At 41.7% G+C, this 130124-nt stretch overlaps 2 protein-coding genes across 7 annotated transcripts; both read right to left on the reverse strand.

The window, feature by feature from the left end:
• Positions 1-2674: 2674 nt before the first annotated feature.
• Positions 2675-9511, reverse strand: MRPS10 (mitochondrial ribosomal protein S10). The gene is made up of 7 exons (XM_041413650.1): positions 9455-9511; positions 6290-6348; positions 6109-6181; positions 4924-5063; positions 4340-4448; positions 3136-3225; positions 2675-2867 (listed from the first exon to the last, which is right to left on the reverse strand). Exons 1-7 carry the CDS (start codon positions 9488-9490, stop codon positions 2781-2783), a joined length of 594 nt encoding a protein of 197 aa, XP_041269584.1. The 5' UTR covers positions 9491-9511; the 3' UTR covers positions 2675-2780.
• Positions 9512-12797: 3286 nt separating this feature from the next.
• Positions 12798-112440, reverse strand: TRERF1 (transcriptional regulating factor 1). Of its 6 annotated transcripts, none has more exons than XM_041413633.1 (18): positions 112120-112440; positions 82950-83005; positions 60672-60736; positions 42341-42438; positions 31393-33033; positions 30739-30785; positions 29802-29952; positions 28621-28869; positions 24872-25238; positions 24248-24308; positions 23331-23470; positions 22532-22635; positions 21266-21341; positions 16380-16468; positions 15494-15607; positions 14619-14807; positions 13991-14199; positions 12798-13326 (listed from the first exon to the last, which is right to left on the reverse strand). In XM_041413633.1, exons 5-18 carry the CDS (start codon positions 32764-32766, stop codon positions 13005-13007), a joined length of 3492 nt encoding a protein of 1163 aa, XP_041269567.1. In that variant the 5' UTR covers positions 32767-33033; positions 42341-42438; positions 60672-60736; positions 82950-83005; positions 112120-112440; the 3' UTR covers positions 12798-13004. The 6 variants fall into 6 exon arrangements, with proteins under 6 accessions (XP_041269567.1, XP_041269564.1, XP_041269565.1 ...); XM_041413630.1 differs by having other exon boundaries at positions 30739-30788; XM_041413631.1 differs by having other exon boundaries at positions 30739-30788; positions 111806-112440.
• Between the last annotated feature and the right edge of the window lie 17684 nt (positions 112441-130124).

Consider the following 130124-nt stretch of genomic DNA (forward strand, 5'->3'; position numbering starts at 1 on the left):
AGGGTACCCATGGATTTGACTGAATCAAGCAAGCACATTAACTGCACTTCAGTTACACAGAAGCCTCCGGGAGTTATTCCTGGTGTTATTAATCCCATGGTCAGTCCCTTCAATAAACCCCTCTGGCCTGGGGGAAATTGTCTCAATCCAAACCATTCCACCGACCTGCTTTACACAGTACCCTGCAGCACACAGACAGCAGTAGCAGCAGTTGGCTGTGCCCAGCAGCAGAAATTCACTTGGCAGGTTCTGTCAAAGCTAACATGTTATGTAACAACACTAAAATAAATTATTTCCAGCTAGCAGGGCTTTTTGGTGAAGTTGGCAGTCATGCTCCGTAAGAGGAAAAATATTGCCAATCAATCCCACTTCTGTCAGAAACGTGAAAAAGGCAGTATATTCTTATGTTGCAAAATTGTTTCTTGTTGACTTACAATTTGGCACTGGGAGACAGCAGGAAGAGCAGGAGTCGGTTCAGAGCTGAATCAGGAGAGCTCAGGAACTCTTTGGGGATTGCATTCTTGTGTGTTAAAAAGGGAAAACTATAGGGCCTTGGTGACAGTAAGGCTGTAGCTCAGACTCCAGTGTTGTTTGTGCACTCTTTCCAAAATTCTGCCTATGGTATTTCACACTACTTTGTGGAATTTCAGTCTGCTTTTTAATATTGCCGTATGAATTAAAAATGCATGGATCTCATTATTTTGTGATGTTCTGAATGCCAGCACTTGCTTCTGTGGCCACTTATTCGCACTTCTTTTCACCACAACGGGGAAGTTTTTCTAGCAGTTTAGAAGATTGGGTCCTGTAGCTTGAAGTCTATCCTCACCTCCTTCTCTCCATCCTGACGTCAATTTAATCATTGAAAACAATGATATTCCTGGAATTGTTTCCTCTTTCTGCTCATCTCCTTCCTCCCTCCTCCCCATGCTTGTGGGAGAAGGATCCTACTTGGGCAGTGTTTGGTGTTTAGGATTAAATGTTGTGGTGCCATTGATGTGTGTCTTAGAAGATGTTTTTCCCAGGAATTTTTCCCATCAGCTTCTCTGTCATGAGGCATGGGCAGTAAAGCAGCACTGATGCTAATATCCCACAGACCAGTGAACACATAATTACTGTTATATGACAATCTCTTTCTTAAATTAGATCTCTCCACTTGAAAATTTTAAATAAAATTTTTTAAATGAACTTGTAAAATCACCTTGGAGCTCTTAGTTGCTAACACGGTAACATGTCACCAGCAATGTTATTTTTACAGATTTCTTAAGCACCAGCATCTCTGATTCCAGCAATATTGGAAAGAAAAGGAAGAAAGGAGAAAAGCTTGTATTATTTGAAATCTGTTCTGCTGACCCCATTCTGTCAGCAGCCACAACTAAACCCTGTCAGCAGAAATGTGCTGCTGCTACCTGTGTATCTCCAGCACTTTTATCTGCATGACGTTCCAAAGACAGATGGTTTATAAAAGCCACTTCCTTTATTTTAGAGAACTCTATAATATGAACAGAACAGATTCCTCCTTGTTGGCTTACTGCTTTCACACTTCTGTCTTGCAGCAACTCGCTTTCATGCCTTTCTTATACCTGCTTTTCCACCTCAGTTTTGCCCTTTCCCTTGTGAGATTTTTTCATTTCAGTGTACGTTTTTAATTGAAACAAATGTGTTGATCACACACTTTCTATCCAAATTCATGGAGAGCTGAAATTTCAAATAATTTTGCCCTAAGTTTCTTAGGCAGTGTGAATTACACAATGTATATAGCTTATAAAGTTGAATGCTGATTATTTATACTGTATGCACTTCTGTGGATATAATGAAAAGAAAGATGTGTAAGGTGCAACACTGGCTAGCAGCAAAGAGAAAGGCAAGAAAGGAGTTCATGTCTTCCCTTTTCTACATCACTCCTTTCATATTCAAACTGGAATTCTAGCAAGAACACATTCCTGTGAAGCACACAGCTCTGCTGTGATGCATGGAACATCCCATGTGGCATACATGGCCTTTGTTTAAGGGAGTGAAATTACTGATCCTGATAATTTTGCTATATGGATGGAAAAGTGGGCACTTCAGACAGGGATCGCTTAAACTTTTCATGCCTGACTCCTAAGAACACAATAGAGCATGCTCAAACTCTGATGTCTATAAATAGTATGAAGCACGGGGTATTTATTGCAACTACAATTTTTCTGACTGAAAAATCAGAGGAGTTGGTCAGTAGGAAGGAAGATTACTTGAGAGAAAACCTAAAGCAATGGTGGGAGTGGTGCTGTTGCCACTCGCTAAGAAATGTGGCAGGAAGCAAAAATGGAGAAATGCGGTATAAGTAGGAGAAAGGAAGATGGGAAATAGTTTATCCAACAAACCAGTTTATCCAAAATTGATAAATTGATACCAGTCTGGCATCCATATTATTAAGCATGACACAAACATGGATTTGCAAGAATTTCAATTCAGAAGCCATCTAGTATCAAAAAGAGACGGTGAATTTATATTTATGTATATATACACACACTTTTACATATATAAGTAAAAATAAACTTTACCTTTCTACAAACTTATTATAAATTACCACAGTCACTGATCACAGAACACAGTAAAACGTCTTCTCTTTACAGCAGTTCAGTCTACGTGTACTGGAGTTATGAGCAAAAATAACTTGATGAAACAAGAGTTCATGTAATTTCTTTATAAGAGAACCTTTATTTAACAATGGACTGTCTCAGCAAATGAGGTTGATAGGAGCAATGAATTTCAGTACTAATGGAGCCAAGTACACGGTGTGTTCATGACTTTACTTCAGTTTCTTCTGCTTGAGGTAATGTATCCCAAACAGGTTTCTGAATGTGTTCTGGTATTTTCTCTATCTTAATCTAAAAGGAAAGAAAAACAACCACTTACTGTACCAACCAGCTACCATCTAATACTTTGCTTTATTTGTTCCGGTTTGAGACATGAATCAGATTTAAGATGCCACCTAGTGGCACTTCCAAGCAATACATCCTCTTTACCACGCAGTATTTTGGAAAATCTTCCTATCAAACTACACCCATTTTCTCTGCTGACTTTCTAAAGGCTTCAGCAGTTACTGGTACTTGCATCAGGACTCACAACAGTTAATAATGTGGGCTGGAAACTGACCTTTTTCACTTCCATGGCAACCCCTTCAGGTAAGTTTCGTTGCACGTACTCCAAGTAAACTGCAGCAGTACTGCTTGTTAGGTACTTCAACTAAAACAGAAAGAATTTGTTTTAATGAACCACTATTAATAATACTTCAAACAGAATTTAAAAAAACTTGCCCTGGCTTCTTCAGCCCTTGCTGTGGGGACCAAACATCTTAAAGGAAGCCAACTTCCATAACATTCTGAACAGAAGCAGTTCATCTGTACTCAACTCTCGTGCAAGTGTAACGTAGTTACTTCACTCTACAGAACTGCACATGCTGCCTGGGAGCACATGCACTGATTATGATGGAAGTGGTGGATCTTAACACTGCAGGTATCAGATGAAATTAATTGCAGGTTATACAAGAATCACCAGCTTTTCTATACTCCCAAAGTTCAAGCCTGTTATAAATCCTGCAACTCCACAGTTCCACTGAAACACTGATTTTTTAAATTTCTCCTGGTTCCACTGAATTACTGATCCTTTAGGTTTTCCTGGAAGGCAAAAACAGGACTTATGGTCTGCAGGCAGCCACTCGTACTGCACTCGTGTCAGGGAACTTTAAAGTCCTATTTTGCTAAGCACGGTGCAAATACACAGTAAGACACCCAGGAACCACAAAATGCTGGAAGTAAACCTTTCTTCTAAGAAAGTCAACCACAGCTGCATTCTAAACCATTCAGATGTCTGTGTCATCAGCCACAGAGCTGGTGGTTTTTCTATGCTTCCTATTTGCTACATGCAGTTTTAGTTTGCCACATGATGCTGCACAGGACAAAAGTATGTCTGCTCAAAAACATCAGACCAATTCACAGACAACAGAACCCTTAGTGACTGACAATGCCAATGATTTAGCTGCATCTTCCTCCCTTCCTGAGAAAACCCTCATCCCAATGAGTTTTGGAAACCAAGAGCATAACACACATCAATTCTACCTTACTTTCTTTAGCCATTTTTTCAGCTCTTAAGATGATGGTAAAAATAAAAAACTTTCTGGTCCAAAAATGATGTAGGCTGTGCATTCAGAATAACTCGTGTTGTGTTTTATGTAACTAGGTCAGCTGTTTTCCAATATTCTCCTGCATTCTCCTCCCCAAAACATTTTCATTTGTGCATTAGCATGTAGTAATATCTTTGAACTGTGCACCTAGAACAATTTTGTTCCCTTCTTTCTTACCTCTAAACACATGTAATGTGTTCTCATTTCATACTGAACTCTGTGCTTCTTGTAAATGTGTACAGATTTTAGAAGTGTAAATCGCTCTATCGTCTTTGGGGGTTTATCTCTGAGCAAAGAAGAAAAAAAATTTCATGTTACATAAAGGATGATAATACAAGTTTATTTGAAAGATTATGCTGAAATCTCTGTTCTTATTTGACATTTAGAAGATCTACAAGGAAATATCAAACACTGGTACAGTTTGTTATTAACTCACATGGGCATGGTTAACATTCGGGTATTAACCAGCACTGGGTCAGGGAAGCTACAGCACTGACAGCTGTACTGAAAGTACTGTCAGTATCCCTCCTGAAGATAAAAAGCACTTCCACTATGGCAGTGCTGAGTGCAGATCTGCTGCTGCTTTCTCATCACTGTCCTGCCATCAAAGAAGTGTTAGGTCTATAATCTGAGAAAAAAACGTCAGATTACAGCCATTTCTTATAAAAAGAAAATAAATACTTCTCCACAGAGGACCTGAATTACAGTACATAACAGAAGAAGCATCTCACTCCATATCACTCTGCACATCAGTTACTTACACTTTTTCAACAGAGATGCCAAGTTCTTTAGCTGCAAGCACTGCAAAATATTCATAGCTGTCCAACACAGCTTTATCGTGGCCTTTAACTAAAATGGACAATCTCTTGTACAGTGTTTCTGGCTCATCTGAAAGAGAGACCTGCATTTTTGAAGAAAGGACAAGAGTTACCACACCACGTTCTCCTTAATTAATGCATGCACTGTGTATTTCCTTTGCCTGTATGCCCCATTTGTAAAAGAGAAAAAACACCCCACAAACCTGTTAAGCTGCTTATTTTAATTTATCTCACAGAGCCTGCCTGTATTACCTTGACTGACAGGTCTCACTCTACCAGGGAAGGCAAAGTGTGAAGAGACAGCTAACTTCTGAACATTTAGGTAAAAATTCTTCATCCAAAAAAGGAATGCCAGATAGATATAAGGAGGATGACACTAGCAACGGCAAGAACAAAACTCATTGTTGAACCAAGTCTGGAGCACTATTTGTATTTTGTAGAGCAGTGAGCAAACACCCGAGAGTTTGTTTGGGTATGGAAATTAAATAGACCACTACGGACAGCAACCAGAATTCTCACTTTACTAAGCTCTAAGACTACTTTAAATACAGTAGTCTTCCCCAGGTGTATTATCCTTCATGTTTGTACAAGTGCAAGTTTATGACTTTCAGTTAGGGCTTCAATTTCTGATGGTCTGGGCTTGCTGATCAACTGGAAGAGCCTTAATGAGTGCACAAGTGCTGATTTTCCCAGAGGTTCACTCCTAGGCAGTTTAGCACACTAAATCCAGCATGTACCAGCCACAGCAGGAAGGCTGGATCAGCACTGTAGATCTAATACTGCCTGTCAGACGTTTCTGATGCCCTTGTCAAAAGGCTGCTAAGCTGCCACAGGCATTGAACTGAATACAGCCGAGAAGCTGGTATTTCATAGAGTTACAGCTGCACAGAAAAACGAGAAAGTTACTGAGAGGGAACTGTGAGCTACAGAAATCTTGTTGGGAAAAAAAACAACCCACACCAAAACAGAAGATCTCAAATACCAATCTAAATTATTTCTTTCTCTATGATAAATTTGCCATCACTATGACAGACCTTCAAAAAGCTGCAAGAGAAGAATTTATGTTTTTCCAGACGTAATTTTTATTACTAAGAAAAGTTCTAAAATACCATGTTAGAGAACACTCACCAAAGGATTAGTCTTAGGCTCCCGTGTATCACCATGGGATCCAACCAGCCGTGCTCCCGTCAAGGTGGAGCTCCTAGAAATACAGTCATGGGAAAAGCATAAAAGAAGTTGTTAAAGTTGGATTTTATTTTTTCAGGGGCTATGGAGGAGCAGTGGAAGGAGAAGGGGCTGTTACACTTACGGAAGAAAATACTGCTTTTGCATAATTCTGCTTGCGTAACTGACAGGAAAAGCTGATCCCTGCATAAAACAGTAAGTTATGGTGATTTTCCCCAAACCAGAAAGCAGCCAGTTAGTACAGATGTATTAAAGATTACTTTTTTGCACACCAAAGCACAGCACATTCCTAGGCACTGATCTGACAAACTACGAAGTTTGCTCCGTTGGAAAACACAGGAAAACAGGAGCATGGAAATGTATTTTAGTATACAATAGCACCTAAAAAAAGAAGCACGTTAAGGGCACAGTAACAGTATGCACTTACTACTGAGGCACCTAAATAGCAATCACAAGCATATTTTTAACAGAAAAATGTATTTTTGTGGCATCAGAAGCCATTTCTGTACACAATAATATTTTATCTTTAGTTTTACTTTCATGGTACAACATATATAAGTTTTGTCAAGTGACAGCATAAGCAGGACTTTAAAAAGCAGGACTTTAAAAAGCAATTGAAAGCAGTATCATATAAATGCAAAAATTTAGTCTGTGAATTTAACTGGAAATTTACTGATTTTTTTAAGAAAAAAGTTCCCTGTGATTTTGAACACTTGTTGTTTTGAAGAGATCATTTAAATATAAATACTTCTTTCAAGCCAGTGAACCACGTTTAAAAGATAACATAATTTTCTGTGTTAAAAAAGGAATGCAGTTGTTAATCATGTAACATTACTATCTTTCATACTAGAATAACTGTTCCCTTCTGAACATTTTGTGGCTTCTAGCTTCCTTCCACTAATTCTTAATTTGGCAAAGTTATAGACTACTTGGGGGAGAAGGAACTTTTGCTTAACAGAACCTCAGGGCTGCAGCAAAATGCTGAAGCCAAGTTAGTTACATATCTTGCCCCTTGATGCTCCTTTTCGACATATGCTGGAGTCATAGCTTTAAGAGAGAAGACAGATATCCCACCCAAGAGTTATACAGGTGACTGTCTAATCAAATCATCAGAAAACAGCCAGACCTCACACTTTTTCAGAGAATCTTACTGTAGTTGCCTGTGGATATGAATAACTGACTCTATGATGCTATTAGGCTCCAAACCTTTTCCACTATGCATCATACATTCATTACACACCAGCAGTGAGCAAAACTGTTTTCTGAAGTAATTGTGCCTCAGTCGCAATTTATCCACAAATGCTGCTTCCCATAAAGAAGATGTCTGCAGGAAGAGGCAGTGGAGATTTCTGTTTACAAAGCTGACTATGGTACAAATGCCTCCCCCTAAGCAAACCTTTCCAATCCAGATCTTCACAGAGGCACTACTGTTACATTCTTTAAGCGCATAACAAAATAGGCAATTTTAGCAGCGCTGAATATTTGTCACTGTAGTTGATAATCATTCAGGTTTCAAAGTTTATGCTGGTAACTACCTGAGCCTCAATAGCTAAAAGCGGTGAAATACAGCTAGTAATTGTCTAATGACATCTAATAAAAGAGAGGGACAAGAGCACATAATGACAGGAGAAGAGGGAATGGCTTCAAACTGAAAGAGGGTAGGGGTAGACTAGAGATTAGAAAACAATTCTTGACTGGGAGAGTAGTGAGGAACTGGAAGAGGCTACTCAGAGAAGCTGAGGATGACCCATCCCTGGGAGTGTTCAAGGCCAGGATGGATGGAGCTCTGAGCAACCTGATCTAGCAGAAGGTGTCCCTGCACATGGCAGGGGGTTGGAAATAGATGGTCATTAAGGTCCCTTCTAATGCAGGCCTACGATTCTATGGCAAAATTATCTTGACATTAGCACCTCAAGTCTCTCTTCCTGAAGCCAGAATGCTGCCTTCCTTCCATGCAATGCCAGTATGAAGTACAGTTACAATCACCTGACACCACTTCAGGAAGCAGACAGGCCATGAGCATAAAAGACTATTCAGTGCAGGGCTTAAGCTGTTTGTGCAAGTACATGACACAGAATCTGACACCACATGACAAATGTAAGGCTATTAACTGTAATCACAACTGAATTTCTTACCTGTTTTGGGTTTTTTAATGCATGTGCATATGCAGTCTGTGCTATGTATTCTTTTACTTATAACTACTTGACTTGGTAATAAGGACTTTTTTTTTTGCATTTTTTTACATTTTGCATTTTTTGCATTTGCATGCAAAGATAAATGCACTCATAGTGTATTCTGCTATGTGGTTTTAGGTAGAAAAAATTCAGTCTTAACACAATAAAAATGAATAAAACAAAACCTGATGAAGCAGTAGAGTCCTATCCCACACACTAAGGTCTGCAGCCTTTCCAATATTCTATGACTGTGCATGTTATTCCTACCACATGCCATCTCCCTTTACTAATTAAACAGACCTGCATCAAGTCAAAAGTTTTTGCAACATTAAATTAAAGGTGTTCTATGCAAATTTTGACAAAATGATACACTGAATACTTCAAGTGCTAGATATGACATTCAGTGGGCAGGAATTCGTAAACAGCTTCACTGTCTGATTTAATGATGTGTTCTTGCTAATGGCCATCATAGAAAGTGGAAATGACACTCAAAGACTGCAATATAACAGAACCAAGCCTTTGCACAAAACATAATTATCCCTCTCCTGGTGCAAAATAGCCTTAATTTTGTTTGGTTGAGAGCCTCTGAAGTATGAGGGGGACACAGACGCCTAAAAGGCACGTCCAGAACACACTGCATAGACAGAAGACAGTTTAGGGCTTCAGAAAATCCAATTTTCTCAATTTGAGAGAAAGCAATCACTGTTTTTAAGTCCAAACTAGCAAACATCATCAATGCACTACGCTTTCCCGTTATTTCACGTTGTAACTTCCAAGCTTTGAAACTTTTTAGACTATAAACTCGCCTAGCACACGGCCTCCAAATCCAAGTCACCTATTCTTCACTATCCCTTCCACCCGGACTAACTGCGGGAAAACCACAGAACTGCAGCGAAGAGTTCTGAGGACCCGCCAGGCAATGATGGCGTGCAGAGACACAGTCCCACGCTGTACAGCCCCAGCCCTCCCGGAGCCCGAAGGACAGCATTTGCCACGTCCTCTTTTCCCACTCCCCTCAGGAATGAAGACGACGAGGAAAAGGACGAGAAAGACGCCGAGGAAAAGGACGAGAAGGAGGAGGAGGGACGCGTCCCCTCTCTCGCCACACACCGCACCTGACAGAACCGCCGCCACAGCCACCCCGCCGCCATCTTGGCTCCGCCCCTGCCCGCCCTGCCTCGCCCGGAAGGAGAAGAGCGGCCGCGTCCCGCACCTCCTTCCCCCGCTGGGGCGGCTCTGCCCGCCGGGCAGCGCTCGGGGCTGCGCAGGGGAGCTGGGAGCTCCCACGGTGCCGAAGGAGCCGTACGAGTCCCCAGCTCGGCTCCCCACCCCGGCTGCCGCCTCCCCCGAGCGCTGCCTCAGGGCAGCACCGACGGAGCTGCGGCTCTCCCTCAGCCGCTTCCCGCCAAGGACGGCCGCCGGCCCCCTCAGGCGCTCCCCGTCCTGTTCTCTAGGAATCCTTTGAAAAAAATTAAAACTAAACCAATTACACGAACTCAAGCTTTCAACCTTCTCCCCGCTCGTAGAAAATATTTTTAAAAGGGATACAAGCCCGTTAGAGCAAAACCCATTCGACTGTATTTTACCGATATATAAAAATGACTGGCAATGGCACATAAACCCTTTTCTTTTTATACATACGAATAGCGGTTAATAATACAACACAGCTTCTGCTCGGTACCAAATCTTTACAGGGGGTGGGAAAATAAATAAGTGCTAATTTATGCCACTAAACCATCCTTAAATACACACAATCAGGTAGGCAGTGTAGAGTGAGATTAACCCGAAATTAAGCTGTGTGCAAGTCAAATGCTAACAACGGGAACCTGAAACCAGCATAGATCACAAGCTCTATCAAATGTATATATATTTTTTATTTTGTTACTTCCTCTGCCACCTAAAATTACAGTCTGCTTTTTACACTAAAACGCCTAAAATATTTACACAACCATCTTCTAATAAAATAACAAATATTGAAAATAAGATTTTTCTCATAAAATATGTTTTCTGTATGTACACGTTTTATCAAAGAGGACTAGCTCCAATATTGAATAGTTTTCCATCATCAACCATCAGCAAGAAAGTTTTCTGAAGCAAATCTATGTTCAACTCATGTACAAATAGGCAGATCAGCACATTTAACATCAGCCAATGCAACACTTAATGACGAAGTCAATGTTTGAGGCCTAAAGAATGTACTGCTTAGGAAATGTGCATTTCTTTTTTTTCCTTTATGAATAACTTCTTTGGTTATCATTGTTCTATTCTTGGCTGTACAATAAAACAGCACCCAATTAATGTTACTTAACCAGGCATATGTATGTGTATATATATATTTATAGGTACTAAATTTAGCACAGGTCCTGTGCAACTGTTACTAAAAAGGAGTGTCACTGTAGATTCTTTAATACAGAGCTGCTCTTCAGAATCAAGCCCCTAAATTTCTACTGTATTTCACTCACTTCTTCAAGCAGAACTCTGATTTCAATCATCATTTTGTTTAGACAGTTTTTAAGCACCAGGAACCTGAAAACCTGCCCATTTTCTAGTATAGAGCCTTTCTCACAGAGATCCTTAAAGGTTCAAAATTATACAAGCTAGGGAAAGGAAGAGCAGACTCTGCTGGGCTGTCTCTAACAGAGACTCCTGAAAGCCAACATGTTTTAATGCTCACAAAAGCCTCCACTTTGCAAACCATGAAGACATGCAGTAACTATGAGATTTTTTGTCAGTGGGTCTTGCTGGTAGTACACAGCTGAGCATCCAGTCCGCTGAACCTGGGTTGCATATGGCCCCTGTAAAAGTAAAATGTCACAGCATGGACTGCAACTGCTGGGGGAACATGCCGAGTGGCAGGTTGGGAAAGACTCCTGCTGTCTGATCTCCTGGGTACAATGCTCGAGGGTACAATGAGAACATCACCTCTCATGTGACAGGACTGAAATTCCACCCACTGGTCAAATCCTACTGCAAAAACCTGTGGAAACCCCCAGAACACTAAAACAACCACATACACAGGAACTTCAATAACCAGAAACTGAGAAGTTATTTCCATTCTCCTGAAGGGCTCTTCTTTAACATCAGAACATTTGAACTTAAGCAGAAATTTGAGGTCATTTGGCTTCACATACTTGGCTTCGACAGAGAAGGCACCTCTGTCAGTGGGTCCCACTGGTTCTGAACTTGTGTGGTCCAGTAACTCCTATAAAAGTGCTGTGATTTACCCTCCTTTTGCATAGTTAAACAAGGGTAACAAGTAGAGAATAAGACACACCATCCCTCAGATTCTGGTGAAGATATTAGGAATATGGCAAAAAGAACCCGATAAAATAAAACCCAACCCATAAAAGAAACCCCAAACAAACCTGAAGCCTGGAAGAGCTGAGTAAGTCTTACAAAGTATTTTATAAAGTTAACAATACTCCTCTCTACTGTGCAAAATTCACAAGAAAATCAGTGCTGCTGCCTATGAGAGCTCTGCAATCAGCATTCATATTCTGTAATTAAAGGTCCACTCAACCTAACTCCTTTTCTTCCTTGTTTTATTCTGCAATGTACAATTCTTTCATATCCTGTTTAATCAGAGAACCAAATCTATATTTATATAAATTGTGTCAGGTGTCCAGCATGTAGATCTGAACCTAAGGAAAGAGAAATGGTCATTAAACAGCAACATCAACTCACCTCTGTAGCATGTTTGTAGTAAATAAACAACAGCTGAATTTGATGTAATTAAGAGGACTGAAAATGGCACAAGAATAACACGTTATACCTAGGTGCTGAAAGCATATCAGTCTCTTCTCCAATGGCAAGAATGCTTCCCTGTGTTTCCCTGGTGAGAGAGCAAGCATTGCTTGAGCACACATTCCCCTAAAACCACAGAGATGGCTGTTCCACAGTGTGATTTATTGTCACAGGACAATATTTCCAGTGCAATCTCATTACCAAGGCAGTGTTCCTGATTCAGTGTTCCCATCAGAGGAGGTGAACCACAGAACAATCATTTTCCTTCTTCAATCCTGGAAATTAGGTAATTTTAAAATCAGCAGATCAAAACCCTGCTAAAATGGAATGTCTAAATTGTCCTGTGTAACCAGGACAGAACTGAAAATGAACTGCATATTACTAACTCTTTCACAGTTAAACCAGATTTTTTTTCCTCCATCTCCCTTAACATGGCAGCACAAAGACAAATAATGTGATCATATCTTTAACAGTGATGACTTTTACTCTCTGGAAGATGCTGGAAATGATCCCATATAGACAAAAAAAAAAGTTTCATCAGAAGTGTGTGAAATTTATCCTTGTAATTGGGGTAAAATGAAAATTGGAAGAGTTAAAGACTAAAGATTCTACCAGGACCATCTGGTAGGAACTGATAACAGAACCATAAACTTCTGTAATTAGTGGCCTTGGAAGTTATCAGCAAAAAGAGCTCAGATAAAAACACCTTATAAGAATATTTGTACCAATTATTTATTTCTTCCCCCAAAACACAAATTAATAAAAAAAAAGGGAAAAAAGCAGATTTTTTTTCTAGACCTGGATAAAATAATTATAATTTTCAACAGGTAGTTTACAATCAGTGGGAATAAACAAGCAGTCCAGGTTTCCTGATTAATCCGTTCAGGGTGTGCTCAGTAGCCGTCTATCAAACAACTTTATTTACAACTCAGCATCATCCTGCAGTAGATCTGGATCTTCATCATCCAGTAAGAGGTCAGCATCCATGACTTCATTCTCTTCCATGACATCACCCAGATCCGGAACAACATCATCATCAATGTCACCAACATTTTCAACATGTTTAACCAAGCTCATGTGATCCAGGGGGATCAAACTATGCCCAGCTGGCCCAGTAGTTCTTGCAATAGTGGCTGCCATTTCTGCTGCTACAGCAGCTTTCTGAGCCTTCTGCCTTTGCTGTTCTTCTTGTTGTCTGTGAGTCTTCATATGAGCATTGCGGCTTTTGATTTTGAAAAAGACCCTAAATTTTAAAGGAAAAAAAATCAGATTAAAATGCACTGCTTTTGATGAAATGAGCCAAAAAAGACTCAACAACTTATCAGTACATTTGCTTCCTTGTCCTGAAATAGAAGTCAGTGAAGTCTGCAATGCCATGGTGTGAATTTCAGGGACATATTACCAGATTTATACATCCTCATGGTATCAAAATGGCCTACTCTGATTTTGCCAGAGGTAGTTTGTAGCTCACACACCTGCTTCAGTATCTATGCACATCCTAATTTTCCCTCTATCAGTTTCACAACCATCTTGTACAAAGGGGAGAAAATGAAGGATTACCACGATGGACTAACTCAAGCAGAGAAACACAGAAAAAGTTGCCCACTGTCACATCCAAGTCAGTGATGAAGCAAGAGGCTAGAATGTCAAATGCAGAAATTCTATCAGGTAAGTGGAAAATAGGAATAAATACTGCAGAGGCATCCAAAATGTCATGCAAACCTATCTCTAATGCAAACCTATGTCATGCAAACCTATCTATTCACAGTTTTGGTAAGAGAACATATCATCTAGGGGGAAAACTTCTTCCAAGACAATCAGAGCAAAACCAAAGTTTGTTCACAGCACTGCTGATCTGGAATCTAAACAGGCAAAGGCGATGCTGTCCTTCAGAAAATCACACTTACCTGCCACACTCCTTGCAAGGAAAAATTGTCGTTGGGTCGGTCTCGCCGCTTGTTGTGCTGTGGGCAGGTGAGCTCTTGATGGAGCAGTATCCGCTCTGCGTACCAGATTTCTGCTTCGTGCCAGGAATGGTGCAGCGTGTTTTCGTCACCTGGTTTGTACCTCCGTGAATGCGAGCGTGGCCATTCAGCGCTTGTCGGGAACTGAACACCTGGCAGGGAACGGGGTGGAGGGGAGGGGGGAAAAAAACCCCAAGAAATCACAAGGAAACACTGGAACTGCAGAAAGTAGGATGCCAAATGCGTATCACAACAGAACAAGTGTACATGTCAACATGCACCATCTACTCACTCAAATGGTGCTTGCTTTCAGCAATATCCCACTATAATTGAAGACAGTCACAATAAAACAAAGCAGTGAGCTATCCTATTATTAAAGTTGTGTAACCTAATTGGAGCTGTTGCCATATAGTATTTCTAAATGGTACATCAACTCAGAATTCAGCTTTCAGTACGGATCAAACTGCTTCTATTTTGTGGGGTGGGAATTAAAAGCAGTCAAAATCACAATTCACTAGTTTACACATACCACCACCACCCCCTCCCCGTTAAATATACCAAACACACGTACAGCGCCACAGTTTGGCATTTCACAGATGAAGGAGGATGAAGACAGTGAAAGACCCTGAACGGCAGGTAGATCTATAGGTCCAACAAGAGAGATTGCTGGTGGATCAGGTGACTTCTGCATTTCCCTTTCTTCCTTTCTGTCTTCTTCAATATCTTCATCTTCCTCTAACACTTCCTCTTCTCCACTTGTCTAAAATAGAGAGCACATTTAAGGAACACTAGAAATATGGACAGCACTGGATTGTAGGACATACAGAGTTTTCTGGAACAGCATGCTGTTTAGTCAAGTGTGCTTTCCAGTATCACTGTTTCTTCCCATCCTGAATGAACTTCTGGTCTTACTGGAGCTACCACCCCTTAATGGATAAGCTATAGCCCATAAAGCTTCTCTCAAGAAGTGCTCAAGACAGCCTCCATGTGTATCATGGAGCTGTGGCTCCACAGATCTGCAGATGCCAGGCACAGTGCTGTCCTCCTGCCATCAGAAAGGCCATGTGCGCTGTACTTGTAGTCAAGTTACTTTTAAAAAAATCCCAAAACGACCAACTAAAAAACCCCAACCCACAAAGCAACACATCCCAAGTGGTATTTGTACTGGAATGTTAGAGCAGCCTTTAAGAGCACACATGGGCACAAGCATAATTTACGGAGGTTTCCCTGGACTACAGTTAGATAATGCACTTTTATCTGGTTGCAGTCCAGCCAAACAAATCTTGGGGTAGCTGAAGTCACAAAATATTCATACAGAACATAATTCAGAGTTATGGAATAATTTCTACTGGAAGATACCCATGTCACCTAGTTCAATCTCCTCCTCAAAAAAGGACAAACAAAAATTATCCAGGGTTAAACTTTCTCATCTTCCTTTAGACTTACCAAGCATTCATCTCTTTTCTTCTCTAAGCGCGTTCTGTGTTTTCGTCCCAAACGCAAGATTTTCTTCCAGGTATAGTAGTATTCCACACATTGTGCAACTGTCTTAGACTTAACCTGTAGTTAAGGAATTGCAGAAATAGTCCCATCTTATTTTTTTGCTTTCATTCAACACTATTTTTTGTTTGACTACAACAGGAATACTCTTGTAGAATAATTAGTTTTATATTTTTTTCAGTCAAATTTGCGTTGACTTTTTCAACTTCAGAGAACTTCTCTGGGATTCTATAAACTCCAGACAGAAAATTACTCATAATGTACTCTTGCAGCTCAGTTGTACAGTACTACTGAGAAATCTAGGAATTAAGACTTGAGTCACGTAAATCCACGTATTTTTCAACATTTGAGCTAACAAGTAGGGTATTGTGCCCTGAGATTTATAACCTTGTCTTTTTTGCTTTGTGGCAGAACATGAAAAGTAAGCCCAAACATGTTTTCTCTTTATTAACAGGTTTCAACCCTTTCTAGCACCAGGCTCAATGCCTGTGACTCTGGTACCTTGTAACTAACTGCCAGAGAACACCAAGACCATAATGGAAAAACATACTTGTCCCACACATAAAATGCCGTGATTCAGATTCCAGATGTGAAAACTTTCAAATATAATAACAAGAGGAACAACTTTTAATTATTTATAAGTGTTTTTTACATGTATCTAGTGCAGAGGTACAACCAATGAATATACCACTCCTATCAGTGTTCTTGTAACCACTGCTGTCTCTATGCCTGCAACCAGCTGGTCTGGCACTGGAGGGAAAATGAAGCGGAACAGCATAGAGCAAAAGGGACAAAAAGCCCACAGCAACTGACAGAACAGAAATAACCTTACCATTTTCTGTACAAATATGAAATCTTTGCTGTAGATGGACATTGCCTCTTTGAACAATCTTCTTTCTTGATGTGTCCATTTGTCAGAGCCTTAAAAAGAATGTGAAATCATTATCAACGATAAAAACTCACCACCTCTATGTTGGGGCCGTATCTGAAACAAGAACCAGGAAGTCTCAAGCACCTGTGAATGATGCTGCTACCCAAATACAAGCATGGCTGTACTGACTCAGACCTGAAGTCCATCTAACCAGTATTTGGTCTCCAGCAGTGGTGACAGGCAGTTGCCTAGGAAACAGTGAGATCAGGGCAAGCAAATACAAATGTCTCTTCCTAATTTTTCCTAACCTCTGACCATGATGGGCACAGGGGTCTTTCCTGAGTCTGTTGCAATTTGCTTATTTAGTAACTACCCTTGTAAATGCTGAGCCACTCTTCCTTTCAACCAATTAAACATCTTGTACCCAAAACATCCTTTGCGCCAAGGAGTTCACAGATCAGTGGACCCTCTGCATGAAGAGCCACCTCCCTTTCTTTGTCTCCTGGCTCCCAGTAGCTTCACTGGATGACCCTTCATTCTTCAAGTGGAGGAGAAAGTGAAACCAACCTTGACCATCACCTCCGTGCTATTCAGAATTGTGTGCCCTTTCTGTCACTCCCAAACCTTTGATCATTACTCTGTCCCACTCTGAACCTTTTCCAGTACTAAAACATTCCTATAAAGACAAGAGGACCAGAAAGGCACACAGAAGTCCACATAAAATCCAGGCTTTCAGAGTGGCATCACCATGTTTTCTATCCTCTTAATGCTTGACTATTTTTTTAGCTGTTGTAAAATACAGTTGATATTTCCTTAGAACTAGCATTACAATCCCAAACTTTTATTCTAATTGAGTAGTACTACAACAGAGCTCATACTTTCTATGTAAGGATTGAATTGTTTATTCCCATGTATGCCACTTTACATTTGATGACACAGAAGTTCATACATCCTTTTGTAAGATCCTTTTGTAAGATCCTTTTGTAAGATCCTTTTGCAGCTCTTCACTTGCATGGTTTGGGGTAAGACATTTAAATCCTCTGTGGCAGAGGTCACAAGTCGGTAGACACTGTAGCAATGTGCAATATGCACAAAGTGTTTTCCATCATTTAATGGAAGCTATATATAAAACTTCTGAATATTGTTATTCTGTATTTGGTCCCCTGGCTTAACTGCCCATGAAAATGTGAAATCAACATTTAAATTGAACTGAATTTATGTTTTCTCAATATTAGGCAAACAGAAGGAACACAGGATTGCTCTGCTGCGTCAAAGCAATGTTCTGTTTGTTAGGAGTGGGCAGCATTACATACATTAAAGGAAGGATATGCAAGAAGTCATGAAGTGGATGCCTTTGAAATGACTTACACTATGAGAAGATTCTACTTCAGTCTGAGAATTTCTGAAACACCTAAACCTTTTATGAAAATAAATCCCTAATATTCCTGTCAATGTTACTACTCTCCATAGAAATACTTGCCTCTGCACTGATTTCAATTAACTTGGGTCTTGGCACCACACATGATATTGAACTCTACAAGTTACTTTTGTCTTAAAAAATAGCAATATTATTAACTACAAATTTTTTGTTTTTCAGCATCAGCTCCCAGGCTTACAAGCTCATAGCAGGTATCTCACCACTCCTTTATATGATGAAAACTACAAAATTAACTTTTCTGCAATCTGTTTTCTGTAGGTTCTTCCAGTACTGGATATAAGCATGTATTAGTTATTTCCACAGAGATTTACACTTAAAGCTCTATTAAGCATCAGAGAAAGGCACTGGCTTCAAGCCATGAGTTTTACTTATTCTGTTATCACCCAGAGATCTTTCTGCTGACACACTGCCTCTCCATCTTTTCCCACCCTGAACCAGCATCATTCCCTTCTTACACAAGTTGTCAGTCATGAGTCCTCCCTTTGTGCAGGGGTAAATGCACTCATTCAGTCCAGGAGGCTACTCTATTATGCCAAAATATAACTTTAAAAAGCATGACAACACGGGAGAGATTTTCTTTTTTTCTAGTCGTTCTGCTCTCTTGTTTCTACCCCACCCTCTAAAAAAGACAACACAATAAAAATAATAACATAGAACCACTTCCATTAACTAATTTTGTTGTACACCTATGCAATATTTGGGCCTCGCATACTTTCCCCAATAGCTGTGGTATTAGCAGAGACCCTTATAAGATTATGCGGGTTAATTGGAAGTAACCTAATTAATAGAATAAATGCTGTGTAGGAAAAGAAACAGAAGAAAAGCTGTTTTTAACTCTGGTTGCTGGGAAACCACTTTTGCTCTTGTTAGCTTGAGGGAGATATAGAGAACGTGCATAGAGAGAGATCTGCAATGCAGCAAAAAGAATTTGGAGCTTTAGAATACAGTTCAAATTTTAAAGCTGGTCTTTATGTTTAGAAATTTATTCTACATTTTGTTTTACCTGCCATACTGTTTTTGCACTGACATTAAATTGACATATTTAACTGACATTAAATATCTTCTACTCATTTGTGTGCTTTGGGCCCAACTTGTGGGTTTCAAGGGGGCTACATGTACACCCAGGGAGCCCCATGGACAGGTAGCTGATATCCAACAACATATGCTGGGTCTGTGACAACCCTGTCACAGCACATACAAGAAGCTTCCAGAGTGACTGAAGTGCCCTATGTCAGAGACCATCTCTCCTGCAGCTCTCACTGCAGAACTTCAGCCCTGAGAAAGTTCACTGTTCAAAGGAGAACAATTCAACTGTTTGCAACAGTGGCCCTGTTTACCAGGTATGTGCTCCCTCTCTCTTCCTAAAACACCATCCTGACAGATGGCGAAGTGTTAGGACAGAGATTAGGGTGTTCTTCCAAGGAGCCCTGGGTCAGCATGTCCAGGTCTCTTGGCACACACCAGAAAATCCTCAAGTTTTACAAGTGGCTTCCTTCACAAGCCAACAAGTTTCAAAGGTGAGCTATTTGCCTGTACCCTCATTCAAAGGCAATGCTAAGGATGAGTTTGGGTATCTGTTGTTTGTGGTATTCTAACGAGTTAATTCTCACGAATAAGTGGCATGCTTTGTTTCAATGTATTCCACCTTCAAATGTCGTAAGCCTGAGAGCTATGATTTCTGAGTATGGAGCAGAAAACATGAAGTTACCCTAAACTGATGCCACTTGAAGTCACATTAAAGCTATTCATGGACTAGATTGTGAAAAATTCTCATATGCCTTGAGTGACTGATTATCAATCAGAAATAAACTGCACAGAAAGAGCTAATAAACTAATCAGAAAGAGCTGCTGCACAGCGCTAGAGCAACGCTGTCAACATAAGTTGCAATCACATGTTGCATGCAAAAGCATTAGAAAGTAGTGCTTTGCCTTGTTATTTTATGGCACTTAGATCCAGACTGCTGAGATTTGCATGCTGTGATAAGCACAATCAAACTTTCTTTCCTGCTTAAGAAACAGGGATTCAAAGGTGTCCACAGGTCTCAGTGCTAGTTACCAAGGATTAGCTTCATCTCATATGAAAGATCAAACAAAACAGTCTCTTGGCTCCTCCCTGAATCCCAATGAATTCTTTTTGAAACTACTGTGAAGTTGCTTTAGTAAACACTGTTCTTCCTCTGCCACACAGGCAGAAATTTCTTATCAGCTCTGTGAATTAGATTGTTTACTGATGAAGAGGCTGTGGGATATCTCCTCATCTTCCTGCTCTTATGCCCTTGAACTGTCCCACACAGATTTGGTGTCATCTCTTCAGGCAAGAGACCCTGATCAAAGTTCCTGGCTGATGGCTGATGTCCTCCTTCCTCAACCATTTCCATGTCCACCCTTTGGACTGCAACAGAGCTGCTATCACAGACACCAAGCACCTCCCTCAGACAAAACTGAAAACCTGACGTTCACGTTTATTCACTGTCATTATCAGCTACTATCAAACACGTTTCTGTTCTTGTTCTCAGACCAAGGGGTTAAGGAGTTGCTTTACAAAGACTTCTTTTTACTTGGAAGTCTTTCCAGTGGGCTGCTACAGCCAGGAAGTAGATTGCTTCTATACTTCCCTTGCACAGAGACTGTAACTGAACTGAGTACATGACCTTGGACACTGTGACTGACTGACGACCAGAAGACTCTTGGCTTGTTTTCTATTGAGCCTGAACTGGAGATGAAGTTCGAAATGTCTTATGTAAAACCCTATTCTGTGTCTCAGCAGTTGTTAGCCACTACAAAGCATTAAACAATAGCATGGGGGCTGCAGAGGTGAGACATTTGCCATCTCTGCTCAGGTGACACAACTGAAGTCCAAAGGCTTAACACCACATTTGTATTTCACACCAACCCAGACTAGATCCCTACACAGAGGCTCCATAAGCAGCACTAAGATCCTAGTGGGAGTTACAGCACTGCCTCTTTGGAAGAATGCTCATGATTATAATATTTATTGTGCACCATCACCTCAGAAGAAGCAAGCAGGATGGTGGATTGCTTATGTACCAGAAAATTAAGACACTAGTGACACTAAATTATAAATTACAAATAGCAGCAGCTTTAAAAGGAGATTAAATTGTTAAATTTCAGTTTAAAAGAGAAAAATAATCAGCCGAGGCGGTTTTAAATCTGTAGAATCCTACACAGAAACATGGATGCAAAGCTTCTGTACATTGTCAGTCGTGTATAAGACTGCTAAACTTGCAGCAAATGGCTCTTGGAGTACCCTTGGCAGTGTCCACATCATCTGTATTAAATGCTGCCATCCCTGCAGCAGACAGCAGAGAGTGCAATGTGATCCCATGCTCCAGCCTGGGATGCCAGGCTTGGACTGTGGAACAGATAGAAAGATCACAAGGAAACCTACCGGCATAGTGGTAATTTGACAAAGGATGACACTTCAACCTCACTGGCTTTCTCAACAGCAGCTTTTCAAGAGCAACCTAAATGAAAAAGCAGGGAAAAACAGAATTAGAGAAAGCAATCAGCTGTAGCATAAAACTGCATTTGGAAGACTATTTGGTATGAGGATATGAATTAATTTTCTCTCTTTTCTGTCATATAAAATCACATCAAATTACTCCAAGGCCCATTAACACTGTACCTCAAAGAAGAGCACCTAATGTGCACCTGTCCTGCCTTAATGAGCACAAATGTGACTATTACTTAGCAACTTCCAGCTCTTTCCCTCCCTTCTGCTTGCCACAAACAAATACATTTATAGTGTTTGACTTGATAGTGTTAATTAATACTAATATTTAATGGTTGGTTTGACAGCATTAATATTTATGGCATAAAATATTTTAGAATATCTGTGTAAGTCAACATCTGTCAAGAATGACTGCAAATATAGCTAATCGTCCTTCAGATCAAGAAAACAGAGGACTTATGGATCCCTAAAATTTTTTCCCCTGAAAATGCATACTCTCTGTAAAGCAAATTCCACATCCTGACATATTCAGACCTCTCAGATACAGCTAACAGAGCCTAAGGAAACTGGGACACAAGCTAAAACCCACTGTATTAGCCAATCCAGTGAGACTCATTCCAGCCCCATGTTCTGTTGCATTTGGTTTTATATTGGCTTTCCAGGAAGTGGTGCAAGGGGCCTTGCCTTTTCCTAACACTGGGTAAAATGGATGTTTTGCCTTAGTTAATAACATTCCCATCACTAAACTAATGCAAATATTTGAAATGCATTATTTATGTAAGAACTGTGTTCAATTACCTCACAGTTCGGAACAAATAAGTAGATGTGATTGCTGCTCCAAAAAAAGGGTTTTTTTATAAGGGCTAGAAGAGGACTAAGCTCTCTGTGACCAATATAAAGCCTGTGAAATATCAGGGCTGGAGCAAGCACTGGGAGACATTCAAAGCCCCAAGGCTATAAACTAAGTAATCTTATCTATATGAAATATACAGTAAGCCTTCAGAGAGGCACTGCTTTGAAATTTAAATTTATTAGAGAATAAAGGGAAAAGTCATTCCCCAAAAATGTTACAGGATGTTTAAAGCATCATTTCAAATCAATCAGAAATCTTTTTTATATAACCATATCTAAATCCATTTAATAAAGCATGCTAATTTATCTGCAGAAGAGGACCATATCTCCCCTTTCAGCTTTTTATCTTACCATAATATCTCCTTTTGCTTCAAAGAGAGTGTGCAAAGCGTATTCTGAGTTAGTTCCTCCACCAGGTAACACACTGGAACAGCTCATATTTAAAAGGTCTTCCACTGTCAGAAACAAGTCAACATTTTACTGCTAATACAGTAGCCTGTCAGTCAAACATCTGGAGCCAAGGATTCTGTAATGCCCTCAAAGACTACATAGTTCAGGGCAGCAGATTCTTTCACATTTTTCTCCTCAACATCTCATCTACTTGTTTTAGGATCACTGAGGAGAGGATGTAATGGAGCCCGTCCTTGGGATGGGACAGGCTACTCCATAGCCAGAGATCTGCCTGTGCGGCATGACTTGCACACACCAGTGACATTGCTGTGCCAAGAAGGCTCCAGCCAGGGTGGAGAAACAGAATGAACTATGTTAGAAGCAGGAAAAAGTTCTGCTCAGGACTGGTAAAACCCACCAAGCCTGCCAAATTTCCTCTCAATTATGGTCACAAGACAGGCCCAGGATGCATCAGCTGCCTCTCAGCTGCCTTTACCAGGCAGTTCAGTAGCCAACTTCCCGACAATGAACTTTCCTCCTTGGCTGCCAGAAAACCGTTCATTCAGACTTCCCTTTAAATGCCACCATATAATGCTGTTGCTCTGAACCTATACCATGTAGTTCCAGTCTCTTGCTCTGCACTCTCAGCAATTAATATTCTCTTGAACGTTTTGTTCAGTACAGACACGAGAAATCAATGCGTATTTCTTCAACAGGCACAGACTGACGTAGGAACTTCTAAAATGGCAAGTCATTATACCTCTTTGTTGGAAGACTTTGTTCTCCAGTTCTGGCCATGGTTTCCAAACCAAAGTAGCCTTGTGCACATCTTTCTCCGTTAGCAATCTGTCCTGCAGCTCAGGAATGTCAGCCTGGAACCTGGACCCAATATTGATTCGCCTATAAAGAAGAACAAATAAATAAGTATTCAACTACACAATGTGTGGAAAATACAGAAGTCAGATTAGCGTTCACTTTATTTCCAACAAAACTTATTGCACTGAAGTGGCAGGAAATTGTGTCAGATTGCTTTATGCAATGCTTTATTCCCAGTGGGATAAGTATTTTGAATACTAGAGAGAACTGATCTCTTGGGGAAAAACAAAAATTTCAATATGCAGTTTAAGCCATACTGAGACATCATACCTTAGGGACAACCCAAGCTAATTTATATGCATGACTAGCGAAGAGGCTAGACATCAGAAACAGCAAATTTCTGTTCCACAGAGAATGGTACTCTTCAGCAGAGAGCAAAAAGAGCCATTACTGCTGAGGGACAACTCTGTTTGCACTTTGCCATGGGGAACCTACCAGCTAACACCACCATGCCAAAGTTCCAATCTTATAATACATAAACATATATATCTACAAAAGCAAGAGTACTGTATTGACACGTTTTCCTCACAGCACTCTTCCCAGCCATCACTAACTTTGAGCCACGACACCTAAATTTGCCACGGTCACTTTGCTCCAAATGTCCTTAGCCACCATGCACAGAAACATTAAATGCATCCAGCCCAACAGGATTTCAGGCAGTTGAATACTTCCTGCCTGGTTCCAAACACTTCAGGCCACGGGCTGTTGTATTCCATTTTGTTTGAATGGTATGCCCTGTCTCACCCGGGCTCTAGGTTGCAGCTAATCTATAAAAGCAGTGACAAATATAGTTTTTCTTACGGTTCAACAGTCTGTTCTCCAGGCCCAGGCGTTACCGGAATGACACTTCCATCAATACTATCTGAAACAGAGATTGGAATTTGAGTATCACTATTTTGCTGCTGGTGACCCTCCCAGGTTGCACTGCCACCTCCCTACTAACACCAGAATTATTCCAGTCTATGATGCAAAACCGACTCTTTATCAATATTTAGAAACAGTCTAAATTTTTACAGGTAATAGAAATGTCTGAACTTGCAGAGGTTTCTATTGCCCTGATTCTGAGTGATTACACACCTTTTCTTGTGAAGCACTGAACAACAAATACTTAACATGAAACCCATGTCTCAAACTAGATCTTTTTCTTCCACTTCAGAAGGCCCAGATGTAATGAGAGGCAAGCTGGTCCTTTCTTGAGGCAGACCACAAGGAATGTTCACAGCCTTACTGGCAGATTAGGCTCCTCTATTCCCTTTATACCTTAACTTTGCAAAACCCTTGGCAAAACTGCCACTAAAATGGACTTTTCCTGTGAAGTAGCAGAACCGGCCATGCATGTGAGCACACACAAAACCCATCAATGTGGTGACACAAGAAGAGAGTGGTCTCTGCTTTGCACTGCTGTGCTGTTAACGCAATACTTACTAGACCGACACAGGAGCACACGTGGAGTGGGTGTCAGTGGAGTAAGTGGCAGCTGAGCATGTGATGTGGTGTGAGAAGTGAGAACACTGCTGAAGAGACCAGACCCTTGCCGGACGGGACTGAGCATCGGCGGCGGAGTGTAGGGGGGCAGCTCGTGTGTCCGGTCCAGCAGGTGATCCCCCAGAACACGGGGAGAGCGAAGCTGGCTCTGGTACAGAGTGGCACCTGAGTGGGACATGCTGAGGTTGAAGGAAGGAGGAGGTATGAAGAGAGGTTCGGGTCTGTGCCGATACTTCTTCTTGTCCTGCAATGGTTTGAAGCTTTCTTCCGATTTTACAGCACCTGGATGAGGTTTTTTGCTAGTTTCCTAAACAAAAACACAAAGAATCTTATCATTCAGCACGCTTAAACATGGTTTGCACACAATCCTTGGGCAAAGGCCACAGAAAAGCTGTTACCACCAGGCAGTTATTCAGGTACCACTATAATAACCCTGGGCAGTACAGTACCTGGCATTACACAGAAACCTCAAGACAGTGAGAAAAACCAGGACAAATTACCCTTCACCTACAGCAGCAAGCCCTCTGGGTCAAGGCAGGGCTGGCCCACAGAGGCAGACATGGAGAGGCTGCTGTCAACTTATGAAAATGCAGAGAACTCCTCTCCCAGACCACGAGTCTCCCACACCCTTCCTCATCGCTACCCAGACACTCTGAGCACTTCCATTTGCACTGAACATGCACACAGGCTGGTGAGAGATACTTCACTACCAGAAACTTTATATGAGAGGTTTTCTAATGCATTTATTTAGTGAGACCAGGAAGAACACATGAGCTCAGTGAAATTACTGCAGTACTCAGCAGCAGAAAAGGAAGAAAATGTAATAAATTCAAATTTTTTGCTGCTTATCACTGCATTCCCATCAGCTTGATTACAGTCCAGCTGCAAGAAATCTTGAACTTAACTCTCTCCTTGTTCCTTGGAGAAAAAAGGGTAGTAGATGACCACTTGGGAAATTCACATACTGTTAACATGCCCAGACTTCTAGAATTTGAATGTTAAAAATAATTTAATAGAGTATACAGAAGCAGAAGATACAGAATTTATGCAAACCTGGAATCTGGATTTCTTGCGGGAGTGGGGATAAGGTACGAAGAAACTATCTCAGGTTGTGCTTTAAAAACACACAGAAGTTAGTAGAGAACACAGTATTATTAAATGTACTGCTTTTAGGTAGTTAAGCTGTAAGTCATCTTTAGAATAAATTTGGGAAGAAGTAGAAATTTCTGATAGCGTTACTCCAGAATGTCTGCATCATCTGGTAAATTATAATACTATGTAAAGCAAATTACTACAATGTATGTTTAGACAACATACATCTTTATACCATGGGTGGTTTTTGAGAATCACATTCACCCAATAAAAATCACGTTAAATGAGCATTAGCACTGTCACCCTTTATCCCTTATGTTAATAAGTTCCAGCTTGAGGAAATGTTTTTGATTACAGAGGTCCTGTCCTCTTTGTTAGATCATGGCTACATCCTCTCCAACAGCTGTTGACATTTTTTCCTCTGTAAAAAAAATTAATTTTGGAAGCATTTTGCTTCTGCAGGGAAGAAAATGCAGCCTTGCAGAGGATTTTTTTGATAATGGGCATTCGGAACAGTGAGAGTTACCTGTAATGACAGACAGAGTCTATCAAGATGGTGAACATTTAGTGTTCATAAAGGAGAAAGGGGGAAAAACCCTAAACTCAAGGGAAAAAATCCAAACAACCCAAAACCTAAAAAAGAGACCCGGAAGGCCAGATCCATGTCTTTGATTAAGGACTTACTTTGTTCTGCTCTCCAAGTGTGAAAGAGCTGGTACACCTTTCTCACAAGTGTAAAGCAAACCAATGCAACATCTTAGAAATCCTAAACACCTCCATCTCCTACACTGCTTCACCCAGAGCCAACACTGCTGTCAGAAAAGGTCACGTTGAGCAGTAAAGGAGACAGTGGTCTCCATGGGCTCTCAGTGCACTACCACTCCTGAAGAACCACCCTACTTTTCTGAAGTTCTAGTAACTGATCCCCATTATCCAAGACAGAATGCATACTTTTAGGCCCTGCTGCTGCACCTTGACAGATCCACTCTGGACAGATCCTGATGGATGTCACTTGACTGCTAGCCTCAGCTCACCATCCTGTAGCCTTGTAGAATGTTTAGTTCCTTTTCACTGTTTCATTTCATCGACTCCTTGAGTTTTGTGGGAGCTTTTCTGGACAGCTCAAAGCACAGTATAAAGAAATGCAACACAGCTTCAGTTCTTTGGTATTAAAAAACATCCCTCTCCAATGGCACAATCTCTTTACAGAAGAGGAAGAAATGGTGGATCTTTTGATCTTTTAATGTTTCCAATGCTACTGCTTATATAAAGGATAGGGTCCAGAGAGGGAACTGTGTGAGTCTGGTTTGCTTGGGCAATAACAAAGGCCACAAGCATAATTTTGAGGGAATGAATGTGCATTTTGCCAAACACTGGCAGATTTAATCACAGTCACTTTATATATGTTGCAGAAATACACAAGTCCAAGCCACCTACACTGGTGTCTCTAGAGAAGATCTCCCACTCAGAACTTGAGGATTCAAAAAAGACTGTCCCTATTCTTTAGCAGAACTAGAAATAGAAATGAAGAATTCTACTGCTGAGTTACTAAATATTGCAAAATGACAGCTTTCACAGTAAAGTGGAAGTTTATACGTTAAACCTCTGTCTTAAAGGAAGAGAGGAAAGATTTTATATATACATGTATATATATTATATATATTTAAAATTAGTGGGTATGTCTGAATGAAGAGTCAGGAGTGAATATTGTAAGGAGTCACCCATGCTGGTATAATGCTGATTCCTCATTTGTCCATCAGCCTCACATGGAGAAGGAAAATCAAAAATATCACAAGGATATTTCCCTGCATTGTACAGATAATACCATACAGTACTAATACTCCCCAGTAATCCCTTATCATGGCGTTGTCTGCCAAAATGGATTTGAAGGAACGAGCAGAATCCATTTCTACACCGGAACACGAAGTAAATATTGCTTGCTCCAGGACTCCTTCAGGAAAATAATAATGAGCATTCTCACATCTCATTCAAGCACTCAATTCCTCATGCTGCCTGACCGCTTCAGTTTTATAAGCGAAATGTAAGCACTAAGCAGAGCTATTTTCCCTGTATCAGAAATCCCAGTGATTAACCCTTAGAGCTGATGCACACAGGGAGAAAGGGGAAAAATTACTTCACTGCAGAACTCCGAGTTTCATATTGCTTAGAGCACACACTCTAAGCACTGCACTCTCTGTGGCTGAAATGAGAAGCACATATATCTGACTTCAGAAAACAGGAAGAAATAAAACTGCCGATTTTAAGCAATAACATAACAATGAAGCGGCCTGAAAAGGAAAAAACAAAACCAGTAAAAAGATAGTAAATCCCTTTGTTCTAGTGGGATGAAAGAATATCACATTCCAATTTCAAATTATTTGTTTTCAACTATCTTGATTCCTCAAGCAAAGGAAAATTAATATTTTCAGATGATTGAAGAAGAAATGTTCTGTTGCTACAGGACTTTTTTATTTATTGGGAATCATAAAGATTCCAGAAAGTATTCTAAAATACAGATGTTTTAGAAAGTAGCAACACTACAAGCAAAGGGATTTAACAAGCACAGGACAGTTAGTGGCAAGAAACACAGCACTCACAGAGGATGAGCAGGGGTTGGCCACTTTTGGACTGCACGGTGGAGAGTAAGTCATCTTCACGAGAACGGGCATCTCGTCATCTGACACAGAGTTGGCAGGCTTGTCTGTGACTGTGGCAGTGCTGGCAGAGGGCTGTGTGCTGGGCTCAGGTGACAGAAGCTTTACAGGGACAGACACTGGCATGACGATGGGCGCGAGGCCATCCACCTCTTTAGACAGCGGCTGCTGTGGTGGTTTCTCTCCTTCATCCTGCACAGACAATTAAAGGCTTTCAGCCCAGTGAGGGAGCGCTGCTTCTGGACCGATGCACCACACAACGTGTGCACCATGGCTGAAAAGAAGTGGCCAGGGTTACAAAACACACAACAGTGTTCCTTCTGGGGGCTTCCTTTGCCTCAAATGAAGTCAGCGGCTTACTTGTGACTCCTACGTAGGATTCAGTCTTGGTGACAAAGAATCACCTGAAGCATCTTTGCAATGTGACTTGCAGGAGGGGAGACAAACATGTCTCTTTTTATCGCTACAAACACAGAATTCTCCATCACCCAGCTAAGAACAAAAGCACAAACTCTGGAACTCTGGTAGCTTTTTGCCCTCCTATGGTATTGCCTGTTAGGACAGAATTTCTAAAATACCAGGATAAAGACTAACTGTCAGGGCAAGTTATTTTTATGCAGAACAACTCAAACACATTTTTGGTTTGGTATTTGTTGATACCTATTACAACTAAAACACTTTGGAAGAAAGCTGTCAAAGATTCAACAATTCTGCTCCTCCAGTTAAAGCCTGGGAAGGCTTCCAATAAATATTCCTTAGTCATCCAAGTAGTTCAAATGAAAATAAGGAAGACTTGATGTTCCTGGTATTTCTAATATAATAAACAAACATGAGGAGGAAAAAAATTAGACATTCCTGACATGACTTGGTAGGGTGTTCTGTAACGTGCAGAGAAACAGAGAAGGACAAACACTGATCTGTCCTCCACCACTGCCTCTGTCTTCAAAACAAGACTTCTGGCCTACAAACTAACAGAATTATGTGCATTTCTACTTCCATGGGGTATGACATAACAAAACAGTGCTGAGAAGAACAAGTTTTGACAGCAAAGCAAAGCATGGCAAAGCAAGCAAGCATCAACACAAAAGGACTGTGCCAAATACTGAAGTCAACTGGACTGCTACCTGTTTGAAGTTAGGAGATGCTCTTACTCCTCCGTGTGACCTCATGTGACCATTTAGAGCAGGCAAACTCTTAAATTCCTTCAAGCATATTGAACACATTAGCTTGTTCTTCGCATCAGCTCTCTCAGGAAGTGTTTCTCTGTTCTGGCCACTATTTTTATTTTCATTTTTTAAAAGCATGGAACAGAAGAAAAAACATTAGTCTGGCATGTTCCCTTTGTTGCAGAGGGAGCTTTTTTAATCAAGGAAGTTAATAAAATTTTACAGCTAGATGGTAATGAAGTCACAAGTAAGTATGTGGTGACTGCTGTGGAATACATGGCCAATCACCTAGATCAGCTGCTCCCAAGATGGGGAAAAGGGAAGTTTTGAGCAGGACACGCTCATCAATACAAAAAATCTGAGACCCATGAGTTCTACCATGGCAGACCTGCATTTCCCAACTTGTGACAGCAATTAACAAGTACTTGGACACAATGCCTCTAATTTATGGTAGGCAACCACTCCGACGGACATCTTGGCCCTTCAGAGGTGCGACCTTAAGAAACAAACAGAAGATCTCTGCTGCCAAAGGCACAAATCCAGACCATACAGCATCCCTTTTCTTATAAATGCAACACTGGAGCTCCCTTGCTTTTGGTTCTTCTTTGGTTTCCTTTTTTTTTTTTTTTTTTTTTTTTCCTTTTTTCTTTTTTTTTTTTTTTTTTTTTTTTTTTTTTATATCTAAAGAAAGTATTTATTTGAGTCTATTGCTATGGGGGGGGGTGCTGGAAATCATACAAACTTAAAATCAGAAAGCATAAAGCTAAAGGTGTTTCTGGAAGAGAAACAATTATTACACATACAGACTGTATGCTTTTCCCTCTAAATACAGATCTCATCAAATTGCCATTTCTCATCTTTTATTAGAAAGACAAAAAGAATCCTTTAAAAATACCTTTGTTCTGGGGACAGTGGCTGCAGTCTGCCATCTGACAGTTGTATCTGCTATCAAAACAGGAGAATGGAAAAGAGGGAAAAAAAGTTGATAAAATAATTCTTCAGGAAATATTGCGTAAATGAAGGTACTCACAGCATTAAGTCTGCATTTTACATACTATTTTACTACTATTAAAAAGCCTCTGAGTTGAGAGCCAGACATCAAATCTGCCCCTGTGAGCACTGCTAGTTCAAGTTTGCTTCACTCACCTGCTGTTTGAAGCCTCTGCTTTGACCCAGAAGCACTGCTTTTGGAAACAGAGTTGACTAACTGCTCCTGAACAACAGCCTGCAGCATTGAAAAATAAGCAGGCAGGCTTTGTTGTAACTGGGTCCTTCCTTCCCAGAAACCGAAGCAGAACTTCCCAAAACCTTTCACAAGGAAAGCTGCAGCCTCGCAGCAACAGTTCTGTGCTGCAGCTAGCCTGGCCCAGAGCCAACCCTGAGCTGCAGACCAGAGTCTGGTCATGAAGTTTCCCAATAGTTCCCCATCCCAGAGATGCCCACAGCTCACATCCTAACCTTCTGTCTCTGCCGAAACTGCTTAGTTTCCACATTTTGCTACTCTTCTGCAAACAAATTTGGCTGGGCATGGATCTAAAATACCACCTACCTGAGGCCACGTGGTGCTGGGAGAGTCTTGCTGAGAGCTTTTGTTGTTCAGATGAACTCCAGAGGGTGGCAAAAGAGTTCGATGAGGGACAGCATTACCTACGGAATTAATCTCCTGCCGTGCAGGATCCTCAGCGGTATCTGGCGGAGTGAGGCCAATGTGGGAGTTCAGGGATGGCACTCTGCTCTCACTCAGGTACTGCTTCTGCTGATCTTGCTGCTGCTGCTGCAGTAAACTCTGGGGGTACAAGTGCCTGTACTGTTCGTGGGGATCCTGGAAGCAATACTGAGGCACTGCTCCCAACTGGATAAGCTGCACAGGATGACTGGGATCCTGAGAGTACTGGTGTGGCTCATGCATAGTCTTTGGATCAGGTTCCCTGTGATACGGAGGGAGCGGCAATTGCATCTGCTGCTGCTGCTGCTGTAACTGCTGCATGACAGGCTGTGTTTGGTAATACTGAGCGATCTGCACTGGACACTGCCGCTGCTGCCGAGCCGGAGGCTGCTGCTGGATCTCCTGGAGCGAGAGCCGCTGGTGTCCCTGCTGGGGCTGAGCGTAGTACTGAGGCTGCTGCAAGTGCTGCATCTGTTGCGGTAGGAGCTGCTGGGACTGCATTTGCGGAACGTGCGCCTGGCCCTGCTGGAACGCAGAATGCATCTGCATCTGTGATAAGTGCTGCTGGTAGTCGTAGTACAACTGTTGGTGCTGCATGACTTGCATTTGTTGCTTTTGCTGTGTGCTTGCAAAATTCTGGTGCGTTTGCTGTGGCACTGGTTGGTATCTCTGTACGGTGGAAGCTACGGGTTGTTGCTCAACCGCCGGCTTCTGGGACAGCAGCTGCCTGAGCGCACTGTCACCAGAATTATCCACCATCGAAGGCTCGGTGTGCAGAACCTGAGCCATGTTGTTGACTTGAATTCTCAGATTTTGGTTAGCAAATACTTGTGTAAAGGAGTCCAATTTGTGCAGGACCCCACTGGTAATTTTTTGCGATCGGTTTTCACTTGGTTGCGGGTAAGAATATTGGTATCCGTCATGGGACTCCCCCTGCCCGAGGGGGCTCCACATTGCGCTTTGATTATTCAAACTGTTCCTCGCTGGGACATGGTTTCCTGAGCCAGAATGTGTCCAACTGCTTTGTCTAGATGTATCCATCGACCCAAGACTTTTTGAACCTACAGGCAACGCTATACTGTCCCTTGAATCTTGGGGAAATGGAGGGGAGAGAGGGGACGCCTGGGGAGCATCCATAACAGATGTCCCATAGCTATGATTTAGAGATGGAAGGGAGTTCATTTGGTGTTGTTCGTAGTACAAGTTCTCATTGTTGTTGGCAGTATGATTAGTTTTGTACAACTGCTGGTCCCCCATTTTTGGTCACTTCTGTTCCAAACTTACAGGCACACAAACTATTGAAATCTCTATGAACCCTGAGATAGCTGAGTGAGGGGAAGGGAGGGGAGGGGAGAAGAAGCTAGAATTACTTATAATTCAGCATGTCCATGTGTATCACAAGGACTAAAATTTCCTCCAGTCCGTCAGTAATTCCAATCTCAGACTCGATGTTGTTTCACATCTTCAATGAATGGACCACAGCACAAATCCTACACAGATCAGTAAGTTTAGTGTGCCAAGCACCTGCAGAGTAAGAAAAAGACAAGGTAAGTGCTGGCTCTTTCCATAAAGTGTAATTGTTATTGCCTCAAAGGAAACTGTAAAATCTTCTCGTTTGAAATACATAATCAGATGCAAAATTGTAGCAGCTGGGCTATTGCAGAGCAGTTAGATTACTTCATCTCATCCTATTATTCTGCCTCTTCCTTTAGTGCTCCGATAAAATCATTCTGCCAAACCAATAAAAGCTTATTCTTCAAAACTGTCTTTTCCCATAAAGAATATAAACATTCAAGCAGTTTTAGTCAGCCATATACTGTGCTCTCATGACTAGTTTTAGTCAGTTGATTATCAAGGCAAGTCATAGACTCACAAAATCACAGAATGGTTGGGGTTGGAAGGGACCTCTGCAAACCCCTTCTAAAGCAGGTACACCTGTGCATATCTCCAGAGGAGACTCCACAGCCTCTCTGTGTAGCCTGTTCCAGTGCTCTGACCCCCTCAAAGTAAGGATGGATCATATTTGCATCATATTTAGATGGAACTTCTGTGTTTCAGTTTGTGCCCATTGCCTCTTGTTCTGTTGCTGGGCACCAGTGAAAAGAGCCTGGTTCCATCCACTTGACACCTTCCCTTAAGATATTTCTATGCATTGATAAAATCCCATTTTCTCCAGGCTAAACAGCCTCTCCTCATAAGAGATGCTCCAGTCCCCTTATCCCCTCTACAACCCTCCACTAAACTCTTTTTAGTTGTCTTTGCCTTTATTGAACTAGAGAGCCCAGAATTGGACACAGCACTTCAGATGAGGCCCCATTAGGGCAAAATAGAGGCAGGATCACCTGTCCTGACCTGCTGACAATGGTCCTCCTCATGCTCCCCTGGATACCTTTGGCCTTTTTGACCTTAAGGGCACGGCTGGCTCATGGACAGCTTGTTGTCCACCAGGACTCCCAGGTCATTCTCCACAGAGCTGCTTTCCAGCAGCTGAGCCCCCTGTGTTGGTTTAGGGGGTTATTCTTCCACAGGTGCTGCCCCTGCACCTGCCTTCATAGAATTTCATTAAGATCTCTCCACCCAACTCTCCAGCCTGTCCAGCTCTTGCTGAATATCTACCCAGGCTGCTGACAAAACAGACATTCCTCTCAGCTCTGTATCAGGAACAAACTTGCTTAGAGTATATTCCGTCCCTTCATCCAGATCACTGAGAAATAAGTTGAACAAGGCTGGACCCAGTACTGGCCCCTAGGGAACACCACTAGCAGTACGCCTGCAATCAGACTCTGCACCACTGTGCAGAACTCTGGGGTCATCCCTTCAAGCAGTTCTTAATCCACCTCACTCATCTAACCCACACTTCCTGAGCTTACCTCTGAGGATGTTGCGGGAGAGAGTGTCAAAAGCCTTGCCGAAGTCAAGGTCTCCCCTCATCTACCCATACAGCCTCACATTCTATCACAGAAGGCTATCAGAGAGGTCAAGATATTCCTTCTCCTTGGACAATTCTTGTTGACTACTCCTGATAACCTTATTTTTCTCCACACCCTTAGAGCTGACATCCAGAATGAGCTGTTTCATTGCCTTTCCAGGGATGCAGGTGAGGCTGATTGACCTAGAGTATTTCTACTAAGATCAAACCAGTCAGTTGAGATCTTTTCTGACTAGTCACCTTACATCAGGAATGCTGAACTCCAACTTCTGTTCTACCTTCTCACCCCTCCTTCTTTGTGTTGCATGATTTTAACAGACAAATTTATACTGAATGCAGCCTTTTATAATTTTTAGTATATAAACTGTAACTCAACATTTTACAGATGTCTGTACTGTTTCTGAAGAATAAAAAATACATAAGCACATGATAGGATTGTTTTACTACTCCACAATATGAAGCAATCACTGTGTCTACAGTCACACATATGCACAGAGCTACAAAATGTTTAAGCATTCATAAATACATTTTAAAATAAAAGCAGATCTTGAACAAGGACACAGAAATATTAAACCAATACCTTAACTCTGCTTCCTTCACATCTGATTTTCTGAATGCAGTGCTCTCCACCAAAGACTCCTGCACACTCATGTCCTTACCTTTCTAACCTTAGAAGAATCCTCCATCTACGTGGATAAATGTGAAATCAACGATGGAGAAAATTTTAACCACTGCTGGATGCATATTGAGGAGAGTGTGTGCTAGCAATAGCAAATAAGGGTAATACATAGCTGCAGGCAGAAAAAAACCTTTTCCATTCTAGCATAGTGTATAACAGAGAACCATGGCTCCCAATGAAGAGGGTTTGCAGTGTGTATAGTTTTTGTGTAAACCACCTGCAACCATCAGAATGTAACATCTTCACGTGACAAATAATAGCTGAGAATAATTGCAAGTTTATTTCCCCTTTCCAGAAATATACATTGCTTCACAGTTTCTCTGAACAAACTCCCTTCCAGATTTTTATAGATGAACAATTAAAGAAGATAGGAGTCAACAATGAATAGTCAGGCTGCCAACAGGGTTTTTCATCCATGACCCAACTTCAAAGACTTCCTATTAAAAATTATGAAGGGAAACTAAACAAACCCTCCACAAAACATTAAAAGGGCGTAAAAATAAACACTGTATGGTGTTTCACACTGAAAGGCCATCAACGTTCAGAGGAAGAGAGGGAACGTGCATCTCCTTTTATGCCTGCCAAGTTAAGGAAGCTCAGTCAAGATGCTCAGAACACATCTTCCCATAAAAACAGTACTACTGGATCTATAGATACACCTTTTGCATAGGAGCTATGTCACATTTCACCTATTAGCAGAGCTGTAATTTACACCAAGCTCCTTGAATTCGGCCCTTCTTTTTAAAGTCTGAAATGACAAGTACTAGTCAAAGGACAAGAAACAATACAAACCAGTGAGGGAGAACAAATTTCTCCAGGAAACAATTAAAAGACCACAAGAATTCCAGGAGTAAGGACAGTAAGAGACTTAAGGTAGCAAACAGCCTGATTTCATTACAAATATGTATCAAGGGGCCAACCAGGCCCCTGACCCCTTCGCTTCCCACAGGCAGGAGCACCACAGTGGCAGATGCTGTGGACTGTACTAGTAGCCACAGCTAGTGCTGTAGTCACCACAAAAAGTGCTGTCCCTTGGGCATGTGCCAAATTCCACTTACTGCACCCTTTCACCTAGGAGTTACCTGTCACAGGTTGCAGGACACTGGAAAGCAGTCAAGAGGTTTTATATCTGTGGCATCAGCACAGACACTTTTCTTCCCCTCTCTCAGAATGAAAAAAAATATATTGAAACTGGTTCATTAACATTTCCTCTCCAGCAGCTCTAGCACCCTCAACTCAGCTCTGGTTTGAGAGCTGGGACACGCTGCTGGTCAGGCAGATTACAGACTTATCATCAGAGTCATACAGAAACATCTGTAAAAAGCTTTAAAAAAATATAACGGGATATTACATTAAAATACCAATCAAGTCACAAAAGGACTGGAAAGTTTAGTCACTATGAGAATCACATTTGAAAAAAATTGCATTGTTTTCAAACACTCATCTCCCCTCCCCCAAAATAAAAATAAAAGAAAGATGAAAACATTCTTTTCAAAGGCATCACTCATCTGGAGAAAAAAATGAAAATGTTTAAAAAGCATTGTTATTCTACCTTCAGGTAACAGAAAAAAACCCAGATATGCACATTGATAAAAGCATAATCAGTAATCAACCAGTCCCTTAGATACCAATTTTTTTTTAGTACTTGAACTAAAGGCTTAAACTCAAGGGCTTGATGCTGTATACACAGCATTTGCTATCAGCTTTAACAAAATCCTAACAGTATACATTTCTTGTCAGATTAAAACCAGAGTTTATCATGACATCATTAAGGCTCAGGGGCAGCAAAGTTAGTCTCTGGCCAACTGAGAAACCATTAGCAGTATACTGAATGATTTCCATTTAAGAGAAAGGAAATAAAGGGTGCTTTTTCTCCTTTGTGTTTAGCACTGGTGCCTGAACACCAAACACTGCCATTTACCACAACAGCTCTGACTACTGAATGGTTAAACTGAACAACTAAACTGGTAGGAGTTAAAAGCAACAACGGTTTTGCAGTTCTGTGTTTCTTCTCTTCCTAACAGTCATTTATGCTACTTAACCTATTACATTTCTGACACTACAGATACATCCCAATTATGCAATCGTTACAAAGAAACATGAAAACAAATGCCAACAGACAGAAACATTTCTGTAGGCTGCCTAGAAAAAGAAATACCCTACTTAAGTTTATGGATGAAATCTGGACTCATGCTAATGGTAGCTCAATTGATTTCAACAGAGACAAGGGTTTGCTCCAATTCTTTTCTCGTCATTTCGACAAAGGTTCCCTGCAACTTCTACAGCTCCATCCTCCCGACTGAAAGCCAGGGGCCCACCAAACTGGCTGGAATGCCTTTACACACTCCAGCTGTCTCCCTTTTCAAACACAACTGGAAGGCAATACAAATAGGCTCTCCTGGAAGTATGCCATAACTTAATTCTGGTAAACTTGGAGTGGGAAGGAAATACCCGTCTTCAATGAAGGTGATCCAATTTTTCTCCCTTGTAAAGTCTATCACCACAGAGCCAGAAGCAGCTGCGGGGTTCCCAGCACAGGAAGGACATGGACCTGTTGGAGTGGCTCCAGAGGAAGCGACCAAGATGATTAGAGGGATGGAGCACTTCTCCTGTGAAGAAATGCTGAGAGAATTGGAATTGTTCAGCCTGGAGAAGAGAAGGACTTGTGGTGAAGGCCTTGATCTAATTGGGGCTTTCCAGTACCTTAAAGGAGCCTATGCGCGTGATGGTGAGGGACTTTTTATGAGAGCAGGTAATGACAGGACAAGGGGGAATGCCTTCAAAGTGAAAGAGAGTAGTTTTAGATTATATATCAGGAAGAAATTCTTCACTGTGAGGGTGATGAGGCACTGGAACAGATTGTCCAGAGAAGCTGTGGATGTCTCACCCCTGGAAGTGTGTAAGGTCAGGATGGATGGCATTCTGAGCAGCCTGGTCTAGTGGAACTGCTAACAGCAGGGAGGTTGAAATTAGATGGCCTTTAAGATCCCTTCCAATCCAGACCATTCTATAAACTTAGAGAAGACAACAGACAGTGCAATACTAAGAAGATGGTAGTTATATAAAATGAACACTTCTGGCTCCATCACACACCACAGAAGCCAAAACCCACAGAATTTTTCAACTTGAGTAAAATTACAGATCAAATGACAGGCGCACAATTGAACTGCCTGAATTCACATGAATTTCAGAACGAGACATCCACTACAAATAAGTCGATGCATAAAAGTAGGGCTGGGTGTGTGCTGTAAAACCAGGGCTGAATGTCAGCCAGAGCCAGTTTCAGAACTGAGTTAATGGAGAGGGATGACAAAAGACTGTATGAGAGCAAATGCTGAAGGAAGCAGACTCTCTAAAAGGCTGTAAAGTTATTACAGCTCTAATCTAACCCATCTCAGTAGGCTGCATGGCTGTGTATCAAAAGGGAATTGGATCCTACAGTTTGTCCAACTTATTTCAAGTTTTTCAGCTGTCCCTTTAAGCTAAAAATCTACATGCTTTTATAGATTAATTACTAGCTAGCCTGAAAAGAAGAAGACTGGATAAGACAGCAAAAAAGCCCACACTCCTCCATGTTCAACCAGCTTTTGCAGGACAGAGTATCCGTAGCTACTCACAAGCGACAGCATCAGCAGATATTCATTTGCTGGGCACCATCCCTCCTCATGTCCCTCCCTCCCCCTGGGATGGTAAAACGTCTGTTAAAGCAGAGTTAACCACCACCCTTAGCAGCCCAAACTGTAACACTTAAGGCCTGCTTAGCAATGTGTCATTGCTGTGCGTTCTTGTGTTTTAACCGTGCTATACCACCCCTCAGTCACACAGGCTGACAGGGCTCTCTTGAGTGACTCTTTCTGCCACTGGAATATAAGCTTCACTCTTAACTTCAGGTAATATGAAAGACAAAATCAAGTTCTCCTCTCCCTTCTTTCATTTAATTTTTTTCCCCTACTGAGCTTCCACAGAAACAAACCAGTGTTTCTCTCATTCATTTTTTAGCCTTTTTATGGGAATGTTTTTATTGACCTGTTTTGTTACTCAGAACTGTCAGATCTCCTGCCAAGCTATTCCTAAACCAAGACAGCCATCATTCACATCATCTTGCTCTCTGATTTCCTTTAGGATAGACACAGGAATAAACAGCAGTTCCTTCCCTGACAGCCTGCATTCTGCTCACACCAGTGGTACCAGCAGCCGAGCCACGGGCCGACCATAACCCAGCCTTAAGGCTGGGCACAGACAGGCACAGTTTTCAGCTGGCCGCTACACCACTGTGACCCCACCCAGAGGAGCAGCTTTGAAAAGTAAGGGAGTGCTGCTCAAGAACAGACCCACCTGCACTGCACACACACAGCTTTCAGGTGTGAAGCTGGCACTGTCCCTAGGTCTTTCAGACCAGAGTAATGCTGGAAGGCTGAGAAGCACAGAATTAGGAGAGTAAGAATGGCATATTTCAGAGACCCCTGTGCTCTTGTGCCCTGTTCTGATACCAGGTTTGCCCTCATAACTTTTTTATGCAACCAGAGTTCAAGCCCCTGCTCCTTTTTTTTATTTTTTTTTCTCTTCCCTTGGCAAAGAATATAAGCCTGTGAAAAAATCAGCACAGTACTCAAAGAGAATGAATAATTTCCAGTGCCAGGCAAGGTGGTTGGGTGAGCCAGCAGAGAGGAAAAGGGAAAGAGGGGTGAGATGATAACTCAAAGACCTACTTTTTTTTTTTTTAAGTATCTATAGATATCCTGAAGACATCTGATATAGCAATAAAGAGAGGCAGAGACTGAAAATAAGGGTCAGAAGGTATCAGGCTCATGGCTGTTTTGGTTAGAATAAATATTGAAGTAGCAATATGGATTTCAAGGACCAAAAATTTTCTACAGCTACCTCAAGGACAAATGTTTTTAGGGATGAAAACCTTTTCATCAAAATCCTGGATACAATTGCTCCTATGGTTTCTGCTGCAATTCAGTTTTGGCTGGTTTTGAATGAGATCACAAACCCACGCCTGTATCTGCACTCAAACCCAGAGGTTGACGTTCTTAGGCAAAACCAACAACAAAGAACCGCTTCAGTATATGAGAAAGTATGCAAATAGAGAAATTACAAAAGGGAAGAGGATTGAAAGGAAGCAAAATATTTAGGACTGACTTTTATAGCAAGCATAGTAAGAAAGCTATATACTCTTAAAATGGAAAAGGAAAAATGGATAAGCTGCTTTTTAATATTAATGCTGGTAGTTCTTCAACAGTTGCACAAATCCTTCAAAAATTATCATTCTCTTTGCAGCTAAGCTTCTGCAGTGCAGTTGGAAAGGCTGTTGAGTCTCATGTGGCTGCTCATTTAAGCTGTTCCCATTTCCACTCTTAAGAGAGACTAGAATGTCCTAATTCAGTTTAATAAAAAACACATTGGACTTGGGGGAGGGGAGAACAACGATGGCAATGGAAGAGAACAGAGTAATTTCTGTACTTCAATGAAGTTTAAAAAAAAGCAGCAAAGGAAAACCAAGAAAAAAGCCCCAAAAAACGAAACACCAAACCCAACAGGAAAAACAACAGTTGATCATCTCAGGAAAGTCTCTAGAAAAGGAGAAGAAAAGAGGAAGACAAACAGACACATCTTCCTCTTGTTTTGATCTATGTAAAAAATGCATTCTAAAGCATTAGTAATTTAATGAAAATATTTTTTTCCCCAAACTAGCAAAATTATTGTGGTTATTCAAAAAGAGAAGGCTGATTTCTAAATAAAGTCATTAAATTAATTTAGTGTAAGGAAGATACAATTTCATGAGTCCCAAAGAAACAAAGAAGGTTGCTTCAACAAATCTGTTTATCTTTGCTGTCACTGAATTGTTTCAAGGTACTGTGAAAGGTTTGGAGAACTGCAACACAAGCAGCTATCACATTACTTCATAAAAATGGCAAATATAAAATGATGTGATCTCCTCACAATACTGATTAGAAATAAAAACAAAATACAAGCCTTGACTTAAGGTCAGAAGGGCACTTGAATTGCATACTCCATGACTGAAAATATACCAAAGACAGAACTAACTAAAGGTGCTACTGTGACAAACACAGTATTTTATTTTTTTTAATATTTTCTGATACTTTACTGCATATTAGATCAAGTGAAACTTGATTTGAAGTCTCTTCAGCCAACCTGGGTTTACTGACTGCTAGGTTGAGACAAATTCCCTTCTGCCAAGTCCTACATCAAGGGCAATACTCTCAAACACTTCCTGGAAAATAAACATGTCCTATCATCAAAATTGTCTTTGGGTTCATATTTTAGTTTACTTCTATTACTGAACTGAGCCATTTGTTATTCCCCAGCAAGATCCTGGTTTTGCAAACATGAAATGAACTTAGGACAGAGAGGTCAGTCCTCATTCATTTACTGTATGTGGCTACATTACAACCTCTGGTCACTGCTGTTGATTTGGGGGAGAGGGGGAAATTTTCAAACACTAATCCATCAGCTATTGCTGTGACCACAGCCATGATAAGCCTCCAAGTTTAGTTTAAGGTGAGCACCCTTGTAATGCACTTAAGCAGTTTCTTCCTGACCTCTGTAGTGTTTACCCTCTGCAGAGTGCAATGCGATTGCCTTTTTCGGTAGCTGGAAATGCTTCGAAACAGTCAAAGAACATATGCAAGGATTTGCAAAAACAGGCCAAGGAGGAAACATCCTGAGAGAGCTAAACAATCAAAAAAATCAAGCACAAGTAGTAATATATGGAAAATAGCATATGGCTAAGCTTTCAGTGGGGAGGGAACAGCTCTTTTGAGCCCAGTGTCTCCCCCAGAGGAGAGAGTTTTGAGAAATGCAGCTGCAGGACCCTCTGAGAAGTCCATCCCTCTAAAATAGGCCATGTTGGTGCCTAGCAATGGAGCCAAGTCAAATCCAATGGCTAAGAAAACCTGACCGCCATGGTTGCTGCTTCTTTTTTTCTTAAGTTAATGTCCTTTTGCTTGTATGAGACAATATAGCCAAAGTAGTCCTTTAAGATATGTGTGTATATCTCCTGTGTCATACATATTGTGGAACACCAAACAATATTCTACCAGATACACAGCCAACACACAACTAACCAGATTTGAGAAGTCCATCAATAAACTCACAGAGATTCAGAAGCCCAAATTTTGAAAAACCATCAAAAAGCACGGAACATTATTAAACAAGACAGCCTTTGAAAAACTGGACATAGGATGCTCTGACATTACCTGATTTTTGAGGATTTGTGAGATTCTCGTATCTTCCTGTGCTGTCTTTGCCATAACATTTCATGCTGCTTTCATTCTGCGATCTCAAAGTGACGTATCTAAACAAAACAAAATAATGGAAATTAGATTTTCCCCACATGTGACTATCTCCCAGCACCAGCTTGCCCCAAAGCATGAGCAGATTTGTGACAATGAGTTTGCTATTGCAACACAACAAAAAACTAACTTCTATTCAATACAGTATCTCCAGGTTACTCTATCTTTTAAGTCACTGTGGCAGAGAGCAACTATCAGCACTCCAACTCCTTTGAAGAACAACCAAGAACCCCTTTCCCTTATTGATTGTGAGAGACTGCTTCATTGTCAAATCTCTGGGATAGATACACCCACAGACTTCAAATTACAGACTGAAATACAAGTAAGTAAATCTTTTATTCTTACTCAGCTTGGCATCTACCGAAAAATGAGCAATGGGTTATGTTGATGCAATAAGTAAAACAACATCTTGCCTGCATTGCAGGAACTGTAAAGATTCCACAGCACCTCATGCGGCTTTGACAGAGAACCCAGAGGCAGGGTGAATGCTCTCCCTGACAGGAGATTTGCTGGCCCAGAGCTTGCAACCTACATGACAAGTATCACACAAACAAGCGCAGGTACAGCAGCCAGGAAGGGAGGGATTAATGAAAGTCAAAGATGTGGGAGATATAATCAGGCTGTCACCCAGTGCAGAAGAGGTATCTAGACAAGGCATCTTAAATTACCTAAATGAAAACAACACATATGTTTTTGTCAATGCTGCTGCCTGGATGGCTTTGAGGGAAGGCCTCAGCACCTGAGGGTGTTAAGAATGTTGGCTGAAATCACTGCGAGGCCACTCTACGTGATCTTGGAGAAGTCAAAGGGATTGGGGGATATCCCAAAAGACTGGAAGGCGGCTGATGCCACCCTATCCACGAGAAGAGCTTAAAGAGGAACCTGAGAAATTATAGGCCTGTCAGCCATCTTCAGTCCCTGGAGAAAGTTCCAGAACAAATCCTGCAGGGGGTTATCACAAATCAGATGAAGCAAGTGATTGGGAAAGGCCAGCATGGATTCACCAAGGACAAAGTGACACAAGTTTGGACCCCCAATGCTGAGCCCACTGCTGTTTAATAAATTCGTAAGTGGTCTGGAAGACAGAATCAAATGTACCCTGATAAAGCTTGCCAAGGATACCAAGCTAAACGGGGCAGCAGACACTTCAGCAGGAAGAGGCACTGCAGGAACAGTGGAACAGGCTGCAAGAGTGGGCTAACAAGAACCTTACAGAGTAAAACAAAACAGTGCAAGATCTTCCAGACTGGACCAGATCGTCCTTGAGGGGCCTTCCAACCTGGTATTCTGTGATTCTGTGAAACAGGCCTGCAAACTTGGGGTGCAATTCACAGCTCACTGAAATCAGTGAAAAACGCTTCATCTGCATTGAGTTCTGCTGGGCTTTGGGAAGTCATTAAAAGCTTAAGAAGAAAATGTAGAAATGATCATAGACAACCTCAGTGACAGCAACCAACATTTACTTCCTCTCACTGTCACACTACCTTCACTTGTTAAAATTATTCTTTTAAAATCTCTGATTATGGGTCCCAAGCACTGTGATGCTGCCACATACAGCAAGTAGCCACTCCACAACTGCAGCAGATCCTTGCAGGGAACAAGTGCCCTCCCTTAGTTATCCAGCAAGGTGGGGGAGAAGAACCCAAGCAACTCCCTGGTCCCGCCCAGCGCCAGTCTCTGCTTCCCCTTCCATCCTCCCCACAAAGCTCACAGAAAACAGCAGAGCACAATCCAGACATCAACCCACTGAAGCATGCATGAGAGACAGTGGAGCCCCTCACAAAGCCTGACATGCCTAAAACGTCTTTCTTCAACAGAACACCTCGGCTGATGGCCAATGCTGGTAGCATTGGGACATGGGACTTCCTTGGATCTAAGTGAGTTTTTATCATGTTGAGCCCCAGTAACTAAAACCTGTGTGCACCCATGTCTTGCAAGAAACGTGAGCCTAAATTCATAAATTCATCATCCACTTGTATCCTGTCTGCTCACAACTTTTCTAAGCAAGTCCATGAATCTTTGTTGGAATAAGGTTTTAATAAACTCACATCTACTTAATGCTTTATCTGACTTGGTTTTCTGCTATTTAAACACCTCCAGGTTTATAAAAGGCATATTGAATCTTATAGTTGACTAAAAGTTGAGCACCATTTGTTTGTAAGAAAAAATATCCAGACACATGGAGAAAACCTGAGATTAACATCAGTGGAGCCAAGACGGAAAATGTAGGGGTTTTTTGCCTCAGTTTAACACAGCTATTTAGAACCTGACAATACGTTTATATTTAATTTAAAAAATAACTGCTATATCATGAGCCATGACCAAAGTCAAAATATATAGTTTTGCTTTCTTTGTCATTTACCCATCTGCTCTGAACAAATGTTGCTACTATTAAGCCTAAAAATGCCAAAATATTGTGCAGACAAACCATTCCTGGTAGTTTCCTACAGAGGCTGGGCTGATGGACACTAGGAAAAACAACTGAAATACCCAGAAAAGCCCTTTCCTGTTTTTCATATTTGTTCTGACTGCTTTTCCCACTATATCACTTTCATCATTAGAGCTACAATACCACCCCTATGCAGGGTTACAGAAATTATCAGACATGTGCAAAAGTCTCATACATAATAATACAGTTAAAAAGTAAAACTTTGGACATTTTACAGCCAGAGGTAGAGAACTGATGGCAGATAAATACTGAAAACAGTCCCGACATAATTAATGCAGGAACAAACAGTGCAGATATACATCAAATTTCCAAATGAGATTTTAACTCTTTCCATTGAATTTTAACCACCATCTCATTTTTTAGATCAGAAAGCAATCTGACTTTATACTCCTTTGCCATGTTCTTCAGTTTTGCTTCCATCCCAGCCCTTAGATTTTGCATACAAACTAAGCACGATAAGGAGAAGCTGAGAAGTGAAGGCTACAGCAACATTTACAAATTAAGAGCTAAGTCAGAGATCAGCTATCCCATACACACAATATAAATTTTCAGTCTTCTCTCTTCATTAGGATTGATGATGCTGCTGGAAAATAAGGAGCACATAATACCTTTTATGGGAATGTAAAGCACAGATGAATTAGCAGAAAGAGAATGCAGTGAATCAATTTCTCATCTCAAGATAGTAATGGAGGCAATTTCTTGAACTTTACTATGCTTGTAACATATTGATCAGCAAAGCTTCACACTGCAAGTTAAAGCAGGTATTTTCCCAGGAATAAAATGGAGGATGGCAGTAGAACTCAAGGCATCATACCTTGAGTATTGACAGGGATTTTTTCGTCATGTTACACTAAAGAAAAATCAAAAGTTCCCATGTGCTTGCATGTTATTGCAACACACGAGAATAAGATTTATAGATGAAAGCTGAACTAGTCCTGCAGGAGCCTTCACAAAGCATATTTAGTGACAGGACAGGGGGGAATGGTTTCTATCTGAAAGCGAGTAGGTTTAGATTCGATATGGGGAAGAAATCCTTTTGTGTGAGGGTGGTGAGGCACCGGAACAGGTTGCCCAGATAATCTGTGGCTTCCCCACCCCTGGAAGCGTTCAAGGCCAGGCTGGATGTAGCTCTGAGTAACCTTGTTTAGTGGAGGTGTCCTGCTAAAAAGCAAATATGGACTCCCTCTATCCGTGCTAGACAACAGAGCACAGAGAATCCTGGGCAGTCTGTGAGCACTGCACACAAACTGTGTGCTGAGGAATTCCCCCAGCTCCCCCCACTTGGAGCTTAAAGGACTCATGTCTGGGCATAGAGCAGGCAATAGGGAACGCAGTATCATAAAGTTACCCCAAGACACCATTGTAGGCAGGTTGGAACTGGATGATCTTCAAAGTCCCTTCCAACCCAAACCATTCTAGGATTCTGTGACTGTATGATTCATTTAAATGGCATTAACTTCTGTATCATTAAGAACTTAACCAAGGTGTTACAATTGGGAACCCAGACTTCCTGCAGATGACCAGAGCATCCAAAACATTATTCTGAGAATATACCAAAGGGAAAAAAAAATATCATAGTATCGAAGAGCATCTTCTTATCTAAATTGTTTGGTTATGATCAAACAGTGTTTAATTAGTTTTGGAGCACGAAAGGGAAAAGTTAGCTATTGTGAGATAAGAAACATAAGAACAACAACAGAGTATGTGTATTAAACAAGCAATATCAACAAAGACTGTAATATCAACTGGCTAAATCAGCAACAAAATAGTTACCAGTACCAGAATTATCATCATCAATCATATACCATTACTTCAGTTAATGTAACTATATCACAGCAGTCTGTCTCCTCCTGTGCTGGAAGTCCTCCCTTAATTATCAGCCTCATGAATTTGTCCCCTTTCCCAGGTCCATGTGCATCTTCTTGCTTGCACCTTCCTAGGAAAACTCTAGGAATTCAAATTCTCTTCTAAGGACAAGATTCTCCATGCATGCATAATTATTTTTATGTGCTCATTTCTGCATCTTTGAAATGCTTCAGGAATATTGCATGACATTTATTTTCAGAGAAAATGGGTTAGACAAACAAAGCATCTTACAGATAAGACACTATTCCACAGATAGACTACAAATTCCAAAATATATAGGTTTTTCACATGTAGTGTTCAAGGCTTCAGGTAACACATAGAGTACAATGTGAGATCATGCTTAGAGTGTCTTTGACTTGAGCTCCTGGTCAGCTACATCCCCAGCACACAAAGCAAATGGGTGCTCACATGAAAGGAGACAGCTACACGACAGGCATAACCCAGGAGGCGCCTGCCCCGGCAGCCGCACCGAGCGCCTGCTCTCAGGCACTGGCCAGAATGTAATCCAGCTCCCTCCGGCAGGGCTGAGCTGGCATATCCAGGAGGAAATTCCTCTGTACCTCCTACCACATAACCACCTCTTGTCCTCTCCTTACTGAAGCAACGCGGCTGGCAGTACAGGAGCCCCAGGGCTACTGCAGAACCCATCATCTTCCCCTTCACAGCTCTCCTGTGCCCATCTCCTGCTCACCTCCTTGGAAGGACAGCAGATGCTCACTCCCCATCTCTTTTTTTTTTGTGACATTCATCATTTTTGCAGGTCTCCCTCCAGAGCAAGGACTTCTGGTGGCTTTTTGTCACCCCATACTTTGGATTTCTCTTCTCTTTTACAACACTTTGTGGACTGGGGGAGGTGAAATGGGAGGCAGGGAGGACCAGAGCCACATATGGTATTGAAGACAGAGGAGCACCACACATTCACACAGCAGCACTGTTGTATTTGTAGAGACCCTCGTGGCAGGGAGGAATGATTAATCTGACTCCCTGTTCTCAGAAGGCTAATTTATTATTTTATGATACTATATTATATTAAAGAATACTATACTAAACTATACTAAAGAATACAGAAAGGATACTTACAGAATGCTAAAAAGATAATAATGAAAACTCGCGACTCTTTCCAGAGTCTCGACACAGCTTGGCACACTGACTGGCCAAAGAGCCAAAACAACTCACAGCAGAGACCAATGAAACAATCACCAAACATATTCTACATAAGCAAAACAGAGGAGAAGCAAATGAGGTAAGAATTGTTTTCCTTTTTCTCTGAAACTTCTCAGCTCTCCAAGAGAAAGCTCCTGGGTGAAGGGATTTTTCAGAAAATGTGAATGACGCACAGCACTTTCATGCTTTCCATTTTGTTTTCTGTCATTTCACTAACAAGTACTGACACTTGTTTTGCATATCATTTCACTGCCATTTTTACAGGACAACCACGAAGTCTCTTCCAGAGCAGTTAACACCTGGAGAAGCATTCATCAGGCATGAACCGTACTGTGACTGCCCTCCTCCTTCTTCTCCTCCATGCATGGCTTTCGTTTATCTACAAGCAATTTCCTCCAGCATTTTATCATCCAATCATTCAGTACAAGGAGTTCTGCAACACATTTCAGCCAGCCCTTCTTTTCGTTATTCTTAATACTTGAAGCCCACACTCTTGCAAAATTTCAGTTTCTTACTTAAAACTATGAGGTGACTAAAACTGTTCAAACAAAATCATTGTCAAAAATGACATCAATAAACAACTCTGTTTCTTTGAAAAAACCTCGAAGTATCATTTCTCTAGGCAAAATTACTGCAAACCAGCCACTCTCCTCAAAGAAATTCCCCAATTGCTAAAAGCAAAAAAAAAATTCTAAGTGGGCACTCCCCATAATGAGCTTTAGCCCTAATTGTTCCAGTTTGGCAGAGTTGGGAACACGTCACAGCAAGATCTTGTCAACAGCCTGATAACCTGACGTTTGGACCTCTCACTAACATGCCAACCCTGCCCTAAGAAGATGGAGCAGGAGCTCCACAGCTCAGGAAACAGCACTATGAGACCAAAAAAAAACCCCCAACCTCAAACAAATAAGCTGACAAACCTGAAAGTCTAACAGCTACTTCTTGGCTCCAGATCTTCCCTGCAGAAGGTGGGTGGGGAAAAAAAAAACCCAACCCATCCCACCCCTCTGCAGACTGACTCCTATGCACTGCCAAGAATATTCTGAAAGACACAAAATGTATAATAACTTTTCAACTGAATATTAATTTCTGAATTGAAGGGAAACATCTTAAGGGTGAGTGGGTGTAAGGAATGATTCCTCCTCGGCACTGCCATGCTATTTATTAAAGGCTGCAAATACCCACAAGAATTCAGCTTTGGCCTTTGCACTGTACACTAACAAGCTTAGTTTACTGACATTCACAAAGCACATGAAGCTCTGCTTCAAATGATCCCTTTGAAAGAGACAATTACCAGACAACTGGAGATTGGATGACCATCAGAGCTAATTAAATACTTAAATCCTGTTTGTATTTTTATCCATATCTTTCTCACAATTCTTGCTGAGAAGGGGAATGGGTTGGCTTGGGAAGGCGAGGGAACAAAAATATGCCTTTCCCACACCCCCATTCCCCTCCAGTTACAGATCTGTTTGGAACAAAACTTGAGACATTAAATCAATGCAGTCAGTGGTGGAATTCATCTTACTGTGACAGAAATATTCCATTTTCCCTAGCTTATATTTTAAATTGCTTTCTGATATACCAGGTTATTTTTTTTCAGCCTTTTTCGTTCCTTACATAATTAAATGCCACACCATTCAGCTTTTACAATTACTTTTACCATTTTCAGAAGAACATTTCTCAACTTTTTCTGAAGAATTTATTCCCCCCATGTATTAGCTCCACCGACTATTTTCTTCTTCATTACATTAAAAGCTCTTAGCCATCCCTGTAGTAACCTTCTCCTTAACACAGACTTTCCTGTAGGGTGGGTACTATCTGCCAATCCTCAGTTTCTTTTCAAAGTATTCCACATAACCAGAAGTAGCATGGAAGGGGGGAAAGGGCCGTGCTTTGTAATACCTCAGTGCCCTCAGCTTGCCAGCAAGGAAGAAGGGCTAGGCACAATTTATGGATACTTTTTTGTAACAAATTGACGTTTTGCATTTAATACTTGCAAAACTAATAACAATGCTCCCAGGAAGGTCTCCCAGCCAAGCCATGACAATTTCATTTCACCCATTCACCCTCCAAGTCTAGACAAGCAGCTTCTGAAGCTTTGAATACTGGCTTCCATGATTCCTCTTCAAACACGACCTCAGTTTTGGAGCAGGTGTGTTCCCAGCCCTGTAACTTCACCTTCCAAGTGCTGCCCACACTACATGCAGGTCCAGCTGCACAACACCCTCTACAGCTTGCCAACTCTTACCAAAGCAGGCAGAAAACCTTAAAGAGGTGCTTTACTGATACAGAAGTGACAAACACGTATCGTTCTTCAAGAAGCAAGATCATCCTGCTTAATACTTCTTTGAGAGAAATATAAACAAACCCCCACAGATCAGAGTAATGCCTCCCCCTCCCTGGGATGGCTAAAGATAATTATTTGGTGAGAGGGAGGTTATTTATTTAGGTTGGTTTTGAGGTTTTGTTTGGTTGTTTTTATTTTCTGAACAACTTGGAGTGGGGGGTGGTCAAGAGGTGACATGAAGAACAGAAGAGCAGGGAAGAAAAGGGTCTTTTAAATAATTTAACAGCTAAAGTTTTGTTTCTGACCAAAATGCCATCTTGTTTCTTAGTAGACCAGGAAGAAGGAGTTTCCAGTGAGTGCCTAAACAAGCACCAGGGAAGAAAACTTCTCTGTGGCAGGCACAGTACACTACCACAGCATCTTGTTTTGTGAATTATAAGTAGGAAACACTTTGAAAATTATGATAAACTTGCTTGTCATCTCTGTCTCACCAACTGACCAAGAAATCTTTCAGGATGACTGAAATGTTACCAAGCATCACGCCTCCAACTGAAAGCAATGTATGCCTGACCTATTCATAACATTTTCAGCTCTGTCATAGATAGAGTTTGAATTATTGTCCCAGATAATGCAAGAGCCAACAGGCTCTGCCCACACTTCCCCATAATCCCACTGGCAGCCTGGCACAGTGCATTTTGCATGAAGGTGAAGGAACTGGGGGGCTCTACAAGAGGAGCCAGAGAATAACATCTCATTTCATGTCCCAGTTTTGTCTGAGGTCACAATGACCTGAATCCAGCATGAATTACAGATAATCGTCCTCCAAGCAAGTGGATCTGCGCCAACTGAACCTCATAAGCTTTGGTTGCTAGGAGGTAGCAGTGGACATATTCTCAAGTCCTGTTTACTTAAGCCATTGAGGTTTCCTCTCTGGAATAACCTTCCACAGTCTGCCCACTGGTTTATCTCTCCTTGAGACGTCAGACTAGAGCTAAATTCTGTGATTTCCCATCTGCTGTCATTTAGAGAAGCCTCTATGAATTATCTCTCCAAATAGTCTGCAAAAGACCTCCAACACCTCCAGAGCAAGCTCATATCTCTAAACAAACCAGATAACACAATAAGCACAAATCCTGTTCAGAGAAGTCTTGCATTCAGACACACTGTTGTTCAGATGGCCACGTACCAAGTTCTGCATTTCAAACCCCACAAGCCAGCACAGCAGACAGAACCTCAGCACCACTTCACAGAGCTTGCCTTAAATTTTCAGTCTGTTCTCTGTCCCTAAAAGACTTATCTCAATGGACATACAATATTTGTACATCAACATTTATTATCAACTGTTTTACATGGATATTAAGTTTCAGAGTGTGCTATCTGGAAATCTTGGCTGCTCCGGATCATGCTTTTAAAGACTTACTCTATAATGCTCCTATCAGTTTGTAGGAGATGCATTTCTGTCTTCTGATTTAGGAACACATAAACAGATTTTTCATGGTTATCTTAGCTAAGATTGGACTTGGACTATTTATTTATTGCATTGTTTACGTGGACTGTGAGCCACCCGATGAGGAAATGTAGAAATAAAACCAACCTCCTCCTTTAGACCACATCATTTCTGACACCATTTCTACTCAGAGATAGCTCAAGTTTTATTTTTTGTTTGTTTTATGGAGAAAGAAAGTAAGCAAACACAGACTTCAGTTTTTCATCATTTACTGAACCTATGGCATACCAGACTCATTTTTCATCAGGCCCTATACTCAAGCTGAAATGCTAATTACAGACACGAAGAAAAGGTAATGCTTTTCCAATAATTAGTAGGCAAGCAATTCTCAGAACAGTGTTATCAGATTTATCACAGGATTCTGGAAAGAAGACGGTGATGCTGACACACATGGTCGTGGTTTCCCTTCTGTTCGCTTTTCACTTACAGCAGATTCAAACCTCTGGATTATCTACTCAAGACATTTGACTGGTTAAGTAATTTGTGACTCTCAGCAGCATGGATGTTCCCCACTGAAGCACCCTTGGGAACTGCCCAAGTAACAGTGGCTACAAGCAGTACAAGCAGAGGATGGAGATGTAATGCTATGGACCTCAGGCATTTTTAGTTCAGACTGTGGACTTTATGACTCAAAAATGCAACCAAAAATGCCATTTCAACAACTCTCATCACTGCAAACACCAGATAACATAACCAGGAGCTGTAGAATGGGAGTGGGGATGGATTGTGAGTTGATTTTAAGAAAGCTAAAAGAGGAGGTAAAAACAACTTCAGTAGAGATGAAAGGTGAGAGACATTGAAGTGTGTTCATCAAATCAGAAGCAAAAGCAGCTCAGGCAACACCAGCCAGACCTCAGCAGGCAGTGCTTCAGCTTCTCTCACCCAGAGTAAGCAGCTTTGGGATCTCCCCAAAGCTTCAACACAGCCAGATACAAGGGAAGGTACAGCAGGGGCACAAGTCTCCTGAGAATCCCTGCCGTGGTGACACCCATTCCCACCCTGAAAGCATGGAGGCACGCGGTGAGAGGGAAGGCTGGTGCCACCACTGGGTGGCCTGCAGGTCCTGAAGAGATACTGAGCCTTGTCCTGGTTTGCCTGCACTTAGCTCCAAAGGCACACCCTGCACTCATGCTAGGGAAACACCATTATTCCTCCTGGCCAAGCCTCATGGCCTTTACTTTAGGTGCGGGCTGCAAAACTTGCACAGCGCCAGGGCGTCCCAAACAGCCTTCCCCAAAACTGCACCCAAAGGAGGAAAGCACCAACCTGCATGAGGGTTAGGTAGGTGTTCAACAGCAGCTTCATCTGATAAAGATTCCAAGCAGAGACCTCCCAGGTAGGGTTACAAGGCTATTAAAACATTTTCTCCTGTGTATGAACAAACTTACATTTGTTCATTTATCCTGCAATGGAGAATTCTTATTACTGTTCTTCAGTTAAAAGACAATAAAAATGGATAACATATAATGAAGGCACTGCACATATGATTTAAAGTTGCCTCTGAATACCTAATTCACAAAGATTTGTTTTCCTTCAGATGCCAAGAATCAGGCTAGAACAACAGTAATATGATTTTGGCTTGTACAAAACAATGTTTTATTTTTTTAATAGGCAATGGTCCTACATTAAAAAAAATAAATTAAATCCAATTGTCCTTATGGGAGATTTGAAGACAAGCCTTCTGGAAAAGCAGTAACTGCACAAGACAAAAGATAATCAAGAGTACTGTTTCTGTCCTATTCTTAGCAGTTCTGGACTGCAAATTCGGGCTACAAGAAAAGTCTGTATCAGCTGCTGTACCAGATAAAAACAGCATGAAAATCTAAACCTTTGAAAAGAGTTAAGAATTTCAGTAAGCCTAATTTTAATTTTTTTTTTAAATATTGAGAACCCCAGTATCAACAAATCTGAAGTTTTCATTTTAGGTTTTTACAGGGCATTGCCGTGGAGGAAGACCATTTCAGAGAAAAATCTTAAAGCCATTCTTTCCCTCCTCTTTCCCTGCATTAATGTCTCTGGTAATGCAGGACCCAGATCAGTTTATGCAGTCTCATCCTACTGGTATATTTTCCAGCAATGTCTAGCTATGTCAAATGCTGCATCTCTCTCCATTTTCTACATTAGCCAGTGGCCTGATTTCCACTGGGATAGAGGTAATTTTCTTTCTGGTAGCTGGTACAGTGCTGTGTTTTGGATTTAGGATGAGAGGGAATATCATCCTTCACGTTTTAGTTGTTGCTAAGGAGTTCTCACTCTTAGTCAAGGACTTTTCAGTTTTTACATGCTTTGCCAGTGCAGAGGTGCACAAGAAGCTGGCAGGGAGCACTGCCAGGACAGCTGACCTGAACTGGCCAAAGGGATATTCCATAGCACAGAACATCAGTACACATACTGGGGGGAGGATTACTGCTCAGGGACTGGCTGGGTAAATGGGCGGAGAGCAGCTGTGCTGTGCTATACTTGTCATGTCTTTTGTTATCTCCCTCTTCCTTATGGCTATTATTATTTTATTTTACTTTCTTTCAATTATTATACTGTTCTTATCTCAAACCATGGGTTTTACCTTTTCTGATTCTCGCCCCCATCCCACTGGAGTGTGACTGTGCAGTACTTAGCTGCTGGCTGAGATTAAGCCATACCACCACATCTAGATTCAAGAATGGACTGACATTCCTCTGCCCACTGAAAGCTTCCATTGCAATCTCATTAAGTCCAGAGTTCTCTCGTGCAGAATCCTCCCTAAATTCTGCAAGGCTAAACTGGTCCTAACAGACCAATTGCAATGCGCTGTTCCTTTGAGATCTCCTGCCCTTTTCCAGAAGAGAGATGGCATAGTCATCTTCCTTCACAGAGAGACCTTGAATTATCAAATTTTCTGAAGCCCTGCAAGTGTGAGCCATCATTCCCCCAGTGCACTTCTGACACACAGATAATGTTTCCTTCTCAAGAACTATTACAGTGGTTTTGCACAATACAAACGGCTGTTGAAAACAGAGCAATGCTGGTCTGGCGTGCCTTCCACAGCCAGCTCCAGCCTCCTCTTTTTGCCCCTGGTGTACCAGGGTCAAAAAACAACCTGAGCACAACCCAGGAGTCCTCTCCTTCCCCAAAAAGACATCAAGAGCTGATGATGAATGGAGAAAATCTGTGTTTGTGCAAGAAGAAAAACACCCCTCTGGTACTCTGTACAAGGCAGTGCTGAGCCATGCTCTCTACTTTGATCAGCAAACCACAGTACAAGTACACAGCATAGTCTTGAGATCCATTTGATAAATGATTATGTCCTTATTTCCAATAGATACACCTGTTCTTGTCAGGAAAACCTGACCATGAGATTCGGATGATTTATTCACTTGTGTGAGCTATGAAGTCCTGAACTGAAAAATATTTCTTACAGTAAAACAATACAGGACTAGTAATTTTATCTGGACAACACAGGATTACTTAAAACATGAAATCCTGACATGGATAGACTTTAGACGTCTCTAATTCAAGGTTTCTGGTGAATCTGGTGAGAAAGAGGAGATCTGGCAATTCCCGTAGATGTCTATCCTTTTCAAAGCATAAATATCAAGTGCAGTCTGTACAACTTCTCCAGTGGTAACAGACATGCAGTTTCATTCCACTCTTCATGCAGTCTGTGGCTCATTACTATATTTACATCTTTATGGGGTTACAGAATCCATTCAACCTGAGACAAGAATGGTATCATAACTCTGTGGACATCACTGATCTGCTGTGCCAGGTACAGACCTTTCACACAAGCACAAGAATGGTGTACTTTATATGCCCACAATAATAGAACACCGAGCCACTGAGAAGTTTCTGGTTTGTGTTACCTGAACAATTTCTTGTATTTTAAATCATCATCACCTACTTCTTCCAGATCTCACTTCCATTTCTCAGCTTCGACAGACTCTAACAACATGATGATGCTCAATGAAAATAGAATCTTTGGCAAGACTTCGGCAAGTAGGTTCATTTCCATTTCAATTTTAGCCATATCCTCAAATGGATAAATTGCCTCAGTTATTATCAGAAGAAGTTGCCCTGGACTTGAGAATGACACAATTTCCAGGGAGTTCCTGTCTTTTGGAAGGTCCTAAACTGTAAGACTCTAGCTAAGATGGGAAATCCTAACATAATTCAGGATTTTGACTCCATCCCAATGCCTAAAGGACCACCACATACAACCAGTTCTAGGCTCACAGGGCTGTTATCGTCTGTTTTGCTTCTAATAAGCAAGGTAAGCAAAGACCCTCACAGTTCCCACTCCAAAATCCAGTGAAGCAGCAAGAAAAGAGTTCTTGTCATCCCCACAAGTTGCTTTAAAAAAAAAAAAAATCAACATCCATGTGAATCAAGTAACTTGCTGAATGATTCATGGCTGTCATATCTGAACAAAAAATTACCCTGTCAATATGCAGAATAAAAAAATATAAAAATTACGCTGCAGATGATTAGAGCAAAATGCATGAGTATTATGGATTCTGAACCTTAATGGATGACAGACTTGCTGCATCTCCTTAACATTGGGAGAAAAAAAAAATCTCTTTGGTGGCATAGCACCAGCCTTTGCAAAGAGGGTAAAAATAACATGCAGCACAAGAGACAGGAATCCAGCACATTAGGTAATCTGTGATGAGAACTCTACGAATAAAGCAGATAATACCAAACTAGTTAACTAAAAAATCCCCAACAAAACAGCCATTTACAGATCAAAAGAATACCTGCCTATGTGTTTCAAATTAAAAACCAACTGGAATGACAAGTATTTGCCATTTTAAAATAAGCAAAGAACCAGATACACAAGATGATCTGGATTTGCCCACCCTCTTAGACACATTGGGTTTTAACATTTACAGAGTGCTGAAGCAAACACCCCACTGCTTTTATCTGGATTTGATGTTGCATTTGGCACAAAACTTTCATGTTCAGAAAGAGACTTGGCTTGACAGCAGATGGAGTATTCCATTAAAACATGAGTGGCAACATGTGCCCACCCTCCCAGTCAAAAGCAGAAAACCACTTTGCAGGAATATCAGCCTGTAGATCACAACATGCTCACACCAAGCTTAACCACAAAGTATTTTTTTCCTTACTCTTGTCCCAAACTGTTCTTCTTGAAAAGTAAATTCTGTAACAAAAAACTTCTAAAATAATAAAAAAATTAAATAACAAAACAAAACAAAACTCTCCAGCCTCAAGAATTCATTTATCCAGAAAAGTGTAGGGAAACACTAACAGCAAGAAGTGACAATTTCAAGTTGAGGGTATCTAGAAGAAGAGAAGCTTCATTCTCTTTATAAAAAAAGATATGTGGTAATATTAAAAAAAAAAAAAAAAAAAAAAGAGAGAGAGAGAAAAACCAGAGGGTACATTAATTATGATGGTTCTGTGGTTCTCCTGGATTTCAATTAGAAACCACTTTATTTACAGCTCTTGGCTCAGCAGCAGGCAGCCCAAGGAGAACATTTTTTATGGTGCAGCTTCTAATGCAAATAAAAGTAAAGGCAACCCTAGAGTGGTTTGCTAACTTATATAATGAGACAGGAAACAAATGGTACAAGTGAATAACGATCATGTCAAATGCATTTAGAAAGACCACAGGACTAAAATAATAAATTCTCTGACAAGTACATTTACCTCAAAGAACTATCTAACAAAGTTCTTTTTTCCTCTATAAATATATAAACACTTTCTCCTAAGATCTCATTTTAATAATCATTTAAATCTACATTCCACAAAAATACAAAGTTGAACCCATTCTCTCCACTCCCAAAACAAGAAGCGACCACTAGAGATAAAAATGTGTCTTTTCTGCTCAGAAAGATCACATTTACTGACTTCAACCAGACTGAAGAACAGTTCTAACAGGCAAAGTTGGGGTCTGCCCAGGCACCCCTTTTGCACTATTTGCAGCAGCAGCAGCATACAGGGAGGTGAAAGGAAGTGTAGGGAAACCCCCTGTGGTTTCTCCCACAAAATCCTTATGTGGCAGAAACTAGTGCACACAAGCAGGCAACATGCAACTGAATTCCCCCCAAAAATGGCTGAAATGTCTCCCTGAAACCAGGGCAGGTTCACCAAGGACTGACCTCACGTGGTCAAGCCACCAACTCAACTTTGTCACCACAACCCTTTCGGTGACAGGGCTGAGGTGCAGCTCCTCACAGATGGCACCACTCAACAGCCCAGGCTGGAGTGACACCACCCTCACCCTTCTACCCCTCAGTTCACAGTCTGCAGCCAGAAACAACCAACCCCAGTAATGAACAGCAGATCTGCCTGCTCGGTAAAAGGGCTCATACGGGCTCAGACCACATTATTTCTCCCAGTTTCCCCTTCACAGAGGACCTCATCCAGCAGCCTCGTCCAACTTCTTATGCTTTTATTCAAAATGGAATATCACAGAGGAAAATTCCTACAGTCATTTCTAATCTATTTTTTAAAATTGAAACAAAATAAATTTTGCCTGGTTTAACAGCACTTTTCCAAATTCTGCCAGATAAAGAATTTTCCATCTTTTCAATCTGACAAGGTTGAGACAAACACTTGCATGCTCTCTCAAAAGATACTCCCCTCCCTGGTTTGTTGGGTCACTTAGGAAAGAACCATCTACATTTTGAGCTACCATGTGACATAACACTTTAAAGGAGTTTCTAATACATGGAAAATGCCTGTCAGCAGCATAGGAGGGATGAACCTGTATACAGATGCTCATAAGCTAGTGAGCACTTCACTGAAAGCAGGAAAAGATATGTGTTATTTTCTGCAACCCATCTGACTACAGGACTGCAGTTTCAATCTGTATTTTGCTCTTAACAGAGAGAAGATTCTAGAGATGATCTTGTATTGCTGTCATTTACAAAGGCTTGCATTTAGAAGAGCAAGAAATGCAGATCTTTATTTCTTTAATATGTAGCATTCCTTTAAGTATGTAAAAAACACTTTACACTGGCCAAACTATTTAAACAGGTCTTCCAACCAATGCCTTCATTGTCACCCTCCAAAGTTGCCCTATCTGATAATTGTGGGTACAATTATGCAACTGATACCACCAACAGCTTGGCTGGCTCATGTCTCCAGGTCTCCTCTACAGGCAGTATAAAAAAGGAGGAGAAAACAAAAAAAAAAAAAATAAAATACAAGGATATGTTTCTAGAAGAGAATGTGACCAGAGCACTGAAATTCAGTTTCTGTTGAGCTGCCCTAAAGAAAAGATCCTTTCTCTCTACTGATTGCAAGGACAAGTCAGTTGTCTAAGGAAATCAGCTGGGCCAATCAGAAGCATAAACTTAGGACAACTTAGAACATTCCATTATTGATACTTCTGTCTTTTGAAATTAACTGCAACAGCAGTAAGCTCAGTTAAGCCTTTTTTACAGCTGTCCATTACCAGCGTATTAGGGACACCATCTCGTCTGCAGAGGGGCTACAGCATGTTGTCAATGACCACAAGGTTACAAGAAAGCAGGCTGTGATGAGGCAGATGCAAGGGGTAGAAAACACAGAGGGAAAATTCTCTGCCAGGCAAACATCAAAGATCCAATACTTTCCTGTTGTTATGCCAGAGATGGACCACAAGAGAGCCACCTCTTGAATTGCATTTAACACTAAAACACACCAAACCCACCCACCGACCCAGGTGAAAGCCCCCAGACACACAGAGCTGCCCACCTACAGCAAACTGCCTCAAGAAGCGCCTCCATCGGTGAATGTTATGTACCCAAGCGCCGTGCGTGCCGCCGGGCTAGCGCGGCAGCAAATGCCCCGGGTGCTCCACGGAGCCTTTCCCACAGGACAGCATCGGGAGGAAAAAAATTTACAAGGATCTCAGCAGCCCTTAAAGCTGCTGTCGTGTCTGGAAAAAAAAAATCCTAACGCACTGTACCACTCCCACAAAAAAGGGATTGAGCTTGTTCTTATATAAGTATGTATATTATTTAACACTCAAAACCAACAGTTCCATCACATCTATGCGGAACCAGACGTGTTGAGGAGCTGAGAGTGGAAAAAAAACAAAGCAATTTCTACTCTATTGTATCCATCCATTTTGTTTGTTTGTCTCAGGGCAAGTCAAGGGCCCTCAACACACTGCGGAACAAGGACCACTACCTGTTTTCTTTTTCTTCCTTTGTTGTCGCACAGGGTGACTGATGCAAGTAGATGCAAGTATAATTCACACAGTATTTGCATCTATTAGCTGTTATCTCCTAGGACATTATCTTTTGGATCTGGGAAAACATGATTACAAAACACCTTAAAGGTGAGATAAACAAATGCACACGATCTTGAGGCAAACAATTGTTTCTGCTTTTGCGGTCATCTGAACAAGTTTTGCTCTTCCTTAGATTAAACACATGCCGCCAGGATGCAAGCATTGCTTCTGAGGTAGATGTGAAAGAGAAGGCCTAGGTGTCAAAAATAACTTTCAAATAGATGTTAGTATATTCACATTGCAAAGAACATAAAAGGAGGCAGGAAGCAGGGGAGGGAAGTGTCTCTCTCATATCATATTTAAGTGACAGTACAAGTAGCAGTGACTTTTTTTCCCTGAACTGCTCACAGATATGGGACCATTGCATAATCTTCAATATTCTTGTAAATTCTATTAATATCTTTTCTGAACATTACAGGAATTCACAGAATTAAGAGCAAAAATCATTATTTTTTTTCCTGACTTATCACTCAAAAGAAACAGATGTAAAATAGAGCAAGTTTTCCTGTTAAAACAGCTTCGTCCTACTTTATGGACTAGTTATTCCCAACTCTAACCACCTCCCCTCACACAGAATATTATGTAGTGCTAAGAAGCTCCTCCAGTCACCAGCCATGCTTTGCACAGTAGGTATAAACAAGCTGGTTTATTGCAAACAGAAATCCATACACATGCAGAGGAGTGTTAGAGCTGCCTCGTGGAAGCAGGTATGCCTGTGTATCTCAAGCTTAAACTCACCTGCGGAAGTAGCACTGGGAGAGGACACCCAAAAGAAAGGAGAAGAGGCACAACTTGGTGTAGAACTGGAAAAAAGAGGGTGAAGGAAATGAATGCATACATTTTTGAAATTTTGCCCTGGTAAAATCTTGCAGGAAGAAGAATTTCAAATGACATTTCTGCAGATACAGGGATAAAAATCTCTAGAGATGCAATGTGAAAAGTTATTTAAAACAAGAACAAATTTAATTTGATAGTCAGCCTTTCAGTCAACCGATTTTCTGCACTCCAGTGAGGGCAACAGGGGAAAAATATTTAAATATTATAAAGTAATATGGAGTAAGGCATTTTTTTGTTTCAGAATGTATTATAATTAAAACCACATAGAAAATATCCTTCAAGGTTACCAACACTCAGTGGCATCTTAGACAGTCTGCATGACAAGCTTGTATCCAATAAGCAAATAAATTCAGTGCCAACAATATAAAGACAAAAGCAAGTCAGATTCAATTTTACTTGAAGATGTGGCTTTCTAAAATACCACAGAGAAAAGAAAGGCATTCCTGCAGTGAAGAGACAGTTGGGTCTTTGCATGGCATACTTCAAGAGCACCAACATATAGCCTTTGTTGTATCAAAATCCTTGAACCTTTTCCAAACCATCCTTGTTCTCCTTGTTCTCTGACTTTTTTTTTTTTTTTACCTGATGTCTCTCCTAGTTTTTCATTATATTTCTGATGGCTCTTCACAGTTTCACAACATCATCCTGGAGGACTTTTTAAAAATAAACCCAGAATTTGAATCAACATAGTCCATGTCCAGGCCCCTTTGCTGTTTTTCATACCAATACTGCCTTATCCCAAGGAGTTCCTGCAGCAGATGCAACCTGTGCTCTCCACCCAGCTTCACTACACAGTTTGTATTCCTGTAAATACCCAGCTCAAGAGAAATAATGATTTCCGTTTGAATTTAACTTCCTCTGAAGTGCCTGACGTGTCCTTCACAATCAGTTTTCTTTACCTGGTCAACAGTAATCTACTATAACCTATCATGCAAGTTTCTGAACCTAACTTTAAGAAACCTGAGAGGCCATTAAATGCACCAATCACATTGATGTGTTTTCCTGATTCAAGCCATAGACAGGAACAAAATGCCTAGAAATGTTTTAGTTCACTATCCTGCAGTTTGGAAGAAACTTCCTTGCAATTTTGTAGAAAAGCACACTGCAAATTTTCCACACAAGTAAATAGCAATTTAGAAATAACATGCACTGGAAAAATATTGTTGAACACATAAATACATGGTAAAAGCATGATACTTCCATGATTTCTGAAATGAAATTCAACTTAATTTCCAGTCAGATCAGCTTACTGTGCCTCCTCCACAACCTTACCCCCTCACACCACAAGCTTCCAGGACGGAGCTCGTGGTGCTGCTTGGGTGTACAGATGTGCGTGTGCATCCCTGCACATCTGTGCAGCATCATTTTCAAAGTGTTTCTGAGGAGGCATATGTACTTTTTCCTCAGGGGAAAGCCATGGACTGGAAAGAATAAGCTCTTGCAGTATTAAGTTATTTAATACTTCAATGGTGTAACAGATTAAAAAAACCAAACATAAACTGAAACTTACACAAAGACCTTTTCTTGCAGTGGTTTTAAGGCAAAACCAAAATTCATTTACGTCAATGAAGCCCTAAAAGTGAAATCTGCATAACTGGGTCAGAAACTGTGTCCTGGGGAGAAGAGCTGTTATTCCTTAACTCCTGAGCTTCAGAGAAACTTTAGGAAAGTTTCTTTGCAATGTTTTCTTCAACAGATGTCAAATCATCCTCAGATATTGCCATCTTACCCTAACCCAAACAGAACAGCCGAAAGGGACCCAAACCCCTGCTCACATCCACAGACGCTGGCAGATCAGTGAGTTACTAAGTGAGTTACTAAGGCTCCCCACCACTTGCCTTTATAGTGGCAACTTGAAAAAGATAAACTGGCATTACTGGGTAAACTTAGTTCTAGTCAAAAGCCAGGCAAACCCCACACAACAGGCAGGACAGAAACACACTTTTGCAAGCCAGGGCAAAACAGCATCGGTGTTAAACGCCACAAGGATGGAGGTCTCTACCTTGACACAGAGTAACAGCACTCGGTGGGTTGGTGGCAAGATGGAAGAAGTGTGACATTTCTTGAGGGTTCCAATATTTTTGTAAGACACTTAAAACACAGAGAGATGTCATGGCTTCCGAGTGGTATGTATGGAACAAGGCAGGGGAGGAAAAGCTGGGGGACTTGGTACAAAAATGAAACAGCACTTTCCCTACCCCAACACCCAGAAAACCCCCACCACAGTTTTCCTTCAGGTAGAAAATAATAAAGCAGGACAATTTAAAGCTATTTCAAGTGACAGTAAGACAGAAAGAGTTCTCTGCATTCAAAGCAAAATGAGCCTATGTAAAGATTTAGGATGTAACAAAAACCAAGACAAACAAAGGCTGGAGCAAGAGTGTCCTGAAGGTGGAAGAGCTATAGACTTGATGCACACAGCTCAATATTTCTGACAACTAAAATTTTCCAAGCCTAATTTCTCCAACAGATAAACACTTCCATACTCTTCTCTTTGCTGTTAATTTGTACTTTTGGCTTGTTAACCTAAGTACGGATTCAAAGAGGCTGGGAATTGCACTTGAAACAATATTTGAAAACATTCTTTTACGTTACTAAGAAAATTAAAGTTGATTAGGGAGAGCATGCATGTAGATTTGAAAGCAGCAGAGAGACATAGAAAATGCATGAGAACAAAACAAACAGCTTTCCAAAAAAAGGGTCTAGGGAGGGATGCCCTCAGCTCTAAAGAAGGATAGCAGTGTATCATATACTCTTGAATGAACTGAAAAACAGGAAGGCAACACTTTCTCTCCCCTCCCCACCAAAAATCTGAACAGCTAAAATCTCACAGATGACAAAACGTACAGTTGCTCAAAACCAGAGAAGACTGGAAAGAATTCTAGATGAACCATGCAAGGCCAGACCAAGGGGCAAATTAAATCCACTGCAGATCAATACAAAGCAAAGTGCATTTACATGAAAAATGTGAAGCACTCAAAACTGATTGTTAGGTTTAACAGTTCTGGAGTAACTCAATATTTGAATCGAGTGTTTACAAATAAAGGAAACACACTGCTTGATATAAAAGGATACAACTCAGAAATATCATTTTTTTTTCCATTTTCAAGACGAAAGCATTCACATGATTATCTAAAGGATAACGTACAAGACTGTTGTGCCACAGCATAAATCAGAAGTGTGTTTTCCATCAGAGTGCTGTGTTCAGCTCTTATCATCTGATCTTTTCTTGAGATAGCAGATGTAGTAAAAGCCTCAGAAAATGGGGACAAGAATAATTTGGAACAAAGATAGATTTCTGTAGAGAAGGAAATGGAGAAGCTTGAAGCAACCACACTAATGGGAGATGGATAAACTATTGAGGATATTAAAAAAAAGGAATTGTGGTAAAGACAACTGTGCTCCTATATGCTCTTGTCATGCAGAAGCAAAGGCATTTTAAAAACAGCAATACATTTACTGCTGCTAAAAGGAAACGTGTGTTTTTTTAGTTGTTTTGGTTCTGTGGCAGTGCTCTGTTGATCTAGTTTTATTTTGTTTACATTCAACCTTCAATTCAATTATATTCAACAATACTTTGCCACAAGCTACAACGATCTCCGAAAGATTCAGAGAAAGACTAGAATTTTACAAAAACTAATAATCTGCTTTAGGTAGTGAAAAGATCAGAAATACCAATCTGTCCTCTATATTTGTAGGAATTAATATTTTTATGGTACCCAACCAAACTGACAGAAAAGACACAGAATTTCCCCTTTGGGCCTTGAACATAACCACGTCCCTTAGAACAAGGGACACGGTAACAGTGTCGGATATGGCCCTGGCAAGCAGCAGGCAAAGGACACACACACAGGTTGCAGAACTGGTCTATTAAGACACCTAATTCTCTGCAGAGTGGTATGTCCACACAGTAAGGCAGAGGAATCTGGGAGCAGGAGAACACGTAAAGCTTTGCCACAAGGCTTTCATCCCAGGAATGCTACATGCAGGGTACTTGTGCGCTCTGCTCAGAAGTGGCCTGTGCAATGTTTGGAACAAGAAACTGCTCTGATTTCTCACCACAGAGGACTGACACACTGGAGAAGGTGCTGGGTTGCATCAGGGCAGTGCCATCACAGTGGTCTGGCACAAACCACGTCCTTCAGCCCCCATCCCTCAGCAGTGTTCAGGGAAATGCTCGTACATGACGTATTTACAACAGGAACAAGGTATGTTCGTCCTTAGTACTACAGCGTACACTCCTCACCAACTTATTCCTCAGTGTACGAGCTCTGGGTTAGGCATGACAGCATGAGATTTTTTTTTTTTGTATCTAGAAACCACCCCAGAACTAGGTTAGCCTGGCAGGCTTGCAGCACTTCATTTACATATGAGTCAATCCTTCTGCAATACAAACATTAGTGATGCATTCCCCACTGTCCTTCTATTTATACTCACTATTTCACCTGCAGGCATCCCGAGTTAATTAAACAAATCAATCCCATTGAGATAATTGTGTCTCAAGCAAATTAACACAATTAGCCTTATAAAAAGAAAATCCAAGCGCTACTATATTTCTTCATATAAATCATGTGCTTGTTCCTCCATCTCTAGATTTGTGGCTATCTAGGAATCTGCATTAAAATGAAAAGTATGACACACCAAACCAGCTGATGTGTGACTGTTACAGCCAACAGCCTCTCTGCATCATTCACATCTCTGAAATCTGAGATGCCCATCAGAAATAAATGTTCTAAAGAGAAATAAGCAAGGAAGGATCTCACTGCAGTGGACACTTCACAGCTTTTAGACAGCCTCTGCTCCCAAACAGTACATTACCTTGACATTTACAACCAGGACGAGATATGCAGTGAGCTGGTTAATTGGATATATCAGGGGTTTGAGGCACTCTTCTTTCTTCTCCAGTTAGGTTTACAGAAACCCCTCTGGAACAAAGCTGAAGTTCTACAAATGACATCTCAGTACCCATACTTTTTCAAAGACCTGTGCCTCCAGCCCTAAAGTACTACAAAACTGCCACGGCAGTTGAAGACACCATAATTTTTGGCCACCTGCTGTTTTCATGGAATTTTTCCCCTGAGGCCATCTCAAGTAATCCAGCACACCTTAGCCTTCCCAGTCACAGATAGAGTCTCCCTCTCTATCCAAGACCTTGACCACCTAGCAACAGTGTGGCCAAGGCAGGGGCTGGTGTTCTTTACTACCAAAAGAGACCACAACTTTCGGCTGAAAGCTGGATATTTCTCCAAGGTAACGCAGGAACACTGAGCAGAACTCTGTCAGAGCCTGCAAGCAAAAGTGCTGAGAAGTGATGACCAACCTCCAACTAAAAAAGGAAAACTTAAAAGAGGTTAGTGTGCAAAACCATGATCTTCTGAGCTGAAGCACCTACCCAAGGCCACTCTTTCAAGAGGTGGTAAAACATCTTTGCAGCACATTCATGATGCTCTGGACCAAGGCCTGGGATGGTTTTGCTGTCTCTTTCAGCATGAGCCTGCAAGCAGTGAGGCTTGCTTGAACGCAGGAGACTCCATCGCCCAGCTGGTGAGAAGCTGCTGAGCAGAGGCAGGTGAGGGAGTGTGTGAGCATGCAGGAGAGGCAGAAAGCAAGATGCTAACAGAGCTCCCCAGCGATAACCGTGCTCTCCTGTGTCCCTGCAGATGATGCAGGGAGGGCTGAGCCGCTCCTCCCCTGTGCCTCCCGTGGCTGCTAAGCAACAGCAGCAGTGCACGGGGCCAGGCAGGCACCCAGCGATAACTTCTCGTTTTGAGGAAATTCAAAAGGCTTACAACAGTACATTAGCTGCAAAACTGGTCACCGGTACTGAGTTCCTGAGCATAAGTACAGGGCAGGGAGAAGAAAGGGAAGAGAAGTGATGGGGGCATGAGGAGAGGACAGATCCTGGAGGGGACCAGGCTCGCACCAAGGGAGGGTATGCAGAAGATCATTTAATGGAAGACTCCCCATCCTTTTTGGAAGTTGAAAAAACAGTATTCCTTTATTTTTTTAGCATCCCACAACAAAAGCATTTTTCCCTCTTTGCACATTTCTCATCCATGTGGCACTGTAACCAACAAATCGCACTGGCTCAGCAGATGTGGGTAAGACGGTAATGGAGCTGTTCCATTTGCACTCACTCCAAACATGCTTCCACACCATGTTGGCCGTGCACAGCCATCGTACCACCTGGCCCAGGGCCCTGCTGCACATCTGCCCTGCAGAGCTCCCAGCCTTGACCCCAGGCAGCCCCTTCACTAAGATAGCCCAATCCAACTGCGCACCACAGAAAACCAGGTTCCTGAAATAGGCTGCTGACAAACTGGCCTTTCCCTTGTGGAAAATCATTTTTCCAGCTGGGATCTTTTCACTGGCTTGGTCCACCAGAGTGCTGCACAAGTCAGTTGGTCAGCACAGGCAATGCCAAGCCCTTCAGCCACACACTGGTGATGGATCTCAAGTCCCCCAGTGTGGCAGCAGAGAAAAGCAAGGGAAAATGTTATCCCCAAAGTCACATACTGTGTCAAATAGGTATTCAATTCTTGTTTCACCATTCTGAACTGTACACTGTACTTAGCATTTTCATTACCCCCACAAACTACTGGCATAACCAGAAAGTAATTCTTATTAATTAACAAAATAATAATTTTTTAAAATTAGTACTGTCTTACAAAATATGTTCTCTTTAGGAAAGTTAGAAGAAGTAAACTTAATTTATGAGGTACAAAAGTCTTTCACTAACTTCATTTTACAGAACACAAAAATCAGACTGTTTATTTATAAAGGTATCTTCTAAATATAAAGTGAACTTAACACCACATCAACTGACAAGAAACAGTACAAACTTCTACATATACATCTATCCATATAACATTTAGGAGTCAGAATAGATAACATATAGCAGGAATACAAAGGTACTTTATTACAGGACAGCCTGGGAAAAGGGATCGATATCTTATCATAAAGTATATTTAGAAAACTAGTTCCATGACACAGGATCCACAGACACAGATGTCCCATCATAAAGAATTCATTATTTACAAATATACTACAGAACTCTCCATTTGCAATGAAGTACAATAAATAATTCACAGATAATATGTGTCAGAAGTGAAGGCAGTGGCATTTTCTCCACCATCCTCAGGAGGCTTCCCATATTCAGTGAAAGAGAGCTCTGCTGTAACATCACAAAAGCAACAAGAACATTGGATTGTCATTAAAACACAGAACTTCCTTCTGCATCAAAGGTTTCCCGACCAACATAATACAGGATATATTAATATATACTATATCTCCAGATAGAGTCTTCTACACAAGCATTGCTACTGTTGGGCCAAGCAAGATGTGCAATTCCTTTCCTTTTAAATTCCATGTATGAATTTTATTTCCAACCCTGTGAATAATATGGAATTTCCACCTTGGGTCCACTGCCCAGGTGCTGCAGTGTTGCACAGCTCTACCCCGTGTCCCTTACTCCAACCCAAAGAGGCAAATCCAGAGGAAGGCAGACAACTCAACTAGTGTTGATCTCCCTCTCCCTGTGAAACACATGGCAACACATTGTAAAATATGTGCCAGAAGTTTGACACAGAGATGGAAACCCCTCTTTATCTGAAATTAGATGAACATAGATTTATTTTATATGGATGAACAAAGAGTCACCAGGACAATAAAAATAATCTGCTGCTACTGATACAGAGTGAATCTGGAAAACCAGCCTAATGATGGAAGCTCTCTCCTGTGCAAATTCCCCTATTTCCCATAAGATCAAACAAAAATTGAATAAAACCCTTGATAGAAATTTCATTTTCCTCTCTATTCTGCTCGTCCCCTTCTCTTCTCCAGCAGGATACCTGCACCCAAAACTTGACTTATCTGACTCCTTTAATCTTCCTCAAAGAAACAAACCAAAAATCCCCACACCCTCAACTATTAAATAAAAGACCCCAAAGCCCCTCAAGTCTCCCTGTAATCTAGCTACAGAAGCTACTGTCCACATGGATTGGTGGGCAGGACTTAAATTCTGTTTTTTCCCTTCTGAGTCACGAATCAAAACCCAGCAGATTTGCCAAAGAGAGAAAGAAACAAAGCAAGAAATCCTTACCAGCCTCCTAGAGATGATACTGGATGATGTGGAAAACGGAAGAGACCACTGCAATCACCAGTATGACCTTCCACCAAGGTGTGCCACAGACCTACATGCAGATACATGGCTTGCTATAAACATACACACAGCAATACTCTCCCTTGCTGTAGTCTAATTCCCAGGCAAGTGATTAGGAATCTGTCACGTCCAAAGGGAGCTGTTTTAGCAAATAATTTATTCTGTTTAATAATTTGTGTGTTACAAGTAGCCCAGATTCTTCTGGTTTCAACTTTCTGCTATTCAATCTCATTACACCTCCTCCTACTAAACTGAAGAGTTTTGTACTTTTTTTCCTCTACAGATATTTGCAAAATACAACTCATCCACTTCACTTGACGCAAGCATGCAAAGCTTTTTATTTAGAAAAGCAAAGTCTAACAGTAAAACAGGTTTTCCAACTGTAATCAATCTCTCAGCTTTCTGCATGCACGTAAGAATTGGACTCTGTATTCCAGTAATGATCCTGTGCCATCACACACTGGTAAAACATTATATGCTCCCAAAAGACATGCTTGGCTTTTGCATCCAAGAAACATATCCAGTCTTTCAGCAGTGCTGCAAGGTCTCTGTGTTTTGTTAGCTTCTTCCCACTACCCCAGCTCCTTTCCAATGTAAACTCTCTCCTGAATGTAGCCAGCCCTACCCTCTGTATAAGGTACAGAGCTGGACTGGCCTGTGCTAACATTCAGACTACTCAAACAAGCCCACACCAAAAGGAAATTAACTCCCTGTGTGACAGAGGACATATTTACCGTATCCCTGATTTTTGGTGCCATTTTCAAATTTAGAAAGAAATACCTTTGTTCAGTATAATTACCAGTACCAGGCTGTCACTCCTCCCCTTCCTTTCCAAGTGATCACATTGCCTCATCACCTGTTCATACTCACTACATTAATTCTCTATTTGCTGCATGTATGTGGACATACATAAATGTGATATCCCAGCATAAAGTCTGTTCTTCTCTGCAGAAAAGCACTGAACAACACTGGGTGCATATTTGATGTCCTTTCAAGTAACAGTACACAACAGTTCAGTATAGTGTTGTGTGCTGGTCCATTTTGAGCACTGGATGCAACATTTTTAGACATGACCTCCATTTTCCCCCTACAAAAAAATTTAACAAGTTAAAACATATCCTGGTTAAGTCAGTGCAGGATTGCAGTTTGTTGTTTTGTTGTTGTTTTGGTGTTTGGTTGGGTTTTTTTTTTTTCTTTATGTAGTATGTAATAAAGCATCAGCAACATTAACATTAGGGTTATTGGTTTACTTTATATTATGATGTTCCATTAGACAAGGCATAATACAATTGTAGGCTGGAAATTAACTATGGAAACATGTTGATATGGTTATATGAAGTCATGAAACTTTTTCAAATGCAGAAGCACTGCTTCTACAATACAGTTTAAACAAGTTAACTTATTTCAACTGTATATGCATAATAAACTTTTGCTCTACACTGTCATATCAGATACTCAATTCTTCCAAAACAAAAATATTTGTTTTGGTTTTTTAAATACAATAAGGCATTTAATGACTATAAAAAAAACCCCTGTGGTTGAAATTGACTCAGGACATAGTGCTACTTCTGCTTTCAGCCCAAAAAAAGAGAATTCCTATCATCATTATTAAATAGCAGCAATATTTATAGACAAAAGTAGCAATTCAGTTGTACTATTTTTTCTTTTTTAGAGTAAGAGCACTTTATCTTTTAGACAAATGGCACCAGCATTGCAGTGGTGCGCTGGAAAAGCAGCATGAAGGTGAGCACGGGCAAAAGAATCGGAACCCAGAATCTGAGCCCTCTGACAGCAGAGTCAGAGGTGGTGAGGTCAGGTGATGTTACAGCATGTATGAGAGGATTCCCTGTAAAAGAAGGACCTAGATGCCAGACCAAAGTGCCCAGTGCTGTTTTTCCCGTATGGATTTATTCCCAGAATAGGAATATAATGTAGACCTAAAGGTGTTCTCCCAGGCTAAACTTTAATAGGGCTTTAACTTTTTAACAAAGGTCAAAGAAATTTCAACACAGCTCCTCAGGTTACTGTTGCCTAAGTAAAACCTATGCAACCCTTTGTTGAACCCTAGCCCAACAGCAGAATTAATTACCAGAATTAATTACTAGCCACAAAGCCTTCCCTAGGATATTAGAACATATCTACCACAGCTCATTTAAAAATGAAATGTTTCATTTGCCATACCTAACAAAGGATGGCCAACTTGTCCAAGGGAACAACACACCCTGACCATCATGTAGTTGTTCCTAAATAATCAAGCTGAGGATTCACTTCTCTGAATAAGTGGGTTTGGGGCTTTTTTTAGTGTTTTGGCCTCCATCACAAAGTTAAAGCTATTTCCTCATTTCTGAACATGCTAGTATCCAAGCAAGGGAGAGGCAGAACTTTCACTTCTCACCTGCTCACAGAAAGGTCACACCTCACTGTTAACACACCAACTGAAATACAGGAAGAGGCTCTAGCCATCTGAGACAATGGGAATCTTTCCCATTCTCTGTGAGCTGCTTTCAAGCAAACCAAACCATTTTTGTAAACTCACATCAAGCCTGTGGCAGAGCAGAACTGGAGCATGGGCAGGACAGACACACTCTGAAGCCAGGGACAGGGATGCAATGATCCCCCCACTATGAAGAGTCCCTTCATCTCAGTGACACCAAGGATAAAGGCATCACTGTACTTTTGGAAGAAATTCTTTCCTGTGAGGGTGGTGAGGCACTGGAACAGGTTGCCCAGAGAAGCTGTAGATGCCTGATCCCTGGAAGTGTTCAAGGCCAGGCTGGATGGAGCTCTGAGCAACCTGGTGTAGTGGGAGGTGTCCACACCCATGGCAGTGGGGTTGGAATGAGATGATCCCTAAGGTCCAACCCAAAATATTCCATGATTCAATGACAGCACAATCATTCTGTCGACATGCAGGTTAAAATGCTGCCCATTGTTATTCTGCAGGCAGGTTATACATCGGCCTTTTTTTCAGCTTTTGCAGTACTATCCAAACACCAAAGCAGGCTGAAAGACTACTTCTTGCAACTTCATATTTCTACCATAGGCTCCAGCCAGTCACTTTTCTTTTGTGGCTGCACGTATTTCCTATTTAAGAAAAGGACTACAGCAGTTCCTGGTTTGCCACATCTTCAAAGAGAGAGTTTGCGCAGCAGCTTCCTCTGCCCTGCATTACTCCGCACGGGTGAACACCCTCTTCCCTCTCAACCTGCTCAGAAATATGCTCAGCCACCTACAAAGCCAACTGGCAGACAAGGTAACAAAACGAAGGATTTCCAAACCACATCCATGATGACAGCCCAAAGGACTTTTTGCTCCAAACCTAGGTTTCAATCTTCCCTTCTCCATATGCACTTTCTATCTCTTTCAAAATAATGAGCAAACATTTATCCAGCTTCAAAAATCTGGCACATTTTACCTTCCTTGTCATTTAAGAGATACTATTAATACCAAATAGTTTGTGTGTAAGAACACTGTGCACTTTTGTAAAGCTTTATTCAAAGCATCCTCTGATCTTCCACTGAAAGCAGTAATTTAGTACTTTCACAGTACTTCTGAGGCTTGTATTATAAAATGTCTCACACAGGTAGAAACTCTGAGGCTAAAGTGATCTGCTATTGGGCTAACCACGAGAAATCCTCATGTCCTGCCTCCCCAAAATCTGTATTTCAGCATTTCTGGCCAACCCTTGATCCAGTGCTTCCTGCCCTGCATCCAACTTCAGATGTCATCATCCCTTTCTTTCTCTACTGCCTCACCTACGTAGGTGTCTGGCAGAGCTTCCTAGACATTTTCTTCCCCCAAAGATTTCCTGAAATTAAGTAATTAAATTATTAAGGAAAAAGTTCATCACCTGCTAAGAAAACTATTTATACAAACCACATTCCCACCTACAGCAATCTGTATGGTTGTGTTTCTATGTCCCAGCCACACTGCCTGAACATGAAAAGCTCATGTTAACTCCTTCCAAATGAAAAGAATACTCTCAGGACCTGGTCTTTAAAGATTATTTCCCTGGATAAGCAAGAGACTGCTAGTAAATATCAGGTAAGTCTCAATTTGTTTTAAACAGGAGAAAAGTAACATAGAAGGCCTATCCTCACCTTCATCTGTTCTTGAGGTGCTATTCTACTATTAAATAAAAGTGTATTTCTTTAACAAAGAAGAAAATATACCCATATATGAAAGAGGACAAGCAATCAGAAAAAGAGTAACACTTTAATATTACATCAACAGCTAAAAACATAAGGAAATAATTTCAAATAATTTAAAATTTAATCAGTAGAGACACCAAAGCCATGCATGGAAAAAGGCAGCCTATGCAAATGTGAACTTGTCTTGCATGACAGACAGCACAGGATCTCCAAACTGTATGTGACTCACTAGCGCCTAAAGAGTATTGCTTGCTTTGATTCTTGCACCAGGATCCATCAACATCTGGCCATACAGTCATCTTTCTTGTTTTAATAAATGCACTTCAATAATGTAAGAGAAGTAAGAGAATACCTTGTATTAACCACTGTCACCTAGGGTTTTGCTGAACAGTGGCCATTGCTACTTTCACTCAGACCTCACATAATACCAGGTCTCATCAGAAATCAGTGTCAGAACTTCGTATCATCCTCCAGATGATCCTCAACTACTGATCCTGCTGAACGCTACATTAAACAAGAGTTTTCACCTCCTTCTGTGTACTAAGTAATCAAATACAAATAATTTCAAGACTTACTCTTCATCAGTGTTATTCAGAGCATGCCATCTTATTCCTTTCATTCCCTCACACCACATCTGAAAACTGGGGAAGCAAGAACACACCCTCATCTGGCTCCGAGCCTCAAACGAGAACTGAGGAACAACAGCTGCTCCCTGAGTAGCGACACATTTAACAATTGCTAGAGATCATGCAGGCATTCCTGGACAGTTCTCCACCAATCTCTCTCGGTGGAAATGCCAAGTTTTCTAGGCAGCATGGGCCATCCAAAAGATCATAAAAGGAAAAAGTTACACAGCAAGCTTCACAGGTATATCCCAGGCATGTTTTTCAACCTGTAAAATCTTGCTGGATATCCTTCTGACATGGTGTCAAAACACTCTACTTCCACTGAGCTTTGTTAGTGGGATTGATGGTGTAACTAATTCAACTTCAGAGAATACTTCTAATGAAAACTTCATCATCTACCTCTCTTAAGGCTACTAAAGGGGATGATAGTTTAAGCTGCAAGTCAGGAGAAGAAAGCAGAGAGAAAAATGACAGAGATAATTTGTTCTTCCAAGTTGTCTACTCAAGAAATCCAGAGGAAGGTTAACTGGTACACAGTCAGGTCTACTCTGTTTCCCTGTTTTTTAACAGCACAGACAGGTAAGGGCCAGAGAGTGCACACTTCTCCTTTGCAGAAGAAATAGCATGCCATCATTAGAGTAACACCTAGCAATGCATAGGATCAAAGTGACAACACTAGTATATATTAGAGGTAAAATTCATCTGAGCCTGTAACAGACAGACCAAACAGAGCATTCCCTGACCAGCAAAAGATGGCATTGGTACCATCACTCAAATCCCCACAGCCTTCCCACTCTGCCCCAAGGCCACTGAGTCACTCCACAGTGAGATGCCCAAAATGAGGCTGTGTACAACATCTCTATGGAAGTAAATGTCTTGACCTTTTTAATCTCCACGAGGTGTGTCCAAATAATACAGTCACAGGCAACTGTTGAAATAAATCATGAAAGCAGTACACTGTTAACGCTCACTATTTGAAAGCAAAAGGCTAATAAAGTACAAAAGCAATGAGCCTACTTTCCTCCTGATAAAATGGAGGAGGAAAAACAGACCCAACCCTGCTGGCACACTTTGCAGTCAAATTCCTTTTGACAATTTATGAAGTTTTTTTCTTCCTCCTGTTTAACAAAATTACTTCAGCAGTATAAAGTTGGCAGCATAGTTATCTCAGAAGAAAGTCGCTCCATTCCTTATTGGTAAGCAGTGCACACACACACAAAACCCCACACCCACAGGAAATTGAGAGCTATTCATTTAGTTTTAGCCAAGTCTTTGTGAGACTGTACCTTTTGACTATTAGCTGATGGTAAACGTGCAACTGTCTGGTACTTAATCTCATATAAAAACTAGACCAAAAAGCCCTATCAATATTAAATTTAACCTTCAAAAAAGAACACAAGTGGTATGAATGCAATTGTCTGGAAAAATGCTACTTAGCAAAAACAAAACAACTACTCCCCCACATACATGCAATATTTAAAAGAAAGAATTCAAAGCTGTAATTATGTTCACACAAACCTAAACTGCAGAGTACAAGAAGTTCAATGATACAAAGTCCTGTGTTATTTGTAATGACACCATGTACCTCCTCTTGTATTTTTTTCTTGATATTTTGGGGGCCTAATGGGATGCTGTCCATTGCCATTACCAGGGATCAGAAGGAAAATATAAAACCAATTCTTTCATCTGCACAGAACATGAAACCTGGAACAATGGTAAGCAAAACACTAGTAAGGTTACTTTGTGGTAAAGTATGCTTTTAGCTCGGTATAGTTTGTCAGAGCAGCAGCTGGTTTTAATACAGCCACAACACAAAATTACCAATTTCTAGGAATTAAAAAAAAAGTAAAAATAGAGAACTCTGAGAGATACCTTTGGGGAACTGCATTTGGGAAGGCATCAGTCCTGTAAAAAATGACTAGAGGTTACAGCAGACACCATCTAGACACTGAATTTCCTGCACAAATCTGCAGCTAAGCAAGGAAGCGTAACCTCTGGATGGATAAGAGCATTATTCTGTATAAGGCAAGGCAGGGAGGGAGAGTGTTATCTAAAAAACAGTAACAACAAGGGCAACATGCATTTCTGGTCTATTCACTTTGGAAAAGAAAATACCACAAGAACAGTGAAAGATTCAGAGAATACATCTTATGTAAAGAGTTTAAACAGTCTGCATATTTGGCTTATCCAAGAGGATAATGGTTATCAGTGACTTACCAACAAAATGGCTAAATGTATCTGCCAAAATTTACTCAGAAGATAAAGAAGACATTAGCCAAAGCTAGGCCCCCAAAAGATGCTTCTGGTCAGATGAAATGGTTTTGAAGAATTTGGAATTAATCTTCTCTGCCTGACTGTACATAATTGCAGTTGATTGATATGATGCGTAGTATGCTCAGAAACTCATTGACAGCAAGCTTGCTAAATGCAGTTTCTCCAAGAAGCACTTTCTATCTTATCCAGCTGACTAAAATCTTGTGCAATTCCTTTGGCATTTACACCTTTCCCACTGCAGCAGTGCTACCCATTCACAAGCACGGACCTCTGCATTCAGTTAATTCCAACAAGTATGGCTCTTGGAGCACAACTCTTCAGAAGCACCTGCTGCTCCCTACACACCGTCAGAATATTCAAAAAAAGGTTCATTTGTCTTCAAAATGTTCCAAGGCCTCAGTTCAGGGTATTCAAGGCATTTGCCAGAGCTCCAGGAGAGACAGCAATCTACCGTTCTGCTGCTCTACCTGATGTTAATTGGCGCTGGAGATGCAAATTTTTGTGTGGATAAACGAGGCACATGAAGTGATTTCCAAGTATGGAAATGACAAGTTTGAGAAACAAAGTTTATGATATCCATCTATGTCTCTCTCCACTTTTTAACTGATAGCAACTTGTATTTAACAAAAGCACCATGCATTATACTACATCCAGGTACTATATTACATCTCTCCATGGATAAAGAGAAACAAAAATAGGACAGGCCTCCTACTGTCATTTCCTGTCATAGTCAGGAAAGGACATCTCTGTAAGGTAACACCAGAAGTTATGGACTCACTATGGAAATCACTGAGTGAGAATTCAGGATCTGCTCTAGCAGGACAGGATGAATAGACACCAGATACTTATTTTGGGGACAGAAGCCTTCGTACTTCAAAGACTACATTTTCCAAAACTAAAGCCCATTCATTGGGCTTTATGAAGCCCACAAGTCACCGGAGCCCTGGCTACTGTCTGAGCATCAGCAGGGCCACCAGAGAATAAAGGGAGTCCCACCCTGTGTGCTTGGCTGCAGGAAGCCACCCAGCAGGAGCACTGAGAGCTGCCTGCTCCTTACAGCCCACCACCCCAGTGGGTGGAATAGGGAGAACTCTTAGCCCCTTCAGCACATCCTCTTTTCCACCTGGAGCAAAAGTTACCACCTGCAGCTGGAGGTCACTCATGAATCCAGACAACACATTTTTTTTGGAAGATTAACAGCAAACTAGCTTTTGGTGTTCTCTCAGCTCTGTCTGGGTACATTAACTAATACTTTCATTTAAATATCTAGGGGGTGGTTAAGTTAAATTTAATTTCATATGTAAATTTTGCAATTTTTCATTCAGCCACTCCCCAAAATAATATTTTTAGACTTGTTTATTTTATATTTTTTTAAAGCCAGCAAGTTACTAGCATGTCTGAAGTTGGCAGCCAACTCTGAGCTTGGAAACTGTACAACCTTCACACGGAATGGGTTTCAGAGAAAAAAGCAGAACATTTCTGTATCTCACTGCACCAGTAGCAAACCCTTAACCTCACTGCTAGGAGCCTCAACTGAAATTTTCCTTTTAACCCTATCTGGCACCCTGTCTTTAATTCAGGAAAGGTTTGATATGAATAATGGACAGTCAAGAGGGAGATGCAGAGATAAAGGAAAAGAGGAAGAGAGGGGCCAGGATTCAAAAGACTGGTAATGGTGGTTGGCACTTTGGTCATCTTCCTGGAGCCAGGCTTAACAAAAGCAGAGAAGGTTCTCCATACCAAGGGTAAGAATACATGGCAGGACTTCAACATCTGAAGAACCATAATTAATCACTTCAACAGTAAGTATCATCCTCTTTTTACTGAAAGGGGAGCTGACTCAAAGACAACCAAGGGAGTTGCCCAAAACCACACCACCAGTCATTATCAGAGCTGCAGTTGGAAGTTTCTGGCTGGCAGCGATATTTTCAATCACTGAAATTGGCAGCCAGTCCCAGCCACAGAGCTGGTACCCTGTGTGCTCACCAGGAGAGAGTCACCTGCTCCCCACTCCCCATCTCCCAGCTCCAGTCACAGCACCAACACCCAGGAAGGATGAAAGGAGTTTGTGTCCAGCCAGGTTGGTAGGCTCAGGGATTACCACCAGCACCGATGCTCCCATCACCCCACAGTCCTGCTCCAGTGAGTGCCCACCCTGAAGGGACAACTGCAACCCCCAGGAGCTCCCCTGGCACCCCCCCTGTAGCCCAGAGCACCTGGGTCAGGAAAATAAATCTAGGGAGAAGTCTAAGCCAGTGGCTCTGGCCAGGTTTAATACCCTGCCCTGGCTCACTGGGTGGAGTGAAAGACAGGCAACAAGCACCCCAGAGACCACACATCTCAACTACCCCTCCCCTTTGTGCTTTACACACTCCAAGGGGAACTTCAGATCAGTTCACTTCTCAAGCAGAAGTTGAAGTGACTCTTCCCATCTCATCCCTATAGCTTTAATGCACATTTTACAGTACTAATTTCATTTTCTTTTAATTGATTAGTCAAAAGTGCAAAGTTACTTATTTCTTAGAGAACCAGCCAGCTCACAACAAGGATATTTCAAAGCCAAAGGTAGTCCTTTTTGTAAGGGTAGTTGGAAAAGTATTAAATAGGTGAATTTTCATTCTTAATTTTTACAGAAGCAACACAATTCTTGTAACAAGCAGTTTGGGAAACCCAGTATGATGGAGATGTGGAGGGGGAAGTGAGTATCCTCCATTTACACTAAAAGCAGAACCACAGAAATCTGCTTTTTGTAGAATAATTACTCTTAATTCATATATAAAATTACATCTAGGTCTCTGTTAGCTGTACTCCCCTTATTTCTATATTCTGCCTGATACCTGCCTATACTGAGCTCTCCAGACATTCCTTCCAACTCACTTGATCCTTTGAAGCTGACAGTTATCTACAAATTCAGGCACTGAAGTAATTTATTCTTTTAGAAGTGTTAAGCATTTAAAACTTGTAACATCAGATTGTGCAAATATTCAAATTTTCTGGAAGAAAAAGAAAAGGAAAAAGCATTTACCTTGATGTCTACATTTATGTATATATTCTCCCCCTACACACTCTTATCTAGAGGCTTTTCCTCATGCATGAGATTTCCCATTTTTCTCCTTGTGCTTTCCAGGTACTTTCCACATATTGTGACATAACAGCTAAGTAACACAAGAAAAGAAACTCAAATTACCTGTTACCATTTTATTCAAATTACCTTTCTTATTGTGAAAGTTTTCTTCTGTAGAGACAAAAGCATTCACCAGCAACGTCAAAGGAAATGATTAAAATTCATCTAGCAGTGATGCAATAGTTTTGTGCTGACCTGCACTAACACAAGAAGAAACCACAATTTACCAGTTTGGACAGAAGTAATTCTGGACTTTGGCTCTATCTGGTCTCATCAAAATCAAGCGTTACTCCCAGTAAACAAGACAAACACACCCAAAATGGAAAAAAAAAAAAAAAACAAAAACAAACCAAAACCCACACAAACACTTCAACGAGTTACTGTGGTTCTGCATGTGTAAAATCGGGGGTTTCACTGCCAAGACTTGTTAGAAAAGAGCAACCAGAAAACGTTTGCAAAACAGATTACTATTATGAAGGGCATTAACAGCTATTAATAACAGGATATACATCAACCTACAGCTTTTTAAATAGTCAATATTAATTGGCAACCTAATTTGGAACTGTTAAGAGACCTTGCAGACACCATTTGTCAGGTCTAAGCTAACAGTGGTTGAAAATAGGCCTGATAAGAGTTACTTCCTTGTCATTTCCTTTCAAAAATGGCACAATGCTGTTTCAGCGACCAAAGTAATTTTTATCTCACAAGTGTAACTCCAAAAATAGATTAGGCCTTATAGAATGATTTTATATTTATGATCTGAGCTACTGGGCAGACCTCATGTGAAACTGGACTTGCAATTCACAAGGGCTCTGGACTGCTCGGAAGGAAGCAAGATAAAGGCACAGGGAAATATGGGGGAAGGAAAAGAAAATACTGGGTGAGAGGTCTGGCACCTCTCAACATCACTGCAAGCTTGCCAAGTCTCATAATTTCATCACTAGACTTCAGAAATATCAAAAGAGCTATCATTCATTTTTTTAATTCTACCCTGTCATGTAATCAGGAGAACAGATGCCAAAAGCCAGCCATTACAAGGAAGTCACCATGGCTAGCATTAAAACAAGACTATTTCTGCACAGAGTGGACCATCTATTGCTGCTTTAAATGGTATCTAAATTGCTATGGCAGCACAAAATGTGGGAGTGCATCAGACTGACTTGTCCTGAAGAAGAAACAGAAAGGAATGGGTCGGGAAATATCCATGAAAACTAAGCAACCAAGGGAAAACATTGATAGGAGGCACAGTCAAGACCTGAGGGCATAATTGGGGCAGCATCCAGATGACTGTATGGAAGGATGAACACCTAAAAGTAAATGCAGAGAGGGAATGCAGAAAGGGAGCAGGAGGTTAAAAAAATGAAATAAATGAAGTAACACTGATGACATCTTTAGTAGCTAGGAATGGTTCACAGAATGAGTGACACCTGCAGCCTTGAGAAGGAACATGACCAGGACAGACTCTTCTTGCCATACAGGAGGACCAGGAGCAGGACAGTAGCATTTCTCCAGCCCAGGCTGCTGGGGAAAGGATAAACAAAGACCTCTTGGAGAAAGGAGAGCAAAATACACCCATTCCTAGATCAGAATTGAATTTTACACTGAGAAGGTATCACACAAAATGAGGACAGAATATTTCCTTTTAGAGGTGAAAGATGACAGCTAGTGACAGTAGAAAGTGCTTCTTCTTCATCACAGAATCTCATTTTAATGCCAGTCCAGCTGCTGGGATCTATCTCACAGTTTGCACATGCCTAGGGCTGGCAATAAAGCAGTGGTGAGAGGAAGTGTCATGGAGGTGTCATGGCCTCAAGTTGCAAAGCTTGCTAGAAACAGAGCCTCCTCAGTAGCTGTTTTACAAGACAAGGGGAGAATGAACTTGCACTGGGAGACACAGTACAACAGCAATCAGGTGCTGTGCTACAAGAGCTGCCCATGCTACAGCACAGAGATTTGTCAATATTTATTCCACAGAAGAGAGCAGTACATAAAATTACACAGTGTAATGCATGTACACTATATAATACGTGAGAATAATGTCTTCAGGAAACACCAGCAGCTGAATGACTGAATTGTTGTCTCATCAAATTGTCCCGTCCCAATTGCTGACGCACATAGAAGTCCCCAGCATTGCTTTGACACCGGACAAACAGACTTCTCAGTGAACTGAATCTGAACATGAGCACTTCTACCTGTCCCATTCTAGCTATGCTTCTTTTCAACGAGAGCACACACACGCTGGTGGCAGCGCCACAGTGTGCACTGCTCAGCCCCAGCCACAGCAGTGCCGCTGGCACGGTGCGACAGCAGTGATGCAGAGGGGTGCCAGTGCAGCTGGGCTGGGAACTCTAAGAGGTCCTGAAAACAATTTTTAATTACCTATTCTTGGAGGATAGAAGGACTGGTTGGAACACGTGCAAGTGAAGCAGCTTGTTTACATAACAAATGAGGTATGCGAGGTGCTTTGTGTAACAGTGCTACATACTGCAAGCTCTCTCACCTGGAGAGCTGTGTTTTACCAATTATACACATACAAGACCACCTTTGTGCAGGGAGTAAGCCTTTGGATAAAATATTCATAACAAGATCCAACAGTGGCATGAAAGAGGGTGGTTTGAATGGACAAAATGTCTAATACTTGCAAAAAAAAAAAAAAAATAGAAAAAACAGGCAGCCACCAAGTCTTTGATTCTTGCATACACCACAGTGCCAAGAGTCATTCCAAGTTTTCAGTTCTTGCTTGAGCAGCCACCCTCCAAAAATAAATCCACCCTCCTTGGGAAACATCTTATATGAAAAAAGAAAAAAAGAAACAAAAACCCAGACAAACCAAAAAAACTCAAGAGCATCTACAAGAGCTAAATGTCTGAATCCAAGGAAAAAATCATTTAGTCCCGATCCTCATACAATGGCATCATGCATTTAGCTGTTTCCATGACATTTTCCAATCAAAAGCCAAAAAGAACAATAGGGATTTTTGAGGCCTGTAAAACTGTACAGAACTCAGGAAGAAGGGGGAGACAAAAATGAAACAAACAAGCGATAGAGCTGGATAGCTGCGGCGTAGATTGTGCATTGAAAGACAGTGACAATCTCTAGGTAATACTACTTTTGTGCTTGGCTCTTTGTTTGAATATGGTTCTCCCAACACCTAAGAGTTTTACAGACATCTACTCCTCTCTAACAGTGGAAACCTCTGAAGTAGAAACCATAAGGAAAAAAGTATCCACCTAAACACTACCTTGTGAAAACGCCATTAGAAGATAAATTTTAAAAGATCAGCAAACTTGAAGTTTCCTTCAGCACATTAGGAACAGCAAATATTAAGTTCAAACTCAAATCTAGAGCATTTCTACACATATATACTCTTATTCTAATAAAAAACAGTCCAAATTTGAGAATACTGCAACAAGAAAAACAAGTTTTAAAGTGTAGAACTTAAAACAGCTCTAAGATCTTTTGAACTTTTAAATATCTGGGGTGGGGATGGGAGGGGAGGCAATATCTCAAAACGAAAGAAAAACTTCTCTACATCCTCTGTTACTTGAAAAAAAAAAGCTCTAAAATAATAGCATGACTATCTTGCTAACCACTGTGCCTGCAAGGGCATGGCTTTTTGTCTTCTAGCCTTTGTACATCAGTTCACCAGGAGAAAGAATTGGTCAGAAGCTGTATAGAACAGAGATGGTTTCTGCTCAGAAGCTCAGAGGCAGATTTAACTTAAAAATAATTATCACAATTATTTGCAGGGTTCTGCCAGGGAAAAAAAATTATTCTCAACCCAAAATCCATCTAGTGTGACAGCTTTTTGTAGGAACATATTTATCTTACCCTCTCTCTTACCTTATCAGACACATCTCCTCGTCCTATTCAAAATACAGCAAGTCATGAAATTCCATCTGCAACAAAAGGAAAAGCCCATTAATACCTCCTGATAACCTTACAACAGAAGTCTAATAAGCAGTTCAAGAAAAAAAAAAAAGAAAGTTAAAGTTCGCCTGCCATTCCAGTATAATCTACACCCCAGGCAAGTCACCATCCCATTTGTGGCAATCTGGGAAGCATGGATAATAAAGGTATTAAAGATGTTGTAACATGTCCTGTAAGAAACACGCTCTTCCTCCTTTGGCAGGCCTAACAGAGATGGCCAAAGCGTACAGGTTGTCCTGCAGAGTCATAAGTAAGTCTGCAGCATCCTCTCATTAAATTAAATGAGCATCAAATTACATAATGTGAACAGTTGTAAAATGAGACCAAGGGTAATGGCTAGAAATAATCCCAGCGGTGTTATACATCGTGGAGACAATTTTCCATCAGACTATCAAACCTGGGTAAGCAGGACTTTTTATCTCCAGGCCAAGAAACTGTCAGCATGCAGCCTCTCTTAAAAAACAGTAAAACATGCAAGAAATGGATGGAACAAAATTCTCATGCTAAAGTTTAAATTTTGCCTACCCCAAACAAGTACATTTAATTTCCTAACTCCTTTACAGACCAACCTTTCAAAGCAACCAAAGTGTTTTTATAACATAAGTAAACATGACATAGTCTGGCATACTTGGGGTCAGATGAAAGAATACCACACACCTAACCAAAAAATTTGCAACCTTAAAATTGTCAATTAAATTTACAGTCTGGATAGACTCAAGCTTGAACAAACACTTTGCCACAGCACTATGAAGAAGAGACGACATGACCTGCAATCCAGCCAGTCCGTGAGTCACTAGGGCAGAAGAGAAACCTCCCATCTGGCAACCTGAAAAACTCTTAAGAGTTTGTCTAGAGTGAAGTGTGAATCAAAGACCTAAAAAACCAAACAAACCAATTCCTTCACACTCTTTCAGCCCTTCCAGAGTCCTGCCCAGGAAGTCCAGAAGCCTGTTAGTCCAGTGCCAGAGTGGAAAAGGTCAGAAATGTGCAATGGTGAAATGGCATGCAAGAGAATACTATTAAAAAACCAAACAAACAATGCTTATTTTTTCACTCCAGTTATCTGCAGGGAGATACAATGGGAATTAAGGAGTTTGAAGCAAAGAGCTTTCATGTTTGCCTACCTGTCCTGTAGTGATGCTACTAAAGGTATCCCTGTTCCTAAAGTAAAAAAACAGGTGCACCCTCACTTGGTTTTTTATTCAACACCGAGCAGCTGCAGCCATGATGTCAAGAGACCCAGCAGGAACCCACAGGGGCTCAGTGCCACAGAGAAGTGACATCCTTCACCACACTGCACTGCCATTTCCCTCCAGCAAAATGGGGATGGGTCCCCAGCCAGTGTCCAAATTGCCAGCTCTGGGGTGCCTCCTTTTTCCCCTAAGTACTAAAAAATCATCCTGTAAATACCATTTTCTCAGATTAGACTGATAACCTTTTTTTTTTTTTTGGCATTACCAGAATAATATGACGACTCATGACACCACAATGGGGTTTGGTTTTGGGTTTTTTTTTTTTGGGGGGGGGTTTTTGGGTTTTTTTTGGTTGTTTTTTTTTTTTGTTGTTGTTTGTTTGTTTGTTTGTGTGGGTTTTTTTGGTTTTTTTTTTGTTTGTTTTTTTTTTTGGTTTTTTTGGGGTGTTTTTTTTTTTGGTTTTTTTTTTTTGGTTAGTTTTTTAGTTTTTTCCTTAGGAAGAAGAGATCTTCTGTCCATGCTACAGAAAGACTGAACAAAGAGAGCCACTGACCAAGAGCCCACTTCAGTATCCCTACCCTCCTATTCCCCTGACAACCCAGTAAAATTCCTCAGAGCACAACCTCTTCCTGGCTATTTTCAGAGCAACTGTAGCAATCATACAAGAACAATGGGGAAGTTTGTTTTACTCAAAGAGTAAATGTTTTGCAGCTTCCAATGTAAATATTTTAATTAATGGATTTTTTTTTAACTCTCTACTGCCTTACTTCTGTTCATATTCACACAGAGCTACCAGGACAGAAGCAGCACTCAACTGCTGTAATACAGAGAATATAATACAACACAGAAAAATGACATGCTGACTTCAGAAAAAGCACCTCCATAACCAAATCAAAATTCACTGGGCGTTTGCTGGGACAGACTTATTATAAGAATTTAAGAGAAGCAAGTCTGGTCTTGCTCTGTGTCCAGCTAAGGGCCCATATTAGTTCCCACTGAGACTGTGGGCCTATTTTCATAGGCAGCTTGTAGAAAACCACAACCCAATGTATTTCTGAAACACCATTATGCCCAATGACCCAGCTACAAGGAAAAAGTGACTTATCTTTTTGGGAAAACATCGATATGGTGGTTCTTAACCACTCATCACTGAGCATCCACTTCACAGAAATGCTCAAATTTCCTCTTAATAATCCATAAACCAAGTGTTGCAGACTGTCAGCAGGATGGGACTCAGATTCACTCTCTCTAGGCCAGATTGTTTTGGCCACTACAGAAAGTGGCTGCACTGAGATGCCAAGCCATCCTGCACATGCTCCCCTGATGGTTTCTGGATCCAGGAGCACCCCAGGTACAGGCAGCTCTTTCTCTTTCAAAAGTGCCTCTCCCCTAAGAAACTCTCTTCCTCCTCTGCTCCCAGATACCAGGATAAAGTTTGGATGCACTATCAGCAGATGGCTGGCATTCAACATTTTTTTTCAAGTTTCTTTTTCAAATGAAGTAGGACACAGATGGTGACGTTCCTGCTTTCCCAAAGCCTGGAACATGAACATAGACCTGTCTGAGCTGGGAAGCTCAAACCCATAGTACGTTTCTGGAAGGCTGCACCAATTACTGCATGGACCAGTTTAGCCGAAAGGAGTCCCACACATGGCAGTATTTCCTTATCCCTGCTTTTATCTGAATGGGAGGTTTTGTTCTTCTTGTACTGACCTCACCACACTTGATGCCTCTTAGCAACATCCTTCCAGAAGTTCAAACAAGCTCTACAGAAATTCCCTTCCACTGTAAGCAACAGACATGGTAAAATCCTCATTGTACCTTTCAAAAAATTACCACATCTGTATTCTTCCACCCCCTCATGCAAGGTGCTGGATGCCCACTCATAAGGCTCCCTAGATTCTCTCATCTGCTGTCCACACTGGCAGCTCCACTGCCTCCAAGCCAGTGGCAGTGGCATTTGGCTCATCACATCCCACTAGGCAGTGGCTAGCACTGCAAATGATGAGTCCTACTGCCTTCCCTCCTGCAGGAACTACTAACTGAAGAAGGAGCAAGACCTCCCATCTCCATTCCATCGAGTACAAACCTTCCACAGTGCTAAATTAGTAAATGCTGACTGTCAGCACTCCCCATTGAGGATGGGGAGCAGCAGGAGAAAGAATACCTGGCTCTTATTTGAGAGGGACAAATTTGGCAGCAGCAGGAGATGCTGGAGACAACGAGGCCTCTGCTGTTCCTGCACAGGCAGGCTGGCGTCCTGCAGAAGGAAGCAGGAGCAAGCAGATACACCACTCCTCATGGCGTGCACCCACCACAGTACCTGACTCCTAGGTAGGGTAAATGGGCACCAAAGGACAATGGCAGAGAGAGCTCCCCTTCAAGCAGGGTCATTCAGAAAGATGTGTTTGCAAAACCCTTCCTTATCCCTCACAACACCACAAAGTGAAAGTAAAACTCTTCATCTTACATTTGAGTGTTACCAACCATTGCTATGTACTGATACTGCAGACGTTTATACAGTACTTCAGCTTCTACATCAGAAAAAACTTTCCTTAAAAAACACCCAAAGATAAACAAACCCGTCCCCTAATTTCTTTCCCCATACTCCCCATCAGATTTTTTGCCTATACATGCAACATTAAAACAGAGAGTAAAGATCAAAGAAGAAAGTATCTCTGCTTGGAATAGACTTCTCGAAGTGTGCCTAAACACACTTTTCATGGAAGACCCAAGTGAGGAGGCAGACTTTCCATGAAGCCCTCAATATGCACAGACTCTGGAAAAGGAGATCTCTGAGCAAGTGAGCAACCTAAGGCTTATGCCAGTCCTTCCATCTTCCTCTCTGACCTCTTCTAGGGAAACACTGCACTTGACTTCCTCATATGCCTATTTAATCAGCAATGTGAAACTTGCACAACCTTCCCGGTGTCTCTGTGGTCTTCCCATCAGGGCAATGAGTAGAAACACACCCCAAAGGAGCAGAACATTCATAAGACTCCCATGCCCACGGGATGGAAAAGCGAGTGGGGAGAGAACAGATGAATGTTAATCTCTCCTCCTTGCCGCCAGCAGCAGTCTGTACTCTCCCACGCAGGCAAGAGGGAGGCTGTACAATTTGTTGAGGCCAAACTGTCTGGAAAAATGCAAGGAGAGAAAACTGATGGCAAATTCTCCATCTCTTCTTGTACTGTAGGGAAAGTGAAAGTCAGTCATAGAGTTGCTAATAGAACATGAGACCACAGGGTCTTTAAGGGGCTGCTTTTATGCAAACCACAGTGCTGGGCTATGCAGAACTCTATCAGTCCAACATATTCGCTGCCTAAAATATTCTGCTCACACACTGCTTGCACTCTGACTTCTCATGGAAAGTACTTTCATTGGGAGATAAAGGTTTTTGTCTGATCATAAGAAAAGGACCTGATAACATCCTTTAGATGTTAATTCCAAATGCAGGACTTCTCTCTAGCCTACATGACTCCAAACACCTACTTCCTAACCACGAGTAGATAGCCAATAAGCACATGAAATACTGAGCTTGGAGCAGTTCCACCACAGACACTTCTTTAACTGATCTGTGCCTCAAAGGTGCCTGTCAGCACACAGGGCTGTACATGTGCCAAACGAGAGCATGGGGGAGAAGCTCCAAGAAGGAAACAGAAGTTTGTCTTAGATTAGCACAGCTCACTCAAGTGTAGTGCTGTGCTCAGATTTGGTTTTGATTTGCAAACCTTGCTGTCATCGACTAAGAGGATGTTTCAAGTTTGGTTAAAATAGGCAAAAAACAAAAGCCAGAAAGCTGAAACAAACACACTAATGAAATTAGCCTGGCAGCAGTAGGTACCTTTAAAAACTATGCAAGATGCACATTTCTCAAACCCCGTTTTAAAGCTTGCTTTTCCATCTCCCCTTCCAGCTGGATGGGCACCTCCCAGGTCTTCAGCAAAACATATTCAAAAAGCAGAGAGAGCAAAAGGAGAGTCTCTCTGCTGCAGCAGTTTGAGACTCATCAGTCACCTCTGATCTTTATTGAGAATCCCTCCCCACCAACCCCAAATCCATACTACAAATGTGTTGCCTGTTGAGGTATCTTAGAAATAAGCCAAGCCTAAGACAAACTTGGCTCCAAGTGTTGTATTGTGTTTTGTTATGCTGTATGCCGATTTGGTTTGTTCCTTACACCCTTTTGTGTTGTAATGGTTCTGCCCTGGTTCTCTCTCTCCTTGATCGCCCCATCCGTCAAATCTCCCCTCCCTGTTTACCCTTAGTAACCAATGTATCCATTCCCTCAGTCCCTCCCTGGTTCCCTGTCTGTCACTCAGTGCCCCAGCCCTTCTGTATAGAATCTTCCATCCTGGGCATCGAGTGATTGGATCAGGGGCCAGGACTCCGCCCCTGCCCTTTCCCCATTGGTTTTCCCTGAGTGTCTGTTATCCTCCCACCGCTCCCACCTCAATCCTGATTTGCTGAAGACCACCTTGCCTCTCTGTATCCGCCCCACTTTAAAAACCCAGGTCGGAGCCCAGTTGGTTATCTTCAGCTGGTAGCTCGCTTGGACGTTAAGCCGAGACTGCACTACTGCTGGAGTCCGTCTCTTCATTTGCCTCCTGTGGGTTAGCAGCCCTCTCTCTCAGCTGCGGATCCTTATCCCTCAAGGCGAAAGCCTTAGGCGCTCCCCTGACCGAGCCCCGGATCGGGACAGTGCCCCCGTGCTGCCGGCGGTGCTGGCCGCAGCTAGCCGGCACACACCTTAAGGTCAGCCGCCGCCGCTGCATCCAAGGAAATTTCAAATGGCACTCTAGTGAGCTGGTGGCATATTTCCAGTTCCCACTGGTAATTCCAGAATTTAGAGTTCTGGAGTCACCATAGTGCTTGGAGACAGTAGATTCTACCCTCAAACACACGTGCTAGCATTGCAGACATGGTTTTAATGACTACCTGTCCAGCAGGAACCACTCCAGAGAAACCACTTGCTTACTCTAGCTCACAATAATTACAAAGTAGCAGAGACATACTACAACCAGTATCTTGAACAAGGGCAAGGAGAAAGTTCTTTGGGTAATCTAGAGAAGGAATCTGAATCTTAAAGGGAAAACTTCAGTGAAGAACGAGGGGGGGAAAACCCGCTATTTAATGTTAGCATTTATTAATGTTTAGCCTTCAACTGTGGATAAACAGAGAAGAATCTCTCTGCTTGTGCATGTATTTAAATGACTGTTTACGCATGAAGTCCAAAAGTATGTCCTCATTTTATAAATAATTTGATCTGATTACTACATCAGAAAAAAGTGCAACTTAAGGCTACATACAGAGGCAAAATACTTGGCTACTAATGTCTAAACACAGTGGGGGGGGGGGGGCAAAGACTAAACATCAGAGTCACTAAAACTCAGCAAATGGTTTATAGTTGAAGCTAAGTGCATAACACAGTGCACATTCAACATACACCAAACTGCGACTCTCCTTAAATGTATGAAGCTCTTCTTGCCAGTAAGTCATTTAAGTATTCAAGATGAGAGCTTCCTAAATGCAAACACTTCCTCTGCTACTTATACCTGACCACATAAGCCATCCAGCAATGCCTTACTCCTCCCGTGTGACAGGCACAACTCCTCATACAGCACGCCTGGGGAGCCACAGGGCCAGGTAACACACAGCATCAGGAGAAACTGAGACTTCTCTCACACAGAAATGAGGAGGAAAGGTCCTCAAAAGGTTTACTGTCTGAACTCAGATCCTGTGGTTTTGTTTCCCTTTGTCACATGAGGTGGCTGTAGTTACATGTGTGTGAGCTTTGCTTAAGATCAATCACTCTGCATGTCAGTTCAGTGATGGAAACAATGCACACAAGAAACCCTTATTACCCTATGAAGAAATACGATTTCCAGGTAAAATTTCCTCTTCAGTTTAGCCGAATGCACAAACTTAGTTTCCAGGTATTTTTCTGAACTGAGAACCTGTAAACAGCACTGTAAGAATACTGTCAGCAGTCTCCAAAGAGGATCAAAGTATTTGCTACCCCAAATTTTTTTTAGAGACTTCCTAAACTGAAAAAAGAATAGGATTTTTTTTAGTGTTCTCTATTTACTGCCGCAAGCCTTAATCCCAGGTCGTACTCTACATAAATTGCCTCCTACTTTAAACTCAAAGCATGCCCTTGTGCAATCAAGGGGCCTCCATGCAGAAGAAAGGAACAGAGGATTTAAAAAAAGGCAGCACACACGTAATTTTGGTGGAGCTAAATTTTCTATAACTATTGATACTGTATATAGAGTATCTGATATTCACTATCAGTAAGGAGTACTCACAATGAAGTACAAATCTGTGATTTTAAGAAAAATGACATTTTGACCAAAGAGCAATGAGGACTGCAAGCATTTTACTTGAGATCAGCAATCACACGTGGTAAGAAAGGCCTGCCAGGATGTGATCCTTAATTATGACTTCATCCTGCACAGCTCCCTTGAAAAAGGATCAGCTGAGACATCTTGCCCAAAGCAGCTCCTACAGAGCACAGCTCAACCAAAGAGAAGACCAGGATGCCAAAAATAACAATAAAAGAAGTTTTCCCCACAAGTAATGAGGTATCCCTTATAATTCAACCCTATAAAACCAGATTTGTCAAGTTCTAAATTAGGTTGCAGCAATATTTCATTGCACCATAAATTTTCCTTACAACCTATTAAAGATGCCTAATAATTTAATATGCCATAATTTTATTTGTTTTAATATGGAACTCATCAAAAATTGCCTGAAATAGGCATCTCTTCTACAGTCCATTTTCTACATACTTACAGACTCCAAAATGTAACTGGTTTGTATTTTTTGCAAGGAAAGTCATTTGCAAAATGCATTTACATGTAGACTACCAAAGGTTGTAATTATCTCTCTTGGGCATCTTAGGTAGGTCAGTGAGCATCCTACAAAGGCTTCTGTATTATCTATGATATTCATTCAGCATCATTTTTTTCAAAAGCTGTACAACCTCCTTAAAGAATTATACCAACAAGTAAAATTTTCAGAAGAAAACCTGGGTTTCCAGAGTCAGAAACTTCCAGAACTTCTTTTCTTTACTTTTTATTAAAAGTTTCACAGTCTTATTTTTGCTGAAACAGATTAGTTCAAAAGAATGCTGAATTCCAACTGTCTCATGTACTTCTATTTCAGTGGATAACATGCACCTCATATAATGACTTCAAATAAAAAGAAATAAAAGCAGAAGATATTTAAAGGGAGGGCGTGAGATACTGCCAGTACTTGTTATAAAAATTTCTAATTCCCATTCCCTCCCAACTAATCAGGTCTGTAATAAAAGAAACACTATTTCAAAGCAGTTGCCGTGCCAGGACTGTAAAAAGTTAAAAATATGATCACATCAAGTGCTATGAAAAATACACATTTTTGCTCATGAAATAGATCCGATGAAAACACCTCTAGAACTTTAAGATTGCTCAAAGTTTGAAAAAACAGTGACATCATTATTTTCCTTCTGCTTCTGAGAAGTTTACATCCTTGCTTCCTGCTGCCTTGCTTTACTTTTCTTAACCCAAGAAATGCAGGACAGGCACCACAGCACTGCAGCACTGGGATCACTGGAGGCAGTCAGGACAAGTCCATTTTACATCTCACCAAGCCTCCCCTAACAGCAATTCAACAAAAGCTGCACTTCCAGAAGCTAAAATAAAAGGTGAACTGTCCTCTTATTTGCTGTGTCTCTAAGAGTACACAGTCTGCCTTTTCTTTCCTTTACCCTGCTCAGTCAAGGGTCACAAGCAGTGTATGGAGAAGCTAATTTGTGGTCCTGATCCTGCAAAAGCCCAAGAGGAAAAGGCCCCAGAAAGCAGCTAAATGGAGTATGTAGCAATGAAGACGTGTTTCACTACTCTGCTTATCGCATCACTGCACTGCCTGGCGTGGAGTCTTGATACAGGGCTTAAGTCAAGATAGTGAGTGTCACAACCATTTCACAGCTTGCTGGCAGATCATAGAGACAATTTTAAAGACAGAAGAAATGCAGAAAAAAAAGAGGGTTTGTGGTTTTTTTTTAAACTTCAAATGATTTACACTGGGGCAAGGCATTAACAAAAATGTTATTTTAGGTAAATGACTGACTCATTTTTTGCTAAAATTAAAATTTATCAACCAATTCCTAAAGAGCCAGGCAATCTAAAAGCAGTAGCCTGCATAAAAAGCTGAGTTCATACTATTCAAGGAACTTCCTAACCTTGATTTTTAGGCTAACATACAGCCAACCTTGATATTTCTCTCTTGATTTCCACACTGAAACAGCAAGAACTTTATTTTCCCCTTTAGTTCATTTACCAAACTGCTGAGTTTTCTGTGCTACACATTTCCCTCAGGGGTGCTCAGGCTGAGGTGCCCCTGGAGAGTGAAGGCTGTCTGTCTGGTGGGCTTCTCAGAGGCTGGGGCAAGGGCGAGGTTGTATTTTGCTTTTTCAAATGCTGGGACTAAGACTGGTAATGGGAAACTGCTCAGTTAACTGATTCTCCCAGCATTCCCAGGAAACTGTCTGTCTGAAAAAGATATATTTTAATTAAAAACAAAACAAAAAAGCCCCTCATTAACCATCTTGTCTAAGATTAATGCCCAGCAAGTTTTGCCACAGTTTTTAAGAACTGGGTTGGCTCTTCCAGCCAAGGAGCAAGCGAGGCCAGACCCTGAGAGTTGTTGGGTTGAAACTGATTTGCAAGAACTCCATGAAGCCAAGCAAAATTATTCTGCTTTTATTTATAGCTCCACCAATAAATGCAAAATCTGGTAAAAACGCTTTTCAGATACTGAAACTGTACAAGCCATAAAAATTTCCTTCTAGACAATTTCTGACATTTGAATTGCTCAAAGAAAGAAAGGAGCCATCTCAATACCTGTTTTTCTAAATTTGCTTCCCAGGCATCTCTGTTAATTCAGTGCATCTACATTTAAAGCTTACCTCTGTTATTCTACTCTATGCTTTGTATTTTGCAACATCTGTAATTGTTTATTTACATAAAATGCATATTAGAATATGTTTATTTTTAAACAAGTGGCTGTATAAGTAATACAAATATCTGACCTTGCATTACCAACTCACCAATACTCCAAGCATGAATTTTTATTCACTTAGCACTCTTCTTTAAAACACACACACATATCCCAAAGGAAAAACACACAAGAAAATACAAAATCTTATCCTTTAGAGTAATATTTACTTACTAAGAAAAGTTATTTCCCTTAACTGGAACATTTTTATAGCTGGGAAAAAAATTCATAAAGAATTTATTACAATCACATGCTTGTACATCTATTAGTTAAAGTATTTCCCAAGGAAGTTTAACTAACAGTTATGTTTAACATGCACGGTCATTAAATACTGCTGTCCACAAAATACTACAAACAAAACTATTCGTATAAACAACAGAAGAAAGATAACTTATCACACTGCTTTTATGGCATTCTAAGTGACAGTATAAATCTTTAACAATCACAGCTTTGATCAGTCTTTGTACCTGACAGACTTTGCATCTACTACTTCCAATGCACTTAGTCTTGATTTTGAAATCAAGGTACACCAATTAAATTAGTCAAATCCTCAACACTTACTAATCCCCTTCCTGTCTTCCAATGACCAGAAATACCCAAAAACAACTGAACTCCAACACCTCTTCCCAGAAGTACACTTTCTAGGTTTTCATATACAACAAAAGCTGGAACTTGGCTCAATTTGATAACTGCATTTTCAAATTAGAAGCCAGGAAATTAGTCATGGTAGGGCAGCATCTCTAGGGGACAGTTTGGTGGCCACCAGCAAGATGCGTGTGGAAGGCTGTGTGAGAGGGCAAGATTGGTATCTTATCACTTCCTCCCTTCTGCCATAAGCATTAGAAAAGCTGAGAGAGTCCTCCCTCACTTATTGTGGGCTCAACCCCAAGCACAGGGGAGGGACAGTGCAGGTATTCCCACAGCATCTTCAGAAAGGGTAAGATCAACAGACCGGTGGGGAAAACTCCTTGAAGCCAAAGCCATGTGGTTTTGCCAGTTTAGTTAAATAGTGACTTAAGTGTCTCAAGAGAGCCACACTTGGAACAATCAGACCATAAACTTATAAAGGATCACACTTGCAGGAGGACAATCCTTTCCAGTCACCAGCATCTACACGATAGCTGTTTGACTCAGCAAGGTCATCACAACATCCTAAAACCCACCACCTCCCCACTGTGGCAAACCCACAACAATGGCTTCACACCACCCCCCTGCCTCACCCCCAGTGGGGAAAGTGGGGCACCGCTGTACCCCAAATAGGAAATATAATAGAAAATACAACAGCAAAATCTTGCTAGGTGGACTGGGGGCTTTCTTGACACCCCAAGACCAGTACAAAGACTGACCCAGATGCTAGTGTATGACCAACAGCAGCAGGCCAAAAGCAGTGCTCTTCCCAAGGACATTTTAGAAGCAGAAGCAATCCAATACAGCAGATTTAACCATTTACACCAAGTGTGTGCCAGCTGCTCACAACCAGCTCAGCCTCACCTTGCAGGCCCGTTCTCCTCAAGGACACCACCAATAACCAACAACACTCCGAGATTTTTTTCCTACAATCTGCAAAAAGTCCATAGTGCAAGCAAGGAGACAAACATCCTGCTAACTGAGGACATGTCTACCACTGGAGGAAGGGGAAGAAATGGAAACTAGTGGCCTGAACTACAGGATGTTCACAGCTTAATGACTGGCTGCTACAGGGACATAGTCATGGAGTCAGAGCCACAACAGCTCTGTGAGTGTGGCACAGTGAGAAGAGAACCTCATTTCTCTTCAAGGACATCATACATCCCAGATGATCTCAGGTAGCCTCCACACTGCTGCAGCACCCTGACCTCACAAATGCCTTCCAAAGACTGCAGCTTAATGCTTTGGACTGTGCTGCCTTCTCGCGCTTGCCTCTTCCCACACCTCTCACTAGACTCTCCTCCTTACATCAGTGTTTGGCGCAGGTCTAGGCACAGCAGCACTGCCCAGCACCAAGAGGTGCTCTTGGTGCTGGCAGTGCTGCTGTGCCCAGACCTGCACCAAACACTGGGGTTCGTTTTGAGGTGGGGCACCCCGGGGATGTCCCCGGAGGGCCCCCTAGGCTGTGAGTTGGCTGGCAGCAGCAGGCAGGCAAGGAGACTCCACACGGCTTCTGAGGGTACTGATCAGATGAAGGTTTATTTGGGGTCCCAAACCCGGGAACAGCATGGTTACTGAGGGAAAAGGGGGGAAGGGGGAGGGAGGGGGAGCCTCGGGGAGGGAAGGGGCAAGAGGCTGAGAGAGAGGAAGGGCTAAGAGACAGACTGATCTCCTAGCACAGCTTAAGAGGGGAATTGAAGTGGGCGCGGAATCACATTGGGCCAATGGGATGACAGATACAGGATGGTTCAGGGCAGGACCACAGGCTTAGAATATACCATACATTTCAGAGGGGTGAGACAGGGCATACCATTTAAATAAAATGGAATACAACACAGGGAGCCAACATGCCTGAGCAAGCCCCGGGGGAAGAAGAGGAAGGAGGAGGAGCCCCCCCAACAGAAGAGCAGAGTTGGGACGCCAATCTTAGCTGGCAGCAAACACAATTTGGCCAAACCTAACTACCCCACCTGCAATCCCAGTTTCAGTGGGCTGCTGACTTCAGACTTCAGAGGAGACTAACTTTTGTGAATGATACTGTTCTGCTTTATCCTCATTAATATCACTTGCTTATTTTTTCAAAAGCAGAGATGCTGACTATCACTTCTGCTCAGGGCTGTGTAACACAACTAGAGTCTTTCCTTTTCCACACTGAGAAGCACCTTACAGGAAAGATTTTAGCTGTCTGTACTTAGAAAAGTAAGCTTTAGCGCTTTCCCTTCAGCATCTCCACCACACAAAAACTACACAGGTTAGAGCCCTTTTTCTGAAAATTCAGATATTAATTAACAGTGAAAGGGCAGTGTTAATAACTTTGCTGTTTTTAAGCTTGCTGGGATCACTACTTTACTCCATATAGCAATGAAAGAGGAAATGTTCACAACCAACAGCAAGAAGTAAGCTAGAACTGGCTGTGGATCAGTAAGAAAAGGAAAAATTGATGAACAATGCAGGAGCAATGAATTGGGTTATTGAGTTGTATGTACAGACATGACTGTGTGACAGGGTGCATATTTTTACCACACACAAATGTGTGGTGAGCTGGAGTTTCTCATTTGCCTTCTGCCATGTTCATTTATGTAGGCTGCTCTCACAGCCCCCACCAAGATCCGTGTTCTCCAACAGCGTGCACTGTCTCCGGGGGAAGGAGAAGCCTACCTTTGGTCCAAATAAGAGTTCACCATTTTTTTCTGGGTATTTTTGGAAGTAAATAAAGGGCATTTCTACTAGAAACAATTTAATCCCAGGACAGAAGATGGTACAACACAAAACTATACAACACCATTTGCCTTTTAAACTGAACAGTTTCAAGATCCATCTTCTTCAGCTATTAAAAGAGATTCAAAAACATGCTGAGTGGAGGCAAAGCTTACACTTCAACACACTACTTCTGATACTTGAGTGGTTCAGCACAGACACTATCCCATAAAATTTCCAGCATCATATTTATGAGTACATGGACACATTTATTTCTTTGGACAGAAAACATGGAAGAGATGACCATCACATCACTGGTGAAAACTGCTATGTCATAAAATAGCCCACAGCTACTGGAATTTATAAGTTCCTGTAACCAAGTAACATGTGCCAAGCTAGGCAATCCTGATGATTTACATTAGAAGCCTATAGACTTCTGAGAAATAATTAATTTGCTCAGTGTTGCATCTGCACAAAGATATACATACACTCACATTTCTGAAAGAAAATAAATTCTGACTTCTTACATTCACGTATTTCCCCTTGAGGATAAACCTGTAAGATTATTAACTGTAATAAAGCTCTAAAATGGATGCTAAAACGGTGTTTGAGGGCAGCATCCATCAGACACTCCAAAAACATACATAAGCTAAATTCTAGTGCACTATATAAAGGCAAGTTTCAGCTAGAAAGCTTTACTGTGATTTGTGGCACTTTAAAAGCACTTTTGTAACAATTTTAATAGTTTAAAATATTGGAGTTTAGTCCCAAAGAGATGTAGCTAGTGCTAAACTGCCATTTTAATGGAATTTTTGTACCCTCTCTCTATGCTCTACTTTATAAATAAACCTCTAGACTTTTTATTGATTTCTTTTAACATGATAGATTGAGCCTCTCTGGCAGAGAGGGCGAAAGAACAGCACACGAAAAATTACAGGTTCACAGTTTGTGAAAGGGACAATAACAAAACCCCCAAGAGAAAACAATTACAACACAATGCATACAGGCCTGTGTTCACTGCTTTCAGATCTGCCTTGTGCATGTGTGAATATATATGTATCTGCCATTACTCCCTCATTGAATTCACCACAAAAAAGTAAAACAATCATGCACAGTTGCATGATGTGCTGCACATTCTTTCAGTTACAAAGCCTAAACTTTACTTCAGCGTGCCTGACTTGAGCAGCTCGTGCTCTGAAGTGGTGTAGGACATGCCATCAAAATTATTTCAAAGGTTTTGTAGTAGTCCAAGGCTGACGTTCTGCAGATGCAGAAGCAAAAACACCCAAGGAAGTTTTTTCTATTGTGTATATACATATCATGTATTAGGGTAAATTTAATACAGTCAATTGGTCTTACAAGGTCCTGTGCCAGACACCTCACCAGGATACTGTCCCGCTGACCCAAATTCTGCAACCAGCTCTGCCCATGTGAGCGCTGCCAAGTGCACTTGTGGTCAAGTTGTGAGATCACTCCTCCTCCTACGACCCAGCTCAGAAACATACTACAGAAACACCATGGAGAATAAAAGCTTACTACCCCTGTGCATGGATGCCCACCCACAGGAAGGAGAAACTGTTAGTTTTCTGACACAGAGACAGACCTACTTTAAGTCGTGTGATCCAATTCTCAGTTGCCAACATTATGCAAGGGATAAGCAGAACAGCTCATACCACAAGTTTTTTTCTTACACAGGAAGAACATGAACGACAACCAAGAACATGAAGGACAACCAAACAAAAAGGCAACAGAATACTGGCAGCAAACTAAACTAGGTAAGTACAGTCAAAAACATTTAGCAGTCTTTTGTCTTTATCCTGTTTGGTTTACCTCTCCTTACTGTATATGGTGTACCTTACTCCTCACTGTATTTTTTAAAATCTGGATCTATTCACTATATATGTGACTAGATTAAAAAGATTCCTTGAACACATGACTGTGCAATATGATTTAAATTCTTTGCAAGATCTCACAAACTACTGTGTACTTAATTTTAGAAACAAGGACAACAAAAAAAAATAAAAAACCCAACAACGTCTGCCATTTCCATATGTGCTCTATATTTCACTTTACCAGAAATGAAGAAAAAAAAAAAACAGACCAAAAACCTCCCCACAAAAGAATGTTAGGGACATTATGTCTTTCCTGACACTCTGAAATGCAAGGTAGTTCTGACTTGTTGGCAATCTAGACATCTGTTACACCAAGTTGCCCCCAACTGAAACACAGAAGGAGTGGTAATTCAGAGAGCTATTTGTGGAGATTTGAAGATGATGTGACAGCAACATCATGGATACTGGGGGATTCTGGTCATACAATGACCCAAAATGATTTTCAGTGGACACAGCTGCATCATTTCCAGTCCGGAGCGACTACAAGTCTCCCCAGAACTTCCTCTTGGTGGTTGCTTCTCTGATGATGGAAAGAGATGCAACATCAGCAATTACTATCACAGCAATGATCCATGGAACGCAATGCACAAACGTGCAACGTAACAGCAACCAGTTATGCAACCTGAACAGCTCAGGATGCTTGACAAACACGGGGGGAAAGGCAGGTTCAAAGAGTGGGAGTCTGCCAGATGCAAGATTTCATGTCACATCTCCAACCAGCCCTGCACCACCCAAGTCACCAAGCAGGGATTCAACACATATCCAATTCTGTTCCTGGGGGGTGGTACACACATCAGAAGGGACTTAATGTTTTCTCTGATTTAGCCAAACCACATATAAAGACCCAAAACTAGACCTCCTGACTACTTCTTGAAGGTCACATCTCTACAAGTGGACAGTGGAACTGAAAGACCAGCACTGCTACCAACCATGCTGCTGCTCTGCGAGGAACACGACCTTCAGAGGCCAATGCTTTCAAATCTGGTCTTTTTGCTGGTACTTAACTCACACAATTCTTCAAATCCCATTAAGCATCTGATTTTTAAATACCGCTCCGCCTTGGCTCAGAGGCACGTGCTACTGACAATTATCAGAGAACATATGTAAGAAAAAAAATAGCATATGGCTGTACAAATAACTGCAGCAATGAAGTGCTCCTCGCAAGCTCTAGAAGAGACAAGTAATTGCAGCGGCTATGTGGCGTGTGCGAGCACTGACCGCTCAAACACACAGGGTTACACCAACACGTGCCCTCCCAGCACATCCCTCACCTCTTCCCCCCGCATCCCCTTGCTCTTGGCTATGGCAGAAAAAGAAATGTAAAAAAATACAAAGTATGTGAATGAGTATCAGTACGTTTCACGTGCCATGAGCCCAATCCAAAGCTGTTCCTGCAAGTCTTCCTGCAGGCCTCCTTGCCTTTCTCCCTGGGCAAAGGGTGCTGATTGAGACACACACAAGAAAGGAAATCTCTCCACATCCACTGAATTGTCAGATGAGTTTGTTTCGCTGCATTTTTTGGGGGTTTGTTTAAGTTACTGGGATGAGTCCCATCCCTACAGCCTCAGCCTTCCCAAAATAGTAAAGATAAATTAAAATGCTCTACATATGGGACATTATGGCTGGAAGTTTAGCAGGAGAGTTAGAACACTGGTTGTCCTTTTGTCTCTATACACACTGGTACCACCAGCAGCTTGCTACCAAATCTGCTGCACTCAAATGCACAAATTCAACATTTCTCCCTTTTCTTAATGTACTTATTTTTCCTCTGGGAAGTGACTTACTTTAAAAATTGCTTTGTGATTAAAAACATAGCAATCAACTTTTCAAAATGTCAACTTTAATTTGATTTTTGTTTGCCTCCTCCCAGGTCCTCAGGCTCACAGGAAACCCCTATGCCTCCATTTTACACTCTGCCACAGCTGTAGCCCTACATCAACCCCAGAGGGCAGCTCCAAAACCTGGAGATTTCTGGTAGAGACAAGAAGCTCTCAACTCCCTGACACGGAGCTCAGCTTTGCACATGGGACATTCAGCAACAACGTAAGAGCTTTAGTTCAAAACTTACTCAGTCTCACAAGGGCAGGTTTTGCCCTGCAGGACTATGGGGACATAACCTACCCAACAATGTGCCACAGCAAACTCCTGACCTGGTCACCAGAAGTGCCAAAAGCCACAGTGCCGTCCTTCGGATGCTTCTGCTGCAGCAGGGATCCCGGGAACAACGCAGCATTAGGGGGCCACCCAGTCTGGCTGCACACACAGCAAGAAAACGAGCTACATTCCCACCATTTTCAAAAGGTTTTACACTAGATCTTCATTTCTCCTCATCGCACAAAATTTAGAACATTTACGATGAAGTTATCGATGTGCCACAGTCAGCAAAGGAAGACTTGCAGCACAGAGCTATTGCTCAGTTAATAACCCAACAGGGAGGAGAAAAAACCTCTGAATTTAGCATGGCTGATGTAAGCTGTGATGTCATTTCCACACACAGGCTAGTGAAAAAAAAAAAAAAAATTTTTTCAGATCCAAGATACAGAGATATGTAAATTGCTTGGCTTCCATTTCAAATAAATAGCGTGAGATAACCCCAAAACTTAATAATGCTTTCAGCCTTCACTCCTGCTCTTCAGAAGACTCAAAGCCTTCGACAGGATCAGCTCACTAGGAGAGCAGTGAGCCAAACCACTTGTACAGGCATGCACCCTCAGCACCGTCCCACCCAGCAGTGCCAGCACAGTCTGGTTCTCACTCTTCAACAAGATGTTTGGTTTGGGCTTTTCTTTTTATTTTGGAGGAAGTAATTTTAAACAAAGAATAGGAAAAAAAAATTTTTGCTCTAACAGCTGTAAAGGATTTTTTGGCATAATTATGGTCGAAATTAACTATTCTCTAAGGACAGATTAAACAAGCCAAGCAAAACAGGTCAGAAGATCAGAGAGAAAGGACATCTTAGAATTATGAAAGATGCTCAGCTAAATTAACAACAACAAAAAAAAAAAAAAAAAAAAAAAAAAACACACCAAAAAAAAAACCTACTTCAGCCAAACAGAAGAAACTGCTGAAAGAACAATCTGAAAGTACAAAAAAAATAAACTTACTAAATTTGGGTAACTCAGGAAATGCTGCAGAATAATTTTACCATTTTTAAAAAATAATTACTTTTTTTAAATTAATCCCGTTTTTCCCCCCAAAAAGGTAACTTCTTAATAGGAACTCTGCTGCAAGTGCTGTGCTTACCTATTATGCCAGTAAAGAATTTCAGAACTTGAGAACACTTATAAGAAAATTCAACCTGGAGGGTAATTTTCCTGAAATTTCTGTTTGGCAAATGAAAATAGTGTTTTCAACAGATGAATATCCTTCCCTGTAATTGTTGTTCTGTTGCCATCATGTAAATTGGTGTTTTACACAAATGCAGCTTGAAACCTACCTACTGAAAGAAAAACAATCCAAGATAAAACCAACTTGCACAAAACAGGGTAGAACAGTACTAATAACATGTAAGCACAGGTTTCTAAATAGTAAAAAAGAGGTCGTTGCATAATTTATTCATTTTCCTACCAGTTTCACAGATGAAGATACCAGCACCATGAGATAGCCAAAAGATTTTTTTTGCCTTTAGCTTAGTAATTTACAAGCCTTTGAGTTTCACTGCATTTTGTTACTGTCCTTCACTGGGAAAATACTGTGGAAATAACATTTACCTGCATTCTCAGTCTACAAAGCTTGCTAAGTGCAGCTCCATAGAGACACATCCCCAGCAAGCACCACACAGATTTACCGTAAATTGGTGACTAATCCTTACAGCTTACCCTGTACGTGCATCACTGAGTCAGCTTGAAAGTTTGTTCATTCACTCAAACACCTCTTCTTCCACTCTCCCCTATCTCTGATCAGCAGGCAGGTGTGAAATCTGCCTTTCCTCCATTCAAGGAGAGCTTCTTACTGCCTGAACAGGCAAAAAGGTGCAGGTACAAAAACTTGCTGCTCTTGTAGAGGATTGCCCTAAGAAAACGCAAGCTTGCCTACAACAGCATAAAAACAAACAGACCAAAAAAAGAAAGCCCTACATTTGCTTTCAGCAAGAAACTTCTGTGTATGCAAGGAAGGAGCCCTGCAGGGAGGGACTCTCCAGGGGGCACAAGCTGACCCTGCTACTGGAAAAACTTCCCGGTTCCCACATTTGGCAATCTAACGTACACAGCCGGTGAGAAATGCCCAGTTTAAATTTCACTGGTAACAAAAGCACCAGCAGGTACATATTCTAGATAGCTGTAATGGCCACGTATGACTTGGCATTTGCTGAAGCCTAAAATAAGATGCCCCACTCTTTTGTTCTCTTTTTTCGTTTCTTGCAATTTACATAATTAGCAGTACGGATTTTCCAGAAATAACCTGAAAGTAAAAGTTCTACCTGAAAAAAAAAAAAAAAAAAGAAGAAAAAGAACTGTTTATGCAAAGGATAAAGTGGGGCTTAAAATGTAAGGATTTTCCTTACAGAACCGAAGCCCATAATCCACTTTGTAATTATGATACTTCAACTAGAAGAACACAATTATAACAGAATAAAATAATTACAAGGAGCTGCAGTCAGTCATACAGAGAGACCCAACCTTGCACCTTCTTTCAAACAGTCACACAGATAGTTTAACCAACTATAACAAGAGCAGGCATTGCTACAGGTGACTAAAAATTGAAAAATCTGGTCCAATACTGAGCACACAATCCAACGGAAGCCTTCCCATCAGCCAGCTTTATGCTGTAATCTATGTGCCACTGCTCTGTAACGTCTGCACTGGAACCTTACTCGTTTTGGACCATCGCCTACTGGCTGAGAGGTGGCCTTTAAAACCAGATGAGCCCATGTTATTTTAATGAACCCCTACTTTAACTAACGATCAAGCAGTTAGCCTAGGGATTGTATGCTGACAGACTTCCAGCATCAAAGTATAGCTCCGTTCAAAAATTAAAGTAATTCTGTGGTATTAGTCTATCGTTTATGTATGTGCATGCAACGTCCAGATTAAAACTTCTGAAAGTTGGAAATCGTTGAAATAAAAGTCTGCTAAGACTTTATTTTATCATTCCCAATCATGTTAAGCAGTACCTTACTATGCAGGCAACCACATTTGGCTTAACTTACATTCTTTTCATTAACAAAACAGTACTTAATCCAATGTCTTTTTTCTGTGAACCTCCCTTTTCAGGTGTATTATTTCTTTAAATCTAAAGTTGTTTTCAACTTCAAAGACCAACTTTTTACTACAAGCAATATAGAAGCAGTAAAATTCATCCTCTGCAATGCATCTTTGGTTTTCAAGTATATAAATGGTGAAATCTTTTTTCATTTTACCTGCAAGGCATAATCTCTTATTCATGCTCTTTCATTATAATAGCAGCAACTTTAGAAAAGTATTAAAGTTAATTATAAACCATCTTTTACAAAATTTCATAGTCCTAAAAAACCTTCCTCACTTTAAAAATTTTGCGACTCATTTTCTAATGTTATCAAACTCATACAGACAGCAGAAGTACTTTTTCATTGTGATCCATGCTGCTCACATACCAATTTACTAAACTCTGACAGCATAAAACAAGCTTAACTGACCAAAAAAAATTCAGAGAATCACTGTTCACCACCACAACTGAGAAACCCCTTCAAGCCTTGGAAATACAGCATCAATGGAAGAATGAGAGAGAATCTGCCAGCCCATACTTCTGCAAGTATTTTGGCTTAGAGGAACTACAGCCACCTTAAATGGATATATGCCCCTGCCATATTCAGAAATATGTGTTTAACGTAGTTATGAATATGAATCTCACTTCTCCAGACATAAGCTGCCTGCTAATTTAGAAACCTCTCTCCACTCCCCCGCTCGGTACCTGATGCTTTGCCATGCAGACTTATTGGAACCCATGGCAATGGTGTGCAGGGCATTCCTGTAGATCGGGACAGAAAGGTCATTAGTGCTTCACTGCTTGTGCTCAGAGACACCTTCTAACAAAGCAGACACGTGGTTCCTACAACCTGTCTTACCTTGGCGTGATCAGGGGAGAGAAAGCCATTCCAGAGGTAAGAATGCCATTTCTGACACTCAAATGCCTCCATGCAAAGACGGCATCTTGCCCCATTTGGCATGCTCCTGCTCGCGGCAAGTTGCCAGAGAGTCAGAACTTCAAACAGCTTTACTCAACCCTTTCAAATAAAGTATCCCAGCTCAGCATCTCACCACTAAAACACATCAGTCTCTGGGATGGTTTTCCGCCTTATTTTTGCCAGAAACTAATTAGAATATCACTGCAAGTACTTGTTTATTATCATTGCTCTGATGCTGAATTCACATTTTTACAGTGATCAATAAAAACGAAATCAGCTCACTACACACTCAGCCCACACATGAAGAAAATTAATTTAACAAGATCAAAGTTGTCTACCTTCTACCGCTGTAAAATCACAACCAGCCTGATGTTTTTTGCCAGTTATCTTTGAAGAATGATTGGAAATGAATAAAAAATCATTCTGGAAGCATACACTGAAATTGCAGATACAAAACAGAGATAGGAGGACACATGCAAGCAACAACATGGGAGACCTTTGCTTGAATTTGAACTGCGTGGCAGGCCAAAGCATCAGTGCTCTTGCAAAGCTGCACCACTCAGTGTAGCTGAACATGAAGCATTTCTTCTGTTTCACCAAGATACATAAGGGTTCCCCTGCGACACTAAATGTAAGTTTTTGAAAGGTAACAAAAAAAAACCCCAAAATCATGCCATTGAGTTAACATCTGAACTGCTTCCATACATTTCCCTACAAATATACTAGGGGCACAAGCAGCAACAAAACTCCTGCGTTCAGCATTGAGCTATACATGGCGTGTACCTGTGGTTCAGATGACTACAGGCTCCAGCTCAGCTTTGGTAATGGCCACAGAGCTCAGGGTTATTTCAAGGCCCACTGTGGCCTAGGAGTCATTGAAGATGCTTTCAGCCTCTCAAAAGAGTGCAACGTGCAGCCCTCTGCTTGCTGAAAGCAGCAAGGGGCCAACTCAAACACCACCATCTCTCTGCAAGGTAAGCCCAGCTTCCACACTCAGGATAAAACAAAATATAAAAGAGGCAGACCAAAAAAGACGCAGTTGAGACGATGTTTACAAAACTTTAAGTCAATATCCTAAATATTTCAGGGCTTTGGCAGCCTACATTTTAGGGAAAAGAAAGATCAGTTTAGATATGTAGGGTCTTCCAAGTATTCCTACTTTTGAACCATGTAAAGTCTGGTCAGCATCCATTATTTTATTTATTGTTACAAAATAACAACGGCACTATGTACTAGTTAGGATTGTTTTTTACTGGTACAAACAAGATCTTCCACTAGGACAAATTCTCCACCAGAGACAGCAAGGCAGCAGCAGAAAGAAGCACTGGTGGTGCAAGTCCAGGAGGCAGTCAACACCCCGCACCTACAGGCACTTGCCAAAGAAGCCCCATTTACCTCCTCCTTCATAAACCACTGCACTGCCCAAAAGAGTAAATAACTTTTTGTCTCTGATCACAATGTGTATTAAAATCACCTCATCTTATGTCTCCAAACCTTCCCAGACTTGCAATGCAGCATTTCCTAACCTGCAGTATTTAAAAATCGTATTCAGAATTAAAGTACATGGGATCTCTTTCAAGGAAAAAAATATTTTTACATATGGACAACATACTTCATAACGTGTTTCCTGCTCCCCAATAAAATGTATTGAATTCTGCCTGCAGAACAGAGGGCTCTTTCAAGTTTTGCAAAGCTCCAGCAGCATTCATTTCACGAGGATCCACTTAAGATCATACTCTTGCAAGAGTACTTATATGCATTAGAGCCACAGGACAGCAGGTTTACCTTACTGACATTCCAGGACTGTAGCAGGTGCTCTGTTAAGAAAATGAAAGAAGTTACTATGTAGGTCAAGTGTGGAATTAAAAATTTTTGAAAAGCCTAATGTAGCTGTAATTGGCATAACCTTCCAAGTGTCAATAGAGATCCTTCCAGGAAAATGCACTTCTAGTTCTCATTTGGCATGTGAAACATGATAGTACTGGGAAAAACACTTCCCTGCTAGTACAACTGGAACTCAGACAGGACTCTCACCTACACAGAAGTGTTGCGAAACCCCTCAATGCCCTAATAATATTCACCATTCACCAACAGAATTTTTGGTTTACTGGGGAAAATGTATTTAAAGTCGTTTCTACACACACCAGCATTAGCTATTTTTTAGTTTTAAATATAAAAACTAGAACACAGACTTCCTTCCTATCCACCCTCATGCCCCCCCAAACACATATACACTAAAAATATATAAATAAAGGAAATGAAACTTCCCCATCAATGAAAATTGGGGGGGCGGGGGGGAGGGGAAGAAGAAGAGAAGAGGGAGTGTAGAACAAAGACAAAAATTACTTTTTTTTTATTTTTAAGGCATAGGACTTCATGCATTCTCAAGTTTTAAACTTGCTTCGCAGTGTTGGGTACTTTTTTTTGCACAGTCTGATGACGAAATTATTTAGGATTTGACATTCACTTAAAAAGCCTTTAAAAAGAAAGTACCTGATATAAATTCTGCACCTCAAATGGCCCCTGTCCTTTAAGAGTCCTGGTAAGCCTTGTTCTAGCCAGATGGCGTGAACAAAAACCTCACCATCAGGGATCCTTTAAAAAGGAGGTGCTGATAATTTAACATTTAACTTACACCTACCTGCTTTGCTGGGGCAATCCTTCCCAATCCGTATTTTTGCAATCTTTACGCGCCAGGGTTAGCTGGAGTAAGTTTTAGAATCCGAGTTTTTGCTTTTTACTGAACATGAGATTTTTGACAAAGCAGGGGGCAGGGAAGGAGTCAAAAAAGACCATCTACAACAATCTTGCTTTGCTAGAGTTGCAATGAACTTTAAGCATGAAGAGGAAAAATGGCAAATGAAAACAAAACCTTGCAGCTCTGCACTTCAAGGACACATCACAATGCGGGCTCTTATAAAAAATCTTACCATGAGCAGTTGATGAGGGGAGGGAGAGGAAAGACAGAAACCATTTTCTTGCTGAACTAAACAGACAGGAGAAAATTTGTGACAAGACCCAGAATGGCTGCTTTAGACATTAGTGGGGTGTGGAAACTTGGCACTTGTCACCGTGCGCCTGGGAAGTCACAACAGCCCACCTGAGCAGCGGATGGGAAGCCGAAGAGAAGCGATTTGTCTGAAATTCTAACAAAATTTAAACTGTAAAGTGGAGAATGACAAACTAAAATGAATTTAAAAAAAAAAAAAAATCAACTACCTTTTGACTCTGTCTCATATCAGGATTTTGGGTCTTTCCAGAGCAAATCACCAGTCAATTATGAAAACTTAGGTGGGCTGTTTGTGTGCGACACATTACTCTTTGTTACAGAGTAAGCTGAAACCACAAGACTCATTTCACTCAGAACCTCAAAATATAACTAACGCTCCAGGAGTATTCCAAAACCCTGCAACACCCCCACTCTAATGCAAAGAGTTTAAAATTTAAAAAAAAAAGAAAAATCAAACACTATTACACAGTAATAGGGCATATATTTAAGAGCATGTCCTGGGTTCCCCAAACCATTAGCCTCTCAAGAAGAAAGTAACATAAATTAAGTCTTTTCCTTCAAGTTTCTGTGGCAGCAGGTTGTAGCCTGAGCACATTTTCCAGTTTTACCCCACACAAATCAGCGGTTTGGGGTTTTTTTCTGCCGCTGTTTTGAGCAGGTCCAGGTGAGCCCACATCCCCACTATCATGGAGCGACACAGACAAGCCAGAAAGAGAGAAAAGAAACTGCTATCAAAACACTATTCCTTCTGCCCACAGAGACCAACATCCAACAAGAACCAGTGTCAGTATGAGCTGCTGGCAGCCTGTGTCACCCACTTTGTCCTCCTGGCCAGCCTGGACATACAGTGACAGCAGCAAGGAGATGACGGTGCAAGAGCCGATTCTTGGCATTTCAGATCTAACAGGAGATACTCCCACAAGCTCCACAGTTAACCTGGTGCCTAAACCCATGCTGCTCAAAAGTAATTTCAGTGAATCTCTTAAATGCGCTTGTTTTCAAGCAAAGAGTTGTTAAAGACAAAAAAACAACCCAATAAAATTGTTGCTACTGATCTTTGAGACAGGTTCAGACCTACTCATTGAAGGAAGAGTCGCCTTTCTTAAAATATATTTGAATGTGCTATTTTAGTCTTTATCTTAGAAGGCCCAATTTCCCCTCACAGGCCTGCAACTGATTACAGTAATAGGTTTCTCAGAGATGGACAAGTTAAGAAGAGGTTTTGTAACGTCACATACAGCAAAATATATGGAATTTGCTGCCTTCCTTTTTCTTTAGTTTTGAATGCAGCCCCCCCAGTCCCTCCCCACTTACACACACGGTAACTCTACTCTTGGAAGCAGTGCCATGTAAGTCCGTGTGGCTCCTTGTGCTCCTCACCTCATGTAAATAACGACGGGTGTGGCAGCTGCGCCAGGCAGAATTCACACGTGCACTTGAAGATGCTTTTGCCTACTTCTTTCAGGTGGAGGGCAGGCAAAAGGATCCGTTAATTTCAGGGACAGGAAAAATGGTAATTCTGATGATAATTTTTTATTGGAACTATGCAGCTCTCAAAAGAATGCAAGGGGAAGAAACAAATTGTTTCCACACCAACCATTATTTTGTGTTTGTCAAACGCTGCTTGCTTTAAAAAAAAAAAACAAACCAAAAAACAAACACATATTTCTAAGGAAGCTGAAATGAAACTGCCTTATCTCACAGTTATTATGACACATATTAAGGAGGCACAACGCAGGGCCCTTCTTTTTTACACTGACCCATTATAATATTGCCAAAGGGAGAGAAGGGCCTTTTCCAACACTTGGCTGAGTAAGTTTTTAGGTGACATATCCTCCACTTGATTAGAACAAACGAAAAAAAAACCTAAAATATTCACAGCAAAATATTAACTTACTGTTTTAGGAAACCTACAGCACTTTACAGAACTGTTCTTATATTTTTCTCGCACTCCCTGCCAGATGCCAAGTTATGAGCACAGTTTATAATTGCAAGCCTCACTGTATCACCTGAATAATTAAAATGGCCAGGAGAAGCAAGTTTTGAGTTTAAAATCTAGGAATTTCTTTTTTCTATCTAGGCTAGTTGAGCACTACCCAGAAGCAAAACAAACCTAAACAAGTACTTGCTTTATGGTCTTAATGAATACTGGAGGATTCTCAATAGGCAGGTCATCATTAGTAACATACAGGTTGAGAAAATGAAATGGCTTAGGCATGGAGACTGTTTCAGTCTATCGAAATACAACATGAGTCAATGTTAGGTAGAGAGGTTAGTCATGCTGTGGTTTATTTATGCTCATGTTGGCCCATGATACTAAACACTGGAGGCAGGATGCCCGCCTAGCTACCTGTGGCCTCATCCCTCTTCCCCAGCGAGGGATGCCAACAGCAGAACATACACTGACACAGCAGCACCATTAAGCTCTGGTGTTATTGTACCACCAGAAGGCCAGTTCTCCAGCTTGCACTCAGGCTCTGTTTCACAGTGAAGTGCATTACTTGTATTTGACGTTTTTTGTCATTTCAAGATACACGGGTTTGACCACCACCCCACAGTGCTGCTCAGGTCCTCACTGAGGTCTCCAACTTTAGAAACATGAACTGCTAATCGATGGTAGAACAGATTGTTCTAGAGTGTTCATTTGCACCAAAACTTTTTGAGTAGGCTATACTTAAGCCTTTAATTTTTCCAAAGATTACCAGAGTATCCTCTACAGAAGAAAGAAAAATGCATACAACACATTTTCTTCATATGAAAAATCACTTATCTAAAGTCTAGGAAAAAAGTCTTTATTTGTTTTATGCAAAGCAAGATAGTATGCATGCATAGAGCATGCATGGAGCAGCCCTTCTATTGTTATATGTGTGCCTTCGACAACACTTAGAAAAAAGGTAAGGTACCAGCCAGGGCGTATTAAATTTCATCGCTTCAATGGGCAATAAAGCAAAATGGGTTATTTCTAGATAGATACACCTCATTGATGCAATAGCTCCATTCTGATCCAACTGAACATCCAAGACCACGAAGCAGATAAACGATGACAGCAAACAGCTGCACGTACCGCATGCAGGAACAACTCATGCACACGCTGACATTGTAATGATGGGTCACTTCATCATGACACTACACCCTGAGTGATGGCAGCAGACAAATCCCTGGTCCCCAGGAAAACTCTGCAGGCCAGAGGCCCAAGCAGGATGGGTATAGGCAGCAGAGTGGCCCTACCGAGCAGCCAGGCCAACCCCAACAGCTGAACTCTCTCCTCTTCCCATACCCACAGTAAAATTGTAGCTACCGAAGGCATAAAACTCCCCCCTCAGTGATTATATGTTTAAAACATTAATCATGCAGTTAAACACTTCACAATATTTTCCATAAATATTTAAGCCATAGGTCATCCTACGTATTTTACTGCCATCATGTCAGTCTGTAAGAATGTACGAACCTCACCTGTAACTATCTGAATGATGACCAGCACTGATGCGCAAGGACAGCAAGTGCGGGTCAGATTTTACTGGACGAAGGCAATAACCTGGCTAGGTTTACATCTCGATCAGTCAAGCCTGGTTAGTTGACAGGCAGACGCGAAAACCACTCTGTAAAGTCAGCCGAAGGATGAATAGGCATTATCCATTTATTAACTGGTTAACTGCCGGTTAATTTCACTTGCAAATCGCGTCTCCGGTATTTAAACACCTGGCTGCGAGTTTTTGTTCCTCACCACCCCGTAATTTTGACGGGCCAGAAAACCGGAGCGCCCCTCCAGCGCCCAGCCCGCCGCGCGCTTCTCTCCCGCAGGAGTGGAGGGAGAAATCCCCATTCCTCCGCAACGAGCTCGCCCCACGCGGTGCCGCCCGGGAAGGGCTCCACAGCCGAGCGCCGGGACCGCTCCGCTCCCAACACTGGCACCGAGCGCGCTGCGGGACGAAGGACAGGAGGAGTAGCACTTGGGTCGCCCACTCGTGTCAGGGGGCTGTGACGGGCAGCGCGGCTCGGAGAACTTCCGCGGCGAGCCGAGCCGAGCCGAGCCGAGCGGACGGGCAGGAGGCGGCGGCAACCGGCAGGGCCTCGGCGCTGCAGACCGAAAGTCAACTGCGAGCTGCAAACTTTTTTCTCCCCCACCCCCCCTTTTTTTTTTCCCCTCCTCTCCTTCCAGCGCAGCCCTGGCTTCTGCAAAAACGAAACTTGCGAAGCGTTGCCCCTACCTGGCGCGAAGTCTGCAACAAGTGCAGGCGGGCGGGGGAGGGGGGCGGGCGCGGGGCTCGTGGCGGTGTCGGCGAGGCGGGAGCAAATCGCGATATTAATTTATTACGGAGCTGCCCCGGGCTCGGTCCTACTTCACTTACAGTACGGCGCCCATCCTGTAAACAAATATCGCTCCGCCAGGAAACGCACTCCCCCGGCCCGGCCCGGCGCGGCGCGGCCCCGCTGCCCGGCACCCACCCCGGCGGCGGCGGCACATGGAGCGGAGCGGGGCGGGGGCCCCGCGCCGGGGGAGGCTCCGGGCACCGGCACTTACCTCCGGCACGGCCTCCCCCGCCCGCCGAGCAGCCGAGTCCGTGATGCAAAAAGAAAGAAAGAAAGAAAAAAAAAAAAAAGAAAAAGAAAAAAATCCCCGGTGTCAGCAAATCGCTGTCAAATAATTTCCTTGCAGCAGGGAGCCGGGAAAAGCAGAAGCAGGAGGGGGAGGAGGCTGCGGGAGGCGGCGGGATCCCTCCGCCGCGATGGGTCTGGCCCCGGGTAGCGAAGCAGGAAGTAAGGTGTCGGTGGCGCCGCGGCCGCCCGGCCCCGCGGCGGGGCGAGGGGCGCCCGCCGCCCCCGGGGGCCCGCCCGCCGCCGGCCGTGCGCCGCCGCCGCCTCCCTCCCTCTCTCCCTCCCTCCCGCTCCGCCGCGCCGCGGTCTGGCCGGCAGCCCCTCCTCTCAGGGCGGTGAGCGCAGCGCAGGTGCCGGGGCCACTGGCGGCGACCTGTCAGCGGCTCCCGCCGGGTCGGCGGGGTGCGGGCGGGGGACTGCTGCGGGATCCCGCCGCATGCCGCAGGGCGGTGGGGCCGGGCACCGCTCCCGCTCCCGCTCCCGCCCGGGCGGCGGCGCCGGGGGACGACACCGCGCCAGCCCTGGGGCCGAGGGGGTCCCGCCGGCGAGGGGCTGGGATGCAGGGGGTGCTCCCCTGGCGCCGGGATGTCATGCGGAGCGGGGCAGCCGTGTCGGGGCCGCGGACTGCGGGCGCTGTGGCCCGGCCTCCCCCAGCCCCGGGGCGCCAGAGGGGGCAAGTGGCCGCGGTAAAGGCGGGCTCTCTGGCACCCGGGAGCTTTCCTGCCCTGAGCGGGGAAAGGCTGCTGCGCCTGCCGGGGCGGCTCCGGCTCCAGGGCGGCTCCTCCGCTTTGGGTTAATTTGGAAGTTAATACTCTTAATTCAGCGAGCAATGTAGGAACTTGCTCCTGTGGTCACTGATATTTGCCATTGGTAGTCCTAAATTATTTTTAAGTCTACAGAAACATTTTGGTGAAATACCTCATCGGTCCTTCTTCCCTTGGGCTCGGCATTTGCATTAGATTGCACCAAAATGTTCCCTCGCAGGGAAGGATTTTACATCTTGGGGACAGATATGTGATGCATACAGCTTATGCAGTGCTCTGTTTAAACTCACGGACAATGACAGACTGTAAGAAACCATCGCTGGGAAGAGAGAAACTGAAACAGGGATGGTTATAGGCCTACTTCTGCCTTCAAAGAGGGAAAAAAAACCCAACAGACAAAACTCTCAAGGGTTATGACTGGAATAGAAAAAGGTCTTTGGTGTTATCATTTGTGATTCAGCCTTACATTATAATGGTTACCAGCAGCCTCATTTTCTTTTTATGGTCATCCTGGTTTCCTGGTTGCATGACACTTCCATCGGCCCACTGTTCTTAATAATTTAACCTCTTATGAAATTGTTTTGATTTACAGTGTAGATTAGAGCAAGAGTGAAAAAGTATGATATCACCCCTTAGCTATTAAATTTCTTTGAACTATACACAAATGTGAGAAAGGCTTGTTTTCTTCCTTGCCAGCTACTAATTTTCTAGTTTTATTTTTACTTAACTGAAGAATACCATTCCAATATTGTAAGTTCTCTGTGCTGAGCTGTACTAAATCTATGCTGAGTTTTGGATTCAATGGTTGGCTTGTTTGCTTGCTGGAGTCCTAAGTCATATAAACTATGATGAAAATAGAATTAAAACCACAACTCAACATGTGCTTTGCCTCTGTTTGTTTTTTGTGTCTAGTCTGGAACCCAGAATAGCCCATATTACTTGTGATTTCCAAAATGACCTCTGAAAATAAGCAATGGAATTTAACAGTCTTTCTAGGTTTGTCTCAGCATCTCTATTGTCCAGTTAATCAATGCAAGCAAATCTCTATTGAATCAGCTAGGTGTTACTTGATTTACCTGAAACACAAGGGTTTGAGGTATAACTAAAAATGGAAGCAAATGTCTAATTTAAATTTGAACAAAGAATCATTAGCTCACTTTGTTAGAGCATGGTGCTAGTAAGGCCAACATACTGGGTGTTTGTCTCCAGTATGGGCCATTCACATAAGAGTTGGACTTGATGATCCTTATGGGTCCCTTCCAACCCAGAATATTCTGTTGATTATCAAGCAGCCTTCTGACACGCTATAAATTGGACTCATCTTACTCTGCCATAACAAGTTTAGCTACACAAAACTCTTAGCTCTGGACAACATTTCCATAAAATTGTGTGGGCTGGCTATAGCCAGACTGCATTCTTTGTGTTTATCCTGCCAGTTATGAGCTGGTCTCCATCAAAAGCACAAAACCTTCATTTGTGTTCTCAGTTTTCCTCATCCTTCTTCTAATCTTTTAAGGATTTGAGTATCAATCTTCCCACTTTTGAATAAAAAAATCAGACTGCAATTTACAGTATTCAACCTCAGAATAATTCTATGGGCTTGTCGTGATGTTGTTCAGCAAGGATTTGGCAGGGATACCTGGCGAGTTGGTGAGCTGGGAGCTCTCAGGCCGGGGTGAGGTCGTGGCCGGCCCAGCCGCCCGCTTGCTGCTGTCAGAAGAGGGAGACCTTGCCCTCTCTTCCCTGCCCGCTGAGCTGGTTCAGCTCGCCAAGCCAGAACACTATTGCCTCTCTGGGCTACGTTCCTGCCATTTTGGTGAGCTGCCCGGGAGAACACGGGGGAGCTGGGGAGCCGTGGGGCGGGGAGGGCCAGGGCAGCCCTGCAGCAGGCTGGCACGGTGGCACAGCTGCCTCCAAAACCCCCCAGCGCTCACGAACAACACAAAAGCAGCAAATGTCTTAGAGTAACTGCCATCACTCTGTCAGAGCCTTGTTAGCAATTAATGCATTTTAATTTTTTTCTAAGCGGGGCTGTTTCAGAAATGAAAGCATTACAGTAGTTTAGAAGTGACAGAGGTCTCTGGTCATCCTCCTGGTTAATTCCTTTCTGGCACAGAATTGCTGTGTCATTATTTTCCCAAATGCCTTAGGTTTTATTTGAAGGCTTTGCCTTGAATTTGTAGGCTTTCCAAGAAATACAATGCTGAAGAAAACATACTATGGCTGTGGTAGGAGGCAACACACCGTTGTTCAACAACTGGAGTCATTAAAATAAAACCACTTCAGACACCTTAAAAAAATTACATTTATGCAAGTGTCTTACTGGTCAAAGTCGTAGCAGCCAAAATACAGATGTTCATCCAGTTTCTTGGTTTTAGATGCCTGTTCCCAGGTGGAATTTTGAATTGTGGATGTTATCCTAAAAAAAAAAAATAAAATCAGACTGTAATTATCTGAGTTCATTGAACAAGACTAATGACAGGCTTAGATTTGTTTCAAGGGGGAGCTTTTGAGCCATAAATTCTACTGATGGATTTAGATTTAAAAGCAAGTTCAGTTTCAGAATGTGACATTCGACATAATGTGGACTTTATAGTTGTAATTGAGATTATGGTCTTATTTTCCAGAAAAATAATAGCCATTATGTAAATTTCAAGAGATGACAAATCTGCCCTTTGGTACCTGTTGTTTTTGTGTAATTACTGATCCACACCGTGGTTAAATGCTTGACCTTGATTTTTCTTTTCAATTTGTGTGTTTCCCAGTATGAAGTTGTTGGATCTTTCCTTTCTAAATCAGTTTAGTATCATGTGAATCTCTTGGATTTAGTCAGTCATTCGTCTCTTTCCTTTTAGATATATAAGACACACTAGGGTCTTACAGGAGTGGCACTGGTAGAATAGTTTTACAAAGCCAAATGTGTGTTTTCTATGATAACATTCCCTGTGCATCAAAAGGGAAGTAGACACAGCTTCCCACAATCTGAACACACACAAAAAAATACATTATTATTGGCAATGGGCTTGCTCAGAGAACAACAAATGCATAATTCCAGGTTGTCCCTGGAAACATTACCTCTGCTTTGTTTCAAGGTAATGTTAACAACACTGCTCTCGCCTCAGTGCTCTTTTCTTTCATGTACATTGGGGTGTGGTGTTTCTCCCTCTTAGGTCATGTCACCAGGAAGCTCAGGACATGGAGAGCTTCCAGGATAAAATAGCTTACCCTCTTCAGTGTCACTTCCGACTACATCCATTGCAAGTTAGAAAAAATGGCCAAGGGTTGAAATGGAGCTAAATATTTTTAGTAGAAATGAATAATTTCTATGAAATGAAATTATTCATTCTAGAAAACGACTATTTTTTAGTAGAAATGCATCAGGATCCCAGCTACTGCAAACTATCATGTACTTCCCTTTGTCCTCTTCCACCACCCAGGTGAGGAGCAGGCCTGTGTCAGAAGAGCAACATCCCAGCCTTGCTGGTTCAAGTTGCCTCTTGTCCAGTGAAGTGAATGCTCTGATTCCAGATATGAGGCAGTCATGGATTTCACTGGCAGCCTAGTATGATCTCAGACCATGCTGCTGCCATTTGAAAACTAATCCTGGAAGTAAGGGTTTTTAATTTTTTTTTCTTTCAGCCAGATTGGTTTGCTGATTGCAGAGCATAAGGAATGGTGCTGGAAATGTGCCAAGGGGGGGAGAGGATGAAAGCATGCTGCTTTCATTCAGACTTCTGGTGAAAGCCCTGCTCACAGGGCCCCTCACTACAAGAAAAAATTGAGGTGCTGGAGCATGTCCAGAGAAGGGCAACAGAGCTGGTGAAGGGTCTGGAACACAAGTGTTAGGAGCAGTAATTGAGGAAACTGGGATTGTTTAGCCTGGAGAAAAGGAATCTCAAGGGAGACCTTACTGCTGTCCACAACTACTAGAAAGGAGGCTGTAGCAGGGTGGGGGTTGGTCTCTTCACTCAATTAACAAGCAATGGAACTAGAAGAAATGGCCTCAAGTTGCATCATGAGAAATTTAGAATGGGTATTAGGAAAAATTTCTTTATGGAAAGTGTGGTCAAGCATTGGAAGAGGTTGCTCAGGGAAGCGGTGGAGTTACTATCCCTGGAGGGGTTTAAAAGATGTGCAAGATGTGGTGCTAAGGGAGAGTGGAGTGGTGGATTTGGTAGTATTAGGTTAATGGTTGGACTCAATGATCCAAAGGGTCTTTTATAACCTGAATGATGCTATGAATCTTTTCATGAATGCTAAAACAAAAGTGAATTGTGATGGCTAAGGTCCTGCTAGCCCTTATGCAAGTTACTGCCTCCAGCTACATGGATTTGCTTCCTGTTTGCACCCAACGCTGACACTACTTCTCCGGTGAGCCAGATCACCTCCCAGTGCTGGCAGAAATGCCCTGTCACTTTTCCCATAGATAGTTTCACTGAGTCAGCCAGACAAGCAATAGAAAAGGAGGCAGGACTGTGTGCTCAAAAATGGGACAGCCACACCACTTTAAATTGCCTCTAATTGTCTCAAAGCCACAGCTGCTATCTCATCTGACAGATGCTTTCTAAGAAGATCCAGGTATTGGACAAAAACAAAAGGAAAACTGAAGCTGCACAGCTGTTCACACTGCAGTCAGCTCTGGAAATCCACAAGCACTAGTTTTCTCTCAATGTCAACCTCAGGAACTTTTTAGCAAAGCTTAGAGTTGCCCATCTCCAAGTCAGACACTGAGCTGTTGAGCTGCTCCTTCAGCACAACCTGCAGTAGCTGCTCAGCCCCTGGAGCTCTGGCCCAGTGTTGGTGGAGCTGGGTGCTGCTGGATGAGAGAGCCTCCTAGCAGCTCTTGGTGGGGCATGGCTTTAGTTTTTCTGCATCTCCCTGCAGTTGGGCACAGAGGAGATACAATGCCAGTGCACAGGGATGCCTGAAGCAAATTAAACCATGTAAAGTGCTTAGGAATATTTTGGTAAAGAAATTACAGATAGGCACGTGAGAAACTGTGGTGAATTAAAGACTTTTTTTTCAGTAACACTATTAGTGTTTTGCAACTGTGTATGAGCCTTAGAGAGGAGAAGGAGCTAGAAACATTTTTGCTTCATTTGGTTTGTGCCTATTCTCATTCCTCTTGGAAGAGTTGCTTATACTATCATGCTGTCAGGAATAATCTGTGGGCATATATATGTGTGCACAAGAGACACAGTGACACGGGCCATCTTGCAGGGTCTTGTCCTAGTGAGCAATGCTCCAGTTTGTGTGGCTTTTTCACATGCCAGAAAAGAGGAAATGTTTTATCTTTATATGATACACTGACATATGTATTTGTAAATTTACAAATTTGTTTAATATATACACATTACATAAATTACATTACATGTGTTTGTAAATTATGAATGCATAAACATATAAAACTGATGTATCTTTATAAAACTAACATAAGTGAAAATAATTTTTTAATAATTTCCAGATTTTAAGTTGATGGCATGGTTTGAACTATTCTGCACTTTAAAACTATTGACTGTGGATCTGAGTTGGGAATACAATCAGGGGCCAGTAATACTGTCTCCATTTTACAGATGATTAAAGCAGGAACAGAGGTGGTCCAGTGTCATCCAGGAATGTAGCTGCAGAGGTAAAGTATGAAAAAATTCTCCTAGGTCTTTGCACCTTGTTATATCTTGATGACTGACCAGTATTGTTCAAGTAAATCTTATGCCCAATTTGAAATGTTTGGAGCTTTGGATGACATGCAAGAAGCTTTATCCCACTGGCTTTGTATGCACTCCCAGTGGTAACAGCTGAAAACTGCTCTATGAAGAAGCACACCTTACTCTAAATCTGCTGCTGTTGTACTGTTGGAAAGAAATACGTAGTCCTGTTTGCAAAGATTCAATTAAATTACACTATTTAATGAAAACTGCCTTTACAGAGGCACCATAAACTTGAAATCCAGTAAAATCCAGTGAAATGACAGATTTAAGGTACTGTCTCCTACTACTTTTGTTGAATGTCCCCACAAATCTTTCTGAATTGTTTTATCTTTGCTTTAAAAATCTGTTATGTGATAAAATTGATGTATAAAAAAGAGGCTTTAGGACAGCTTGCTACAGAGAGCTGTATTAACTTCTAATGTGTTTGTTGAAGAAGAGAAATCCTACTTTTGAATACAGAAGGAAAAATGAAGCTGAAAAGTTTTCTGAAGATAAAAGGTTATAGAAAAGACATATGATGAGAGTAGAAGGAAGCCTGGCATATTAACTTGAAATTACAGTTAATCTAAATAACTTTATGTAACAGAAGCATAATATCTAAATACAAATATGATTAAGTCACTGTGGTTCTCTATTGCAACACGCAATGTGTCTGATTCCAAACTAGCAACTGATATCAAGATTAAAGTTTTATTCCTTTTTCAGAATTTTGTCTGTTGGAAGTGGATGCAATATTGGCAATAGCACACTGCATATTGTAAGGAAGAGCACAAACAGTCACCTATGATCAGAACTATCCCTGTCATCCCATCACCCTACTTTTAGCCATTTCTGTTTTCTATTTCGTATTCTTCAGCACAGAAGCAAATGATTTTGCTGATTTAATTCAAAATTGAATGTACCCTCTGTAGGCTTTGTCAAAGGGGTTTAAAACAGCCATCCACATCTTCTGCTGTGAACTTTCCCATTCAGGACTGTAACCTGAATTTTTATACAAGTCTTTTATAGTCATATAAATACCAGTTACTTCAAGGTCTCACTATGTCTTACTTATTTGTTTCTTACATATGTGACAGTGGGCAGATATGCATTTAAATTGTATGAATACAGCTGTCAAGATTTAAAAATGCTAAATGGCTAGATTCATACTGTACATCCAATATTTATACAGTATATTCTGTTTATAGTGATGTAGGGCACTTTACATCATCAGATAGAAATAAGCTGTACTGTTTCACAGTTTTACAGTGCTGGGAATGCACTTCTAGAAGACAAGCTCCTTTACGTTTTTCGTCACTGTTTTCGTTTGGTGGCTCCAAAACACTTGAAGAGGCGAGAGCTGCACAGAAAAACAGAAAGCAGAAAGTGAAGTTACTGTACATCTGCAGAGAAACAGGGAACTGCAAGGAGCCTCTATAAAGCAGGTTAACAAAACTAATAGTAGAGAAAAATCAATTTGCTCTATGGCTGAGAGAGTTTTGCCAGCAGCAGCTGAAGGGCAGCAGATGACAAATCCAGGCATATGTAAACATGTGAAGTCTTTCTGATGGACCAATTTTGCTTCTGGAGAAGTAACTATCTCTATCACATTCAAATGGCCCGTGAATCTCCAAATTAGTATGGAAGTTGGGAAATTAAACAGGGGATCCCCAAAACAATCTCCTGTAGTGCTCCTGGTACAAGCGTAGGTCTGTGAGACTAAAGTTCTCAGACTTTTGGGTCTGTTCTGTTGAGAAAAGAGGCAGTGGTGCAAATTAGGCATGAGATTTTTTTTCAGAGGTGAAAAAGAAGAGACGTTCTTTTGGGTCACTAAAGTGTGGAATTTTCCTATGAAAGTCCTCAAAGTTTTCTTCTAGACATGAGTAGTATGAGCTGCTCCTCCCATATCTGAGAGCTCCCTGGGAACCCACCAATAATGACTGGAAAACCTAGGGACCAGAAGGCTCATCTTTCAAGTCTGCAGTACCTACATCATTGCCAGCTTGCAAGAAAAGCTTGAAGAAATATGGGGAGGGAAAAGAGGTTTCTCAAATGAACTTTTGCTTTAGTTGACGTGTGGGTCTGCAGAATCCATTTCACTCTATTCAGATATTCTAACAGCAACAAGGCAAATTTTAACAGAAACAAGGTGTTTCTCTGGGTATATATTTTACAGCTTATGTGTCCTCTTATCATGCCAACACATCCTCTGAACCCCCTTGGGAGAACAAGTACAGCTCTGTGGATGAGTCCCATGCCAGTTGACTGACTAATCTAGCAGCTACCAATAGCTGAAGATTGAGAGACTGATAATTCCTCTGCACCTCAGACAGGGGCAAAGGAGCTAATTATACTCTGATTGTCTATCAGTTGAGGAAATCCCCAGATGAGGAGTTGTGGGTGTATTTCACTTTTCATACACTACTTGAGTGATGCGCTGGGAACAGAGGAGGGCAAAAAATAAATTCAGCCCTAATTACTCATACTGAACTTTTGGCCTTCTTAAACTATGCTCAACTCGAGAAGCAAACCCAGGGCTGAGAAAGACTTCTTCCAGACTTGTTTTAAGACTGCGCCATTAGAAGCTGTTCTCACTGAAGTGTCTGCCAAAAACCTCTTGAGTCTGTGTTTAAGGAGCAGTCCTGCGTGGAGGTCCTTCCCTGGTGGTGTGCCAGTATTTTTCCCTTCTTATTAGAAGAGTATCTGAAGATCTTGGACATGTTCCATACTTAAACTCCAAGCATCTTTATTGTCTATCTGTCCTTGCAATATGATAGGCCAGAAACTTTTACTGTCTGGCCTTTTGTAAGTCTTGTTTCACAATCTGGGTAATATAGATTTCTTAGTTTCCCATTTCCACTTTTGTAATGTTTGTTATAATGTATGTCTTGGGGTTCATTTCTGCAGCTCCTGCCTATGCTTCATGCAGTTTTTCATCTAATCTGCAATTGCTATCTATACTTTCAATCAGCTCATCTCTATTAGTAAAGGATCCAGTCAGTTCTTATGTTTGCATACACTCTAGGATGGTAATGTTTTGTCTTGCCAGCAGAGATTTTAAAGTTATGATAACCTATATGCTTGTCTGAGGGATGTGAAAATAGTGTAATGAATGTTGTTTATGAAAACTGGGCTTTGCAACGTTCAGTTGTTTTCACATACTGTAGCTGACTGTCCGCAAAGAAGCGACAAGCAGAAAAGACAGCATTGGCAAGCCCATCGTTCACATCTGATCCTAACTAACTAACCATTAAAATCCTCAGCATTTTGCCTCAGTTACTTCTATGTAGATACCACTTTGAGGACAGTTTTATTTAAATCATTCTACACTTTCTTTGCTCCACTTTAAACTCTGATTATACCTTATTTCCTCTTCCTAATTTTTTTTCTACTGACCTTGCACTATGCATAAACATTCTTCATAGGGAAATTAGTGAGCTATTTGTTGTTAATTTTTTATGTCTTAGTTTTTGTGCCCAGTACATAATGATCCACTTACATCTCAACTTGCATGCTGCAACCTCCACTTTCGACTTCTCTTTCCTGCCAACAAAACAAGTTTATTTTCTAATAACTTAAAATACCTCCTTGTATCCTTAACTCTCTAAAGATTCTTTCCTCCTTCTTTGTTAATTAATTCTCTCTGTTTCCAAGGATCCTCTGCCTAGGATTGTGCCTCTCTCCTTCTGTGCCATGTTCTGCTCTGAGCTGGAAAGCCACAGGTAGGCGCTTCTCCCTCCTCTCCCATTCCTGAGCATGGAAGTTAGAAGGATGCCAGCTTACCCAAAAGGGGCTCTTAGCCAGTTTTTGAGCAAGTGTTTTGAAAACTAGTTAGGCAGTTTTCCCACTGTAGACAGGCTTGTGGAAGGACCATTAATTACTCAATGCAGGCTTAACTATGGGCAGAAAAAGAGGGCTTTTGTGCAATTGTCAAACCCTCACCATTATTTCTACATGTTGGTTTTGTATTTAATAGGATTACATGACTTCTTTGCTCTATATGCCAAAATGGATGGTTCCTTTCAGTAATAAAACAAAGCCAATAACCTGAAAGGAAACACGGCTCAAAAGCACAAACTTGACCTCCGAGTGACCTTGACATTTACAGACTAAAAAGAACTTTTCTTTGAACAGACAGAAGTCAGGGAGCCAGCAAGAACCAGGAGAAAATGGTTTTGTTGCTTTCTGATTACATTGTTTAAACCAACATACTACATGGTTTACAATACTTCATTACAATGTATTAGGGCCTGGAGGTGATTTAATGTCTGTTTATAACTGAGACTAATCTTGAAATAAACAAATGAATGTTTAGAAAATGGATGAAGCTGTTCTGCCGGAGACAGCGTTAAATGCATCTCTGAAGAGTAAATCACGACTGTAGAGCACTTAAATGCTTTTTATTTCTACCTTCAGTTGTATTTCAGTAGTTTTATCTAACAAAATTAATCATGGTGCAGTAAAAAATTTCTAATTGGTTAGGACTGCCTAGCAGCCATACATTCTATAACAAATCCACAATTTAGAAACTGTTTAGCCCTTTAAAATCGGGGAAAAAGATAAACTAGAATATGCTATAGCATTATACTAGGCACCATGGTGATCTAAATTAAATCTGTTACAACCTGTTCTAATTTAAAATTGCTCCGTTGTGTGAATGAAGGGGAAAAGAAGAAGAGTTAGTTCACTTGTTCAAAGCATTTTCATATTCCCAGATAAATCTTTCATCTACCCTGCTTGTGGCCTGTATGCTCCCATTTCCTTTGTGCATCCCCTGTATAACTGCACATAAATGTGGCTTCCCACGGAATCAAGAACTCTTTCTCCAGTGGTTCAGTATCAGTTCTCCGTCAGCCAAGAATAAGCACTGTCACTGAGTGTCACCATCAGATGCCCATCTGCTTCCGACACTCAGAAGCTCCTCTGCAGTTCTGAGGCAGAGACCTTGCTTGCTAGAGGAGGTTGCTCCAGTTTCTTCTCCCAAAGGATAACTTCAGCACTCACCCTGCCATCCATCTCTGCAGGCAACTCCTTGGCCACTTCTGCTTTCTCCCTGTCCTGCCTCTCCTACCACCCAAAGTCCTATTCATGGCCCTCAGGCACTGCACAGCACAGCACATTTCTCTTCTTCTAACAGCTGACTCATTTCAAAAATGCCTTAAATTTCTCGAAGTATCAGCCACTAAGCAGTTAACGTTTGATTTGAGCGGGGGGAATAAAAAAGTGAAGTCTCATGGCTGCTCCAGCCCCAGCACCCACCCACACCCTTCCGGTTGCAGGCTGGAGCAAGCGGGAGCTGGGAGCGCGGGCTGGAGCGGCGGGAGAGGGGCGCTCCTGCAGCGCCGTGCCCGCGCCGCCTGCCGACACCTGGCGCCGGCAGCGGGAATAGCAAGGAGAACCGGGCCCTTCCCTCGCTGCCGCCGGAGGCTCCTGCAGGGAGCCGCCACAGCGGGCATGGCTCAGCAGGGCTGCTTAACCTGCCTACCCCACCACACCCTACACCCGCTGGAGCGGGGCCCCGAGCTTTGACAGCGCACTTGCTTGCGCTGCAGTCGATGCTAAATACCGTGACTGCTCTTCCTTAGTGCAAGGGTTCTAAAGGTCTGGTCCGACGGCTGCACAGCATCAACAGTTGCACTTCATACCCTTCATACGGCTGACTGTCTCTCTGTATACCCCCGTTCCTGCCACTTTGTTTGCCACGCAAACACAAGTGGCAGAAGTCTCAAGAATATTTGAGTTTGTTCAAACTTAAAAAGTAGTCAGCCACGTGAAAGAAAGTCCTGCGAAGGGGGAGCTTGCAACATAAGCCTGTACGTTCGTTGGCATCAATAAGTGCAGGGGAAGACATGAGCTCTACAGAACAAATTTCAAGTGGTTCTTGCACATTCCTAGGTGTTAAAGCTGACCAACTTTGAGCCACAAATATAGACTTTCTTGTTCCCAGCTCACAGACCTCTTTGTATCCTAAAATCATAGAATGGTTCGGGTTGGAAGACATCTTAAAGATCATCTAGTTTGAAACCCCCTGCTGTTAGCAGGGACACCTTCCACCTAAGCAGGTTGCTTAGAGCCCCATCCAACCTGGCCTTAAACACTTCCAGGGATGGGACATCCACAACTTCTTTGGGCAATCTGTTCCAGTGCCTCACTACTCTCACAATAAAGCATTTCTTCCTAATATATAATTGGAACCTACTCGCTTTAGTTTGAATCCATTCCTCCTTGTCCTGTCACTATAGGCTCTTGCAAAAAGTCCCTCTCCATTGTTTTTGTAGGATCCTTTCAGGTAGGAAGGCCACAATTAGAGCACCTTAAAGCCTTCTCTTCTCCAGGCTGAACAATCCCAATTCTCTCAGCATTTCCTCACAGGAGAGGTGCCCCATCCCTTTAACCATCTCAGTTGCCTCCTCTGGACTCCCTCCAACAGGTCCATGTCCTTCCTGTGCTGGGGACCCCAGAGCTGGACACAGCACTGCCAGAGGGGTCTCACCAGAGGGGAACAGAGAGGCAGAATCCCCTTCCTTGGCCTGCTGCCCAGGCTCCTTTTGATGTAGCCCAAAACACATTTGGCTTTCTGGGCTGCCAGTGAACATTGCTGGGTCATGTCCAGCTTTTCATCCACCAGCTCCCCCAAGTCTCTCACTGCAGAGCCGCTCTTCATCCCCCAGCCTGTATTAACTGCTATGTCTAAATACACACTAGCAGTGTTCTGAATTTACAGTGAAAACAGATGAGATCAGGCATATTTTTGCATGTGTAGTTTTTTTTCCCCCTTTGCTCCCATGTTAGTTTTTCCCCCTGTGAAATTCATTAGAGACTATTATCTTAGCTTCTGTTAAATCTCTTTTAGAGGTTGATGTTTTAACTTACCAGCTTGAGCTCTAGACTGCTGACACGTTACGCTGCAGAAAGCAGTGAAATTATAATGAACTGCGTTGGCACTGTATTTTTTCTAAGGCACTGTGTGATGAAAATAAATCATGTTGTCCCCTTGACATGATCCACTAATGAAGATGCACATCCTCTTGCCCTGCCTTCTTACTGGATGTGAGAGCCCTTCCTCCGTCTTTTTTCTTCATTTCCACTGTGGAAGAAGCGTTCTAATTCTGCACATTGGTTTGCTTAGCAATATTGCTGTTGCCTAATGCAATAAAAATCAGTTATGTAACTGCCTTTGCTAGACTTGCAGAGAGCGTTCACCAGACGGGAACATGGCCACAGTACCTTTATGCTTTCAAATGCCTCCTATATTTGCTGTTATTATGCAATATGCTCTGCTTTCAGTATATTTTTCTAAATAATTTTCCTTGACATCATGTTTAGAATATTATACACTTATAATCTAAGCTCATGCAAAGACAGAGCGGGGAAAAGAAATAAGTTTATTCAGATTTATTGCTAAAAGGGCTGATATTATAGCACTAGTGCCTCCAAGGAACAAAGAATCGCCTACAGGTTGTCAGATAGTATTTTTAATACTCTAATTCTGAACCAAATTCCTAAAATAACCTGTGTTTGCAGATTACCGTGTGCTCTTTTGTTCTGAATAATGTCTTGCTTAGTGAACTGTGTCTTATCAATCCACCAAATACTGGGTGTCATTGTTCACCTCATTCACAATTCATCTTTTAATTAACATTATCACTGGAAAAATTCTATTTTGGTCAGCATAATTTGTCTTTGGAATTGGCAGTACAGAAATAAAAGAATTACCATCTGAATTTATCTGAAGACTATGAAGGAGATGGTGACTACAAACCTACCTCATCTGGCACTGAAGAGGAAGGGAGGGAAACCATGTAAATGATAATGGCTTTAAAAACTGTATTTGCTATGTAAAAATCACTACTTTGGTCATTGAGTATCTACTAAGCAAACAGTTTCATCAAAATTACTGTAACTGAAAATACAAACCGGAATTCTGCATTTAGACACATGCTTTTTTTTTTGGTGGAAAGAGTTGCTGACTTAGGGAAGATTTCGGAGATACAAATATATTTTCAAAGTGATGTTTTTAGATATAGGTATGTAATATCAACTCCATGCAGCAAAAGGCTGATCATTTGCTTTAATAGTCAAACCTCAAATTAAGTTGCAAGTCCATCATTGTTTTAGTGAACAGCCACAGAAGCACGTTTAAAATGTTTTTGAACTGTACCAGGAAATATTTCACAGAGAATTGAAACATTTCTGAATCCTTCTCACAAGACTCACCTTTCATAATGATTTCCAGAAAACTCCATCAAATAGCATGTTGTTTTTCTGAATCTTCTTTATAAACATTCATCCCTGCAGTCTAGATATGCAGTATTTTTTCTATTTACATTCAAATTAATACAGTGATGTCAAATTGACTGCATCTAAGGTACAGTGAATACACCAGCAAACCAGCTGCTTAAAAATTCCCTCCAACATCCCTTTACCTCTCGATTTCATCCATTTCTAGTTGCAAATGCAACAGGCCCTGAAGATGATCATGTTCAAGCAGCATTCAGCCAGGATAACAAGAATTACTGTATGCTGAGTCCTCTGGAGCATCCTCTACTGGTGGTCCTTTCTCTTTTAAACCAGCCTGGCTGCCATGGGTGAGTTCTGGTGCATTGAGAAGCAGTCTTCTAGTGAGTGTTTCATTAGTGCCTTCTAAAACAGATTTAAGAAAGGAACCATCAGTCTCCCCTGTGATAATTAACATTTCCTCAATTATGCCTATTGTGCTGATTTAGGATGGGTAGAGTTATTTTTCTTCCCAGTTGTTCTCTAGTATGGGGCTCTATTTTGGATTTGTGCTGAACACAGGGTTGATAATATGGAGATGTTTTTTGTCATTGCTGAGAGGGGCTTACACAGCTTTCTACTTTTTGTGCTGCCACGCTGGGAAGTTGGGGGTGCATAGGATATTGGGAGGAGACACAGCTGGGACAGGTGACTCCAACTGACTAAAGGGATATATCAGACCATAGGACGTCATGCTCAGTGTATAAAATGGGGAACAGAAGGAAAAGAGAGGGACTTTTTGAGTGATGGTGTTTGTCTTTCCAAATAAATGCTACATGTGATCAAGCCCTGCGTTCCTGGAGATGGCTGAACAGCTGCCTGCCCTTGGGAAGCAGTGAATTGATTCCTTGTTTTTATTTGTTTGTGAGTGCAGCTTTTGCTTTCCCCATTAAATTGTCTTTATATCAAGCCACAAGTTTTCTACCTTTTACTCTCCCAGTTCTTTCCCCAATCCTACTGGTTGGGGGGTAAGCAAGTGGCTGCGTGGCACTTGGTTGCTGTTTATAGTTAAACCAGGGCACCTTTTCACATTGTGTTCTTAACGGACACAGCATTTATTAAAAATACTCATTGAAGTTAATTGATCCCCAGTCAAACTATCATTTAGGCTTTGGTTTATTTATTTATTTTTTAAATTTATTTTTATTTTTAATAGCAGAGGCAAGCAGTGCTTGAACAGACGGGAGATGAAAGAGGTATAGATGACATCTGCATCCTTCATAACCATGGCCTGTAGCATTCTATGAGCTATCTTGTGTATTGAAAGCATGGTGAGACACAGAAACATCTCAGCTAGAGCAGAGAAATGCCATGAAGGTTTACTATTAACCCTGCTGAAACATTTAAATTGTCTCTATTTCTCTTTTTCAGTTTCTATCTGGTAACAGACTTGGTAAGACTTAGGATTTTTGGCAGAAGATAAAGGCAGTCTCCTCAACCTTAATTATTACTCCTGAATTTGAATAGTGTCTTTGCTTATGAAGTAAATGGCACAGGCTAAATATTATGGAAAATTCTTCCCAAAGTTGTAAAAAAATGGTAGGAAGTTGTTATGTTCATACTGAAATAATGTATTTGTAGGGTAATTTCTGTTTGGGTTGCCCACTTTGCTAGGAAAGATGCTTTTAACATTACTAAACTCCAGAATTTTTCTAACATTTTCTTCATGCAGCCCAGAAAGGGAAACAACTAAGTCATACAGCTTTCCTTCACCCTGTGCTATTTTCCAAAGAAGATTCATATTCTGTATTCCTTAGACATGCAGAGTGCATGAATGAGAAATAATGTGGGCTTTACTGATCTTCTAAGGAATATATAATTATTTTCTGCGTTTTAAGAACAGTTACTTAAGAAGTGGCAAAGGAGATAAAAATAAATACAGTAAAACATGTACCCTGCATATAGGAAGGATACATACAGAAGGAATTTGTGCTTCTTATTGGGAAACTCGATATGTAAATTATTAATTGAAGGAAGAATGAGGAGAAAGGGGAGAAAAGGAGATAAAAAAAAAGAAGCAACCATGCATACTCATTATGAGAATGCTTACAAAGTTTTAAGGAATATAAGATGTGAAGTGGCACTCACTCTCAATGCACAGCTTTGTTGTAACTTAGCACTGTTTGGCAAAGGCAACATTTTAAGGTGCCTTCAGCTAGTACTGCAGGCAGTTATGACTTGGTCTACCTTTCCTACCTGTTTATTCCCCTCCCATGCATTGTCTAGATTTGGAAGTGTAAATTCTCCAGAGTAGAGATTTCCTCAGAAGGATTTGCTAGGTTAGGGTCCTGCTGGGTGGGTCCTTATCTCAGCCATGAAGGCTAAGAGGAGATGCGAGGTAGAAATAGTACTCAGTTTGTGCACAGTGCTTATGTCCATGCAGAAGCTGCCAGCAAGTGAAGGAAGGTGTGTTTGTAAACCTCAGCACGCTCAGGTGCCCCGTGGCTGCCCGCACGGTCAGACACGTCTGCTTGGTTTGGGCCCAGCTGTAATTACAGAGGCAAGCCCATGGGTACAGCAGTGGTACAACAGGTTTTCAGACAGACCTCGTAAGATGCTGAGCCTGTATGTGCTGAAAAGGAGTTATGGAGGATGATTGTTTGCAGGGTTTGGTGGGGGTGGCTTGTTTTTTGAGAGGTAGACTGGCCTCCCCACTTGAGTGAGGAAGGCATGCCTCAGTTTGGGTCGCTCCCTGGAAGCTGAGTTTTTATAGCTGCTGCTACTTAGTAACACTTGTCTTAAAGCCATAGATGCCACGTTCATATAATTTAGCAATTCATTTTCTTTCCACCTGCATGGAATGTCGGAGGCTTCCAGGAAGCCCTCACTGCCCACTGGCAGTGCTGACAAGGGCAGCTGAGGGGGGCACCCAGCTTTGCCAGCTGCACTGGAGATGTCCCCAGTCCCAGACATCACTTTGCACTGCGGGAGACTGGTGGACAACAAGCTGGTGGTGCTGCTGTTCAACAAGCTGTCCATGAGCCACCAGTGTCCTTGTGGCCAAGGCAGCCAAAAAATCCTGGGGTGCATTAGGAAGAGCATTGCCAGCAGGTCAGGGGAGGTGATCCTGCCCCTCTACTCAGCTCTGGTGAAGCCTCATCTGGAGTGCTGTGTCCAGTTTGGGGCTCCTCAGTATAAAAGAGATGTGGAGCTTCTGCAGCAGGTCCAGCGGAGGACAGTGAGGATGACTGAGAGACTGGGGG

The sequence above is a fragment of the Onychostruthus taczanowskii genome, unplaced genomic scaffold (genome assembly GCF_017590055.1).
Source record: "Onychostruthus taczanowskii isolate IOZ18803 unplaced genomic scaffold, ASM1759005v1 scaffold42, whole genome shotgun sequence".
Lineage (NCBI taxonomy): Eukaryota > Metazoa > Chordata > Aves > Passeriformes > Passeridae > Onychostruthus > Onychostruthus taczanowskii.

What these genes read in the sequence shown, in the direction of transcription:
- MRPS10 (XM_041413650.1), bottom strand. Translation starts at nt 9,490, where the DNA reads ATGGCGGCGGGGTGGCTGTGGCGGCGGTTCTGTCAG. An exon ending in TGTGGCGGCGGTTCTGTCAG is followed by an intron (nt 6,349 to 9,454) that starts GTGCGGTGTGTG and finishes TGTTTTATGCAG; the next exon opens with GGATCAGCTTTTCCTGTCAG. An exon ending in GGCATCTCTGTTGAAAAAGT is followed by an intron (nt 4,449 to 4,923) that starts GTAAGTAACTGA and finishes TTCTTTGCTCAG; the next exon opens with AGATAAACCCCCAAAGACGA.
- TRERF1 (XM_041413632.1), bottom strand. Translation starts at nt 32,766, where the DNA reads ATGGGGGACCAGCAGTTGTACAAAACTAATCATACTGCCAACAACAAT. An exon ending in CCAACCCCTGCTCATCCTCT is followed by an intron (nt 25,239 to 28,620) that starts GTGAGTGCTGTG and finishes GTTTTTGTTTAG; the next exon opens with GAAACTAGCAAAAAACCTCA. An exon ending in AAATGCCAAACTGTGGCGCT is followed by an intron (nt 14,200 to 14,618) that starts GTACGTGTGTTT and finishes GTTCCCTGCCAG; the next exon opens with GTGTTCAGTTCCCGACAAGC.